At 41.3% G+C, this 144179-nt stretch overlaps 3 protein-coding genes and 2 long non-coding RNA genes across 6 annotated transcripts in view; 1 reads left to right on the forward strand and 4 right to left on the reverse strand.

Moving 5' to 3' along the window:
• Positions 1 to 11370: 11370 nt before the first annotated feature.
• On the reverse strand, positions 11371 to 56106 carry SUCLA2 (succinate-CoA ligase ADP-forming beta subunit). Its single transcript, XM_027557236.1, has 11 exons — positions 55970 to 56106; positions 47427 to 47607; positions 40801 to 40900; positions 40470 to 40632; positions 28694 to 28822; positions 25752 to 25890; positions 18316 to 18477; positions 18083 to 18225; positions 16490 to 16610; positions 15909 to 15997; positions 11371 to 12315 (listed from the first exon to the last, which is right to left on the reverse strand). The coding sequence occupies exons 1-11, from the start codon at positions 56057 to 56059 to the stop codon at positions 12241 to 12243; spliced, it is 1392 nt and encodes a 463-aa protein (XP_027413037.1). The 5' UTR covers positions 56060 to 56106; the 3' UTR covers positions 11371 to 12240.
• Positions 56107 to 67960: 11854 nt separating this feature from the next.
• On the reverse strand, positions 67961 to 85737 carry LOC113902223. The gene is made up of 2 exons (XR_003513711.1): positions 85650 to 85737; positions 67961 to 68206 (listed from the first exon to the last, which is right to left on the reverse strand). It is a non-coding gene; the product is annotated as an uncharacterized LOC113902223 (long non-coding RNA).
• On the forward strand, positions 85706 to 94354 carry NUDT15 (nudix hydrolase 15). 2 transcript variants are annotated; one of them, XM_027557238.1, is made up of 3 exons: positions 85706 to 85892; positions 89285 to 89481; positions 91715 to 94354. In XM_027557238.1, exons 1-3 carry the CDS (start codon positions 85735 to 85737, stop codon positions 91873 to 91875), a joined length of 516 nt encoding a protein of 171 aa, XP_027413039.1. In that variant the 5' UTR covers positions 85706 to 85734; the 3' UTR covers positions 91876 to 94354. The 2 variants fall into 2 exon arrangements, with proteins under 2 accessions (XP_027413039.1, XP_027413038.1); XM_027557237.1 differs by lacking the exon at positions 85706 to 85892 and adding an exon at positions 86017 to 86134.
• A 4525-nt stretch (positions 94355 to 98879) lies between these two features.
• On the reverse strand, positions 98880 to 113423 carry MED4 (mediator complex subunit 4). The gene is made up of 7 exons (XM_027557240.1): positions 113255 to 113423; positions 107816 to 107882; positions 105781 to 105951; positions 104340 to 104397; positions 103110 to 103196; positions 101925 to 102056; positions 98880 to 99562 (listed from the first exon to the last, which is right to left on the reverse strand). Exons 1-7 carry the CDS (start codon positions 113377 to 113379, stop codon positions 99390 to 99392), a joined length of 813 nt encoding a protein of 270 aa, XP_027413041.1. The 5' UTR covers positions 113380 to 113423; the 3' UTR covers positions 98880 to 99389.
• A 26965-nt stretch (positions 113424 to 140388) lies between these two features.
• Positions 140389 to 144179, reverse strand: part of LOC113902225 — a 4362-nt gene continuing 571 nt past the window's right edge. Inside the window, exons 2-3 of the long non-coding RNA XR_003513712.1 lie at positions 143042 to 143154; positions 140389 to 142500 (exon numbers count right to left, since the gene is read on the reverse strand). This is a non-coding gene — a long non-coding RNA (uncharacterized LOC113902225). The remainder of the gene's footprint in view (positions 142501 to 143041; positions 143155 to 144179) is intronic.

A 144179-nucleotide genomic window follows, 5' to 3' on the forward strand; every position in this document is an offset into this window, starting at 1 on the left:
CCGACTGAGAGACTAAACCACCACCAGTTATGCTTTTACACATCTATTCCACCTACAGGTTTTTATCTGAATTAACCACGTGATGAACATATGCACCAGAGCATTCACCTCTGTTATTTATAATGTTAAAACTGCAAACACTGGACTTCCCTCGTGGCTCAGTGGTAAAGAATCCGCTTGCCAATGCAGGAAACACAGGTTCCATTCCTGGTATGGGAAGATCCCATGTGCTGTGGAGCAACTAAACCCGTATGCCACAACTACTGAGTCAGAACTCTAGAGCCTGGGAACCACAACTGCTGAAAGCCTGAGCACCCTAGGGTCCACGCTCTGAAAAGAGAAGCTACCGCAAAGAGAAGCCCACACACCACAGCTAGAGGAAAGCTTGTGCAGCAATGAAGACCCAGCAGGGCCATAAATAAATAAATAAAATTATTTTTTAAATGTGGAAAGTAAATGTCAATAATACAAGACTAGGTTATGTAAAACGGTAGTATGTGTATTCTTTTGTGTGTGTAGCCATTGAAAGTGATGCAGACCTATATCGGACACCAGGGAAAGTGGTCCAAGTGTTTTACTGAAGAAAAGCGAATTATAGAACATTATATATAATTTGATCCCATTTATGTAAAAGTATCGGAGAAGGCAATGGCACCCCACTCCAGTACTCTTGCCTGGAAAATCCCAGGGATGGAGGAGCCTGGTAGGCTGCAGTCTATGGGGTCGGTAAGAGTCGGACACGACTGAGCGACTTCACTTTCCCTTTTCACTTTCATGCATTGGAGAAGGAAATGGCAACCCACTCCAGTGTTCTTGCCTGGAGAATCCCAGGGACGGGGGAGCCTGGTGGGCTGCCATCTATGGGGTCGCACAGAGTTGGACACGACTGACGTGACTTAGCAGCATGTAAAAGTATATGTGTGTGTATGTGTGTGTGTACAAATGTTCATATGTAGAGAAGACCAGAGGTAAGTTTACCAAACTGTTAACAAGTCATCTCTGGGATCTGGCTTTGTCATTAATTTTTTACTTGTCTTATACTTTCTGTATTGTTGGGGGTTTTTGTTTTTACAATGAGTGTGTATCATTTTCACTAAACCAAAGGTCTCTTTTTGTAAGAAAATGCTAGTTTTGAAAGGTTGTTGTTGAATCACGTGAAGACACCGGGATTCTTGGCCCCCGGAGGAGAAGAATTCAATCCGGGGCCAGAGACGAGGCTTGATCGCTCAGAGCTTTTGTGTAATCAAGTTTTATTAAAGTATAAAGGAGATAGAGAAAGCTTCTGACAGAGGCATCAGAAGAGGGTAGAAAGAGTACCCGCTTGCTAGTGTTAACAATGAAGTTATATACTCTCCAGTGAATCCAAAGAATGTCTGGAGGTTGTAAAGACCTCATCAGACCTACTCCCATAATTTACATTTTAAGATAACACTGTCTTCAGGCAAGATACATCCTTGTAAAGACCAGGTCTACTCCCATAATTAACATTTTAAGATAACAGAAGGTTGAATCCAAAGACTGTCCTTAGGCAGGATACATTATTGTTATATAATCCTAAGGAATGTGGAGAAAGAAAAAAAGTTTGTCCTTTCTTCCTCCTTGAGAATTCCAGACCCCTCTCTCCTTGGGGACCCCTAGACTTCCTATCAACCTGCCTAGGAAATGACTCTCTCATTCCCCCCTTTTCTTTTAGGAGAATTATGTTGCCTAGGGAAAAGGGGCGTTGTTTTCGTTCCATAACTGCTTCCGAGCTGACAAGGGGCGTTGTCCCTAAATTGGTGAGGCAACATATTCTAATCCTCACATTGAGGATATCTGATCCAGGGGCCCCAAATAGTAGCTGGAGGAAGCTACAGCAGTAGCAGGAGTTTGAGCAACCATTTGTAACTTAAAAGCTTTCATGCAGCTAGAAACAAATCCAGTTATACAATTACAGATGCAGGGAGCAAACAGCAAAAACAAAACAACCAGAATTATTGTAATTAAGATAGTTGTCCACCATGGGGAACTAGTTAATGTCTCCCAAAGTGAGGCAATTGAGGAATCAAAATTAAAAGTCACATTATGTCCATAGTTAGAGTACAAAGTTGCACCAGTCCATTTTAGGGTTGGTAGATGTCATCAGATGAAGAAGAGGCATCGCATGTGATTGTTGTCGAAGGTTATTCACAGACTTGGAGAAAGTCTTTTTCTTGAAGTGGGGATGTCCACCACAGGAAGCCTTCCACTGACGAAGAGGGGAGCTCTCTGCAGACCCAGCAGTTAGACCAATTGTGGAATGCAGCATAGGAGTGAGCCCAGGACAGGAATATATTGTCTTGAGGATACAACAGCAGACTCAGGATATTTGGAGTCAGCAGAAGTAGACTCACATAGATTATCAGGCCCATCCGCTGCCCTTTGTCTAACTCTAGAGCTCGGGTCAGGGCCACAAGCTCCGCTAACTGAGCACTGGTTCCCTGGGGGAGAGATTTTGCTTCCAAAACCTGTTCAGTAGTCACCACGGCGTGACCTGCTTTACGCTTTCCATCCTGAACAAAAGAACTGCCATCTGTAAATATTTCCATGTCAGGATTGTCTAATGGGGTATCCTTTAGATCCTCCCGAGCTGCATAGTTTAAAGTTAGGAGTTGAGAACAATCATGATCAGGTGTTTCATTTTCCTTCTCAGGAAGGAAAGTGGCAGGATTTAAATTTCCACAAACTTTAAGCTTAGTTACTGGTCCTTCTAACAACAATGACTGATACTTAAGAAGCCTACTGTCTGTCATCCAAATATTAACCTTAGAATTTAAGATTCCACTCACATCATGAGAAGTCAGTACAGTAAGGTTTCGTCCATTAATTATTTTTAAAGCTTCAGATGCTAATAAAGCCGCTGCCCCAATTACTCTTAGGCAGTGGGGCCACCCACGTGAAACTACATCTAATTCTCTGCTTAGATAAGCAATAGGTTGCTGATGAGGCCCTCGGGGTTGTGTCAAAACTCCCAATGCCACACCTTTTCTTTCAGTGACAAACAAATCAAATTCTGACCCTGTGGGCAAGCTCAGAGCTGGAGCTTGCAGGAGAGCAGTCTGAAGAACCTTAAAAGCCTTTTGAGTTTCTGGAGACCAAACCAGTTTGTCGGTTTGGGCCTGCTGAGTTTCAGCTATAAGTTTATATAAAGGCCGGGCAAGTTCCCCGTAACCCGGAATCCAAATTCGACAGTAACCTGTGATTCCCAAAAATCCTCTCAATTGTCTTAAAGTCATAGGTAGGGGGTGATTTAGTATAGGTTTAATTCTCTCAGGGCCTATGGCCCTAGTCCCTTCTGATATGATTAGGCCCAGATATCTAACCGATTGTTGACAAAGCTGAGCCTTTTCTCTTGATGCCTTGTAACCACAGCCTGCCAGAAAGTTTAAGAAATCTTCTGAGGCTCGCGAACAAGCTTCCTCTGTCTCAGCACAGAGCAAAATATCATCTACATATTGTAACACCACTGCTTCAGAGCTATTAAAATTTTGTAGATCACGTGAGAAACTGTCCGAATAAGTGAGGACTGTCACGAAATCCCTGGGGCAAAACTGTCCAGGTTAACTGAGAAGCTGGCTGCGTAGGGTCTTCAAAGGCAAATAGGAATTGACTTTCTTCCACCAAAGGCGCTGAATAGCAGGCATCCTTTAAATCAATTACTGAGAAATATTTGGCCCGTTCAGGAATTTCAGACAATAGAGTATAAGGATTAGGCACCACGGGGTGTAAAGGAACTACAGCCTCATTTATTATTCGTAAATCTTGAACTAGTCTCCATTTACCATTCGATTTCTTTATACCCAAAATAGGAGTGTTGCAAGGACTGTTACAGGGAATTAATAGTCCCTGCTCCTTTAAATTTTCGATGATGGGTTTTAACCCTTCTTTAACTTCAGGTTTCAGTGGATACTGCTTCTTATGTGGAAATACGTGTGGGTCTCTGAGCTTAACAACTACAGGAATAGCATTTTGTGCTCGACCCACAGATTTTCCATCAGCCCATACTCTAGGATTTACATTTTGTTCAACTAAAGGGAGAGAAAGGGAGGGCTCCATATTCATGAAAACAGAGGCATGGACCTTGCTCAGTATATCCCTTCCCAAAAGGGGTGAGGGAGATTCTGGCACGATCAGAAACTCGTGTGAAAACAGCACAGAATCCCAGTTGCAAGATAAAGAATAACTGAAATAATACCTTTTGGCTCGTCCAGACAGTCCCATTACGGAAGCGGATCGGGAAGAAAGTGGGCCAGGGGCTTCAGTAAGCACAGAATAAGTTGCCCCAGTATCTAAAAGGAAATCGACGGATTGGCCCCCAAAAACTATTAATACCCGGGGTTCCTCAGGTGTAATTAGGATGGGAGCTTGTGTGGGGACCCCCGGGCACCTTCAGTCCTGATTGTCTTGAGAGTCCAACCCGGGAGACCTATGCCTCTGGGGGCAGTCTCTCTTCCAGTGTGGTCCTTTGCAGACCAGACATGGAGCCTGGGGCGGCTTAGATGCCTGAGAGCAATCACGCCTGAGGTGCCCCTCCTTTCTACAGTAGTAGCAAGCCCATCCCTTTTCACCTGGGCCCCTCTGGGCATTTTTCTCAGGCTGTTTAAGAATTCCAGACCCCTCTCTCCTTGGGGACCCCTAGACTTCCTATCAACCTGCCTAGGAAATGACTCTCTCAGTTTCATCAAGCACATAATATCAAAAACAGAATGAAAGGATGCTTCCTGCTTTTGGAATTCATCAGAGAAATAATCATGCAATATTCAAGGTTTGTCTCCAGTTTCCTTCGTATGAAACGTCCACCCCATCAACCTGGAGCATGCTGCCTGCACACGCAAGATCTCAAATGGTGGTCAGGTAACTCCTACTAAAATGTTGATAATGTCAGGGCTCAGTTAGCATCATGAAACTCAGGGTACTCCTGGCCCTTTCATTGCATTCCCCTCTAATTCGCTAAACAGATAAATTTCTACATAAAAGTCAACTAGATTCTAGGGCATAAAGAAGTCATGTGGCTTTTTTGATGAATTGCAATTGCTTCAGAGATTTACAAAGCTATATCACAATGTTCACTAGAAACTATTCAGTTAAGCCTTTCAACCCTAGATGTTTGCTTACATCCTACTTCCAATTCGTGTGTTTACATTCTCACAAACTGGATGTGACGGAGCTTCTCTCAGTCCTACTGAAATTGTGATCTGTGTGGACTAATGCTGATCCATGAACAGTTCACAAACCTCAAAGGCAGAAGCAGATATTTTAGGGTAAGCATTTAGAAACCCTTATAGCAATTTGAAAGAGCAATTTTATGCTGTTGAGTCAAAAATAAGTAAAAGATTCAGGGCTCATACTTTGCATGCTTTTTAAAATTTTATTTCTTTAGTAATAGTTTTTATTATTAATAGTGTGCTATAAAAGAATCAGTCCGTGATAGATTAAAAAGGTATAAATTTCTAATTTTTAAAAAAAGCTCCTTCACCTCAGTTTAAGGGGTGAAACTCATTTCCAGCAGTCTGAATATATTAGCATATAAATTTCCCATTGCTGCCATAACAAATGACCACCAATTTTAGCAGCTTAAAACAACACAAATTTATTATCTCCCAGGTCTATGGGTCAAAAGTCCCAGTGGGCTTTTCTGGTTTCTCTGCTCAGTCTCACAAAACTGAAATTAAGGTGTCAGCCAGCTACGTACACTTTCATTAGGAATGCATCCAACTGTTAGCAAAATCCAATTCCTTTTGCTGTGGACTGAGCCCTTTCCTCACGGTCTGTCAGCTGAGGACCATCTTCAGTTAAAGGCTCCTCTCCAGTCCTTGTGCCCTGAATTCTTCTCATGTCTGGAATTCTCAGCTTCCCCTTTGAATGCATCTCTCTTGCTTCCAGTTGGAGGCCGTTCTCTGCTTTTAAGGGCTTGAGTGACTGGGCCTTGCTACGGATCAAGTATCTGTGCCCCCCAAAATTCATATACTGAAACTTAATGCCCAATGTGATAGTCTTAGGAAGTGCTCCTAGGTCCTTAGGTCTTTAGGAGGTGCTCAGGTCTTCAGTGGAGAGCCCCTAGGAACTAAAGGATTAGTGCTCTTATAAAAGGAACCCCACAGAGCTCCCTCACCCCTTCCAACATGTGAGGACATGGGGAGAAGGTATCAACTAAGAACCAGGAAACAGGCTCTCACCAGACACTGAATCTACTGGTGCCTTGATCTTAGACTTCCCAGCTTCTAGAGCTGTGAGAAACACTTTTCTGTTGTTTATAAGCCACGTAGCCCATGGCATTTCACTATAGAAGCCTAAATGGACTAAAAGAGGCCCACAGGGATAATCCTGGATAATCTTCCTCTTTTAAAAGCCACAGCCTTAATCTCATCTGCAAAGTCCCTTTGTAATGTGACACAGGCACAGTTAGAGGGATTAGGATGTGGGCTTCTACGAGGGGCTATTGTTCTGCTGACCACAGACAGGGCAAGGTGAAGTCCAGGAGACCTCACATATTTGTTCTTGAAGCAGAGAACCAAAAGGCTAAAATGAAAGGAATAAAGTATAATGAAGGAATGACAGACAATGGAGGTGACTGTGGAGGACACATGGAACTCCTCCAGGAAGCTGACTGACCAGATCCTGACAAGCTGGACCCTAACAGTCCTGTGTCTCCAAGATGGCTGCTTACTGAGCAGTTTGCTGCCGCTGCACCATCAGTGGAATCGTCAAGTGAAGGAAGGCAAATGGGGGTGTCTCCCCTTGACTACCTGAAGGGGACGCAGGACGCAGGAATACAGCAATGTACACACACGATTGAAACAAGTGAAAAATGGAAAGAAGCTGGTTATGTGTGAAGAAACAAAGAGTTGTCCATGATCTTACCTCCTTACGAGGCAAAGCTGTAAGAAAGCCCTTCAAAGTCTTCAGAGCAGAAAAAGATGCTGTCAGAGTCGGCTGTTTGAAAAGGAGAACAAAGACGGCCACAACCTCAATTCCAAGAACATTCAGACAGTAAGGCAAATCCTGGTGCTCAAGGACACTCGGCTTTATCTCGTTCTCTCCTGCATCACTGCAGACAAGCCTTCACTGCCTAGTTCTCTCCTCTCCAGGCTGTCACTTAGATGCCAACTTTTACATCATTATTATTTTATCCCTTCACATTCACCACTTCGTTTTAAATCAAACATGAAACAAAAATTGATTTCCCAACCTTTCATCTTTCCTCATTTTATATTGCAAACCTCTAAATCTCATTTCAGGTTATCACCACACGATAAATTACATACATCTGAAAATTGATTTTTCCAAAGGTCTTTTCTCACCCTTTACGTTTCAACATGACCAAAGAGCATGATTCTAATTACAGCCCGGCACACCTGACCCATAGCCGACTAACATTTACGCCCATGATTTTTAACTTTTCTTTAAATAGAATTCTCAGCCAGGCAAAGGACTCACTAAACAGCTCACTAAAATGTGAATAGCTTCAATGTCCTGCTGGAGTTGTGAATGTCGCTTCTCTTTTTGATTTTTGCTTGTTTTCTCCCTTAGCATGTGTGGGTTTTTTAAATCCCATCTGCTACAAAGCACCAGTATCTATCAAGCTTACTGCTCTAGATTCTATAGCTATAAAGTTGATATAATCAAAATTGGCTATATTCTATGGAGAAACTGGAGAAGTTTATATGGTTCAGTTCAGTTCAGTTCAGTCACTCAGTCGTGTCCAACTCTTTGCGACCCCATGAATTGCAGCACACCAGGCCTCCCTCTCCATCAGCATCTCCTGGAGTTCACTCAAACTCACGTCCATCGAGTTGGAGATGCCATCCAGCCATCTCATCCTCTGTCGTCCCCTTCTCCTCCTGCTCCCAATCCCTCCCAGCATCAGAGTCTTTTCCAATGAGTCAACTCTTCACATGAGGTGGCCAAAGCACTGAAGCTTTAGCATCATTCCTTCGAAAGAACACCCAGGGCTGATCTCCTTGAGAATGGACTGGTTGGATCTCCTTGCAGTCCAAGGGACTCTCAAGAGTCTTCTCCAACACCACAGTTCAAAAGCATCAATTCTTCGGCGCTCAGATTTCTTTCTTCACAGTCCAACTCTCACATCCATACATAACCATTGGAAAAACCATAGCCTGGACTAGACGGACCTTTGTAGGCAATGTAATGTCTCTGCTTTTGAATATGCTATCTAGGTTGGTCATAACTTTCCTTCCAAAGAATAAGCGTCTTTTAATTTCATGGCTGCAATCACCATCTGCAGTGACTTTGGAGCCCAAAAAAATAGTCTGACACTGTTTCCACTGTTCCCCCATCTATTTCCCATAAAGTGATGGGACCAGATGCCATGATCTTCGTTTTCTGAATGTTGAGCTTTAAGCCAACTTTTAGATCCATATAATTGTAACTTAAAAGAATTCAAATATTAAGGTAGGTTTTCTTTCCACATGAAGCAAGTAGGGCTGTAGGGAAGGAAGCCTCAAGACTGAGTAGAGAACATTGATGAGTGTCACAGGTGCATCGCACTTAACTATACTTGACTTCATTGTGTTTCACAGAGTCCGTGAGTTTTACAAGTTTAAGGTTTGTGGAACCCGTGCCTATGGGTGCCATTTTTCCAACAGCATTCGCTCCCTTAGCATCTCTGTGTCACATTACGGAATTCTTGCAATATATCAAACTCTTTCATTTTTATTACATCTGTCTTAATGATCTGTGATCAGTGATCTTTGAAGTCACTAATATGACTCATGGAGGGCTCAGATAATGGTCTGTATTTTTTAGCAATAAAAATTTGTTGTTTTTATTAATTTTTTGATGTGGACCCTTTTTAAAGTCTTTATTAAATTTGTTACAATATTGCTTCTGTTTCATGTTTTGGTTTTTTGGCCATGAGGCATGTGGGATCTTAGCTCCCCAGTTCAGTTCAGTCGCTCAGTCGTATCCGACTCTTTGCAACCCCATGAACCACAGCACACCAGGCCTCCCTATCCATCACCAACTCCCGGAGTCCACCCAAACCCATGTCCATTGAGTCAGCGATGCCATCCAGCCATCTCATCCTCTGTCCTCCCCTTCTCCTCCTGCCCTCAATCTTTCCCAGCATCAGGGTCTTTTCAAATGAGTCAGCTCTTCGCATCAGGTGGCCAAAGTATTGGAGTTTCAGATCAAACCCACACCCCCTGAAATGGAAGGTGAAGTATTAACCACTGGACCACCAGGGAAGTCCCTGCAGTAAAAGTTTCTTAAATGAAGGTATGTACATTGGTTTTTAGACATAATGCTACTGCACACATAAAACCACAGCATATCTTGGGAAAACAAAAAATTAGTATGACTCCCTTTATTAGATATTGGCTTTATTGCAGTATTCTAGAACCAAACCCACATTATCTCCAAGGTGTGCCTGTATGTGTGCTTGGGGGATGAGGAAGGAGGGTGTATAAGTAGACACCAGTCAGTTATCTCCACTCTCTCTTCTCCACAGAACTGACTTCTTTCCCCACCATTACATTATAATCATTCTTACCAAGATTAGTTATAGCCTGCCGCTTCAATTCCACTAGTTTTTGTCCGGTTACCTGACTTCTCAGCTGTAACTGATACTATCAGTGTCCACCATTCAAGCAGGGTTTGAACATTAGCAGCCAAGGCACTCTCCTCTCAGTGGTCCAAGCCTCAGAACTCTTCCAAGATCCTAGATGCTGGCCGCACTCACCTTCTGTGATGGCCCACACTGTCTGTAGAATGTGCTTCTCTCTGAATAAATCCACTTCTTACCTGTCAAAAAAAAAAAAAAAAGAAAGATCCTAGATGCTCATTACATCTCAGTCTGAGCAGCTATGGATCTCTGAACTCAGCATCCACGGTTTGCTTTCAGTACCCAGCACACATTGTGATTTAAAATATGTCAACAAACTCCTTGATATTTCCCTCTTCAAGAATGGAGATGAATTCCCTTCTTGTAGACTGAACTTAGTGATTCTTTTTTTCTTAAGGTCTTTTAAAAAATATATATATTTATTTATTTAGCTGTGCTGGGTCTTGGTTGCAGCACCCGGAATCTGTTAATCTTTGTTGCGACATGCGAGATCTTTAGTTGCGTGTGGCATGAGAACTTAGTTGTGACGTGTGGGATCTAGTTCCCTAACCGGGGATGGAACCTGGAGCCCCTGTGTTGGAAGCTCAGAGTCTTAGTCATTGACCACCAGGGAAATCTCTGGACTTACTGATTCATTTCTAATGGTGTGTCACAGAAGGGACAATGAGATGAGAACACAAATATCTGAGGTTAGAACACAAAAGGCAGGGCGACTTCCTTCTAGTTCCCTTGGATCACACGCTCCGGAGGCGGCCAGCTGCCCTGTCACAAGGACAGTCAAGCAGCCCCGAGGACAGGCCGACACGGGGAGAAATGGAGGCCAACGGCCATGAGCGGGGGCCATCGTGGAAGCAGTCCTCAAACCTGCAAGGAAGTGCATCACCAGGACCACCACCCAGATAAACTACTTCCAAATTTCTGACACATACAAACTGTGAGGTTAAAATTTTGTTATTTGAAAATCACTAGTTTGGGGATAATCTATTATGCAAGAATAGATAAGAAAAAACTAGTATTACCAGGAGCCTGTATTACATCCTCTCTAACATACCAAGCAGTCTTTAATTCCTGACTAGACCCAACCAAAACAAATGTCAGTATTTTCTGAGCTAATCACTGGCTGGCGTTTTTTGGAATGATTTCTTTTTTTAATTAAAAGCTAAAGGCTTTGGACTTTTAATTATAACTATCACAATTCTAAATGGTTCAATGGCTCTGATTTAGTCTTTTAATGTACGGCTGGGAAGACAGACCATATGATATAGGTGGTTTGAACATATGTATGTTTCATGTTCTCCCTATAACTGCCCCCCTTCCTCTCTTTGCCTCTATCTCCCTCTCCCCACTAAGTAATTCTAGCGAGGATGAGAAAGGGGCTAAGGAAATTGAGGTACACTGAAATTTAGAAACTTGACCAGCTTATATAGCTAGTAAGTAGTGGAAGCAAGATTCAAACCAGATAGTCTACTTTCAAATTCTGTGCTCCCTTATTGTGCTATGCTGCCTCTCATGTGTGTGTGATCACATTTCAAGAAATAGGTAGAAGTTCTCAAATTCACCAGTATGTTTACATACAGAGTCTACTCCTTGGCTGATATTTCCTCCCATGGTACTTAACCTGTTAATAGTTAAATTATCAACTGTCCTATGCAATGAAGATGGACATCTACACACACACACACACATGTATGAACTGGGACACCAAGGACAGCGTAGGCTTTTCTGGAGAAGAGCACCAGATGGCACACACATAAACAGTGGAATTCAAGTGAAGTATCTTTAGACTGCTTTATTATATGCAAGTATCATTCCTAGTACACAATCTACAAGTCAGTTCCTCAGAGGTATTTAGTGCAATGATAAACATAGCACTTTTTACTGTGTTTACTTAAAAAGGAAAAAAAAATTAATCCAAATCACATTGGGAGATCTTTATTAATTTAAATTGACATTGTTAATTTTGTCTGCCAAGTCCTTAGTAAATATACCTTTACTTGATACAAACTTCCAGGTTCTCAATAACACAGGATCATCATGAGGACTAGCAGTTATCAAGAGTTTTGTAATGATTAAAACAATGTTCAAATAATTCATAAGTTACTTCACTGAAATACATAAAAGAATATTCTGGGGAGTGTTTGAAAGATCTGCTTATAAATAGCGACTGATATACTTAGTTAAGTATTTGGTGCTGAAGATAAACACTTCTTATATAAAACATTGTTTTAATACATTGTTCTACTGATGAAACTAGTTTATTAGATATAATACATTTCTAACACTAAAGAATAAAGTTTTATCTTCATATTTATTTTATTCATAAGACTCTTTATCAATGAAGAATGCTGTACCCAACAATAATAAACTGGCATACTGCAATAATAAATGGGCATATTCTGTAAAAGTGAAAAAGAAAGCTGCAACAGAACAAACTAGATAACTGCCTTACACATTCTTTATACAAACAGCCCCTTTTGAATAGAAATAAACGCGGACCAAACGCTTTTAGTTTTTATGCCCAGGTGGTAATTACAAAGCTTCACACGCTGAAGAGAAAAGGAACAATAGTAATACAGAACACAGTATTTTTAACAATTATAACACATTTAACATCCTCAGTTGACCACTGGATTCTCAGATCAGATTGGCAACTGAAATTTCACATCCACCTGGGCTTGCTTGGCTAAGGTCACTATCTCAGAGAGCTTTACAACCTGAAAGGAAAAGAAAACAATCTTTGTCTCTATTTTCACCAAAACATAGAATCAGAACAATTGGTCAATGCGAAATTAACTGCATCTTCAATCCTTTTCATTTAAAACATCTGGGCTATTCTGACATTGGTATAAACCACTTCACAGTCTCAGAAGCATTTGCCACTCTGGCATGCATCCATGCTAGGTTGTTTCAGTCGTGTCCAATGGTTTGCGACCCTATGGACTGCAGCCTGCCAGGCTCCCCTATCTGTGGGATTCTCCAAGCAAGAATACTGGAGTGGGTTGCTGTGCTCTCCTCCAGGGGATCTTCCCAACCCAGGGATCGATCCCACATCTCTTACCTCTCCTGCGCTGACAGGAGGGTTCTTTACCACTAGTGCCACATGGGAAGCCCTTGCCACTCCTAGAAGGACAGTCAAATCTAACACTTCATAACCTGCATATTATAACCCACACTACATTTTATTCATATATATAAAATCAGAAGGTATTAAATGGATACATGTCTGATATATGTATATACCTCTTTTTCATTGCCCTATTTATATCTATCTTTATTTTTTCCTCTTTTAAAATTGAATTTTAGTTGATTTACAATGTTGTGCTAGTTTCAGGTACACAGCAAAGTGATTCAGTTATTCATATATAGATTCTTTTCCAGATTCTTTTCCCTTATAGATATTGACTATAGTTCCCTGTGCTATACAGCAGGTCCTTGCTGATTATCTATTTTATATATAATAGTGGATATATGTTAATCCCAAACTCTTAATTTATTCCCCTCCCCCTCCCTTTCACCTTCGGTAACCCTACGCTTGTTTCCTATGTCTATGTCAGTTTCTCTTTTGTAAGTAAGTTCATTCGTGACATATTTTAAACTCCACATGTAAGTGGTATCATATGGTATTTGTCTTTCTCTGACTTACGTCACTTAGTATGATGACCTCTAGGTCCATCCATGTTGCTACAAATGGCATTATTTCATTCTTTTTTATGGCTGAGTAGTATTCAATTGAATGTGTGTGTGTGTGTATACATACATACATATATATATGCATCGTCTTTATCCATTTGTGTGTTGATGGACATTTAGGTTGCTTCCATGTCTTGGCTATTGTAAATTCGCTCTATGAATACAGAGGTGCATTTATCTTTTCCAATTACAGTTTTCTGCAGATATATCCAAGAGTAGGACTGCTGAATCATATGGTAGTTCTATTTTTAGTTTTTTGAGGAACCTCCATACTGTTTTCCATAGTGATTTCACCAATTTACATTCCCACCAAAAAACGGTAGTACATTTCCCTTCTCTCCACACCTTCTTCATCATTTGTTATTTATAGACATTTTAGTGATGGCCATTCTGACTGGTGTGAGGTAATACCTCATTGTAGTTTTGCATTTCTCTAATAATTAGTGATGTTGAGCATTTTTTCATGTGCATGGTAGCCATCAATCTGTATGTTTTCTTTGGAGAAATGTCTATTTACATCTGCTGCCCTTAACTATCAGAGAAGGCAATGGCACCCCACTCCAGTACTCTTGCCTGGAAAACCCCATGGGCAGAGGAGCCTGGTGGGCTGCAGCCCATGGGGTCACGAAGAGTCAGACACGACTGAGCGACTTCACTTTCACTTTTCACTTTCATGCATTGGAGAAGGAAATGGCACCCCACTCCAGTGTTCTTGCCTGGAGGATCCCAGGGACGGGGGAGCCTGGTGGCTGCCGTCTCTGGGGTCGCACAGAGTCGGAAACGACTGAAGTGACTTAGCAGCAACAGCAGCCCTTAACTATCTTTGACGACAGAAATAGTGACTGTCTTGGCTGGATACTACACAACGCAAAGCACATCTAAATAAAAGTCTGGGGAATTCCCTGGTGGTCCAGTGGTTAGGACTTATAGTTTTCACTGCCAGGGCCCAAGTTCAATCCCTGGTCAGAGAACTAAGATCTTGCAAGCCACATAGCATGGCCATAAATAAATAAATAAGAGCTGATTTTAAAAATATGTATATAATCCTAGAATGTTGGGATAGGGGCTTGAATCTAGAAGTTACTATTTTACTTTCTGTCAGTAAGTTAACAATTATCAACCTGAATTCCAATGTTCTCTCTATAAATCTATCTGAGAATATTCAGCTGGTACCATATAAAATATACAAATTAAACATATCTAAAACCAAACAACAAATTTAGCTTCTCTCCTCTCCAGCAGAATACTTAAGAGAAAGTTTTAAAGTTAGACACCTTGAGTTCAGGTCCCACTCTGATGTTTACAACATGTGATCCTGAATAAGATTAATGTATCGAGCTTTTGTTTCTTCATCTATAAAAGTGGATATTATATCACCAAACTTATATTAAGTCAGGTAATAGTGGAAGGGGAAAAAAAGGCTTAGCATTACATGCATAATAAATTATAAATGGTAGCAATTGCTAATATTATCACCATATTATTAATACTGTCATGACTTCCATAACCTCTTATTCACTAGAAAAACACTACAGATACAACTTAAATCAACTGTTCACTTTTATCTTTCACGGTCTATTTGATCAAGCTCCTAGTGACTCTTATCCTTTCTATGTCCAAAAAGCTTTTCCTAATTCAGGCTCTCACTGCAAACAAGCATATTTTCAGAGAAAAGTTCTAACCTATTCATTCCCTTCACCTCACCTCACATCTAATTACTGAACTAGCCAGACTCCTACTATCCCTCAAGTCTATACATTGAATTACCAGTTTACAGGAAGTATAGGAGCAAAGGAACATGTTAACGCATTACTGACCAGGGGATTTTTTGCAGAAACTAACGCCTGTGACCAGCAATATGTTATGTAAGTTAATACTGAAACATTCCAGTATAGTGAAACATTATAATAGTGAAACATTCCAGAATAGTGCTCAGGTAACAATGTATTAACACACCTCTGGTCAATAAACTGTTAAATGACACCCCATAGATAAAATCATTATCTATAAAATCATTAAAATCCAGACTACAGGAGACACTACTAGCCCATCAGCCTGTTTTGTTTTCAACAAATGAACTTAAAAAGGGGGGTGGGGGATGGGCAAGGGGGAATCTATAAGGAGAAATTTAGTGATATATTAACCAATTGCAAGCATAGATTTATTTTGATCCTAAATCTAACAAAGATTATAGGCAAAATATATTTAAGAAAATCAGAGATGTTCCAACACTGACTCGATTTTTTTTCATAAAATATAAACATAATACCACTATCCCATCTGAAATAACAATAATTCCTTTATATCATCAATACTTTTATCTTTTATAGGTACATGATGGTATGTATGAAATGATATAGTGTCTGGGATTTGCTTCCAAATAATCATGGGCAATGGAAGGAAGTAGGTAAAAATTAGATGAGACAAGGTTGGGCATGAGTTGGTAACTGTTTAGGATGTTGGGATATGGGATATGATAGGTATATGGGATTCAATACTCCTAGTATTTAAGTGAAACACTAATTATTAGCAGTATTAGCTGTTCACTTTAGAATCTAAGTGCCTATAAACTTTCAGACACTGCAAATTTTTCCTTCGATCAACATAACCCGTTTACCATTTTAGCAGCTTCATCCAAGTCATCACAAGCAAGGATTTTAAGTCCACTGTCCGCTATCAGTGCCTTAGCATCATCAACTCGTGTACCTGGAAATGATTTATGCAAATATAAAGGTGCTTTAAATACATACACAATATCATTTAAAATGTTTGTCACAATATACCACAAATATAAAATTTCAACCAACTTCTGTCATTTAATACAAATGCTTCTAAACCAAAGAAAATATTGTAAAAACCTGGAGCCATCTTGTAAAATACTTTACCTTATCACATTAATGGTAATTCAGACAAGTCAGAATTCAAGACAAAACATACCAAATAATGTATCAACTTATACCAAACAAAACTATCAACAATTTTGTCCCAATGTTAAGATTTTGTTTAACTCACATTTAAAAAATTCTCTATTATACACTCTCATTTTAAAAATATAGCTATTTAAAACTAAATTTAAATAAACCCCTTGGAATTATGAACTTTTAATAATGATCTTTTAAAAGTTTAAATAAAAGTTTAATTATGAACTTTTAACTTTTAGAGTTAGTCAAACAATTACAAGATACCTTTTACACTCACCTTGTAACCGTACCACAATAGGTATTTTAATTTCCAAATCCTTTACTGCCATGACTATACCCTGGGCAATAACGTCACACCGCATGATTCCTCCAAAAATGTTGACCAAAATAGATAGTACCTGTCAATAAAATGTTTTGGGAGATTAAAATTTTAAAGGAATGACTCTTTTTCCTTCCTTCTCAGGAGCACACTCGTATCTGGGCCTTGTGTGTGTGCTCAGTCACTTCACTGGTGTCTGACTCTCTGCAACCCTAGGACGACAGCCCACCAGATCCTCCGTCCGTGGGATTCTCCTAACAGGAATACCGGAGTGGGCAGCCGTGCCCTCCTCCAGGGCATCTTCTCCACCCAGAGACTGAACCTGTGTCTCCTGTGTCTTCTGCATCACAGGCAGATTCTCTACCACTGAGCCACTGGGGAAGCCCTACCTGTGCCTTATAGAAGTTAACCCCACAGAAACATTTTCAGACCAAACAGCCATACTCTGCATGCAGCTCTCACCACTGAAGTCTGGCAGTCCACCACCCACCAAAATTTCCTTCCCCTCGTTGGGTAATTTCAACACCTAGTTCATAGTTTTTTCTCTCCTGTTCCATATTAACAAGACCTCCCTCCCGATTCTGTTTACTTGCTTCCTATTAAGCAGAGCCATTACCCCAGGCCATGTGGTAAGACAACGTTATATGCAAGATCTCCAGCTTAGTCCTTACTATCGTTTCTTCATTCTTCCCCATCAACTCTACCACTTTCCACAAACACAAGGTCCCCCAAAGCACTCAACAAGTGTGACCACTCCTGAATACATGCCACATCCAAACCTCAGGGCTTATTTGGGTCAGCATTCTCTCATCATCACAGTCAGGCCATGCTGATTCTCCCAGTTTATCAGCCCTGTCTTCTGTTCTTCTATAGCACTACATTCATTAGCCTCAACACACTATAAAAGGCCTTGAAGGAAAAAACCATGTGTTCCAAAATCCAAGCCCAGTGTCCAATACAAAGGGACATATGTATACAGCTACTTCAATGCTATCCACATTGTCACCCCCGGCTCCTGGCCTGCTTCTAACTCCAGCGCCCCAGCACAGGAACTTTTCACATGCTTTTCTCCATTCTTGCACACAGGCCTAAAAAGCCATGCTTAGAAATAGAATATGAACTCTAGTTCATATTATTGGGATTCCCTGGTGGCTCAGACAAGTAGTCAACAGTTAGGTAATTAAATAATGCTCTGCTTTTAGAGTTTTTGCCAAAGGAAACTATAGGAATATAGTTCCAATAAAATTTATTTTAAAAAGAATAATTATAAAACAAAAGAAACAAAGCATATTTTGTATCTCATTTTAGTTTAATGCTTTTTATAAAGTTGAATATGGAAAATAAGTCCACAGACTCAAAGGGGAAGAGCAATAAAATAAAAAATTGTATTAAACAATTCTAGAATCTAACACCAAGAAAAAATACAGAGCACCATCAATAACAAATATTTATTAATGACCTATGTATGCTCAACAAGTAAAACTATGTACTCTACTAATTAATCAAGTTACTTCTTACCATTCAAATCTAAAACATAGGTTCTGCCCTTACCTTTTTATCTGAAGTGATAAGTTTAAACGCTTCTGTTACTTGATGGACTGTGGCACCACCACCAACATCAAGAAAGTTGGCTGGAGTCCCTCCATGGAGTTTTATTATATCCATTGTAGCCATAGCCAAACCAGCACCATTCACTATCAAGAGAGGAAAATGATTTGTGTAAGCGACAAACATAAAGAAAATAAGATTAACCAATCCAACTCTAACACAAGAACACGTGGTACCTAGACAGCCGATATTTCCGTCAAGGCCAATGTAGTTGAGATCTGCCTTAGCTGCATCTTTGTCCCTTTCATCTTCCTGGGTCCAGTCCTGCAGGTCAAAGATTTTCTTCTGACGATAAGCTGAATTAGAATCAAAATTGATCTTTGCATCCATACACAGCACTTTAAAGGAAAAAAAGAAAGCGATTTTAATTTCAAGATAGACCAAAAAAAAAACTATACAATAATCAAATGTTTTTTTACTTTAGGGGAAAAACACATTTGGTTACTTACTGAAAGTATTTCAACTCATGTTCACAACTGATTCAAACTATCTCCTGAATAAGAATATGTGAGAATTTAAAACTGTCCCATTAAAGTTACTGCTTCTACATCTGTCCTAAGCAACAGATAAAGAAGAAAGAAAAACCTCAGAAGCGCATTTAATGTTCTTTTTAATTACCAAGAAAAAACAGTCCATGCTCTTAGCTAATTCCATTGCTTGGGTTCTGGGTCCCAACTCAAGGGCATTGTCACAGCAATTCTGCTTTTCCAGCACCATAAATTCCACTCCATTTTTCCATGGGCTAAATTAAACTGGCTTGCAAAAAAAGCTATCCTTTCCCCCACCTAATAAAAAGAAAGAAGAAACTCTTTTACCCGCTACCTCCTCGCTTACTCTCCTCTTCCTATACAGCACCATTCACAGAAAAAGTTATCTGTTTAAACCTGGGGTCAGCAAACTATGGCCCGTGGGCTAACAAAGGGTTTTACATTTTTATGAATAAATAGTTATCAAGAAGAAAAAAGAAAGGGTAAATGAAGGAGAAAAACAGCAGCAACTGAGACTATACATGGCCCACAAAGCCTGAAATACTTATTATCTGCCAATACCTGCGCTTAACTCACTGTACCAAGTTTTCCTCCTGCCATTCTCTTTTAAATTCACTCTCATCAGGCTTTTACCTGCAGCACTCTACCAAAACGGTCCTTACGAAGGCTAATTCTCTGACTTCATCTTTCAGTATTTTATCCCTTCCTTGCTCCAATCTAACTACAACATTCTCCTTACTCCTAAACAGACAGAGGTGAAAAGAACCAAGCAGTTTCAGCTGCTGCCCAAAACAAGAGACAAAGTTTGGAGTCAGCCAAGTTAACTAACAACAACAAAAGCCAACCATTCTTTCAGAGGAAGACAGAATTCAGCCTCCCAAAATGTCCATATAAAACTTCCTAGATCTCTTAAGAAACAGGAAAATGTAACAAATGGTAAAAAGGAAAAGTAGTCAAAAGAAACAAAACCCAAGATGACTAAAATTTTAAATTATCAGAGAACTGTGAAACAGCTTTTTTAAACATGTTTAAAACGACTTAAAGGAAAATATGTTCGTAATAAAGCACTAGGTAAGAAATATCAGCAGATAATAAAACTATGAAATGAAACATATTGAAAATCTAAACTGAAAAGTACAGTATATGAAATCACTGGTGAATGATAATATATATGTTTCTTAGACTGTAATGCTTCAGATCCCTTGTATTTTCATAATCACTTACAAATTTATAAATTGTGGCATATCTATATATGACAGGATTATAAACATTAAAGTAAATGTTTTAGAAGAATATTTCAGTAAACACAAAAAGTGCTCAAGATACATCCCCCCAAAAATCTGCATATAACTTTATATAGTCAGCCCTCCATATCTGTAGCTTTGCATCCACAGATTCAACCAACTACAGACTGTGTAATACTGATGTACAGTTACTGGAAAAAAGAAATCTGCATATAAGTGGACCCTCACAGTTCAAATGCAAGTTTTTCAATGATCAACTGTGTATTTTTTTAAAATGAGGATTACATGGATTACATTACTAAGGAACCAATCCTTAGTAGGCTTCCGAGGCATACAGACTCAAGATCAAGACAGGTTCACTCAGTTGAGGGTGATTCTCCAATAAAAACAACCTGGGGTGAAATACCTAGGAAGCACATTTCCTAGGCCTGAGCTCTGTAACAGTCAGTAGAACCAGCCACTGACAACTCTGCTAACTAAGCAAGGGTGTGTGTAATACCAGTAAACAGAGCCCACACTCAATTCATAGTGTTCAAAAGAGGGAAAGCTTTTAAGAGATGTACATATTTGGTTTTTCACCCCTATAAATCACAAATGCCAAATTAATTGCCAAAATGACTGCTAAGTCACTTGAGTCATGTCCAACTCTGTGCAACCCCATAGACGGCAGCCCACCAGGCTCCCCCGTCCCCGGGATTCTCCAGGCAAGAACACTGGAGTGGGTTGCCATTTCCTTCTCCAATGCATGAAAGTGAAAAGTGAAAGTGAAGTCGCTCAGTCGTGTCCGACTCTAGCGACCCCACGGACTTCAGCCCACCAGGCTCCTCCGTCCATGGGACTTTCCAGGCAAGAGTGCTGGAGTGGGGTGCCGTTACTAGGCCAAAATTAATTTGCTGCTCAGAGATTTCTCTCAACTGATTTGAAGTCCACAAGTAAAATAATCACCGGCGTCCTGGTGAGACTAAAATCAATCCACTCTCCTTTATTCAGCTTTCACTGAGTTTCTGCCACGTGCTGTGCTGTGCTTAGTCACTTAGTCATGTCCACTCTGCAACCCCATGGACTGTAGCCCACTGGGTTCCTTTGTCCATGTGGATTTTCCAGGCATGAATACCAGAGTGGGTTGCCATGCCCTCCTTCAGGGAATCTTCCCAACCCAGGGACTGAACCCAGGTCTCTCCACATTACAGGCAGATTCTTTATTGTCTGAGCCACCAAGGAAGCCTGAGTTTCTGCCATGACCCTTCATAAAATGAAGTACATGGTTCTGAGAAATAACTGTGCCTGAGATCACTGTTCCTGGCAGTGGGAATGGCCTGGGTTTGGTGGTGGTGTTTTTTTTTTTTTCCAAATTTGGTAACAGAGGGTCAAAGCTGTGATAAACTTATATGTATTATTAACCTTTTGTACACCATTAGAATTGAGGCCCATAAGAGATCTGAAATTCAAATAATGCAACTTCTGAGACTACAGAGAATATTCCTACGAAAAAAAAAATCCAAACTGCCCTGGCTGAAAGAATTTAAACTGTATCTAGAATTCACAACCTCTTGTTCAATGAAAATAGTTAAGAAATTACTAAGAACATTAATTTCTTTGAATTTCTAACTCAGATAAAAGAATCTGACTTGGGACTTCAGTTCTCTAGGTCCTTTGGACTTTATCACATTTGTGTCTTTATGTCTCAGGTGTGTCTTTATGCAGTTTACTATTAAAGTATTTCAGAGAATTTTAATGCTATATAATCTAATCTCACCCATGAACTTCTGATACTCCAATAGATGACTGGACATAATCTGGAGTCAGAAACAGAAAAGAGTAAATTTCCAGAATTAAGCCTAACACCTTCTTAAAAGGCTGACACTGGTATACTGTTCTGACCCATTTTGGAAATTTCTGGAGGTAAAAATTCAAACTACCTATCGGTGTGCCCATAACATTCAAAGGAACAACGGCTAGGACTAGAATGACAGCCTCAAAAGCAGAACAAGACTATGCAAACAGATAGCTAATCTCTGTCCCTCAAAACTTCCACATCCACCCTGATAGATCACAGGCTTGATGGCTGAGCTCAGTGGGTAAAGAAAATACTGTGGAATGTTTGGGAGCAGCTGAGCAAATCCCCGACTCTGGATGTTTCCTTTCACATCCAAAGGGCTCACTTAGTGTAACATCTGTGTCCTCACTGTCTCTTTACTTACTTCTTCCCAGAGGAAGGGAAGTAAATTAACTATCTAGTTAATCTAGACATTGTAAAACCAGACATGCATAATTTAGCTCAAACTTTCTTCCTTTTGGGAGTAAGCTTCCCACAGGGAACAAGCATGTCCAACTGCTATTCCCAAGGCATAGCCTATCCCTGAAAGGACTGCCCTGTTAAAGCCTCATATGTGAATAGATTTATTAAGTCTGTCTAATTGTAATTTAGCTGTCAGATCCATTTTAATTAGAACTCAGGCAGGGAAGACGGGTAGTCACTGGAAGATCTCTCAGAAACCCCAACAATGGTATGACAAGCTATTTAAGCAATTCTATTCAAATACATATGTATATTTTAATATTACCCTATGTTTTCAGAGCATTACTAGGAAAGTAAGTCTACGGTCTACAAGCTTGCCTCTTAAAATTATTCAAACAATTAAACCAGTAAAAATTAACAGGTATACTTCAATTCTGTGCAGCAGATATGTTCCAAAAGAACTGTGCACAAAGGAAATAATTCCAAATTTAGTCATTCAAAATGTCCTTAAACTACTATTTTAAGGAATACGATGATAATTTCCCCAAATGTATATACTATCTTGTCATATGGTAACAGTACAAAAGGAGATAATATTTCCTATTTTTTAAATATTACTTTCAAAACTCAATATGTACCTCATAAATAAAACATATCAATTTGTAGATGTTTAGAACTACCCAGAGTACACTGATCTGAAGCCTCCATTCAAAATACATAAAAGAAGGTACTATGAGAAATGTAGATGCATTGACAGAGCCTGAGCTTGAACTCATCTGTAAAATAAACCCTTCTCCTCTCCATTCCCACTGCCTCTGTTGCCTTCTGTTTGGACTACTACTAAGCTTCTTAGCCTAAAAGACTGCTGTTGCTGTTTAGTTGAGAGGTCATGCAACCCCATGGATTTTAGCCTGTCAGGCTCCTCTGTCCATGTAATTTCCCAGGCAAGAATACTGGAGTGTATTGCCATTTCCTTCTCCAGGGGACCTTTCTGACCCAGGAATTGAACCTGGCCTCCTGGCTCAATGGTAAAAAATCTGCCTGCCAATGCAGAAGACTCAGGAGATGCGGGTTCAATCCCTTGGTCAAGAAGATCCCCTGGAGAAGGAAATGGCAACCCACTCCAGTATTCTTGCCTGGGAAATCCCATGGACAGGAGAGCCTGATGGGGGGCTACACAGTCCATGGGGTCACAAAGAATTGGACTGAGCACACAGCACACACATCCTCCCACATTGGTAGGCAGATTCTTTACCACTGAGCCACCAGGGAAGTCCCAGACTAAAAGATTACCCTAACAGCTAATCCCTTACTTCTCCAATACTGCTGATAGACTCATCTCTACCCAAAATATCCCCGTCATACAACTGTGTCATATCTAAGAGTACAAGTTCTGCAGTGGACTACCTGGATTCACAATCCAGCTCTACCATTAGCCATGTGTCCCTGGGTAAGTCACTTAAACCTCTTGATAACTCAGTTTCCTACCCTATAAAGTAAGGATAGTAATAGGACCTACCCTCACAGAACTGTAATAAACATCTAATGAACTACAGGGTTTATATTTGAAAAGCTCTTACAACAGTGCCTGGCACAAAGTATTTGCTATGTTTTTGTTTATAGAGGGAAATATTTTAAAAAAAGAAAAAACTTTACTGTAGGAAACCAAAGTATACATAAAATGTCTCTTTTGTACAGTCAAAATTCAAAACTATGTACTATGAAAGAAGAAACTGAAAACAAACCCAAACATGGGAGGGAGACAAGCTGAAACATAGTAGAGATACTTTTCAGACTAAGGAAAACAAATATAATGACAGAATTAAAATCAACAAATAAAGAACAAAATCAAAAGTCTCTGTACAGCAGCAATAAACAGTAAGAAAATACAATGGCAGAAAAAATCCTATTCAAAATAGCAACAAAAAATATATTTCTACAAATATATCTAAAAAGAAATATCTTCCAAAAGATGCCTTATTTTAAAAAATATAAATGGAAAAAAACTGTATTTCTAGTTGGAAAACCTGACTTCTAGAAATATGTCAATTTTCCCCCAACAATTTATAGGGATGATACAATTCCAATAAAATTCCAGCATGACTGGTTTTGAAACATGAAAAAAAGATTCTAAAGGTTGCCTAGCAATAGGAATTAGTAATGTGACATCCAAGTACCAAACGCAGGACTAAAGGCTTTAAGGAAGCTGAGGATTTCTAAACCACATCCAACTTTAGACTTCCACAGTGCATGTGCACACGCACCCATGGCAACACTGGTGATTCCTTGGTGAGTGTTACTCGCTTTCATACCATTTTCACTGCATTTCTTAAAATTTGTCCTTGACCCACAACAGGTTAAGTAATGTCAATCTAAAAGAATAAATAGGTTAAGAACTGCCTCCCTTAAAAAAAAAAAAAAAGGAAAAAAGAAAGCTTTATACAGATCAATTCTCCTACACAAATTATTAAAATTTCACTTTTACAATGTGTTTCAGCCCTCACTCTTTAAAAAATTTAATTAATTTTAGTTTTATAAACTACCTCTATCATCACAAGAGAATTTACTCCTTTGTCTTTACACTACTTTATAAATGACCACCTAAAAATTGATTTCTACAATAACAGAACTCATTAGAAGTACAAAAGTGAAAGAGTTCTACAAATGCTGAAGGAGATTAGAAATGCCCAAAGAAATGTGAAACAAAATCTAACAAATCACAGCAAAAGAAGCAATTAATGTGAAATACCAAGAAAAACTTAGGCTACAATAAAGCAGCTTATATTTTTAGAATATCTATACAGGGAAGGGATGATAATTCAAAATCTGACTTACCTTTTAAACACATATAAAAGGAAAGCTGTCAAAGTGATAAGCTAATCTTTTTTCCCTAATATTAAAAGGATTCCAGTATCAAAATGGACGGCGGAGCCTGGTAGGCTTCAGTCCATGGGGTCGCTAAGAGTCGGACACGACTGAGCAACTTCACTTTCACTTTTCACTTTCATGCATTGGAGAAGGAAATGGCAACCCACTCCAGTGTTCCTGCCTGGAGAATCCCAGGGACAGGGGAGCCTGGTGGGCTTCTGTCTACGGGGTCGCACAGAGTCGGACACGACTGAAGTGACTTAGCAGCAGCAGCAGCAGTATCAAAATATACTCTTTGTACAAAAACAATCATGTCTCTAAAGTCTGAAACCTGGGGAGATTAAAATGGCTAATTTTCCCAAACTATAACTATCCACTACCGTGCTAAATACTCTAACAAAACACTCCCCAGCAGAACTTTTTGCAAGAATGAAATTGTTCTGTGTGTGTGCTAATGCACTAACCACATGGGGCTACAGAGCACCTGAAATGTAACTAGTGCAACTGAGAAATAGTTTAATCTTATACCATTTCAATTCATTTTAACTGCCACATGTGACTGTTAGCTGCCATACAGTACAGCTTTAATCCCTCTGTGTGTAAATATATAAAGTGTTCGTTTAATGTGTCTCTTTGTTCACATTCACTCTTTTCATTATAAAACAAGTTTCTACATAGCAATGAGTTCACTTCCTTATGAGTTCAATTCCTCAGTGAAGCATATGATAGGGGCTAAACAGATAATCAATGTCTGATGAAAGAAGATACTTTACCAGCTCCATCTGAATCCTCTACCATTGGATTTATTTCTACCATGGTTGCATCGTATTTCAGAAAAAGGTCATAAAGCTTGATCATGTTTTCTGCTGCAGAATCCACAATACTGGCTGGAAATCCCATCTTCTGTGCAAGCTGAAAGCAATATGTCTCTTTGTTACAAGAATGCTGCATAACATCCAATCAACATTAAATTGTTGCAAATAAATAACCTTGTAGTTTATCATTTAAATAATAAGCATGAATCATTTATGATCAAATATTAATCATTATTATCAATAAATGGTTAAACAAAACTATGCAAAATCCTCACAAAGCAGGTAATATGCCCATTTTACAAAGAAAGAGATTCCGAGAGGTCAAATGACTTGCCATTCACCTCAATTTCTGTTCTCATGTTTATCCCATACCCTCCATACTGCCACTGAGTCTTATAGCCAACCTAAACTGAAAAAAGAGGCTAATATTTTATTAAAACTACATATAAAAGGTAGACTACTAATCCCACTGGTCTAAAAACAATGGCCAAAATACTAACCCTATTTTACCTTTTAGGTAATTTATGAAGAGTGTCTACATTCAGTAAAATGACTAGTAAAATGAGTATCATCCTATTCATTCAAAAATCTACTGCTGCTGCTGCTAAGTTGCGTCAGTCATGTCCGACTCTGTGTGTCCCCACAGACGGCAGCCCACCAGGCCCCCCCGTCCCTGGGATTCTCCAGGCAAGAACACTGAAGTGGGTTGCCATTTCCTTCTCCAATGCATGAAAGTGAAAAGTGAAAGTGAAGTCGCTCAGTCATGTTCAACTCTTCGCGACCCCAAGGACTGCAGCCCACCAGGCTCCTCCATCCATGGGATTTTCTAGGCAAGAGTACTGAGCACCTAATAAATGCTAGATTCAAAAGATACCTTAAACTTAAACTTCCCTGGTGCCTCGGCTAGTAAAGAATCCACCTGCAATATGGGAGACCTGGGTTCAATCCCTGAATTGGGAAGATCCCCTGGAGAAGGGAAAGATTACCCACTCCAGTATTATGGCCTGGAGAATTCCATGGACTATATATAGTCCATGGGGTCACAAAGAGTCAGACATGACTGAGCGACTTTCACTTTCAAGCTTCTAATCTAGTAGAAGAGTTCACAGTCTTGAGCAAAGATTTCTTGCTAAATATACCTGAAGAGCTTTTTAAAAAATACATACACCAAGGTCTCAACCCAGAGGCTATGGTTCACAAGTTCTATAGGTGATCAAAAATCTATAATTTTTTAAAGTTTTATAAGCAATTTTGAACCTACAGAAGAAGCTACATGTATGGAAGTTACATGTCTCTTTTTTTAATCCTAACTGCCACAGCTGCTCAGGAACCCTCTGGAGGAGTTTTCTCCTGTTTTCCAATTGTTATCTAATACTACAATACATTTAACTTTAACAATAGAAAATATTAAATTCTTTGAAAGTGAATGTGATTTCTATAAGAATTCAAATGCAAACAATTAAATACAAATAAAGTGGATGATCTAATTGAGAAATGCCATTTGGGGTTAAGACATTTCAAAAAAAGAATAAGAAGAATTAAAAGTACCATTTCATTTAGAAATTTTTCAGAAGTCACAATCTACTGTTTTAAATTTAAACATCTGAGAATTGCAAAAGAATTCTGATCAGCCCAGTATGACATCAGTTTGTCTCGCATTATACTGAGTAGTATTTCCGTTCATCCATCACTCAAAAAGCTACAAACTTAGTACATTCTTCCTTCAAATACTGTTGTAAATCAAGTGTTTTCTCTCTCATCTAAATTCAAGACTCTAGTTACCACTCTCATATAACTATCTAATGAGTCAAATCTCTGTCCCCTTTAAACATTTATACCACTCACTTGCCTAAATGACTTGCTTCACGCTTTATCAGGGAGGTCTCTGTATCAGTCAAAATTCCTGCTCTACTGTACTTCAATACCATTAGCTTCGTTTGACAGTTTCCTGATAAGAGATGTTAATTTCATTCAAACTTTAATACTCAAACTTCTTTTTAAGATGGGTCACTTATTTTTTATATATAAACAATTTAATAGCAATATTACAAACATTACCAAGCAACTCTCACACACCATAATTAACTTCATACTTAAGTTTTTGTCTTGGAGAGCTCTTTTTGAGGGGGGAATGTAATGAGAGGCAGAGGCACACAAGAAGGATGGTACAGAAAACTAGTGAAATTGCAGGCAAAATGTACTGTGCATGTGAATACACTGAGAGAAAGCCCACAGCTTTAATCAGCATCTTTAAAGCACCCATAAGACCCCCAAAATAAAATCACTGATCTATCAATACGGGTATATGAGACAGTGTCCCTACCATTCCATACAGTGTTTAGGAAATAAAGGGGGGACAGGAACACATTAAATGCCACCATGCAGATGTAAAATCCAGAGTATGAAAAACAAAGTACCACTCCAGATTCTTCAACAAATGAAAGAAAATGGATGAAGAAAGTGAAGAAAAGGAAACCTATAAGCTATTAACAGAAGGAGACCTATGAGACCTATTAACCAACTGCAATGAAGGAACTTATGTGGATCCCAACTCAAACAGATTCTAAAAGAAAAAAAAACATGAGACAACTAGGGAACGGGAATGACTGGGTAAGTGAAGATACTGATTTTACTAGGTATGGCTATGGTACGTATAGTGGCTCTTTTAAAAGAATCCTTATCTTTTAAAAATACATATTAAAATATTTATGGAGGATATGAAGTAAAATGCTGTACATACTTCTAAAAAGTTTCCATTTCAAACAAGATTTAACATACCTGACACTCAAAAAAAATGTTTTCAGAAGTTTTATCAAGCACTTCACTTACATAAAGTTAATTCTCTTTAAGTGTTGCAACAATCCAATTAAAAGCTAGAAATGTTTCAAAACACAACATACCCGGACAGCTTGTTCCTTTTTGATGCCTTCTACGATATCGATAGGCTCTTTAACTATGGCCTCAGGAGTCTCAGCAGCAACATCTTCAATGTTGACACCACCGTGAGAACTTCCTATTAATACAGGACCCTAGCAGGAAGGGAAACAGAAAAAACATCTAGATTTTATTTTGGACCCATCAATAAAATCTTAAAATCTATTCATGCATACTATTAAACTTATACATCTGTCACTTCCCACTATTTTTAAACCCCCTTGAGAATTTGTCCTTGCATCTCCTACACTGTTCTTCTAAACATTCAACTGAAATAATGGAAAAGGAGGAGGAAGACACTGTCTTACCAGTGAGGGGAAAAGGATTAAAAATATATACAAAATGTATACCAAACAATATAAATATACATGTATATGTGAAATATAACCTCTACATTTCTCACAAGAACTGAAGGTTCATTAAAGTATTGTTTAAAGAACATTTAAAAAAATAATAGAAACAGTTGACTGGTACTTAAAAGGGAAAATCTAATGAACAAATGTTCAGATTTATAATCTCTAGGCTACTGGAGGTCAGTGAAAAAGAAAGCTGCTGCTACTGCTGCTAAGTCACTTCAGTCGTGTCCGTCGGTTGACTCTGTGCAACCCCACAGACGGCAGCCCACCAGGCTCCGCCATCCCTGGGATTCTCCAAGCAAGAACACTGGAGTGGGTTGCCATTGCCTTCTCTGAAAAAGAAAGCTATCTGCCTTCAAAGAAGAGCTCCAGCTATTATCGTGAATATAATGAGACATAAATACTAATCAATTAAGTTAACTTTTAAGTCTCCTAAGCATCACTACGAACAAAGCTAGTGGAGGTGATGGAATTCCAGCTGAGCTATTTCAAATCCTGAAAGATGATGCTGTGAAAGTGCTGCACTCAATATACCAGCAAATTTGGGAAACTCAGCAGTGGCCACAGGACTGGAAAAGGTCAGTTTTCATTCCAATCCCAAAGAAAAGCAATGCCAAAGAATGCTCAAACTACCGCACAATTGCACTCATCTCACATGCTAGTAAGGTAATGCTCAAAATTCTCCAAGCCAGGATTCAGCAATACGTGAACTGTGAACTTCCTGATGTTCAAGCTGGTTTTAGAAAAGGCAGAGGAACCAGAGATCAAATTGCCAACATCTGCTGGATCATGGAAAAAGCAAGAGAGTTCCAGAAAAACATCTATTTCTGCTTTATTGACTATGCCAAAGCCTTTGACTGTGTGGATCACAATAAACTGTGGAAAATTCTGAAAGAGATGGGAATACCAGACCATCTGACCTGCCTCTTGAGAAATCTGTATGCAGGTCAGGAAGCAACAGTTAGAACTGGACATGGAACAACAGACTGGTTCCAAACAGGAAAAGGAGTACGTCAAGGCTCTATATTGTCACCCTGCTCCTTTAATTTATATGCAGAGTACATCATGAGAAACGCTGGACTGGAAGAAGCACAAGCTGGAATCAAGATTGCCGGGAGAAATATCAATAACCTCAGATATGCAGATGACACCACCCTTATGGCAGAAACTAAAGAGGAACTAAGAAGCCTCTTGATGAAAGTGAAAGTGGAGAGTGAAAAAGTTGGCTTAAAGCTCAACATTCAGAAAGCTAAGATCATGGCATCCGGTCCCATCACTTCATGGGAAATAGATGGGGAAACAGTGGAAACAGTGTCAGACTTTATTTTTTGGGCTCCAAAATCACTGCAGATGGTGACTGCAGCCATGAAATTAAAAGACGCTTACTCCTTGGAAGGAAAGTTATGACCAACCTAGATAGCATATGCAAAAGCAGAGACATTACTTTGCCAACAAAGGTCCGTGTAAGTCAAGGCTATGGTTTTTCCTGTGGTCATGTGTGGATGTGAGAGTTGGACTGTGAAGAAGGCTGAGGGCCGAAGAATTGATGCTTTTGAAGTGTGGTGTTGGAGAAGACTCTTGAGAGTCCCTTGGACTGCAAGGAGATCCAACCAGTCCATTCTGAAGGAGATCAGCCCTGGGATTTCTTTGGAAGGAATGATGCTAAAGCTGAAACTCCAGTACTTTGGCCACCTCATGTGAAGAGTTGACTCATTGGAAAAGACACTGGGAGGGATTGGGGGCAGGAGGAGAAGTGGACGACAGAGGATGAAATGCTTGGATGGCATCACTGACTGAGTCTGAGTGACTCATGTGACTCTGGGAGTTGGTGATGGACAGAGAGGCCTGGCGTGCTGTGATTCATGGGGTCGCAAAGAGTCGGACACGACTGAGCGACTGAACTGAACTGAAGATCAGTTAAGGAAAAAACCTTGAAGCAAAATTATCTAACAGATTTGCCAATCTATGCACAAAACTGGAAATAATCTTAATATGCAAAAATAGGAAACGGTAAAAAACATTCTACTGAAGATTATTTAATGCTTCTGGAACGGAAAATGATTCAGTAGTATAATATGGAGAAAAAAAGGTACAAAACCCTTGATTCTATACTCAAATTTTTTTTAACATAAAGTGTGTTTAAATGTGCACCCTCCCATTATTCACAGACACACAAAAAAGATAAGAAGTAAAACATTAAATAAGACTTCTATTATTTTACTTTGTTGTGTCACTATTTGGCGATGAGCAACAACATTTTCTGAAGAAAAAAAAAAAATAACTTCTACAGTGAATATACGATTCTTAATTCAGGAAAGAAAAAAAAAAACCTAAAGACTAATTTCACTCTTCTACCCCAGCATCTAAATGTTTCAGTAACAAATTCATTTCAAGATATAAAGTAAAGAAATAATATTATTGAGTTGGCCAAAATCTTCATCCGGTTTTTTAAGTAAAAATAAAAGCCACATTTTGGAGAAGGCAATGGCACCCCACTGCAGTACTCTTGCCGGAAAATCCCATGGATGGAGGAGCCTGGTGGGCTACAGTCCACGGGGTCGCAAAGAGTCAGACACGACTGAGCGGCTTCACTTTCACTTTTCACTTTCTTGCATTGGAGAAGGAAATGGTAACCCACTCCAGTGTTCTTGCCTGGAGAATCCCAGGGAAGGTGGAGCCTGGTGGGCTGCCATCTATGGGGTCACACAGAGTCGGACACAACTGATGCGACTTAGCAGCAGCAGCAGCAAAAGGCATAATTGATCTCTATCAACTTCAACTGGTCTACTCGACCGAGCAGCATTGTCCAATGAAAAACATCCAGCACAAAACTTCACAAACCAATTCTGACAAATTCACTCAGTCACAGCACCTTATGCATACACTGCACAAGTCTTTTTTGTGTATTTCAGTTGCATTTTTACTTTCTTGAAACAATAAAACACAATATGCCAAAAACACTGCTTTTTTCTTCCATCTTCAATATTAAAATGGCTATACAAAAATTCACCAATTGTGATGTCCTGTTTTTTTTAAAGCTCACTGATCTGACAGCTGTCACAACACAAATCTAACAAAAGTGTTTCAAATGAAATTAAAAACAACTAAGCACTACTATAGCTGTCTTAATGGTAAAAACTGAATGAACCTTTTGGCCAAACCAAAACATTCAGTACTGTTTGGAAAACAATACAGTGTTTCAAATCCTCAAAATACAGCAATAGCCAAAGAGATGAGGCTGGGAGTATTTATTTATTTATTTTTTTTAAAGAGAGTTATTATACTTAGGCAAAAAAAGATTTTTAAAAAGTATCAGTCTTCAAGGAAAAAAAACTGTGTGGTAGAGGAATAAGGGTGGGTGGAAGATTTATATTTCCCTGTACATCTTTGTACCTTTTAAATGTAATATTACATGACTAGATTTCAATATTGTTGTTACTGTTCAGTGGCTAAGTTGTGTCCAACTCTTTGTGACCCCATGGACTGTAGCATGCCAGGCTTCCCTGTTTTCACTATCTCCAGGAGGCTGCTCAAGCTCATGTCTACTGAGTTGATGATGCCATCCAACCATCTCATTCCTTGTCATCCCCTTCTCCTCATGCCCTCAATCTTATCCAGCATCAAGGTCTTTTCCAATAAATCGGTTCATTGCATCAGGTGTCCAAAGTACTGGAGCTTCAGCTTCAGCATCAGTCCTTCCAATGAATATCCAGGGTTGATTTCCTTCAGGACTGACTGGTTTGATCTCCTTGCTGTGCAAAGGACTCGCAAGAGTCTTCTCCAACACCACAATTCAAAAGCATCAATTCTTCTGCGCTCAGCCTTCTTTATAGTCCAATTCTCACATCCATACATGAATACTGGAAAAACCACAGCTTTGACTATATGGACCTTTGTCGGAAAAGTGATGTCTCTGCTTTTCAATACACTCTCTAGGTTTGTCATTGCTTTTCTTCCAAGGAGCAAGAGTCTTAATTTCACGGCTGCAGTCACCATCCATAGTGTTTTGCAGCCCAAGAAAATAAAGTCTGTCACTGTTTTCATTTTCCCCCCTTTATTTGCCATGAAGTGATGGGACCAGATCTTAGGTATGATACACATAAAAGCAGTTGAAGACAGTAAATTTCATATTCTATGTTTCTGACCACAACTTTAAAAAATGACAGCTCTAGACCACAAGTTCAGTGAGCTTCTGAGGTTGCACAATACTCTGCATGTTGTCACATATCAGTATGTAAGGAAGGGGACACAACCCTGAAGCAAATGAAAACTTTATGTGTGGGACTCTCCCAGACCGCGCCCTGTGCATTTCCATTTCGCTGGTTCTGGCTTTTATCCTTTGGCTATAATAAAACTGTAATCACAAATACAGTATTTTCCTAAGGTCTGTGAGTCATTCTAGCAAATTATGAACCTGAGGGATACTAGGAATCCCTAAATTTGTTGCCAGTTAGTCAGAAGTGAGGGTGACCTGGGGACGCTAAACTTGCAACTGATATCTGAACTGAGGGCAGTCATGCAGAGGAATGTGCCCTGAACCTGTGAAGTCTGGCTCAACTCTGGGTATCCTGGTGTCAGAACTCACTGCAACACACACACACACACACACAATTTAACATAAGAATTCACTGTTGCTTTCTGAAACTAAAGAAGAAAACAGACGCAAGCCCAAGTAAAGGGAAATGTTTGAAATTAAAAGTATAATTTTTACTTTCTCTACTGTCAGGAAGCATTTAACAGGAGGCTTCCTGTGTGCTGTTTTGGATCTGTCAGGAATTCTGTTCCTTATTAATTCCTGAATATTCAGGAATTAAGAGGAGAGGCAAGCCTCTCCCAGAGACTGAGGAATCCAGGCATTTCTTTCCTTAGTTTTTCTATACGGTGATAAGTACCCTCTTCCTTCTTGTGAACCATATGGTAAAAGTGATTATTTACAACTCTCTATTATGGATCGCCTATGTTTTGTAAGTCTGGAATGTTAATCTTTATCTTTGCTGAGAATAACTACAGTATACATGCCCACACCATGTTGATTAAAACCCCTCTGCTCCATCAGAGCTCTGGTCCCCGTGTCTTGCTTTCTCTTTCTCCTTCTCTCTCTCTCTCTCTCCCTCCCTCTTTCTCTCTCAGGCTATTTCTTTGGAGCACAGAGGCTCTCTGAGTTCACTTTCCTGCCCGGGCTTCTAAGACCCACTCGAGAAGGTGCTCTGTGCCTTCACCCCATCAAGAGGGCGCCTGAGGCCTCCATGAACAGAGCAAGGCTGGTGCCAGGTTCTTTACTGGCTTTCTGCGTAAACCAAGGAATATCAGCCTCTTTCTCTCTCCTTTACTTTCTTATCGGTCCACTCTGGACCACCAGGTTCCGGCCCATTAAAGGACCTCAACAAGTGGCGCCCAGAACAGGGACTTGGTACACGTATGCACATTCGGACAGAGTGACCCCAGGGCCTATTGAGGCCGGTAAGTATTAAGACATGGGTAAAACGGCTGGAAAGCCCCATCACTTTTCTACTTTACTTCATCACTTATTTAAAGTTCAGGGACTTAATGAAAGGTATGCTGATTTTTTAGCTAGATTACAAACTGCTATTTCCCATACTGTAATTAGAGAAGCAGCCAAAAGGCAACTAGAGAAATTACTTGCTTATGAAAATGCAAATCAGGAATGTCAAAAAGCTATAGCTCCAATTCATGAGACAGGGACTATTATTGATTATTTGAAGGCTTGTCGCAATCTATGATTAGAAATTCAAAAGATGCAAATGGTAGCTGAAACAATAGCTGCTGCCTTAAGAAAGGGAAATAAAGGATGCTTTACATGTGGAAATAAGAACCATTTAAAAAGGGACGGCCCTAAGAAAGCTTAAAAAAAAAGAAAAAAATATGAAAAAATATAAAAATAAAAAACCTCCAAAAATCTGCCCTCACTGCCATAGAGAAATGCATTGGGCCAAAGATTGTAAGTCTAAATTTGACACTGAAAGAAAACCTATTCCAGGAAACTCCAAGCAGAGGACCCCCCAGGTCCCCTTCAACAAAAACCTGGGGCAAATTCCATCTTTTCTCTCAAACCCTCAACATCCGGCAGTGCTGCCCTCGATATACCAGCTTTGTTTTTAGATAATATGAAGTTAATGAGCTCTATTTAAATTCAAATTCACGTGAACTGAAAAATATTAAATATAATGTTTATTTAAATATAAATATAATTTAAATATAATTGTTTGCTAATCTAATTAAGACATGTCTTAAGTCATCAACATTATATAATACTTTTATTATGCCTAGGTTTAAGGTAAACTAAATTTGTCAACAAAAAGGTTAACTCTTTATATATATATATATAAATATATAAACGAGATGAAAACTTTTAGATAAACTATTAAAAATAATTATATTTTAATAGAATAATCTATTATTATAATCTATTATTATAATAATCTCTTTAGTTCAGTTGCTCAGTTGTGTCCAACTCTTTGTGACCCCATGAATCGCAGCATGCCAGGCCTCCCAGTCCATCACCAACTCCTGGAGTTCACTCAAACTCACGTCCATCCAGTCGGTGATGCCATCCAGCCATCTCATCCTCTGTCGTCCCCTTCTCCTCCTGCCCCCAATCCCTCCCAGCATCAGAGTCTTTTCCAGTGAGTCAACTCTTCGCATGAGGTGGCCAAAGTACTAGAGTTTCAGCTTTAGCATCATTCCTTCCAAAGAAATCCCAGGGCTGATCTCCTTCAGAATGGACTGGTTGGATCTCCTCGCAGTCCAAGGGACTCTCAAGAGTCTTCTCCAACACCACAGTTCAAAAGCATCAATTCTTCAGTGCTCAGCTTTCTTCACAGTCCACCTCTCACATCCATACATGACTACTGGAAAAACCATAGCCTTGACTAGACAGACCTTTGCTGGCAAAGTAATGTCTCTGCTTTTGAATATGCTATCTAGGTTGGTCGTAACTTTCCTTCCAAGGACTAAGCATCTTTTAATTTCATGGCTGCAATCACCATCTGCAGTGATTTTGAAGCCCAAAAAAATAATCTCTTAAGACTGGGATAACTTAAATTTCTAGAGTTGTACTAAACTAAATAATAAAAGTTTATTAAATAACTAGGTCATTTCCAAATAAAATAAGATTTTAAAACATTAATTACTGAACATTAACTTCCTCTTACAAAGTTTTTCTTACAGAAAAACGAAAGAGATTTTAAACTATTAATAAATATATTATATAATGTATTATATATAAATATATTTATATATACTAAATATATATAATAAATATATTCACCAATCTATAAAATGCTAATATATGACACTTCATAGTTGCTAAGGAAAAGCTAGATATATGCTTTTAATAAAAAGATATAAGATATGGCAAACTCAGATATACATTCCACATTTTTCCTGGGGGCCACTGCTCATTTAACAAACAATATAATTATTAAAATAACTTGGAAGTATGACAAGCCTATTTGGACAGAGCAGTGGCCCCTCATGAAAGAGAAATTACAGGCAGCTAAGGAACTTATAGATACACAACTAGAATTAAAGCATATTGAGGAATCTTGTTCTCCTTGGAACTCTCCTATTTTTGTTATAAAAAAGAAATCTAACAAATGGCATCTCTTAACAGACCTCTACCCATCACACAAGGTATTAAGCTTTTATTTGGGCCACACCTCTTCGTGGTGAGGCTATACAACATGTTATAACTCACTTATTAGCTTGTTTTGCTGTAATGGGAACTCCTAGTTCTATAAAAATAGACAATGGCCCTGCCTGTATTTCTGGACACTTTAAACAATTTTTACAATCTTCTTCTATTAAACATATTACAGGTATTGCTTATAATCCACAGGTACAAGGTATAGTCAAACGAGCACATCACACACTAAAATTGCAAATAAAAAAATTAAAAAAGGGAGAATACACAGGAACCATACGGTAAAAGTGATTATTTACAACTCTCTGTCTCTTTATTATGGATCGCCTATGTTTTATAAGTCTGGAATTTTAATCTTTATCTTTGCTGAGAATAACTACAGTATATATGCCCACACCATGTTGATTAAAACACCTCTGCTCCATTAGAGCTTTGGTCCCCGTGTCTGTCTTTCTCTCTCTCTCTCAGGCTATTTCTTTGGAGCGCAGAGGCTCTCTGAGTTCACTTTCCTGCCCAAGCTTCTAAAACCCTCTTGAGAAGGTGCTCTGCACGTTCACCCCATTGAGAGGGCGCCTGAGGCCTCTGTGAACAGAGCAAGCCCCATGCCAGGGGCTTTATTGGCTTTCTGCGTAAACCAAATAATATCAGCCTCTTTCTCTCTACTTTCTTTTCGGTCGACTTCAGACCACCAGGTTCCGGTCCATTAAAGGACCTCAACACTCTACAAACTTCAAATGAAAAGGCATTCTTCATTTCCTCCCTAGAAAGGCAATTCATAATTATAAGCTTTTACAGAGATCTAAAGAGAGAGGAAAAAATTCAGATTTAAGAGTCTATCTACTACTGTCCTCCTACTGAAGTATAATATAGATGAATTAATCTACAGATTAATACTATTTTATTCAGAAGAAGAGGTAGAATAAATAAACTTTTAGAGTTTATTTGAACATTTTATTTTAGTTTTACAGTCCTTTTCTTCTCATATCTACTAATAAGAGAAGTGAAGAGCCACATAAAATGCAGCGCTACTGGGGGAAAATAGTTAATATTAAATTCTCACTAAAGTAATGATTAGATCTCTAAGAGTTGGCTATAAGTTAGAGAAAAATCTAAAAAAATACAGAAGAAATTAAATATAGAAACTGAACTGCTTATAAACTGAACTGAAAGTGAACTGCTCTTTGTACTAATTCCCTGACTAATTAGAAAGAAACCCTCAAATTTGTAGTCAACTGTTCAGAAGAAAGCTTACATAGGAAAATAAGAAAGAGATCTGTTAAAACAATGGCTGTAGTTTTGCATATGGTCATGCCTGTTGAATGAATTGGTAGTTCAAATAATCTGCATTTCAACTCTGAAATTTTAGTGATAAACTTTCAGAACAGTAAGTTCTAGCAAAGAATTATAATTTCAAATAAATTAATAATGCTATTTTCACATTCTTAGCCTAAATTTCTCTTTTCTTGTCAGTCTTACGAAAGGTTTTGCCTTAAAATGGAACTGAATTTAAAATTACATGACAAAGAAGCCACTTCATATATCTCTTTTTAAAGAAATAAAAGTATGGAAAATAAAATTTGGAATTCTTGCAGCACATTTTATATCTAATCCAAGAAAGTAAAAAAAAAAAAAAAAACTGACAGAGTTAAATGTACCATTCATTTACAGCAGCCTGCAATGTTTTACTAGAAAAATTAAGTAGCAAATATGATTTGTTAAATTAGATTTGTCTCAGCCCAAAAGTACCCAACGGGTACTAGGCAAATGTTAAGAAATTTTAAAGTGCCAAAATACTGAAGAGGAACTTAAAATCAATTTTGGGGGGCACATCAACCCTATGGTACATATCTGCTCAGGCTTCCTTATGTGATACACACTGAAGAAGACCAGTAGAGTTTATGATTCATCTCCTAGAAACAGATAAGCAACCAAATCAATTTTTAAAGAGCTATTAACTCAGAAGCATTTGACTTTAATACAATCAAAATGTGCTTTTCTTTTTAATTTAAATGGCTGACTTATTTTTTGTTGTTTAATAAGCAACTGTCCACAGGGATTCCCAAAATAGCTCATTGTACCCCCAAAAGTAACACCAACCAACTCCACATTGGTCTAACATGATAGTATCAAACTACATTATAATGTCTTTGGCTGAATGGTTCAACTAGTACTACTAAATTTTCAGCATGAATTACTACAACTATGTATTACTTGTACAAATGAAATAAAAACAGTTTTCCTTAATAAGACTCTGAGTTCTCTGAAAATTCAAGTTCTTAAAATGAATTCAAATTTGATCATTTTCTCTATTGCTTTAACATATCTTTAATAAAACATATTCACAGTGTTATAGCTGTATCTTTAAAACACATTCAGATTGCTACATTTATTCCCATAAAAATGAGCTACTCTGAATGTGCAATATAACAGGACTCATTATTTCAAACTGTTTAGGCACATGTATCCTGTTCCTGGCTATAACAAAAAGTAAAAACATAATAACTAACAGAATGATAGATGCTGATATATAACATCACTGAAAAGGAAAAGAAAATGTAGAAAAACATAAATGAATTTGTAAAAACATAATTTTTATAAATGTTTGTAATATACAAGATTACTGTCATGGGATTTCTAAGGCAACTTACAAAAGCAAATTCTATCACATGAAGAAACCTAGAGGTAAAGACATCACTTCCAAACAAAACAATGCTTTTTATCTTATATCCTGAGTGGGTTTTTACTACCATCTAGTGTTATACCTTAAGAAATACTTTCTTATAAAAATTAAAAGTTACAAAAGACATTTTATAATATCATTCAAAAATTATTAGAAGACTTAATTAAATGTTAAAAAAAAACACAGTATGGAAAACAGCTATTTTTTAAAAGACATTTTATATAAGAAAATAGTTTCATGACTCTTAAAATTTATGTCATATTACCAATTATATAATTTAGTGATGTTCTACATCAAATCTTGACCAGGGCTACCAAATATGAACCCAGTCTTCAAAAGACAAGGTAGTTAGCACACAGATTCAGCTCATAAAACTTAACCAATGCACTCAGAAAGCCAGATAATTATACTATAAAATGACTCAACACCCTCTCCAAGCACAGGATCTACGAAAGAAATTTCTCTTCCCATGATGCCTTAAATTCATTGCTAGCATATTAAGTTCCACAAAGAAAGCAAGGCAGAATAAGGTTATGTTTTTTAGAAGCATACTGTTTGCTACTGAATGTCTTCCTTGAACTTATCCAGTAGCAGGTCATCATGAAACAAACCTCAAAGTATAAAAATACCAAAAAGCTGAAAAAGACAAAGATGAAGCCAGGGGTACACATTCTCTTAGTGGATACAGAGACTTTCTCTTTGGTTAGACTATTTTACTGTGCTAGAAGTTATTTTTTCAGTTTATGGAATCTAAAGGTGAATCAGAGATGATTTAAGCTGCTCTTATCAAATTAACAATTTAGAAATTCTGTGGGTTTTATTTCAGCATGGTTTTACCTACAGTTTTTATTACAAGATTCTATTAAGTTTTATGGCATTAATCGTGTTGTTTTTTTAAACAAAAACATTGTTCTCCTGACATACACAAATAGATTATGGACCATACCTTTTTAATCTTTCCCATACAAATAGAAATAATGATCAACTTTTGAAACTGAATGTAATAAGATCATCCTAAATGTATCATGTCTACAATTACTCACTTGAAATGACCTTTCCATTGTGATTGCAAAGTAGTATTCTCTCCTGGGATATCTTCGTTCACAAACCAATACTTGATTGCATATCCTGCCCTTTTCTCCTGTTTGCTTGGTAAACAACTTTTTCCCAATCATTTGTGAGGAAACAGCTTTTGCTTCTTCTGGACTAAAATAAGAAAAAGAACTCAAACTCTTTTCTCCTCCAAGTGAGATAAATATAAGCACATGACAGCCAAAACCTTATCTCGCCTACTACTTATCAATTCAATAAGGGCATCTTTTATAATATTCATTATTTCTTTAATAGTGATGATTTAAAAAAAAAAAAACTTACGAGAAAACTATCTTCACTCCTCCTTTGAGGCCACTTTCAAATGTTCCTTTTCCTCTGCCACCAGCCAAAACTTGCGCCTTTATCACAACATCTTTTGAACCTAGAAGAAAAACACTTCTATTAGATACGAAGCATGGAGCAGCACACAACACACAATACTTTGCTATTAAACATACATATTTAGCAACCTTACTAAACGTAATAAATTAAAGATCCATTTACCCACAATGTTGAAAAATGAGGCACTCCATGTACATAGATTTTCTAGATTAGGACACTAAAACATTCACCACCTAAAGATTCACAAACTTAAAAAAATCAGCCACTCATTAAACCATTTCTTAAGCATACTGAAAACAAGTTTACCTTTATCTGGTACTTTAAATATTAATTACTCTGCAAGGTACTAAATTTACAAAATTGAGAGTCAAATACCTTCCTAACAGTTTCCTCCCTCCCTGCTGCTACTGCTGCTAAGTAGCTTCAGTCGTGTCCGACTCTGTGAGACCCCCTAGACGGCAGCCCACCAGGCTCACCCATCCCTGAGATTTTCCAGGCATGAACACTGGAGTGGGTTGCCATTTCCTCCTCCAATGCATGAAAGTGAAAAGTCAAAGTGAAGTCGCTTAGTCGTGTCCGACTCTTAGCGACCCCATGGACTGAAGCCTACCAGGCTCCTCCGCCCATGGGATTTTCCAGGCAAGAGTACTGGAGTGGGGTGCCACTGCCTTCTCCTTCCTCCCTCCCTATTGATATGTAACCTTGCTATCCTATGAAACTTTGAGGTATAAATGCTGCTTTGAGTAGAAATGTACCATGACTTTGAGGGCAAGTTCCACTACTGATACCAGCTCACATCATCCCATTGACACTCTCCAGCTGTACTGTTGTGAGGGAGGTGACAGGAATTAAGGCATGTTAACCCAAAGATTCCAGAATGTTATGCTTCCAAGTCTTTAAGACATTTTTTTCAGCAAATAATTGAATTTTTCTTCTTTAACAGGTAAACTGATCTCTTTTCTTTCCTTTTCTAACATGATGAAGAAAATTATCAAACTAGCTATTTAGCTTAGGTACTACTCTTCATGATTCAGAGCAACACTTTTTAGAGGTGCATTCTGTCTCCCAAGACAGGTAGAATTTCAGAGCCTTCTCATTTCACGTCTCAGAGTATTTTGCCCATACTCAGGTGGTGCAGTGTTACCGCCTGAATCTGCAGAATCCACCTGCCAGTGCAGAAGACAAGGGTTTGATCCCTGGGTGGGGAAGAGCCCCTGGAGGAAGAAATGGCAACCACTCCAGTATTCTCGCCTGGAAAAATCCACGGACAGAGGAACCCAGTGGGCTACAGTCCATAGGGTCTCAAAGTCATGACTGAGCACAGATGCATGCTCAGTTACACTGTTAAACTGTTACAGCAGTGTAACATCACTACTACATTACGAAAAACAATTACCCTTTGAGGTCAGGATTAAGGACATTGTTATATTATTTGTTGTATCCTCAGCAGGAAGAGGTCCCTGGGAAGTAACGACCACTCCATAAATGTGTATCTGAATAGGCTAAAGATGGGAATTCTACCACCAGGAAAGGCCATCTCTAACATGCATATACCAAGCCAAATGAGAGGGCACCCTCACCTGATCAAGGAGGTAACAAATACAGATTGTGATCAAATAAGAAATGATCAAAAGTAACTTCCCTGGGAGTTACAGGCAGAGTCCTTACAATGGCCTCAAGGCTCCGTGTAATCCCCTAGAACCCCTGCCCCTTGTATTACATCCCCCTCGCTGTTCACACACCAGCTACTCTAGTCTCTCTGGTCCTGAGCATGTTCCTCTCTTCCTTCAGGATCTGGCTCCCAGCAACCTCTCTCCCTGGAATACTCTGCATACAGGTATCCATTTAGGAGAGGTACCCATTCCTTTTCAGTTTTTCTTTAAGTCTAAATTGTCCATGAGGTTCAGGTTCACCCTGATCACTCTACTTAACACTCTGACTGCCCACCACCAATCCGCCTTACCCTGATCTTTTTTTTTTTTTTTAATAGAAGCCATTGCCTTCAAACATAATTTCTCGTGTTTATTATTTTTGTTTTGTTCCCTCACTAGAATGTAGACTCCAGAAGGGCAGAATCTTGTTCAGTGATATTTACAAGATCCTGGGAGAGTTCCTAGTACACAATATATTCTGAATGATGAATAAAAGAACAGTTACAAATCAAGAGAATTCTTATGAATCCAGATTTTCCACTGTTCTTGAAAAATCTGAATTGGAAATCCTGGGCCCTACACCCAGAAATGACTAAAAGTGTTTTGTTTACATAAGACATTATTTCAATTTGCCACAGTCCCCACCATTCCCAAATGTAACAACTAATTTTAGATAAAGATTAGAGAAAGTTGAGAAATTTCCTTAAAACTGACAATCATTTCCTTATTGAGAAGACAACAGGTAGCCTCAGGGACTACAGCAAATTAGAGTGCATGCCCAAATTATTGATAAAAGCAGCAGCCACTAGTCATTTTACCTGTTTCTGATTACCTGTTGAGTCAGTTTTCCAGTACTTAAATATTCATTTAAATCCAAAGAGGATATCTGTAATCCAAACAGTATAAATGTAATATAAAAATGGACAACAGTTAAACTGGTGCTTTGCTGGGCTAAATTCAAACATTCCTATTCATCAAGCTGGGAACTTAACATACTGATCTATTAAGTAAGAGTAATGAAGTTCTATTTCTTCAAAAATATTTTACAAAACAAAAAGCTCTTCCCCCAAAGTGTCAATTTTTGTTTTCTTAGGCAAATAAACTCCTTAAGGGCACAAAAGATTCTTCAAAAGTTACTTCTAAATAAGTCCTTCACAACAAAAGAAGAGAGAAAAAAAAAAAACACACACACAAGTAATGACATACAATCTCATCATCTAGCAAAACAGGGAGAATAAGAAGATAAATCTGAGGACAAATGATTGAAAGAAGATTTTATTCAATTCCATTAATTCAATCAACAGTTACATCTACATACGAGATAACTGTACTAGAGTTCTTGATACAACAATGAGCAGAGAGCTCAGTCTTACTGGATTTGGCCCTTTCTCTAGTCAGACAAGAGCAAAATTTGTGTGTCTCAAGATTATTTTTAAAGTATATTCACCATCCCTCCTAGCTTTTGACATTGACATTGACAAGTCGCTCAGTTATGCCCGAATCTTTGAGACCCTATGGACTGTAGCCTACCAGGCTCTTCTGTCCATGGGATTTTCCAGACAAGAGTACTGGAGTGGGTTGCCATTTCCTTCTCCAAGGGATCTTCCTGACCCAAGGATTGAACCCGGGTCTCCCACATTGTAGCCAGACGCTTTACCATCTGAGCCATGAGGGAATCTAATCACTCACAAATGTTGTTAAGCACTCCTCATATACAGTCATCTAGTAAGACATTGGTAAAAGGAAAAGGAGGCAAAGTCCTGTTGCATGCCAAAAGAAATCTGCCTCCAAGCAGACATTCACTAATCCGCACCCTCCGCATGTTTATTTATCCAGAGAGAAATTCTATCTCAACTATACTAGAATCCAAACTATATTTCTACAATCAACAGGGAAATCATAAGAATTCTACCAAATGCCTTAGTGAAATCATGTTTTCTTAAAGCAGTAACTGTAAGGAGGAGATGGGAACCTGCTCTTAGAACTGACCCCAAATGATAACTATTTCTCTGTACTTAACAACCCTTTGATAATCCATTCCAGAAATGCCTCCATTATCTTCCAACTCATCACCCTTCATTGTATGGACTCCTATGAGTCTTAAAATACTGGAATTAGATTTCTTTCCAACCATTCTCCTATCCCTAACTTCAATTACTCACAATAGGTAAAACTTGTCCCTAGGGCAGTGTTTTCAAACTTTTATCACAATCATGCCAGAAAATGATAGAATTTGTAGGGAATACTGGGGAAAGAGGTCAGAGCTCTTTTGGAAGGAGTTACCAGCTACAGGGCTCAGGGGTCCCAGGCCTCATGCTAACCAGACTTCTCTTGCCACCCACAGGACTGAAGGGAAGCAATACTTTGTCACATCTGTAACACATTTTTGCCCTAAGTTTATCAGTTGGTGAGGTAAGACTTTAAAAAAAAAAAAAATGGGAATTAACATTTTATGAATTTTGGAGTAACTGAGAAGCAAAAATCAGCCAAAATCAGCACTGAAAATTGCTAGCTAGATGGAAAGAATCAGGTGTATTTCTAGCATACCTCATAACACAACTTGTACAATTACATCCCATAATCGGTATCTTCTGATATTAATGACTCACCACAAAAAACAAAATTGTTTCAACATTCTTCAAACAGCTATGAAATGCATCTTTTAAAATGTAGTGTTTCTGATTCTTTAGATTTAAAGGTCCTATTTGTCACTAATCCCGCTCCATATGACAATCATCATTTGCAGCCTTCTTTGACAAAAGCACACTTTCTAGATAAACATGATGCCTTCTGTTCCAAGGGCCTCAAAATCAGAGCTGCTTATCTGCTCCTTACTACTTCTAAGTCCTGGATCCAGAGAACTTGCCAGAAATTTCACAGCTATAATATATCCTACATATTAACTATTGTTTCTTCCACAGCTAGAAATCATTAAAGATTTTTACAGTGAGTAAATAAATCGAGAGACTGGCATCTGAATAAATCCTGCTTGTTTTATGAAAAAGTCTGTACTTAGATTTTTTTTTTTGACAACATAGTGAAATTTGACTAAGTGAGAAAATATACAGAAAACTAAGAAAACCAATTATAATAATTTGGAAGCAGAAAAAAGAAACACTAGCTTTAACTGACTTCATTAAATCTGGCCCTTTTATCACATAAAGTGTATGGAAAACACTTTATGCCTTCAGCTTTATGAAGAAGGAAAGAACTAGTAAACAAAAAATGAATCACTCAAAAAATTAACAAAATTAAAAGAAGAAAATCAAGTGTCTGAAATTCATCCTTAAGTACAGAAGGGTAGAATAAGAAAAACTTTTGCTTCCTAGTTATCTGGGTTTTCTTTAGAAATTAACATTTAGGTCACATATCTAAGACTGAATCTCAAGAGGGTAGTTATTAAAAAGTGCCTTTGCAAGAAATACTACAGAAATATAATCATGAGTTTTCTTTAAGCCGTGACCCTTAAAAGCCCCTAATATACATAATGTTTTAAAGGTTAAAATGAGGTACATCTTTTACCATGGACAAGTTCAAACTTCAGGTTACCATTAATTAACAAAAATTTCCCCCAAATTAGTATGAATTTACATCAGACTTTTACTAATAAAAAGAAGTTTGTTTGTAATCTGAATAAAAAGAACTGTTTTTCTGATTAAGAATAAACTGCAAATTAAAAATCATACTTCCAAGACAAGGAAATCAAGAGTGCCCCATTCAAAAACATATCATATGATATATGACAACCTTCTAGTCTTCTACATGCTTTCACTTTTGAAACAAAAACCCATCCTAGAAACAAGTAAGTATAAATAGAGACAAAAACTTTTACAATGTTCAACAGTTTAAAATGTTCCACATCTTTCCTAAAAAAAATAATAAAAGCAAAGTCTTCACCAAAGCACACTGAAAAGCATATTAATCAAATGTACATACAAGAGAGATTATGATAATTATTAATACATAAAATTGGTGTGATTTTAAATACTACTAAAAGAAAATGCAGTGTATAGCTAGTACATTACTCATTAACATGTTCTCTTATTAGATCCTTAAAAATATAAAGCATACTTTCCAAACTCCAAATTTATTTTTTAATTGAGATTAACATAAATTCAAATTAATCAAAGCTACTAAGGTTTCTATTATCAATAAAAGAATCTAATAAACATGGGGAACTATTTAATTCATTTAAAAATATTAACATTTATATTGATTACCTAAGTGTCAGGCCGTCTTCTAAGAGATTGGGGTCTATCAGTGAATAAAAGACAAAGAAACCCTGCTCTCATAGAGCTTACATTCTAATGCTAAACTTCTTTTTTTCTCCTTCTGATTCTCTTATTTTTCATGTCCAAAAAAAAGATGGGGAAACACTGTACCTCTCTTTGTGTTCTCAGTCATTCAGTCATATCTGACTCTTTGTGACCACATGGACTGCAGCCTGCCAGGCTCCTCTGTCTGGGGAATTTTCCAAGAAAGAATACTGGAGCCGGTTGCCATTTCCTACTCCAGGGGATCTTCTCGACCGAGTCTCTTGGGTCTCCTGCACTGGCAGGCAGATTCTTTACCATTGTGCCACCTGGGAAGCCCCAGACTTCTCTTTACAAATACATAAACAGCTAAGATCTTTCACCATTCCCTGAAGAATCGACACAGCCAGAATTTCCTTCCCTAAAGGACTTCAGCTCAAAAAACTAAAAACAGGACTTCAACTTCTTGAAGGTTTGATTCTTAAGTTATGGGCACTATGGGAGCTCAGAAAATCTCAATAATTTTAGCATGTCAACAATTGTCTTCTCTTTTACATTAATAAAACTTATTTTTAAAAATATAAAAGAAAAGCCAAAAGTTGTTATTAAGCCAAAAGTAAAGTTCGTATCTTATCTGAGAACCTATTTCTTAATTTAGTACCTAATTTTTTGGCAATTGCATAAGCTTCATCTGGTGACTTAGCCACATGTCCTTTGGGAATGGAGACGCCAGCTTCCTGCAACAATTCCATACTCAGGTATTCATGCAGCGAGAGATTCCTTTGCTGTTGATGCTGTATTTGGACTCCATGGTTGTTAAACAATCCAGAGCTTCCCAGGACCTAGAGAAATTGGGGACATATTTATATAAAGAGTGATTTAGCAGGAATTCTTGTTAAAAACACTTTAAAATACTTTAGAGTACTTGATTCTTCAAAACTATAACAAAATTGTCATAGTAAAACATCAAAATATCATATTCAGAGTAAATTACAGCACAAAACTAACAACTAAATCTACTAGCTAAATGTCAAAAGTGACCCTTATAGTTTTAACTTTTTCCTCATTATCTCTAGTTTTTAACTTTCATTTGAGCTTTACTACCATATCCCTAATGATCTACAGAGCATTTCTACCTCAAAGCCAAATTCTGCAGATCTAAAACCAATCTCCTATTTCCACCAAATCAAAAATCCTTCCCATCTTTCTTCTCTCCATCATTCCTCCAGGACCTAACAAATTGCCTGACACGAGAGATGAGGCACCTGTATGATGTGGTACCATCAATCTTTCATACATTCAAAATTCAAACCCCGACTTCATCAGCACTGCACATCGTGGTGTGCCGCCCAGATCCCCCCTCAGGACCAAGGCATTCATAGCCCCAGCTGCTGGGAGGGCTGGCAGCTGACAGGCCTCAGCTGAGTCTGCTCATTGGAGCCTTTCTGCCCAAAGTCATACTCCTTTCCCACTGTCAGCCTATAGCCAACGACTGGCCAATGAGAGTTAAGGTAGGGATGTAAAAACCTCGTGTGCGTGTGCATGCTCAGTGGCTCAGTCAGTCGGGTCCGACTCTTTGTGACCCTATGAACTGAGGCCGCCAGGATCCTCTGTCCATGGGACTCTACAGGCAAGAATACTCGAAAAACTGGGTTGCCATGCCCTCTCCAGGGAATCTTCCAGACTCAGGGATCGAATCCACGTCTCTTATGTCTCCTGCATTAGCAGGTGAGTTCTTTACCGCTAAGGCACCAGGGAAGCCCAAATACCTGGCACCTCACCCCAATTTGGGACAATTCAGGATCATCCTATTGCAGACCTCCCACAGGAAGAGCAGAGGTCCCACTGCACTGCACTGGAGTTGCGGTCAATCCTCCTTCCTTCACTCTCCCACAGGTACTGATCCTGAGATCACTTTTAATAAACTTCCTCCATGAAACTCTCCATTGAATACTCGGCAAATTACAATCTGCAATATCATCTTTAACGCATTCCTTCTAAACTACTCCCTTTATAAACCCCTTCAGGTGTACATGCTTCACAAACAGTCAAAGCTTCTAAGAAAGAAATGACCCACCAACCTCCTTTTCAATCTATGTAAAACATTCATTCACTCAAAAACTCACTGAGCACACTGGAAATAGAGAGGTCAACCCAACAAAACCCTTGCATCTAAAGCTTACAGTCTAGTATGTATTTGTATGTCGGGGGTTGGGGGAGGCATAAACAATAAAGAAAGAATATATGCCAAACAGCAGTAAGAGTAAAAAACATAGAAAATTAAAAAATAAGAAGTGCTATTTTATACAGTTGTAGGAGTTTTCTCCACTAAAACATCCCTCGGGGCGGGAGCGGCGGGGGGAGGGGGGGAGGGGACGCTGAGTTAAGAATTATCTTTTCAAAAACAAATAAGTAGGAAACAGAAATAAGATATTCCTCTACAAGCTGAATAAGTCACTGTTGAAAGACAAAGGAGTATGAGAGTTGTCAGCGTCTGGTTGCAGGGCCACAACAATGAGAAGTACTGAAAGAAGGATGCAATCAGAAAGATCTCGAGCATCTATGGGTCCCAAAACTCCCCCCTAAGTTCCTAGTCTTAAACCATCAACACCACACAGAAACACTTCTCAACCTTTTTCCAGACTACTCAGTTCTATCAACTTTATATGGCAGAACAAATTAAGTGCTACTGGAATCACACATTTAAATGTTATCCATCCGTACACTTCTATTATCACCACACAGAATGCTGAAACATTGCTCATATGAAACATAGAACATCTTAAGAAATGAATTTAAAGGAATCTCACAGAAAATCCGTTCAGTTCAGTCACTCAGTCATGTCCAACTCTTTGCGACCCCATGAATCGCAGCATGCCAGGCCTCTCTGTCCATCACCAACTTCCGGAGTTCACTCAGACTCACGTCCATGGAGTCAGTGATGCCATCCAGCCATCTCATCCTCTGTCGTCCCCTTCTCCTCTTGCCCCCAATCCCTCCCAGCATCAGCGTCTTTTCCAATGAGTCAACTCTTCACATGAGGTGGCCAAAGTACTGGAGTTTCAGCTTTAGCATCATTCCTTCCAAAGAAATCCCAGGGCTGATCTCCTTCAGAAGGGACTGGTTGGATCTCCTTGCAGTCCAAGGGACTCTCAAGAGTCTTTTCCAACACCACAGTTCAAAAGCATCAATTCTTCGGCGCTCAGCCTTCTTCACAGTCCAACTCTCACATCCATACATGACTACTGGAAAAACCATAGCCTCATAGAAAATAGTCTGCTTCTTAAAGAGGGTTCATGAACCACCTGCATCAAGATTCCCTAGGAATGCCTCCAAAAATGCAGATTCCAAGGCCCTACTCTCATTTATAAAAGCAGAATCTCTGGACTGTGCCTCAAAAAATCTGCATTTGTAAAGTTATTCAGTTGATTCTTAAGCTCTCTACAGTTTGAGAACGAATAGTCTAACAAATCAATCATAGAGAATAGCAAGCTATTTCTGATTCATTTGGTAAGCTAAAACCCTGGATAAAATTTCTCTTGGTAGCTCAATCCCCTGATTTAGTTTCACTTTAGTATTAAAAACTAACAACCTCCTAAACTTCAGTGTACATCTACCTTGTGAAATCCCACTCTTGGGTAAAGCCTCAAGAGAAATGAGTGCTTAGTCTATCAAAAGGCATATATAGCAGGCTTATTCATAATAGACAAAAAAATGGAAACGACCCAACTGCTCATCAGCAGAAGAATGGGTAGGAACTTCCTTGGTGCTCCAGTGGTTAAGAATCCACCCTTCAATGCAAGGAACATGGGTTTAATAATATCTGGTAGGAGAAATAAGATCCTACATGCCTTGGGGCAACTAAGCACCACAGTGAAGACCCAGCACATTCAAAACAGAAAAACAAATAATTTAAATTGTTTTAAAAATAGAAGAATGGGTACAATGTACTATATCAATAGAAAAATCAAGAGCAAAAAAGGAAAAACGTATTGCTCACACAACAATGGATTCATCTCACAAGTACAATTTTAAGGGAAAGAAGCCAGACACAACAACACAAACTTACATGATTTTTTAAAATATAGTTCAAACTCAGAATTAACATACAGTGATGGAAGTCAAAATAAGTGGTTGGTCACCTTCTGTTGGTGAGTACTGATAAAGAGAGTGCCTTCTGAAGACTAAAAACACTATACACACACACACACCACAATTTGAACGGCAGCTACACAGATGGATCCATACATACAAATTAATCTAGCTACTCACATGGGATCACAAAGAGTAGAATACAACTTAGCAACTGAACAGCAAAAACTGAAGTTAGACATAAATTATGTACTTTGCTGTACAGAAATTATACCTCAAAATAATAAAAATAAGGGGGCCAAGGGAGAGTACCTAGCATAAGCTTGGTAAAAATAGTCATACACTGAAACATTTTTTGGATGCCTATATACCAGACACTGTACTCAGTTCAGTTCAGTCGTTCAGTTGTGTCCGACTCTTTGTGACCCCAATCGCAGCACACCAGGCCTCCCTGTCCATCACCAACTCCTGGAGTCCACCCAAACCTATGTCCATCGAGTCAGTGACACCATCCAACCATCTCATCCTCTGTCGTCCCCTTCTCCTTCTGCCTTCAATCTTCCCCAGCATCAGGGTCTTTTCAAATGAGTCAGCTCTTCTAATCAGGTGGCCAAAGTATTGGAGTTTCAGCTTCAACATCAGTCCTTCCAATGAACACCCAGGACTGATCTTTAGGATGGACTGGTTGGATCTCCTTGCAGTCCAAGGGACTCTCAAGAGTCTTCTCCAACACCACAGTTCAAAAGCATCAATTCTTCGGCACTCAGCTTTCTTTATAGACCAACTACTAGGAACACTAAAAGAATGAGATCAACTTGGTCCCAACCACAGAGTTCACAGATGTGTAAATAAACAGCTGCAACAAGTCTAAGAGCGAGCATAATCACCAGGTAGTACATAATTATCTAGACAGACCAGAAAAAAAAATACTACAGAGGCTTGATCCCAGTTTTTTTAAAAAAAAAAAAACCTAACAGCTAAAAAGGACATTTTGGGGACAACTGGGGAAATACGAATCTGCCCTATAAATTAGGTATTAGTATTATGGCAATTTTATATTTCTAAAGTATGATAACTATATTGTGGTTATTTGTGTCTCTCATTCTTAAGAGACATACGTTGCAATATCTAAGGATGAAGTGCCATGATAGCTGTAACTTATTCTCAAATACTTCAACAAAAATATATGAATGTAATTTATACATACACGCATATGTACATCGGAGAAGGCAATGGCACCCCACTCCAGTACTCTTGCCTGGAAAATCCATGGACGGAGGAGCCTGGTAGGCTGCAGTCCATGGGGTCACTAAGAGTCGGACACGACTGATCGACTTCACTTTCACTTTTTACTTTCATGCATTGGAGAAGGAAATGGCAACCCACTCCAGTGTTCTTGCCTGGAGAATCCCAGGGACAGGGGAGCCTAACGGGCTGCTGTCTATGGGGTCGCACAGAGTCGGACACGACTGAAGCGACTTAGCAGCAGCAGCATGTGTATATAAGTTATATATATTATATATATTTTTTTAATTTATATAATATTTTAAATGATATAATTTTGTAAATTATAAATTATATAAATTGAATAACATAAATTTTTAAAGAAAATGTGGCAGAATGTTAAATGAAGGTGAGGGTAGTACGGGTGCTCAATGTATAGTTGAAACATACCTATCAGTTTGAAATTTTTCCAAAAAAGCTTGGTGATAAATCCATGACACAAAACTTTATTTTTATGGTTTCTTTCAAATGTCTAAAAGAATTAGTAGTACTCATAAGGTGTTGCTGACAGTTTTTCAGACCATATTAAGGTTTTTTTTAAATATCAGAAATATTTTGATAATCCTTTCCTTGTGCCACTAGAAGCTATAACTTGAAATACCATCAGCTGGGAATCATGATGGTAATACAAATCCCTGCATAATCACAAAGATTCCCCACACTGATGCATTTTTCTTTCCTGATGTATCACTTAGAAGATTCCTCCTGCCAAAAGGCCACCAACTCCTGGCCAAACTCCTCCACCACCACCTCTCCAACCCATACTGAGTGTAAGTAATACTTATTCAAAAGTGGGGAAGTGTAGTTACTAGGGAGTATGATTCACAACGAACGAAGATATCTTAAATTGTTTAATATGCTAATAACTTGAACTATTTTTATCAAATATACACTAGACAAAAGATACACAGAAACAAGAAGAGGGTCAGAGCACTGAACAAAATGTTTAAGCAAATTTGCTAAACCCAATGGGTGACCTTGAACAAGATTCCTTAAGCTCTGCACCTCTATGTCCCCATCTACAAAAGCAAGGGGTTAGACCCAATGTTCTTGATAGTATTATTTACAATAGCCAAGATAACGGAAGCAACCTAAATGTCCACTGTCAGAGAACTGGATAAAGAAGATGTGGTACATCTTTACAATAGAATACTACTCAGTCATAAATGAATGAGATAATGCCATTTGCATGAACATGGGTGAATCTCAAGATAATTATACTAAGAAAGATAAATATATGATATCACTTACATGCAGAATAAAAAAAAAGATACAAATGAATTTATTTACAAAACAGAAACAGACTCACAGACTTCAAAAACAGTGTTATCAAAGGGGAAACTTGGGGAGGAAGGATAAATCAGGACAATGGTCTCCAACCTCCAGTATCTAACGCCTGATGATCTGAGGTGGAGCTGATGTAATAATAATAGAAATAAAGTATACAATAAATATAATACACCTGAATAATCCCAAAACCATCCCCGCCCCCAGCCCATGGAAAAACTGTCTTCCACAAAACTGGTCCTTGGTGCCAGAAAGGTTGGGGAACACTTAATTAGGAGTTTGGGATTAACACATACACACTACTATATATAAAATAGATAATCAGTAAGGACCTATTCTATAGCACAAGAAACTCTACTCAATATTTTGTAATAATCTAGATGGGAAAAGAGTCTGAAAAAGAATGAATATATATATGTATACCACACACATATATATCCGTATATAACTGATATATTAAATATAACTGAGTATAATACATATATATATAATTGAATCACTAAGCTGTACCTGAAACACAACATTATAGATCAACTGTACTCCAATACAAATTAAAGATTAAATTAAAAATAAAAGCAAGGGGTTAGACTAAGGTGAATTCAAATTCCAAAGCTGTATTTCTTAATGTGAAGTTGGAAGAGATGTTTAAGACAATATATCAGGCATCTCTATAAGAAGAAATAAAGACTTTTAAAGGAATTTCCAAAAGTATAAAGACAATGATTAGAAGGGAAACAGATCTGTTCACCAAAATCTCATTTTCTAAAAACCAGACAGCACCCTTTAAGACCCAAAAGAAGGAAGTTCAAGGCTAAAAAAAAAAAAAAAAAAAATCACTTCTCCTATTAGGAAGCAAATTCACAGAATTCACTAGATTGAAAGAATGAATAGCTTTAAAAAGAAAAAAAAATATATCTAAATTCATTTACAGCATGTCTGAGGTTACTTCAGAACACAACCAAAAGCTCTAGAAATGACTTATGAAGCCAATCATACCCTTCCACAAGTTTATTAGTGTCAACATATATTGGGAAGAATTGTCTAATTCTTATGTTCTAGAAAACGACTGTAGAGCAGATTCAAACACAGACTTTGGAGCTACATGCTTCCAGAATGAAGGCTCAGTTCTGATCTCAACTGCTTGGTGATCTAGACCAAATTACTCCTTCTCTCAGCCAGAGTTTCTCCATCAGTGATATGGAGATTAAGGACTTCCTTACAGTGTTGCTCAAGAGCCTAATGAAAGACTACATGTACAATGCTTGGCACAGTTCCTGGCATACAGCAAATGCTCCAACACACAGGAAACCAAGGCCTCCTACCACCAAATTCCCTTACCGAATTGATGATTAATCTCTTTACCCAAAACTTTATCCCCTTTCTTGTCCACCCCCCCCACCTCAATCCTGTGCTATCTGAACACTAATCAACCAGAGTCTGATGACTAAAACTGCTGTGTTGATGACATCATTAATGTCCTAAACCGGGTACTGAAGATACCATTAGTAAAGAACAAACTCAGGCTGCTTCTCCAGGGCAAGATGAGCTAATAGGCCCCAAGCCTTGGACCATTTGATCAGAGAATCGTACATCATAGACAACTCAATTCCCTGATACTAGAATCAGAAATGTCACAGAAATTACACAAGCCAATGATTACTCCCAGCTTCTTTGTTCTCCCCCTTTAAAAAACAACTCCTTAAAAAAAAAAAAAAAAACGAACTCCTAACTGAAAGATCAAGTTGCAGTGGATCTGTGAATTGCCTGGCGCCCTGCAAATAAACCCTTATTTTACTGCAAACAACCCGTCAGAATTTGGCTTTCTATGCCATGGACACTCAAGCCCTTGCTCCGTTACTTTTACTTACACACACACAAACTTAAACTGAGGCTATGATGTTATGGTGTATGCAGGAAAAAAAAAGTGATCCACAAGATTACTTTATTTCCCCAATTGATAAGTTGGTGAACATCATCCCATTCTCACTATTAAACAACTACCTGGGGAAGCTTCCCGACCTCATCTCAGGAAAGGCCAGTCAGCAAGCAGTACTGGTTCTGCGAAGCATCCAAGAGACACACAAGTGTATCTGAAGGGCATGCCCTCCTCCTCAAAGAGCCGCGGAAGCCTCGGCTCACCGCGAGGGAGGCAGGAGCAAGCAGGAGAAGGTGCCCAGCCCCCGCCTCTCCTTTCGGAGCCCACCCCCGAAAGGGCTCCAAAAAGAGGGCTCCCCGCCGCCGCCGCCGCCCTCTCAGTAACAAGGTGAGCAGCCCTACCCAGACAGCCGGAGCTCCTCGCAGATTTCAGGCTGCAGCAAAAAGGCGCAAACATGAGCCCGTTCGCAGGCCTGGCGGGCAGCACTCCCGGGCAAGACGCCCGCCACTCCGGCGGGGCACCCCCCTGTCACCCAATGTCACCGACTGCGGAGTGACCCGGAGCCGGGCCCCGGGCCCCCTCACACCTCGCCCACAGGAGCCAGCCCTCCACCTCGCCCTTTCTCCTGCCAACCCTCAAAGCGAGAGCGGGCAGGGCCTCAATACCTGGGCGGCGGCCGGCAGCGCCGTTCGGGGTCGGTGGCTCCTCAGGGTGGCGGCAGCCAAGAGCCGGCTGTAGAACACGGAGGCCGCCATTTCTCAGTCCGACCAAGTCCCCTGGGCGCCGCGCGCAGGCGCAGAACCTCGAGACGACCGGAGACGCGGCGGCTCCCTACGCGCGCACCGCCCCTAGCCCCGCCCATGGGGCGGAGCCTCGGATTAACTCTGCAGCGGTGGCCCTGGGCGAGTGCCGCAGGCGTTACTGTTGATAGGCTCGCGTAGGCGGACAGAGAGCAAACTTTAACCTTGGTAACTGGACACCGCAGCCTGAACATCAGACCTGAGGTCGGCGCTCAGAAACCCGGAGCTTTCCTAGTGAAATGTAATGGAGATGATCAACGCCACTACCTGTGTGATCTTAACATCTCTGAGTCTCAGGTGCCTCAGCTGTAAAACGGGGTTCCTTCAGAAAACAAGAACTTGCATTCCTGTTTTTGTGCGAAATACTGCCTTTGGGATACAGCAGTATCCCAAATCCAATATCCAGTACTTTGTCCCAAAATATCCCATACTTTGTCCAGTATCCCAAAGTATCCAATACTTGGGCCACCTGATGCAGGGAACTGACTCTGGAAAAAAGACCCTGATGCTGGGAAAGATCAAAGGCGGGACAAAAGGGGACAACAGAGGATGAGATGGTTGGGTGGCATCACCGAGTGGATGAACATGAGTTTGAGTAAACTCGGAGAGTTGGTGATGGACAGGGAAGCCTGGCCGGGCTGCAGTCCATGGGGTCACAAAGAGTGGAACAGGGCTGAGCGACTAAACTGACTGAATACGTACAACAGAATGATTCTGTCCTCAAAGGGAAGATGATCAAACACTAGTTACTGAGGACCCTAGCCAGGACATAACTTCTCAGATAGCTCTGAGGAACTGCTCCCAAAAGGTAAAGAGGAGCCAGGATGTACAGGACTTTTTTTGCTAGGGGAAAAGAACATGTAGTTAAACATAAAACAGTCACTGCTAATTAAAGAACAGACATCTCAAGTTAATGATTTTAGAGCTTTTCTAGGTATAGGAAGATATAAGGATCTCGGTTTATTGAAATTATTCCTCAGAAATGCATATTAACTATCTGTACATATAGTCCATGGAATTTTCCAGGCCAGAATACTGGAGTGGGTAGCCTTTCCCTTCTCCACAGGGGAATCTTCCGGACCCAGGGATCAAATCCAGGTCTCCCGCATTGCAAGCAGATTCTTTACCAGCTGAGCCACAGGGGAAGCCCAAGAATACTGGAGTGGGTAGCCTATCCCTTCTCCAGGGGATCTTCCCAATCCAGGAACTGAAGGGGGTGTGGGTGGAGGTGGGGAGGTTCTTCTTCATTGAAGGTGGATTCTTTACCAACTGAGCTATCAGGGAAGCCCCTTAACTATCTAGAGCCAGTATCCAGAGCACAGAATGTTTTTTGCCATCCTGATTTCCCCTCAGGGCACACCAAGGAGAGGAGGTGTGTGTGCTTGTGCAAGGCTGCAGTGGTTTAGGATAGCCTGATCCTTTAGAAGTGGAATCAGGGGGTGACATTCCACATTATCAATCCAGAGGGTATACCAGAATCACCTGGAAAGCTTTTTTTTTTTTTTTGATGTGGACCATTTTAAAAGTCTTTATTGAATTTGTTACAGTATTCCTTCTGCTTTGGTTTTTTGGCCCCAGGCATGTGAAGTCTTAGCTTCTGACCAGGGCTTGAATCTGCACCCCGTGCATTGGAAGGTGAAGTCCTATGGACCACCAAGCAAGTCCCTGGGGACTTTCGTGAAAAACACCTTCACCAGAACCCATCTATGGAGCGGGGTCAGGAAGTGAATCCAAAACAAGGAGACTATCGATTTAGAGAATGGAGAGGAGCTTTTTGCATCCCTCAAAGCTCTTAAGTTCTTAAAGGCAGGAAAGGTCTTAAGGACTTCATTGTTTCACTGACACTCACGGGGGACTGACCTCAAGGCTCAGCATTAACTGATATTCTTTGCAATTAGAAACAGGGAAATGGAAAACAGACATTAGTACTTCAGATGTCTCTTGCTCCTCCTTTCTACTGCCCAATCTAACCAATCAAATAAAATCTGGATAACCAGTCCCCCAAATCAGCATTGAGACCTGCCAGTTTCTGTTAGGAACACGTATCCCATTAGATATGAATATAGCACATTTATTGGGGCTTCCCCCGGTGGCTCAGCGGTAAAGAATCCACCTGCAGTGCAGGAGTCACAGGAGACACAGGTTCTATTCCTGGGTCTGGAAGATCCCCTGGAGGAGGGCAGGGCAACCCGCTCAAGTATTCTTGCCTGGAGAATCCCATGGACAGAGGAACCTGGTGGGCTACAGTTCATGTGGTCGCAAAGAGTCGGACACGACTGAAGTGACTTCGCACATTGTCAAACCAGCTTTTTAACTCTTAGTAGACACAGAAGTTGAGCTACCAAGTACCACCCACCATCTGAGCCCAAGGCCAGTTATTTAAAGGGCACCCGGGGAAAACCAGAATAAGACAGCATACTAAAATAAGATGTAATGCTATAGCCCTGTTAGGATCCTGACTGGGTTAACTTTGCTTCACAAGCTTCAAGTCGGTCATAGTTGATTCATTAAAGGAAACATCTCCACTGCCATGCCCTCTGTAATACTGGCTCAAAAGCAAGAACAGCAACAGCAGAAGTACCCAATAGGAGCAGGAGTGAGAAAGAGAACATGCAGGTCCCCTGGGGTCCAGCTCTTTTGGAAGCCTACACAAGGCAGGGGGAGGGGGCAGATTCCTCCCACAGCACTTCTTGTCTCTGCTCAGAGCTCTCTACCTCTGGATACGTCTTTAAAGAACTGAGTAGGTAATGAGATGGTGGGCCTACCTAAGTGCTTCATCACCACACAACCAGCCTTAAAAAATGAAATCACTTTATCAAGAAATTACTTTTTGCACAGCAAAAACTTTTGCAGTCCTTATCTGCAAGGATTTTAGAAACTAGTAGGCATGGGTTTGATCCCTGGGTGGTGAAGATCCCCTAGAGGAGGGCATGGCAGTCCACTCCAGTATTCTTGCCTGGAGAATCCCACGGACAGAGGAACCTGGTGGGCTACAGTCCATAGCGTTGCTAAGAGTTGGACACTACTGAAGCGACTTAGCACGCACACAGTGGGCAGTAAAGGATAGCAGAATACGATTAAGTAAAATAGACGCTAAGGGGTTTTGGTTTGCTTTTTTTTAACTTGGGGGAGGTAGGAGGAAGACTATTTGAGGAACTGGGGAAAGAAAGAATTGTTCTTCAGGTACAGTGGTATTCCAATCCTCCACATTTATTTATTTTTTTTGTTCGTCAAGGCTGTATATTGTCACCCTGTTTATTTAACTTATATGCAGAGTACATCATGAGAAACGCTGGACTGGAAGAAGCACAAGCTGGAATCAAGATTGCCAGGAGAAATATCAATAACCTCAGATATGCAGATGACACCACCCTTATGGCAGAAAGTGAAGAGGAACTAAAAAGCCTCTTGATGAAAGTGAAAGAGGAGAGTGAAAAAGTTGGCTTAAAGCTCAACATTCAGAAAATGAAGATCACGGCATCCAGTCCCACCACTTCATGGGAAATAGATGGGGAAACAGTGGAAACAGTGTCAGACTTTATTTTTCTGGGCTCCAAAATCACTACAGATGGTGACTGCAGCCATGGAATTAAAAGACGCTTACTCCTTGGAAGGAAAGTTATGACCAACCTAGATAGCATATTCAAAAGCAGAGACATTACTTTGCCAACAAAGGTCTGTCTAGTCAAGGCTATGGTTTTTCCTGTGGTCATGTATGGATGTGAGAGTTGGACTGTGAAGAAGGCTGAGCGCCGAAGAATTGATGCTTTTGAACTGTGGTGTTGGAAAAGACTCTTGAGAGTCCCTTGGACTGCAAGGAGATCCAACCAGTCCATTCTGAAGGAGATCAGCCCTGGGATTTCTTTGGAAGGAATGATGCTAAAGCTGAAACTCCAGTACTTTGGCCACCTCATGGGAAGAGTTGACTCATTGGAAAAGACTCTGATGCTGGGAGGGATTGGGGGCAGGAGGAGAAGGGGACGACAGAGGATGAGATGGCTGGATGGCATCACTGACTCGATGGACGTGAGTCTGAGTGAACTCCAGGAGTTGGTGATGGACAGGGAGGCCTGGCGTGCTGCAATTCGTGGGGTCGCAAAGAGTCGGACACGACTGAGCGACTGATCTGATCTGATGATTGTATTGGTTTTGCCATACATCAACATGCATCCGCCACAGGTGTACACGTGTTCCCCATCCTGAACCCCCCTCCCACCTCCGTCCCCATACCATCCCTCTGGGTCATCCCAGTGCACCAGCCCCAAGCTTCCTGTATCCTGCATCAAACCTGGACTGGCGATTCATTTCTTATATGATATTATACATGTTTTAATGCCATTCTCCCAAATCATCCCCCCTCCCTCTCCCACATAGTCCAAAAGACTGTTCTATACATCTGTGTCTCTTTTGCTGTCTTGCATACAGGGTTGTCGTTACCATCTTTCTAAATTCCCTATATATGCGTTAATATACTGTATTGGTGTTTTTCTTTCTGGCTTACTTCACTGTTTATAATACGATCCAGTTTCATCCACCTCATTAGAACTGATTTCCTCCACGTTTAATCTCCCACTTTGTCTCTTTTTTCTACTAGGAAATTAATGGTAGGATGGTATGCAGGGGAAAAAAGGGAAAAGAAATTTTCTGAGAGAGAGAGTGTCTTTAATCTTTTAATATTTCTTTAAAAACATTAAAGTTATATACCCTCCACATTTTGATGCCCAGAGCAAAGCCTTGGCTAAACTGTTGTATGTTAACTATAGAAGTAATAGAATTACAAAGTGCCATAGAAACAACTTGCAATATATCTGCTTACCTCAACCCAAACTTCTGAGGGCTGAGATGAATAAAAGCCATCTACTGAACACTTGGCTCAGATGTTAAAGTGTCTGCCTGCAATGCGGAAGACCCAGGTTCGATCCCTAGGTCAGGAAGATCCCTTGGAGAAAGAAATGGCAACCCACTCCAGTACTCTAGCCTGGAAAATCCCTGGTAGGCTACAGTGCATGGGGTCACAAAGAGGAGTCAGACACGACTGAGCGACTTCACTTTCACTGAGCACTTAAAGCCAGGTCTTTTCTTGTTGTTCCCTGACCAGAGATGGAACCCATGGCCCCTGCAGTGTTAGCCGGAATCTTAACCATGGGATCACCAGGTAAGTCCCTAATGCCAGATTCTTCTACATATCTTCTTTCTCTTTTTTCTCCTATCCTTCATTTTGCCATGAGACATTTCCAGAATTCTCTGGTTTTCATCTTACTCCATTTTACCCGTCCAGCCTCTGCAAGAGAAAGAAACTAACCAGATATATACAGTCTCTTGAACTAAAGTCTGGGGATGAAGGAAGATCAGTAACACAACATGAGACAGTTCGATGTTTACACAAGGTTTCTCTTAGTTCTCTTGAAGTCTCAGAAATGTTAGAAGGAGGAACACTCATCTAGACCACCTTTGAACGGCAGTGCCAACAGAGCAAGATACATATATTTGCACATTCTCACAACAAATCCTGCATTTTGCAGAAGGGAAAATTAAGGCTCAGAAACAATAAGTAACTTGTCCAGTGTCATAGCTTTTACTCAGCTGTTCCAGCACAATATTCAAACCCAATTCTCAGTGGCAGGATGAGTATTTGAGAGAACAACTGAGATTTATACCCTCCTATTTTCTTTAATCCTTTACTACTTACACTATTTAGCTAAAAGTATTCATCATCTAAAGAAAAGGGTGATAATGCAGATCAGCAGAGGATAGGTTTTGAACTGCAAGTTCAAGAGCTTTGAAATGCAAGAGACTGAACTTTAACTCAAAGTCCAGTAGGACTCAGGGAAAGTTTATGCCTCAGAAATGGAATTGGAAGGATCCTGCCCCCCAAGAAAATGGAGACGAACGTAGAAGGAAAGAAAGACACTCTCTGGTGGTTCCTTAAGGAAGGTCCCCTTGCTCTGTACTTGCCAAGGCCATCATCTCCAGGCCAACACTTAATTCTACCCCCACAGAGATTCAGGAATCTAAAACAAGGAGCAGTAGAAGGAGACTGAAAATCCTTGACTCCAGGGATAGCACGAGGGTGGGAACCTCTGGCAGGCTAGTGCCTCCCTGCAGATGCAGCTGAATCATATTCTCAGTATTTGGGAGAGTCTGCCAGGGCTTTCTGAACCCTTTTCCAGCTTCCAGTGGATGCTAGCTCTCCTAAGCCTGTAGCCATGTGACTTCAACCTCTGCCTCCTTCTCTTCAATCCGTGTCAAATCTCCTTCTGCTCTTTTTCTTACAAGGATACAGGTACACTGAGAACCAACCATAGTCCAAGATGATCTCATCACAAAACCCTAGTTTAATCAGATTGGCCAAGTACTTTTTGCTGTGTAAGGTAAAAAAAAAAAAAGTAAGGCAAAGGTAATTAGGGGCAAACTAAAACAAATATGTGAAAGTTCCTTTAAAATGTTAGACAAATATTGTACAACCTGTAATCATTATTGCCAGTTTCCATGACTTGGCTTTTAAAACCCCCAGGGACGTGTGCTGTGCCCCTGGCAACCTCCCAGCTCCTCTCCTGGGATATCTTCCCTGGAGGTCGAACCAGCATCACCCCACATCTATAGTCTCCTATGGAATTAGAAAGCAAAGTGATCCCATCCTCAGGACACTTCGCTTCTGCCTGTTGGAAAATTAACAAAATACATACTACCATCTCTCAAAGACTTGTAAGAGGAATTAAGCAAATAGTGAATATATTAAAAATCGTGGGATCCAGGTTTTTCTCTATCAAAGAAGGAAGTTAAAATATAGAAGGAAAGAGTTTTCTCTCAACTGGAGTTAATTGTTAGCATAAACTCATGGTTGTCGATATACAGATATATAAATAAGTATAAATATGTGTTAGGAGTATATACTGTTAGGAGTCTCCAGAGAAACAGAACCAATAGGATATGAATAGAGAGAGAGAGATTCATTTTGGTAAATTGAAAGTGTTAGTCACTCAGTCGTGTCGGATTCTCTGAGACCCCATGGACTGTAGCCCACCAGTCTCCTCTGTCCATGGAATTCTCTAGGCAAGAATATTGGAGTGGGTAGCCTTTCCCTTTTCCAGGGCATCTTCCCAACACAGAGATAGAACCCAGGTCTCCCGCATTGCAGGCAGGTTCTTTACCATTTGAGCTAGCTCATTCAATAATGGAGCTAGAGTCTGGATTTGACCAGAATCTACAGAGTGAGTCATCAGGCAGGAAACCCTAGGAAGAGCTGATGCAGTGGTTCAAGTTCAAAGGCCAGCAGACACATGAAAGAGATGTTTTGTTCAAGTCCAAAGTCCATCAAGTTGGAGAATTTCCGTTTTCTCGGAAGTGGTGAGTCTTTTGTTCTAGTCACGCCTTTAGATGATGGGGTAAGGCCCACCCACTCTATGGAGGACAGTCTGCTTTTCTCAAAGTCCACTGAGTTAAATGTATATCTCATACAAAAACACCCTCATAGACACATCTAGAATAGTGGTTGACCAAGTATCTGGGCACCATTGCCCAGGCAAATTGACACATAGGACTGACCATCACAGATATAAATATGTATGTGTGCTCTGTTCACGGAGAAGACCTGGGAGCAGCAACCACCAATACCAGCAAGCACATCTAGTGCCCATGTATAACCACCCTTCTCCAGTGGAAGGAACTCGGAATTCTTAGAGAAATGGCTGCTTAAGGATTGAGCAGGGAAAGTATATGATGAGCCTGGAATATTTTGTTAGCCCAGAAAGTTAGGGTGTATTCAAAGAATGATGGAAATGCATCAGAAATATACAGAGGCCAGTATGAAGGGTCTCCCAGTGGCCAGTTATGAGACAATTTGAACAACAAAATAAATAACAGTGGGGAATATGGAGTGCAAGTACTTTTCCTATTCTCCCCAATTAGTTCAACTAAAAACTGTAGGCATTATATATAAAACAATCAAAACAAGACTCTGAGAGCAGGAGAGAAGACAAGCCAGCCAGGGATCCCTAGAACCAAGGAACAACATGGCGGTGAGTTCTCTGGATTTTCTTCTCTGTCCTGTATATCCCAAATCAGTGCCAAAGAAGCTAGCAAGCCAGAAATGCCATTGGGTACAGACCAAAATTAAAAAAGTACCCCCACCAAAGTCTGTTCTCTGTAACTAAAAAGCAGTGTACAGCCTAACAAGATAGAAAATTTTCAGACAACAACATTCTGCTCTGGCCAAACACCACAAGAAAAACCATGGCCCCACATCCACCAATGCCAACAAAGTCTGAGGAGACCCTCAAGAATTCCATCCTTGGGACTTTCCTGGCCATCCAGTGGCTAAGACTCCACCATGCTCCTAATGCAGGGGGCCTGGGTTCGATCCCACATGCTGCAACTAAGACCTGGCCCAGCCAACTAAATAAATAAATATGGCGGGGGGGTGGGGAGTGGAGGATTCCATCCTTGCAAACTACAGCTAGGGTGGTGTCAGAAAAGAACACTGAGTACCACACTTTCACTGACACTGAGCCCCCTCACCCCTCAGTTTCAGTGGAGATCATATGGGGAAGCTGGTTTTCTGCCCCAACCCCAAAGTATTGAGGTTCTTCCCTCCTTCCCCACTGGGGTGGTGTCAGAAGAGACCCGACAGAGAGTCAGTACTTTCATCCTTGTAGAGTGGTAATAAAACTGCCTCCTCCCTGGTGCTGGTGGAAATCAGGACTCCCATTCCCACCCAGCAATAATAAGGAGCTCCCCACCTTGGGGGTCAATGAAGGCCAAGAGGAGAATCTGGTCTTCTCCCTTTACCTGGCAGTATCTAGGCAGCACCCCCTTTTCCTTGACCGAGCAGTGTCAAAAAAACAAACAGGTGAACAGGTTTTAATAAAATCCCGAATCTCATAACATCATACACAATGTCCAGATTTCCATCTGAAGGCATCCATTCTATGAAGAACCACACAATCTCAAACTGAATGAATAAAAGACAATTAATACATGCCAACACAGAGTTGATACTGACATTAGGTTACCTGACAAAGATTTTAAAGCAGCCATGATAAAAAATGCTTCAGTGAGCAACTATAGACATGCTCGAAACAGACGAAAAAAATCAAAACCCTTAGCAAACCATTGGCGATATAAGGAGGAACCAAATGGAAACTTTAGGAATGAAAAATACAGTAACTGAAATAAGGAAGTTCGGTGGTAGGCTCAACAGCAGAATGGCAGCAGAACAAAGACTCTGTGAACTGGAACAACTGGCCTCCCCGCTCCATTTTTGTCTGCCTGCACTGTGATGACTCCCTGGTAATTTCAGTTTGTCTTCTGAACATGCACCTTCGTCAGTGCATTAATTACACACGTGTGATATAATGAAAAGAATACATCGATACAGTGCATCTATCACGTGGATAAGAGTATGGGATGTAGAGCTAGACTGCCTGGACCCAAATCCTGGCTGTATGATTTGCTTGCTCTATAACTTTGAGAAATTTCTTCAACTGTTCATGCCTCAGTTTCTCTAGTGTTTATTCATTTATTCTGCCCATGTGGCATGGGGAATCCTAGTTTCCTGACCAGGAATTAAACCTGTGAGTCCTGCACGAGAGCATGGAGTCCTAACCACTGGACTGCCAGGGAAGTCCAATTTCCCTGCCTTTGAAATAGATGTACATCAAAACCAGGCCTAAAGTCATCATGCGTACAAAGTGAGTTAAATTGTATAAAAGTGCTTGAAACAGTGGCTGGAATAAGTGCTCGACAAATGTTAGCCCAAATTGTGAAGGAACATAAAGAAAATATGAAGCTAATAGTTCTGGAATCCAGATTTATTTCAATTAGGATGGTTTCCATTGAAAAATGGATTATATTTTAGTTCCTCCCCCGAAACAGAAGACTGGTATGGTACCAGGATACTACAAGATTGAACAATGCTGTGTTTCTCTGTGTTTGGTTATTAAGTGGAGCTGCCTGTTACAAACAACTCTACTCCCATTGTCTTGAGAGCTCTTTGCCCTTCCCCTAGGCAGTACTAAGAGCAATTTAATTTGGGGTTTCCTATAATAGAGAAACCCAAGGAGCCAGGTGACTAGTAAAACCAGAAATGTAAGTTCGTGGTGAAGAACAAACAATACCAAAAATTACCAAGAAGGAAGTAAACAGGGAATCTAGTCTCCCTCCTCTCCAACCCCTCCCCAACACACACACACACATACATATTCATACAAGGTAAATGGTAGAAGTCACAGCAAGAAGTCCAGGGGCCGGACTCAGATACAGCTTAGCAACTGAACAACAATAGCAGCAAGAAGTCGCTGTCTTTCCTCCATTCCCCACCCTAATATAATGAGGGTGTTTCTTTAGAAAGAGGCTGAAACTAGGAGAGTGCAGTGATGTGTTAGAAGAATTTCCTTGTCAGAGATACACAGTATTTAGAACAGTGCCTGGTACATGGCTCTCAAAATATATTCCTTATTACTGTTGCCATTATTCTCATTTATAGTTCTTCAGTTTCCAAATAAATACCCCACTTAGGAATTATATGATTATATTTAGAATACAGAATATAAGCATAAGAATTTTGTCTTTTTCATTACGCTGGGACCTTTAACAGGGCTTCTCAAGTGGTGCAGTGGTAAAGAAACTGCCTGCCAAGCAGGAGATGCAGGTTCGATCCTTGGGCTGGGAAGATCCCCTGGAGAAGGAAATGGCTACCCACTCCAGTATTCTTGTTTGGGAAATCCCATGGACAGAGAAACTTGGCAGGCTACAGTCCATGGGGTAGCAAAGAGTGGGACACAACTGAGCAACTGAGCACACCTGCTGCACAAAGGACCTTTAACAGTCAATTACGTATTTTAGACACTCAATAAATGTTCACTGAATAAGTCAATGACTTAATTAATGAAATTAATCTAGACAGCAGGTTAGCCAGGTTGCATGGGTAATTTTCAGATTGTTGACTTGAACGTAAATATCAATTTTGAGTTTAAGAATTTTATCATGAAACCGGTAATGGAAATTTGTCATTTTAATTTCTTGTCTTTTTATTATCTGATCAAGAATTTTATAAAGCTTATTCCGATAAGTAGTAGGACATTTCGGCATGGGGATGTTGACCTGATAGCTCAGTTGGTAAAAAATCTGCCTGCAGTGCAGGAGATCCTGGTTCAATTCCCGGGTCAGGAAGATCCACTGGAGAAGGGATAGGCTACCCACTCCAGTATTCTTGGGCTTCCCTTGTGGCTCAGCTGGTAAAGAATCTGCCTGCAATGAGAGAGACCTGGGTTTGATCCCTGGGTTGGGAAGATCCCCTGGAGAAGGGAAAGGCTACCCACTCCAGCATTCTGGCCTGGAGAATTCCATGGACTGTATAGTCCATGGGATCAAAGAGTCAGACACGACTGAGCAACTTTCACTTTCAGCATGGAATTACAAAACCTTGGGCAAGTGCATTATAACCAAAGTATTTCAGAGTGTGATCCAAGCATTGTGAAAAACTGTTAAGAAATGGTTTGCAGCCATCCTATACATTGTTCAAGAACTGATCATAGAATTTATGCAACAAATGAAACAGAAGTATCATTTCTATGACAAATCTACACAAGATAGTATACACCTGAATTAACTGTTACATCTCCTGTGTTACTTTTCTGAGGTTGTATCTAACTTGATAAATGAATTAACTTGTCTCCTGTACAGTTGATATCAGCAGGCATTTGAAAATAAATCCATTCAGACCTTAAATTTAACTTTAATTATTGTAGATTGACCTGTAGAAACATAACACATTTATATTACAAACTATAAAGGTACTTATGTGACAATTAGCAATATTATAGTTAATTAATGCACTAAAAGAAAAAGACAACTCAGTTGAAAAATGGACAAAAGAGGTTTACTTAATTCTCAATGGAGTATAGGATATTAAAATTGTACATATATCCCATTCTAAATGAGCCTTTAAATTAATTCTGTTTAGGAAACTTTATCTAAAATTGCTTCATAAGACAATTCCAAATAGTTTGAAGATTTGAAATCCATCTCTTCAACATGAAGAATGGCTTCCCTTTGGCTCCTGGTCAAGATCAAGTGCTGTTGTATTCTTCGGTCCACCGCACCCTAGGACGTGAAGGATACAGAAGTAAAGGCAGTCTCTAGTGTCCACTCTGTTGCCTATGAATAGTAACAGAGCCAGCTGGTGTAAGCCCTAACTCTTTGGCTCTGGTCCTGATGAGAACTAAGAATTCCAAAGGAGATAAGTTTACAATCATTATAAGAATCTAGGCTAGCTATGCAAAGCAGACAAAACCAGCAGTTCTCAAACTTTCTGGTCTCAAAATGCTTTTATACCCTGAGACTTGTTGAGGATCCCAAAGAATTTTTGTTTCTGTGGTTTTATCTCTCAATGTTGTGTACCATCTTAATTTGAATTGAGAAAATTTAGATTTACTTTAAAAATAACTAAAATAACCTATCACATGTTAACATAAATAGTATGCTTTTATGAAAAATAATTATTTCCAAAATAAAAAGCATTAATGAGAAGAGTGGCAATGTTTTACATTTTTACAAAGCTCTTGAATGTCTGGCTCAACAGTACATGTTAAACAGTAAGATTCTCATATATATTTCTGCATTCAATCTACTGCAACATGTGTTTTGGTTCAAGTGTGTGAAAAAAACATGTACAGATATGTAATTGGGGGAAAAGGGGAGTATTTTGTTATTTTTATTATTTTCAGATAATTATGGATATTTGTCTTTGACACTACCCTGAAACTCAAAGGATGATAGTTCCTTAAAGATGTGCTGCAATGTAGAATCTGCAACTATATCAGTGAATTTCTCAGCCTGTTATTTTGAAATCCATTGATCTATTGTGAATGTTGAATGAATATTTACCTATGCATGATTTTGTACCGGCATGTATTGATCATTTGAAAAAAAGTACTGGTTCACTGAGTTATGGAGCATTTGCCACATCCAAAACTTAGCTCCTGGGTTTCTTTCCCAAGCCTGCTCCTCCTGAAAGTTAATGTCAAGTATACTTTTCTAGTTGCTCACATCCCACATTTTCTTGCATATCCAATCCATCAGCAAATTCTATAGACTCCCCCTTCGAAATACATCTAGAATCCCACCACTTCTCAATCCTTCCATTAATACCACTGTTGGGCTTCTCTGGTATCAAGTGATAAAGAATCTACCTACCAATGCAGGAGACACAGGTTCAATCCCCGGTCTGGGAAAATTCCACATGCCATGGGGCAACTAAGCCCATGCGCCACAACTACTGAGCGAACACTCTAGAGCCCAGGGGGCCGCAACTACTGAGTCCATAGTGCCACAACTCCTGGAGCCCAAATGCTTTAGAGCGTGTGCTTTGCCACAAAAGAAGCGCCACAATGAGGAGTCTGCACACCGCAAATAGAGAGTATCCCCCGCTTGCTGCAACTAGAGAAAAGTCAATGCAGCAACAAAGACCCAGCACAAATAACTAAAATTAAAAAAAGAAATACCACTGTTGTCCAAGTCACCATCATCTCTTACCTGCATTATTGCAACAGGCTCTTGACTAATAACCCAGCTCTACCCTTGCTCCCAGCAGCCAAAGAGGTCCTATGAAAATACAAGTTAGATCGTGCCACTTTGCACGTCTTAGGGTAAAAGCCAGACTTCTTCAAAATGACCTGCAAAGCCATGGTCCAGACCTACTAACCACTAACTGAATCTCCCGTTACACTCCCTTGTTTTTTCCACTCCAAGCATGCCAGCCTCCATGCTCTTTCTGAAACACATCAGGCATGTTTCTGCCTTGACCTTTAGACAGCTGTCATTCCTTTCTCCAAGAATGATCTTCACCCATAAGCTGCCTGACTCACCCTCTCACCTTAAAGTGAAACGTAAACAGAGGAGTGAAAAGGTCAACATTTGGGTCAAGAATAGCACTGAAAGTATGTTGACAATAATGATCCCTATTAAGAATGGACCCAAAGTAGATCCCTAAGCCTTTCTGTACGCAACTAGTGAATTATGTAATTTAATTGCAGATACATAAATAGGTCATTGCTCAGGACCTTTACATCTGATATTAAGATCAGGCAAGAGTTTCTTACACAGGGATCACTGTGTAAGGTCACATGGGACATAATGGAAAACATATTTTTTCAGTTCTACTGAGAAATAGATATACATCACTGTATAAGTTAAAGTGTAGAGCATGATGGTTTGATTTACGTATATTGTGAAATGATATCACAAAAGGTCTAGCTAACATCCATCATCTCATATAGATACCATAGAAAGAAAAAACTCTCCCTGTAATGAGAACCCTTAAGATCTACCCTCTTAATGACTTTCCTATATACCATACAGCAGGCTTAACTATAGTCATCATATTGTGTATTACAGCCCTAGTACTTATTTAACATTAACTGGAAGTTTGTAGCTTTCAACCACCTTCCTCCAATTCCCCCTACCCCGGCTCTCTACCACTGCTCACCTCTGAAAATTACAAAATTGATCTCTTTTTCTATGAGTTCAGTGTGTATATGTGTGTGAACTGGGGGGTTGGTTGTTGTTAGTTTCTGAAAATCATTTTTTACAATATCCTTAGAGTAAGTAAAAAAAAAGCAAAATGGCTATCTGAGGAGGCATTACAAATAGCTGTGAAAAGAAGAGACGTAAAAGGCAAAGGAGAAAAGGAAAGATATACTTATTTGAATGCAGAGTTCCAAAGAATACAAAGGAGAAGTAAGAAAGCCTTCCTCAGCAATCAAAGAAATAAGAGGAAAACAATAGAATGGGAAAGACTAGAGATATCTTCAAGAAAATTACAGATACCAAGGGAACATTTCATGCAAAGATGGGCTCAATAAAGGACAGAAATGGTATGGATCCAACAGAAGCAGAAGATATTGAGAAGAGGTGGCAAGAATACACAGAACTATACAAAACAGATTTTCACAACCCAGATAATCATGATGGTGTGATCACTCACCTTGAGCCAGACATCCTGGAATGCGAAGTCAAGTGGGCCTTAGAGGCATCACTACAAACAAAGCTAGTGGAGGTGATGGAATTCCAGCTGAGCTATTTCAAATCCTAAAAGATGATGCTGTGAAAGTGCTACACTCAATATGCCTGCAAATTTGGAGAACTCATCAGTGGCCACAGGACTGGAAAAGGTCAGTTTTCATTCCAATCCCAAAGAAAGGCAATGCCAAAGAGTGCTCAAACTACCACACAGTTGCACTCATCTCACACGCTAGTAAAGTAATGCTCAAAATTCTCCAAGCCAGGCTTCAACAGTACATGAACCATGAACTTCCAGATGTTCAAGCTGGTTTTAGAAAAGGCAGAGGAACCGGAGATCAAATTGCCAACATCTGCTGGATCATAGAAAAAACAAGAGTTCCAGAAAAACATCCATTTCTGCTTTACTGACTATGCCAAAGCCTTTGACTGTGTGCACCACCATAAACTGTGGAAAATTCTGAAAGAGATGGGAATACCAGACCACCTGACCTGCCTCCTGAGAAATCTGTATGCAGGTCAAAAGGCAACAGTTAGAACTGGACATGGAACAACAGACTGGTTTAAAATAGGGAAAGGAGTACATCAAGGATGTATATTGTCACCCTGCTTATTTAACTTCTATGCAGAGTACATCATGAGAAATGCTGGGCTGGATGAAGCACAAGCTGGAATCAAGATTGCTGGGAGAAATATCAATAACCTCAGATATACTGATGAAACCACTCTTATGGCAGAAAGCAAAGAACTAAAGAGCCTCTTGATGAAAGTCAAAGAGGAGAGTGAAAAAGTTGGCTTAAAGCTCAACATTCAGGAAACTAAGATCAAGGCATCTGGCCCCATCACTTCATGGCAAATAGATGGGGAATCAATGGAAACAGTGACAGACTTTTATTTTGGGGGGCTCCAAAATCACTGCAGATGGTGACTGCAGCCATGAAATTAAAAGACGCTTACTCCTTGGAAGAAAAGTTATGACCAACCTAGATAGCATATTAAAAAGGAGAGACACTACTTTGCCAACAAAGGTCTGTCTAGTCAAAGCTATGGTTTTTCCAGTGGTCATGTATGGATGTGAGAGTTGGACTATAAAGAAACTGAGCACCAAAGAATTGATGCTTTTGAACTGTGGTGTTGGAAAAGACTCTTGAGAGTCCCTCGGACTGCAAGGAGATCCAACCATCCATCCTAAAGGAAATCAGTCCTGAATATTCATTGGAAGGACTGATGCTGAAGCTGAAACTCCAATACTTTGGCCACCTGATGCAAAGAACTGACTCATTTGAAAAGACCCTGATGCTGGGAAAGATTGAAGGCAGGAGGAGAAGGGGACAACAGAGGATGAGATGGTTGGATGGAATCACCAACTCAACGAACATGAATCTGAGTAAACTCCGGTAGTTGGTGATGGACAGGGAGGCCTGGCGTGCTGCAGTCCCTGGGGTCGTAAAGAGTCGGATATGACTGAGCGACTGAACTGAACTAGAGTAAGTGTAGTGTTAATACTCCCTAGAGCTGTTTCATGTAGCCCTCAATTCAAAGGTCAATTTAGCTTAAGAAATCAAAACAGAACAAAAAATAAATAGACATTGGAGAGGTGGGGAGAATAATACACTGATAACCCAAATACCCAGGCTAGTACAGAGATATACTTTGAAGCCTGGATTAGGAGGTGAACTGAATGTAGGTCTTTTTATCTCTTGACCTGGAACATCATTTATTTCTCATTTAAGGTTTTAATACATCTTAAAAGATGGCAAGCTGAAGATTTAACTGTGACCTTGAAAGAAGCTAGTCTGATGTTGCCAGTTAAAGGTCAATTTAGGGCTTCCCTCGTGGTCCAGTGGCTAAGACTTCATGCTCCCAAAGCAGGGGACCCACGTTCCATCCCTGGTCAAGGAATGATTAAGAGATCAAACAGGCCACAACTGAGTTCTCATGTCACAACCAGCTAAGACAGGGCACAGTCACATACATAAATAAATTTGAAAAGAAGAAGAGGAACCCAAAAGGTGTCTCCAGATTCTCCCAGTCACTCTTCAGTCCATCCTCCACAGAGGAGTAATCAATGCAGATGTTGTTGTTGTTGTTTAGTTGCTAAGTCGTGTCTGACTCTTTTTTGACGCCATGGACTGTAGCCCAACAAGCTCCTCTGTCCATGGGATTTCCCAGGCAAGAATACTGAAGCGGGTTGCCATTTCACTGTCCAGGCGATCGTCTCAACCCAGGGACTGAACCTGTGTCTCCTGCTTGGCAGGCAGATTCCTTACCACTGAGCCACCTAGGAAGCCCAAATATAGCAAATACAGCATCACAATGAGAGAGTCATTTCCAAGGCAGGTTGATAAGGAGTCTAGGGGTCCCCAAGGAGAGAGGGGTCTGGAATTCTCAAGGAGGAAGAAAGGACAAACTTTTTTTCCTTCTCTATATTCCTTAGGATTATATAACAATAATGTATCCTGCCTAAGGACAGTCTCTGGATTAAGGACAGTCTCTGGATTAAAGCTTCTGGCTGTTATCCTAAAATGTAAATTATGGGAGTAGATCTGGTCTTTACAAGGATTATATAACAATAATGTATCCTGCCTGAGGACAGTCTCTGGATTAAACCTTCTGGCTAATTCTGTTATCTTAAAATGTAAATTATGGGAGTAGGTGTGGTGAGGTTTTTACAACCTCCAGACAGTCTTTGGATTCACTGGAGAGTATATAACTTCATTGTTAACACTAGCAAGCGGGTACTCTTTCTGCCCTCTTCTGATGCCTATGTCAGAAGCTTTCTCTATCTCCTTTATACTTTAATAAAACTTTATTACACAAAAGCTCTGAGCGATCAAGCCTCATCTCTGGCCCCGGATTGAATTCTTCTCCTCCGGGGGCCAAGAATCCCGGTGTCTTCGTGTGATTCAACAACAACCTTTCAACAATAGCTTTAGAGGTGCAGTTGTGCTTCCAAGTATAAAGACCATCAGTGGTTCCTTGGCATTCCAAATCTCTTCATGTCCCAGCTCCTTCCACGTTCTTACACAGTCTGGAGACTCACTGAACTCCTTACAGTTAGAGGTCTTTTGCAATTAAAGGTCATGGCCCTGGGGCCAGTGTACATGCTGTTGCCTGTCTTCCTCATCACTCACTGGGCAACTGCCACCTCGTTGGCTCTTAGGACTCAACACAGTAGGTACCTCTTCTTGGAACCCTTTCTCAACTGCCTTTATCTGCCTTTTCTCACTCTCCACTCCCACCCAGGCTGAAGTTGAAGCCTGTGTATGACTTTTCATGGTACATATCACATTATATTGAAATCACTCAAGGGTTTGATCTTTTTTCCTCACTGAACTTGAGTTCTTGGAGGCAAGGCAAATTTTTATCTTTGGTGCTTAATTCAGTGCCTGGAAGCTGGTCAAAAATTAAGTATTGAAAAAAAATTAAGTATTGAATGGATGAAGGAATTCAACACAAAATATCTATTGATTGAATGTCAACTCTGTTCAAGCAGCTGTGGATCTGGGCACCTGGGAAGACAATGGAAAGCAAAAACTTAACACAGAAATGACCTTTCATATGGCTTATACTCCATTGGAGGAGCAGGCATGAGCTAAATACCCACAGTAATGAATACATAACTGAAACTAAAATGTGTGTTTTAAAGATGAGGAACACAGTTTAATGAGAGCAGTTAAAAAGGACCGTGATCCAGACTATTATGTTCTGTTCATATTTGTTTGTATGGTTTTAGATGGAAAAGATGTGAGTATATTTAGATTGGATGGGAACAATTCAGCTGAGTGAAAGAGGTTAAATAATATACAGGAGAGAAGACAATTAAATAACATCACACTTCTGGAGAGGGTATCTTACAACCCTCATGGGAGGACTGGCCTCTTCTGAAGCCATAAGAGGGAGCATTGAGAGTGGATATGGAAGTAGCAGGGTGGCAGGTTTTGTACCAGAAAACTGAATAAGTTTTGATCCAAAAGCTTGGATTTTCTGAGGGAGAGGAGTCACAGCTGTCTACTGGAAAAAAAGGCAGAAGGTGAGAAAGTCAGAGATCTGAAGAGACTGGAGAGGCTTTGAAGCTTTCATCATGGACTGTAGGAAAGCAAGTCAAGTGAGAAGCCCCAGGATGGCTGGGCTGTGTTAAGAAGAACCCATTTGAAGGAGGTGATGCTGACTATATACTGACAACAGTCTGCCTATTGTGTCATTTTCTCCAGCAGACACGGAGGCTCAGGGGCAACCACAGAGACAGCACACAGGTGGTTTCACTCCAGGCTGGGTTTTTGCCAGATGAGAAAGTGTGAGTGGGTGAAGGGAGTTTAGTATAATGTTAAGAATGTTATGGAACTAAGAAACCATGGAACCCAAGACGAGAAGCCTGATGGATTAGAAAGTGGGAGGGTTGTCAATGGACCGGAGGTCCCAAGGAGGAGGAAGAACAACTACAGAGAGAGCGGCTGAACAGAAGGCAGGAAGGAAGGAAGGGCCAGAGCTGGAAGACGGTGGGATGGGGCAGCTACCCTTCATCACACCCTCCAAACATAGAACCTCTTCCACCAAACACAGATACTAAGAGATAATGAAACACTGCTAGAGGAACCAGCATGAAAACGAGGCAGAGGACCAAGCCATTAATAAAGTGGTTAAGAGCTGGACTTATTTAGCTTCGATTTTGCTTCTCTGTCAACCAGAGCATGATAAGCCCCAGACCTCAGCCCACACACTACCCTCTCCCGGGGTTCTTCTCCCCAGTGTTGAACCTGACTAGGCTGCTAAAGAGGGAAGGACACAATTACAGGTCCTTACACATTTTATCAGGGGGCTTCCTGGTGGCTCAGTGGTAAAGAATCTGCTTGCAATGCAGGATTTGCAGAAAACCCAGTTTCAATCCCTGGGTCAGGAAGATCACCTGGAGGAGGGCATGGCAACCCACTCCAGTATTCTTGCCTGGAGAATCCCATGGACAGAGGAGCCTGGTGTTGGACACGGCTGAAGTGACTTAGCATGCACACATTTATCAGTGCTTAAATTTGTTACGTTGGAAATAGTTTCCAATGATGGTAAGATTTGGGGTGTGGCTATAGGAGCTTGTGACAGAAGTGGAGAAAAGGCCACTGAAAATGAAGCGAGTCTTGGAGGGTCATCCGTGGAGGGGGATGGCACATGTGGTAGATAAGGCTGTGAGTTGAGCATCAAAGTCTTCACTGAATGATAGAGTACAACCACAAGGTGGGCATACGACAGGGACCTGAAGACAGATGGGAGAGCAGATCAAAAGGCCTGAACCTTAGTAAAGGAGGATTTTTTTTGCAGGAGCGTGAGGGAGTAATGGTCTGGAAGAGGCAGTGAACAGAAGGCAGACAGAAACTTAGTCACTCAGTGGGTCCAACTCTTTGCGACCCCATGAACCATAGCCCACCTGGCTCCTCTGTCCACGGGATTCTCCAGGCAAGAATACTGGAGTGGGGTGCCATTTCCTTCTCCAGGGATCAAACCAGGGATCTTATTGAACCAGTGTCTCCTGCATTGGCAGGTGGATTCTTTAGCACTGGGAATGCTGATTCCTGAGGCCAGTGGAGTACAAGGGCATAAACAGCCAACATTTAATCTAGGCAAAGGGACACATAAGAAGAATCATTCCATAAACTGTGACCCAGTGGACTGTATCAGCCCAAAAGGCATGGCATTCAGGTCTGCCGAATGCAACCTCCAGGTTCATTGTGATCTTGGCTGGGAAAGTGCTAACCTAAGGAAGAGTCAGATTTCAGTTAAGACAAGGAGATGGAAGGGATGGCAGAGAAACGCTGATTAGGGTTTAGCCCAGGGTACAGTCTAATAAATAGTCACTCACTCACTTAAGAGAAAACTTAGAGCTAAGGTTTTATCTCTCGATTGAAACCTGGATGGACAGGCTGCATCTTGTTAACCACAGGGCCCAGCACTATCTCTAGCAGATAGCAAGTTCCTGAAATATGTTTGTTAAAAGTAGGAATGAATTTCCTGTTACTACAGTTATAGTATGGAAGGGAATGGGGGACTTCCCTGGTGGTCCAGTGGCTAAGACTCCAAGCTCCCAACCCAGGAGGCCCGGGATTTGATCCCTGGTCAGGGAACTAGCTCCCACATGCCACAACTAAGAGTTCACGTGCCACAGCTCAAGATCCTTTGTGCCACAAAGAAGACCCAGCTCAGCCAAACAAATAAAAATTTAAAAAAGGAAGGGAAATGGGTGAGCAAAAGTAGTGACACGCACGTTACACCTCCATCAGTAGAAATAAGGTGTGCATATAGAGCGCAAAGGAAATGCAAAGTCTCTGCCCTCAAGAGAAGCTCCGCCAAGTGCCCTTGTTCCAGGCCAAAGGCATTGTTCCAGAAGTGGGCTGTACCCCGGGATACCTCCACCCAAGATGAGTTTTCAAGTACTACAGTAGAGGCGGGGCAGTAGCTAAAGTGGGGGAGAGGGAGGGAGGGTGAAGAGAAAAGGAGAGAGAGTTGGCTCTATTAGAAGAGGGTGTATTCAAGCCCCAATTGATTTTACTGTTTTATATGAAGGAAGGAGAATAGATAGATAAGATGCTTATTAATTTTCCAGTGGTGTCTTAGGAGAGGAACTGGAGATATACAGCATAAATGCTAACCATAGTCATCTCTGGCTGGTAGATTTGGTTTTCCTCTTTGTACATTTCTTCATGGCTACATTTTCTATATTGAATATACCTGACTGATTTTTTTTTAGAAAAACTCTAGAAAAATATTATGTCTCTTCTAAATTTCTCACAGGCTCAGACTATCTACTCTTAGGGCAAAATTGGCTGCAAACTAAAGGGATGATAAGACTTCAAAGGAAATAATCTCTAGTCATTTCAGCAGTGGTGCAATTGTGAAGAATCAATAGATACCCACTTAATAAAATGAAATGTGTTAGAAAAGTAAACAACTTGCAAAACACCAGCTGTGTGGCTTAATATTGCTATTGATCTACAGTATAGAAGAAGGAAAATTCAAGGCTACAAGAAAGTTTGCTACTTTAATAGGAGAAAGACACATTTTTAGTTAATCTCAGGCAATGACAAGTTACCCAAGGGAAAATAACTAAACTATTATTATAAATAGTCTGAGTGACACAAGTTTGAAACTAGATGAGAAATTCTGAAATTAAACAGAATTTTTTCTTACTTGAAGTATCTACAAGGATACACCCTTTATTCCAACTAAGAACAAGAAATATGTACTTGATTTCGCTAGATCATGCTGCAGAAACAAACAGCCCCGAAAATCTCAATGGCTTACAACAAGTGTATTTCTCATTCATATTACATGCGAAGGGCTGCAGGTCGGCTATGGCTCTCATCCATTTTGCTTCTCATTCTATGACTGGCACCGAAGGAATAGTCTTTATCCGGACCTGACATTCTCATGGCAGAGGACAATATTAAGTGAGTTAGTAGAAAACAGCAATGGTTCTTAAAGTTTCTCCTAAGAACTAGCACATTATAATCTCCTTTTGGTTTGGTTTTGGTTTTGGTGGAGTTTTGTTTTGTTGTTAAAGAAAGTGACAAGGCTAAGCCTAGTGACAGGGCAGACTTATACTCCTTCCAGGGGATGCAGTGCAGTAGACAGGAGTGTATAATCATTTTACAAGGAAGGGATCTGTGGATATTTGGGAATAACAATACAACCTCTTACAAAACGTAGTCACTTACACATGCCATGAACACGCAAACATTCTTGTATCTTAGGAGCACAAGGCACAGCTACATAAGAGTGCCTGCTGTAGGGCATTTGTTGTTGATGCTTAGTTGCTAAGTCATGTGTGACTCTTTCCAACCCCAAGGGTTGCAGCCCGCCAAGCTCCTCTGTCCATGGGATTTCCCAGGCAAGAATACCGGCGTGGGTTGCCATTTCCTTCTCCAGGGGATCTCTCCGACCCAGGGATTGAACCCGCGTTTCCTGCAATGGCAGGGGGTAATTCTTTACCCCTGAGCTACCAGGGAAGCCCCACTGTGAGGCATATACCACAGCAGACCCTCTACTCACTGTGTCCTATGTAAGTTTTTCAATAACCCTTTCAGCTGTCATAGGCACTCATTATTCTCATTTTACTTTAGAGTAAGCTGGAGTTGGCTAACTCTACCAAGGTCTCTCTGGTAGATTATGAAAATGGCCAGTCTTCTGGCATCCACACCTCGCAGTGTCAGTTGGCAGACGTTCCCACTGAGGAGCCGAGGCTATTTTCTCCATTCTTAAATCAGGTTGGCCAGCCACGTGGCTGGCTTTGGCACATGAAACATTAATAAATGTAACGAGCTTGAAAAGTGCTTGTGTGCTGGGACTTGCCTTTTTGCTGCTCTTGAATCACTCACCATGAGAACAAGTCCAGGCTGCCCTTCTGAATGATGAGTGACACGTGACTCACTCCTCCTCTTATCCCAACCACAGCCTGCTAATCACAAGGAAGGGAGGCCACCCCACATCATCTAGTCACCAGACAAACCACCGCCTGACAACAGACACACGAAGTGGATACAGAGATTGAGTTGGGAGTGCTGAAGCTTTATTGATGCTTCTTAAGAAACAGTGAGGGAAAAAGATTGAGCAGGGAAGCCATCAAACAATAACCTGACCACAAGACTGCTAACCCAGTAGGGAGCTCTGGAGCAAAAACGGCCTGTTAGATAAATCCGATGTGGGATAAAAGTGCCTTGTACCTCTGCCTCTAACTGTGATCTCAGTCACTGACTGAGGAACACCACAAGGTGACCTCAGTCGAAACACTGAGGGTGGGAGGATCTGAAGGAGCTAATAGCTGGACAATGCTGGTTAACCACACAAGGGTTTATATCTTGGTTCTCTGTTCTATTCCTTTGGTCTACGCATGTGTGCTAAGTCGCTTCAGTAGTGTTCGACTCTTTGCAACCCTATGGACCATACCCCGCCGGGCTCCTCTGTCCATGGAATTCTCCAGGCAAGCGTACTGGAGTGGGTTGCCATGCCCTTCCTTCTCCAGGGGATCTTTCCGACCCATGGATTGAACCTGGGTCTCCTGCATTGCAGGCAGATTTTTTACCATCTGAGCCACTGGGGAAGATCAGATAACCTTCTGGTAAAAAGCTGACTCAATTATAATAAATAGAAAATGTATGGAAAATAAACAGACTTTCATTAAAATAACGATGTATTGAAGTTGGACAAAATAGTCAGTCTGGGGGATTTCCAGCACCCTCCATGGTGGGTATTCAATATTTTTGCCTGGATGGGTGGGAGGAGAAGTGTGCCCTCCCAGGAAGTCCTGGAACTGGGCATGGGAGTCCCCCGTGCCTGAGAGCCTTACCCTTCAGCTGAGAATCTAGGTAAACTAAGAAGAGACGCAGTGCTAAGATGTGTCAGGTTCTAATGCTGCAGTAACTATTGGTATGCCCTGTTCAATGGGTTGGCAGTCCTGCAGAAAGGAACTGTGCTATGTGGATTGTCTAATTAGAGTAAGCAACATCCATGCGGGCTGATTTACACTTCTCTTGTAGGATCCCTAAACATCAGGTCGGTGCCTTTTCCCTTTTATAACCATTTGTATTGCATGTCAATCAGCATAAAGATTTTGAGAAAAATTTTTTTTCTAGTTTCCTTAAATGATAATGTGGACAATAGCTTTTGTTCAAGTATCCAAGTATATAAATGTGTTAAGTACAGCTCCGAGTACATAGTGCAGTGAGATCAAAGACTGATCAAATGGCTTTGACATTTGATGCTCTCTCAAAGCTCTCCGGCCTGATGCCCTTCTTTTTCCTTTATTCCTTCATAGGAGGGTAAACTCAGGCCCATCCTAACTCTTCAAGGCAAGTTAAGACCAGGCTGTAACGTATAACCAGATTTTATTGAAGGCTTCAGGATAGTAAAACGAAATTACAGCATAGTAAGGGAAAACTTCAGGCTTCCCAGGCAGCACAGTGGTAAAGAATCCGCCTGCCAATGCAGGATACAAAAGAGCCGTTCAATCCCTGGGTCAGGAAGATCCCCTGGAGGAGGAAATGACAACCCACTCCAGCATTCTTGCCTGGACAGTTCCATGGACAGAGAAGCCAGGCAGGCAGGCTATAGTCTATGGGGCTGCAAAGAGCTGGACACAACTGGGCACAGAACAAAGGAAAACTTCAAACTGGCTACTAAATGCGACTTCTTCTGAATCTCCTTATCTACACTCCTATTAGCCCCAGACTTCCTACTGTGTTTTAGGAGTAGGCTACCCTCCTTACCAAGAAGGGCTGTGACCATGAACATCACCCACCAGAGCTCAGGCTCCCTGAATCTCCTAAGGCCCAGTGAGCAGAGGAAACTGCCTCCCCTTATCTCCAGCGTAACGCTAGCTTTCCAGGAGATGTCATCACTTCCACAACTCCACCCACAAGGATGACAACTTCAGGTATTGTTAATAGAGCAGTTTAGCTCTGAAATGTCTCTCTTTTTTTTTTGGCTAAGCCGCCAGCATCTGGGATCTTAGTTCCCCGACCAGGGATCAAACCCATGCCCCTTGCATTGGAAGTGCAGAGTTAATCACCAGGGAAGTCCCAGGCTCTGTAAGATCTTGAATCTTACCATTGCTAAATTGCATCTTGACTTTTCCTTTCTTCGACTTCCCTGGTGGCTCAGACGGTAAAGCGTCTGTCTACAATGAGGGAGACCCGGGTTTGAGCCCTGGGTTGGGAAGATCACCTGGAGAAGGAAATGGCAATCCACTCCAGTACTATTGCCTGGAAAATCCCATGGACAGAGGAGCCTGGTAGGCTACAGTCTATAGGGTCACAAAAAGTCAGACATGACTGAGCGACTTCACTTCACTTTTCCAAGTCCAAAGTGCACTCTGCTTTTTTTTTTTTTTAAGTCAGATTTAATGAGATTTAATGTACATAAAATAAAATTCACCTATTTTAGTGTATAGTTCTGAGCTTTGACAAACACATAGCCATGTCACCACCACCACAATCAGTTCCAGGACAGTTGCTTCACTCCCCAAAATCCCTCAGGTCCTGTTGTGCTCAAGCTCTTTACACCCTCAGCCTCAGGCAAGAGTGGCCTGTTTTATGTGTCTGTAGCCTTGCCTCTTTCAGAGTGTCATATAAATGGATCCAAACAGCAGGTAGCTTTTTATATATGATTTTTTTCACCTGAGACCCATCCATGTTGGTTGTTCCTTGTATTACTGAGTCATTTTCCATTATATGAGCATACTATAGTAGATTTATCCATTCACAGTTGAAGAACGTTTGAGTTATTTCCAGTTTTTGATGATTATGAATAAAGCTTCTGTAACATTTGCATACAAGTCTTTGAATGAACCTAAGTTTTCATTTCTCTTGGGTATACATCAAAGAATGGAACTTCTGGGTTGTGTGATAAGCATATGCTCAACATTATATGAAATAAGTTATCTGCCAAACTGTTCGTACTATTTTGCATTCCTACCAACAATGTATGAGAGGTCTAATTAGTCTGTATGCTTACCAGTACTTGGTAATACCAGGGTTTTTTTGCATTTTTTTTTTAATCTTATTCATTGTAATATGTACAGGTACTTCAGTGTAGTTCAGTTTTTAATGACGAGCATCTTTTCATGTGCTTATGTGCTACCCATATTTCTTTTTGGTGAAATATTTTCAATTCTTTTCAAATATTTCAAATATTTTCAATTCTTTTGACTATTTACTTATTGACTTGTTTGCTTTATTGTTGGGTTTTGAGGATTCCTTACATATTCTTATTCCAGTCCTTTAGTAGAAATATGCTTTGCAAATATTTTCTCCGAAGCCTATATTTTGTCTTCTCGTTTTCTTAAACAATTTGTATTAGCAGATCAACCTCTATAATCAAATATCATAGACTGGGTGGTTTAAACGGCAGACAGTTATTTCTCACAATTCTGGAGCCTGAAAAGTCCAAGATGGGGATGCCAGCAGATTCAGTATCTGGTGAGAGCTCTCTTTCTGGCTTGCAGACTGCCACCTTCTGGCTGTGTCTGCACATGGTGTGGAGAGAGAGCTCAAGCTCTCTGGTGGCCTTGCTGCGGCTGTCTCTTCAGTCGTGTCCGACTCTGTGCTACCCCATAGACGGCAGCCCATTTACATAAAGGTACTAATCCCATCATGAAGATCCCACCTTTATGACCTCATCTAAGCCTCCTAAGTGAGTGAATGATAGTCACTCAGTCATGTACCGACTTTTTTCAACCCCATGGACTTGCAGGCTGCCAGGCTCCTCTGTCCGTGGAATTCTCCAGGCAAGACTACTGGAGTGGGGTGCCATTTCTTCCGCCAGAGGATCTTCCTCACCCAGGGGTTGAATCTAGGTCTCCAGCATTGCAGGCGGATTCTTTACCATCTGAGTTACCAGGGAATCCAAGCCTCCTAAAGCCCCCACAATCAGATAATTGAGGGGGCGAGCCTCCAATATATGTCTGTGGGAAAATACAATTCAGTCCATAGCAATGTCTCGCAGAGTAAATTTTAAAGTTTAATGAAGTCCAAATTAACAATTTTTCTTTTATGGATCATGTCTTCGGTGTCACATCTAAGAAGTTTATGCCTAGCTCAAAATCACAAAAATTTTCTCATATTTTCTTCTAGAAAGTTTATACTTTCAGCTGTTTTTATGTAGGTCTAATCCATTTTGTTATGTGTGCTTAGTCGCTCAGTAGTGTCCAACTCTTTACGACCCCATGAACTGCAGCCCGCCAGGCTCCTCTGTTGATGGGATTCTCCAGGCAAGAATACAGGAGTGGGTGGCCATGGCCTCCTCCAGGGGATCTTCCTGACCCAGGGATCAAACCCAGGTCTCCTGCATTGCAGCGGATTCTTTACAGAATGAGCTACCAGGGAAACCCAAGTATACAGGAGTGGGTAGCCTTTCCCTTCTCCGGGGGGAACTTCCTGATCCAGGAATCCAACCAGGGTCTCCTGCATTGCAGGGGGATTCTTTACCAGATGAGCTACCAGGGAAGCCCTGGTATGACTTGTTAGATATGGTGCCAGATATAGATCAAGGCTCTTTCTTTTAACATTTGTATGTCACATTGTTCTACCAACATTTACTATTATTGTTTTTTAATATCTTGTCTGGGACTTCCCTAGTGGTCCAATGGGTAAGACTAAGGATCCCAACACAGGGCACCCGGGCTTAATCCCTCATCAGGAAACTAGATCCCACCTGCCACAACTAAAAGATCCTGCATGCTGTCACAACCAAATAAATAAATATTAAAAAAAAAACTCATATAAAAGTTATCATCTTAACCATTTTTAAGCATATAGTTCAGTAAGTGGCACCCTTTTAATGGTTCCCGTTTGCTTGTTTCTTAAATCTTGAATGAGTACTGAACTTTATCAGATATTTTCCTGCATCTATTAAGATGATTATATTTGTTTCCTTTTTCCCTTTTTTAGAATGGTGAATTACATTGAGTTTTCAAATATTAAGCCTGACTTGTATTTCTGGAAATAACCCCATTTAGCCGTGATATATCAATAGTCTCCTTTTCATATGTTGCCAATTTTTATTTGGGAAAATATCATGGAGTATCTTTATGGACACAACATACTGAAGGCTGCTGAGTTTCTGGGTGGAAGAAGAGATACTTTAAAAATGTTTAATCAGTTCATTTACCATAACATGCAGTGTAAGCATACTACTCAAAAATATGTAAGCAAGTGTCAGAAATAACAGCTCAGAATTAAAAGTGAATGGAAGCAGGAGTAGAAAATGAGGTTATTCTTCCACTGTTTGTACCACCTGTTAAAATTATGTGCACATTATTTTAGAAGTAAAACAATTTAAATTAAATTTAAGAAAAAGATCCTCCCCAACCAGAAACCAAACAACTCTGATTCAGCTGGGATTTTTTTGTTGGTGCATGCCATGCAAACTGGAAAGATAAATAGAAAACTAATTTGTACCAGCGTAACTGATTAATTAGTCCTTAATTTTCTTCCCATGATTTGTTAATACTCTTGTATCACGGTGTTTCTGTACTATTTGTCCTTGCTCGGATACTACACTGATTAGAGATACCGTAGCATGAGTGTGGGCTTCCGTGATGGCTCAGACAGTAAAAGAATCCGTCTGCAGTGTGGGAGACTGGGTTCGACCTCTGGGTTGGGAAGATCCCGTGGAGGAGGGCATGCCAACCCACTCCAGTATTCTTCCCTTGGACAGGGCTACAGTCCAGGGGTCGCAAAGTCGAACACGACTGAGCGATTGAACATACCATGAGTTAACTGTAGTGAACCTCATTTTAAAAAAAATAAAAAAAGGATGTGCAAAGGCACAGAGGTTTATAAAAAAGTAGGTGGCTGGTAAGCGCGTGGAGGAATCTGAATACATAAATAATGAACGTTGAAACATCCACAGTAAACGGCACTCGTTTAAACGAAAAACTCCGGCCGCGCAGTTCCCTGGGAGGAAACAAACATCACAATTTGAAAGCCGTAAGTGAAGCACAGACGTAGAGACTCAGACCACCAAGGCCAGGTTTGCAGGCCCTCACCTGCTCAGGCTGATTGGCAGCGGCTGCGGGGGCGGGGCGAGCCAAACGTCACTTCCCGTCGCGGCCGGCCTGGTCCTCTCGCGCGATGACGGCCAGCGTGGAGCCGCGGGGGCGGCGCCCGGGGGTCGGAGTGGGCGTCGTGGTGACCAGCGGCAGGCATCCTCGCTGCGTCCTCCTGGGGAAGAGGAAAGGGTCGTTCGGAGCCGGCAGTTTCCAGCTTCCCGGGGGCCACTTGGAGTTCGGGTAAGCAGCCGCCTGGCTGACTGGGAAAACGAAACGTACGCGCAGAGGACGACGTCGCCGCCTGCGCGCATCCGTGCGTGAGTGCGCGCTGACGCTGCGTCGTTTCTCGCGCGTTTGTCTTTCTCGCCTGAGGCCGGCAGGGGGCGCTGTTCTGGGCGAGGCGGGAGCAGGAGTCGCCACGTCCGCGTGCGAGCTGCCCTCGAGGGGTCAGCTCCTCTCGAGCCCTGACGCGGCTAGGCGCTGTGAGTTGTCTTTTTCCTGCTGCTTGCGCTTGAAAGGCCGGAAGTGCGTATTTACAGGCCTCGAGTAGTGTAGTTGTCCCTTCAAATGTTTGCACGGTTTGCTGGCTATTTAAACGCAGGCAGTATAATACTTTCCTGCCTCCGTACGTCTTCGTAGCGCTCCAACCAAGCGAATGGTTAACGGAAACCCTGGGCCTCTACCTCCCTCGTTAAAACGGGGAAATCGTCCCAAGTACTCCCTAAGGTCTCCCTCTCTGCTTTGACTTTCTGTGAATTGAGGTGTCAGACCGACAGAGAAAGTTTAGTTGTACACAAGGGTGAATGAAGAAAGGCTGAGAGTGACCTAGAAGGTGGGTTCACCCAGGCTCTTGGACTCTCTAATCGATAGAAATTGGTAAGATGCCAGAGGAGGAATTTAGGCAGAGGTTTGTCGGGGCTCGTGCTGTAGCCGAAGGGAGGGAGCGAGAACAAGAAACAGGTGCCCTTGCTCGCTCTCCTGGAGCGGGAGGTGGTGGTGAGCTGGTTTCTTAAATGGAGTGGGGCGTAGGTATGGATCTGCGGGTTGCGCAGAAGGTGCGGCTTAAGTGATCCGCCTGCTCCTTTGGTGGTTCTGTGTGCGGAAATCATGCCTGGTAACCCTGCTTCGCTCTGAGCAACTCACAAATGGCTGTAGGTTTGTGGCTTTTTTTGTAGTTTGTCTTTAATTGCCCCAACTGTGCATGCGTTATTTTTAGTCTCTAACTTTGTCCAGGTGCGAGCATCCCGGAAAGGGTCCCATCCTATCTCATAGTGAGAATAAGGATGACCTCTGCAGCAGATAAACAGCATCAGAAACGTTCAAGGGGCTTCCCAGGTGCCGCAGTGGTAAAGAATCCGCCTGCCAATGCAGGAGATATAACAGAAGCAGGTCGGGAAGATCTCATTAAGCATGAAATGGCAACCCACTCCAGTATTCTTGCCTGGAGAATCCCATGGACAGAGGGAGCCTGGCGGGCTACAGTCCATAGGGTCGCACAGAGTCGGACACAACTGAAGCAACTTAGCAGCAGCAGCAAGCTATCGCTTAATAAATAATAAAATTACTAGATTAAAAATCAAATTGCACAGACAAGCACACCCCTTGATGGTGCTGAGTGCAGAAATCATGTGAGGTACCCTGCTTTTGCTCCTGGCAGCTCACAAGTGGCAGTTGGGTTTTTGAATCTTGTTCATAATTTGTGCCAGCTGTGCATGGCAGCTGTGCTCTGGTCTACTTATTTTGGGTCCCTCATTGTTTCTTTTTGTTCTGCCGGATAGAGGAGAGGAGACATAAGGGTCCCAGGTCTCAGCCTGTCCCACCATCAACGGGATGGAGGGAGGGGGGATGTACAATTATGGCTGATGGCATTGTTGTGTGGCAGAAACCAACACAACATCGTAAAAATTAAGAAAAATAAAAGTAGTATTTTGGTATTCTGGTCCTCTTCCAGGCGTTTGTGTTTCCTTTGTGGTGGGGAGAGGAGGTGCGGGCCCATGTTTTGCTCTCTCTCTCTGCCGCCTCCTCTTCTCAGTGTTTCTGATTTCTTTATCCCGAGAGTGCCGAAGTCGGAGGGGAGGGCGCAGAGCGTTCCCTGGGTGGTGCTGCTGCGCTCCAGGTGCCCTCTGGGTGCAGTATTCACGTGTGCGCTCTTTCTGAGGGTGTGTTTGGTGGCTGGTTGGAAGTCCTCCAATCCTACAAGGATTTCTGCACTGCACAGTTCCCTAACACAGGTGACCAAAAACTTCTTGTGATGCTGGCCGCCAGCTCCTGGTGCTAGCTAGCACACCGCGCTACATTTTCTTTCTGCCGGGTTCCCGGTAGTCTCACAGCATCTGCTTGGCCCGGAGAAAACACGATGCTCTCACGGCCGCTTATTTTCTCTGCTCAGCCATCGTGGGCTGCTTTCGCCAGTCCCCTACCGTCCAAATGCCTAAAGAGGGGATGAGCTGCTGTGTTCACGTGCATCCCTGACACCTCGGGATGCGCTTCAGACTTCCACAGCTCATTCCCTGCTGGTCCTCTGCTCTGAGGCACCGGGCAGCCCTGTATGCTTCCACAGCTCAGCCCTTTAAGTGGGGGTAACGCACCGGTGCCTCCTTGAGAGTCAGTGGTCACCCGTCTCCGTGACCATTTATTTCTCTTGGAGCGCCTCTTGGTTTGGGGGCAGAGTTGGCCCCCCATCAGGAAGGAAGGGAACATTCCTACAAGCCTGAAAACTCACAACTTTCCTCCTTCCACAAAGATCTGTCTAATGGGTAGAGTGAGGGTAGATTAGATAATTAGAGAAATAGTCAAGGTAGAAAAAATAGAGAAACAGTATTCTTTTTTGCTGAATATCTCACATACTAAAGTGCTTCATAAATATAAGGAAATTTAATCTAAAAGTCACTGAACCACACAGATTTCTTTTCATACTTGTTTTCACTTGATACTCACATACTTTATCTGACTATAAAATTCCATTTGGAACCATTTCTAAAGGGGGATACTGTATATTTTTAATCTTGTTTCATATATGATAACTGTACAGTGAAATGTTTTAATTTATATGCAGGTTTTGGTAACTTTTAGAGTATCAGTTCTTGTCAATATCTAGTTATTATGGATCATATTGAAGGTGAACTAATCACATAAGTGTATTTTAATATTTTATGAATGCCTTTTGTTCTCAATTTTGAGGCATAAACTGAAATTCTGAACCTACTGGAAAAGACTTTACTTACTTCTTGATACACTTACAACAAGCCTGTGAGAAAGTAGCATTATCTTTTTACTTATCCAAAGTGGAAAGGAATGGACTTTGAACTCAAACCTAGGTCTAGTTAACGACGAGGCCTGTGCTCTTAACTGATACATCAGACCACCTGGTTGCATGCTGCTTCTGGGCAAGCGAACTAGTGCTGGATTGGCTAAATGTTCGTTTTTTGTTGTTCAATATGAAGTCCTTTTGGTCTTCAGATAACTAGATACAGGATAAACAGTATCTAAGGGTTGTTGTTTTATTGTTTTTAAGCATGGATCAATTACAGCTCTTTTGGGTTACACTGGAAATTTCTAGCCAGAAATTTCATGACTAAAAAAAAAAAATGAATAAATAGAATCGAATATGGTGGTGTGTTTCTGTTTTCCAGTGAAACCTGGGAAGAATGTGCTCAAAGGGAAACCTGGGAAGAAGCAGCTCTTCACCTGAAAAATGTTCGCTTTGCCTCGGTTGTGAATTCTTTCATTGAGAAAGAGAATTACCATTATGTCACTATTTTAATGAAAGGAGAGGTGGACCTGACTCATGATTCAGAACCAAAGAATGTAGAGCCTGAAAAGAATGAAAGTAAGAGAATGACATACAATAGTGCGTTTTCTACGAGAGCATGTCTGAAGGAAGATTATGTCACCATATGAAGAGAGTTAGAATGTAATTATACTTTAATTAGAGCTTAAATCTACTTAAGTTCTGAAGACATAAGGATAGAACAGGAAAGAGAATGGGTCTAGAGCCAGACTGCTTGGTTCTTCCGCGTAGAGATTTGTGACCTCCAGCCAAGTTCTTTAGGTCTCTGGGCCTCTTTTCTCATTTGTTATAATAGTAGCTACCTCAGATGGGTTGTTGTAAGGATGAAATGAGTTATTACCTACAGTGGGCCGGTCCTAATGAACACAGTAAGTACTCAGTGTTAGTTTTATTGCTAGTGTTTAATTTTGTTTCAAACTGACTTTTTTAAGCAAAACATTTAATGTGCCTTCCTCAGTTTTCTCACCTGTGCAAGAGAGATAGTAACTTTCTTTTATAGAAAATGATTAACTTGCAAAACACCTAATCTGTTGCCTTCTGTGTTGAATTGAGTGCTCTGAAAGCTTTAATGACAGTAATTGATATCCTTTTATTTACTGTGTACTACACTTTGTCCCTGGGGCTTCCCTGCTGGCTCATAGGTAAAGAATCCACCTGCCAGTGCGGGAGATGGGGGTTCGATCTGTGGGTCAGGAAGATCCCCTGGAGGGGAAATGGCAACCCACTCCAATATTCTTGCCTGGATAATCCCATGGACAGAGAAGCCTGATGGGCTACAGCCCATGGGGTCACAAAAGAGTCAGGGTTTAAACAACAACATGGCAAGGTGTGGGGGCGGGGGCATGGATGCACCACCCTCCCAGCAGCTTGACGTGTTCAACTCTGAAGCTTTCTGAACCCAGTTGTGTGGAGTTTTTATGAAGGATCATTACGTTATGGGATTATTATTATTGTGATTGAGTAAACCATTGCCCATTGATTAACTCAAACCTCCAGCCCCTCTCCCCCTCCCTAAGGTGGAGTGTGGGGGTCAGCGGTGGGCTGAAAGTTCCAACCCTGTGATGATGCCTCTGTCTTTCTAGTCAGCACCCACTTCCCGAAACTGTGTAGGAGCCACCAGCCATCTCATTAACATTGACTCAGCCTTGGTTGAAAGGGGCTTATTATGGAAAACAAAAAGATGCTCCTCTGATCCCTGTCACTCAGGAAATTATTAATACAAAGGTTTTAGGAATCCTGCCAGGAAACAGAGATGAAGACCAAATACATATTTCTTATTTCATGATATCACATGAAGAAAAACACAAGAAGGATCCAAAGGCCTTCAGCTGGACTAGGGTACAAAAAAAATGATTCACGCCTTAAGAATGGGAAGGCAGGATTGTACCAAATTCACTAGGGGAGCTGATAACTGGCCAAGGTACAGTGGCTCGGGGTCTTTATTTATATTACAGGCATGCACTCTGCCCCGTGTTCATCGGGCCCTGGATCTGAACAGCCTGCTTCAGTCCTCTAGTCACTGCATCTTTCCTCCGGCCGTCAGATTATAATTAGAGGGATTACCCAGATGCTTCCTTCTCTAGGAGGCTCAGCTAACTGAGCATCTTGCAACACGTGGTTAGTGTGTGCCTCCCCTCTTCGTCCCCCACCTCTCCTCGCCCCCACCCCCATTCTGTGTGGTCACAGGTACTGAGCAGCCCTTCCAGAGCTTGTTCCAGGTTCATGGATTCTTTGTCCCCTTCCTTCCCAGAGTGAAACTACATATCTGTATTTTATAGGCAGAGAAATGCTTAATGAAAGAAACAGTAATTACACATAGATATATACATGTAATCATAAACTAATTTAGAACATAGAATTCTTAATAATCATTGTATTTTTGTTGTTAATATCATAATATTTAAACATTCACCTGTCGTGAGCATCTGTACACACTCAGTCATGTCTCTTTGCAACCCCATGGACTGTAGCCCACCAGGCTCCTCTGTCCATGAGATTATCCAGGCAAGAATACTGGAGTGGGTTGCCATGCCCTCCAGGGAATCTTCCTGACCCACAGCTCCTGCCACATACCCGAATCACAGGCAGATTCTTTACTGCTGAGCCACTGAAAATCATGTTTGTATAGCCAAGATAATGTGTAGCATCACTCTTGCGCTTCATTTTATTAGTAGCAAATCACTTTTTAATTTTTCTTAGTACAGGTTAACTAGCCAAAATGAATATGCTTTGTTTCAACTGAAGAAATTGCTTTAATGTCTTTCTTTTCTAGGTTGGGAGTGGGTTCCTTGGGAAGAATTTCCTCCCCTGGACCAGCTTTTCTGGGGACTACGTTGTTTAAAAGAACAAGGCTACGATCCTTTTAAAGAAGATTTGGATCATCTGGTAGGATATAAAGGAAGTCACCTAGAGGTGAACAAGGAGATTCACTGAGTTGGTTTTTTTTTTTAATGGGTTGGCCAAAAAGTTCAGTTAGATTTTTTTTGTACGATGCCTATAGTCTTGCTTGGTTGTCTCTAACTTCATTTAAAACAATTTTGTGAGATTGTATTATGACACCTGTCACAGCAATGTGCATTTTTTAAAAGAAACTTATCAAAATTGGTGAATTTGGGGGGTAGCCATTTTAATATTGAAGATGGAAGAAAAAAGGCAACAATTTCGGCATATTATGCTTGATTATTTCAAGAAAGGTAAAAATGCAACGGATACAAAAAAAAAGATTTGTGCAGAGTATGGAGAAGGTGCTGTGACTGAGCGAACATGTCAAAAGTGGTTTGCAAAGTTTCGTGCTGGAGATTTCTCTCTGTATGATGCTCCACGGTCAGGTAGACCAGTTGAAGTGGATAGCAATCAAATTGAGACATTAATTGAGAGCAATCAACATTATACCACACGAGAGATAGCCGACATACTCAAAATATCCAAATCGAGCGTTGAAAACCATTTGCACCAGCTTGGTTATGTTAATCGCTTTGATGTTTGGGTTCCACTTAAGTTAAGCCAGAAAAACCTTCTTGATCGTATTTCCACTTGTGATTCTCTACTGAAACGTAATGAAAGTGTTCCGTTTTTAAAACAAATTGTGACAGGCAATGAGAAATGGATACTGTTCAATAATGTGGAACGGAAGAGATCATGGGACAAGCGAAATGAACCACCGCCAGCCATGCCAAAGGCCGGTCTTCATCCAAAGAGGGTGATGTTGTGTATATGGTGGGATTGGATGGGAGTCCTTTATTATGAGCTCCTTCCAGAAAACCAATCCATCAATTCCAAGAAGTACTGCTCCCAGTTGGACCAGCTGAAAGCAGCACTCAATGAAAAGCGTCCAGAATCAGCCGACAGAAAGTGCATAATCTTTCATCAGGATAATGCAAGACCACATGTTTCTTTGATGACCAGACAAAAATTGTTACAGCTTGGCTGGGAAGTTCTGATTCCTCCACCATATTCCCCAGACATTGCACCTTCAGATTACCATTTATTTCGGTCTTTACAAAATTCTCTCAATGGAAAAAATTTCAGTTCCCTGGAAGACTGCAAAAGGCACCTGGAACAGTTCTTTGCTCAAAAAGATAAAAAGTTTTGGGAAGATGGAATTATGAAGTTGCCTGAAAAATGGCAGAAGGTAGTGGAACAAAACGGTGAATACATTGTTCAGTTCAGTTCTTGGTGAAAGTGAAAAATGTGGTTTTTATTTTTGCTTAAAAATCAAAAGAACTTTTGGGCCAACCCAATACATAAAAGGCAAAATAAGGTCCTGTTAAAGAATAAAAAATATCTACATTTCAGAACAACTCCATTTTACCTGAGAAGTCCCACGTGATGGACAGTTTATTTGTAGTCTCTTAATATACCCAACACCTTTTCATTCAGTACTTGTGAAGAATTTTCAGAGATTGTGTCATGAACTGTGCTTCAGATTCAGAACACGTGACAATTGGTGATGTTATAAGTGGTAATTCCGCTTTCTGTATTGCTCTGGTATTGATGTGTCACTACCAGTGTGTGTGGAGGAGAGTGCAGTGGAATTCGTCTTAGTGTTTCAGTTCTAGTAGAGATCCTAATTCAAGTGCTACCACAGAATTTATCACACTTGTTGGTTTTCCTTTCCTGTTCTGTTGTTAATATATTTTGACAGTTCCTACCACTAGAGCAGACAGGACAGGTCGTTAGGCTGTATTTCTGATTGGGAATGTAAACCTAGGGAAGCGAGTTAAACCATCCAGGATCTGTATCCCATTGTTAACAGGCCTTACCATTTTGGATCTCAGTTGATCTCTCTCGAGATTCAACTTCCTTGTATGTGAAATGTAATTAGACTAGGGCGGCAGTTCTCAGTATGGTCCGAAGAAGTCCTCAAGGCCCTTTCAAAGGTCCTCGGGGTCAGAGTCGCTTTTGTCACATCCACAGAGGAGTTTTCCAGAAACTGCGTGTTATAGGTTACTCTAGTAGAGTGACTGCAAAGCAGAGAAGAAAATCTAGCTCTCTCCTAGTAAGCTAGATGTGGAAGAAATGGACAAAAAAATGTAAAACAATGCCATGCATCCACTTTTTTTTTTTTTTTAAGAAAAACATCTATATTTTTTATAAAAATTATGTTAACATACAAGTTTTGTGTTATGGGTTTTTGTTATTTGTAAATAAATAAAAGAATTCTTAGAATTTATCAGTTTTAGTTGCTAGTATGATACTATTACTAGATAACATCCTACAAAAACTGTTTGGGGCCTCAGTTTTTTGTTTGGTTGGGTTTTTTTTTTTTATGAAGTATAGTTGTTTACAACGTAGTGTTAGTTTCAGGTACGTACCAGAGTGATTTAGATAGGTATTAATGCACACACATTTTCAGATTCTTTTCCATTACAGACTGTTGTAAGATAAATATAGTTCCATGTATTATACAGTATGTCCTTATTGTTTATCTGTTTTATACACATAAAGTGTGTATTTGTTAATCCCAAACTCCTAATTTGTCCCTCCCCATCTCCTTTCCCTTCTGGTAATCATGCCTTTTCCCTGCATCTGTGAGTCTGTTTTGTAAATAAGTTCCTTTGTATCATTTTTTTAGAGTCCGTGTATTAGTGATGTCATGATATTTGTCTTTCTCTGCCTGCCTGAGTGTGTCTGGGTCCACCCGTGTTGCTGCAGGTGGCGTTATTTCATTGTTTTTGTGGCTAATACTCCATTGTGTATATGTGCCATTCTTTATCCATTCATCTGTTGATGGACGCTTAGGTCGTTTTCACGTCTCAGCTATTGTAAATAGTGCTGCTGTGAACGTTGGGTGTGTTAATTTTTTCAAATTCATCTTCATCTTTTCTGAGTATCTGCCCAGAAGGGGGATTTCTGGATTGTATGGCATCTTAGTTTTTTTAGGGAACCTCCTTCCTGTCCTCTTCAGTGGCCGCACAGTGTACATTCCCACCAACAGTGTAGTAGGGTTCCATTGTCTTCCCCACCCTCCTCAGCATTTACTTGTAGACTTTTCAATGATGACCGTTCTGACTGGTATGAAGTAGTACCTCATCATAGTTTTGATTTGTGATATTGAGCATCTTTTCTTATGGCTCTTGGCCACCTGTATGTCTTTGGAGAAATGATGTTTAAGTCTTCTCACTTTTATGATTTTGGGGGTTTTTTTTGATGTTGAGCTGCATGTCGGTTGCATAATTTGCAGATATTCTCTCCCATTCTGTAGGTTGTCATTTTGTTTTGTTTATGGTTTCCCTTGCTGTGCAAAAGCTTACAAGTTTGACTAAGTCCCATTTGTTTATTTTTGCTTTTATTTCTTTGGCCTTGGGAAACTGACCTAAGAAAACATTGGTACAATTTTATGTCAGAGTTTTGCCTGTGTTCTTTTCTAGAAGTTTTATAATGTCATGTCTTATTGAAGTCTTTAAGCCATTTTGAGTTTATTTTTGTGTATAGTAAAAGGGAGAAAAAAAATAAAAGGGAGTGTTCTAACTTCACTGATTTTGATGCAACTTTCAAACTTTTCCAACACCACTTGCTGAAGAGACTGTCTTCTCTCCATTTTTTATCTCTTTTGTCAAAGATTAACTGGTGTGGGTTTATTTCTGGGCTCTCTCTTCTGTTCCATTGATCCGGATGTCTGTTTTCGTTACTAGTATCACGCTGTTTTGATACCCTAGTGTTGTCAGAAGTCTGGGAGGGTTATACCTCCAGCTTTGCTCTTTTTCCTTAGAATTGCTTTGGCAATTCTGGGTTTTCTGTGGCTCCATATACATTTTAGGATCATTTTTTCCTGGTTCTGTGAAAAATGTTTGGGTAATTTGATAGAGATTGCATTAAATATGTAATTTGCTTTGGATAATATGGCCACATTAATAATATTCTTCCAGTCTGGGAGCGTGGGATAGCTTTACATTTTTTTAAAAATCATCAATTTCCTTTATCAATGTTTTATAGTTGTCAGCATATAAGTCTTTCTCCTCCTAGCTCAGGTTTTTTCCTAAGTGTGTGTTTTGTTTTTTTTTTAATGTGATTTTAAAAGGGATTATTTTTCACTTTCTGATACTGTTTTTAGTGTAAAGAAATATAATAGATTTATGTAATTCATCTTATATCCTGCTACCTTGCTAAATTCATTTATCAGTTCTAATATTTTTTGTTTAATGACAACCCACTGCAGTATTCTTGCCTGGGAAACCCCATGGACGGAGCCTGGCAGGCTGCAGTCCATGGGGTCACAAGGAGTTGGACATGCCTGAGCACGCACATATGCACCTTATTAAGTTTGTTTATCAGTTAGAAAAAGATTTTCTTTTAATCTTTAGGTCCTCAGTAATTTTTAAGAGTGTAATAAGATTCAAAACCAAAGTTGGAGAACTGCTGAATTAGACCATAAATTCATCTTTTTTCATCATGAACCCATTTCTATAAAATCCCTTGCTTCTCCTAGAGCTTGTTATATTTGAATTTTGCCCTGTCAGAAGACTCAAGTACTGTTGTAATACATGCTACAAAAGAATTTTTCCAATGAATGAGGATCATTTTTAAAGTTTTTAATTGCTTGCTTTTTCTAAATTGTATGTGCACATTGTAGAGTTTACCATTTACAAATCTCATTTTCTGTTCTGACAAACTTGTTTTAGAGTGAGCTCAAGTAAAATTAGTCTATGTTCCTTGAACTAATGAATTTCAGTTCTTCCTACTCCTATTTGATTATTCACATCCTTCTCTTGCCTGCTCATTAGTTTTACTGTCTTCAACCGACTTAACCCCTTTCTGTCCCTGAAAGTGAAGTGAAAGTGTTAGTTGCTCAGTTGTGTCTGACTCTTTGCCACTGCATAGACTACAGCCCACCAGGCTCCTCTGTCCGTGAATTCTCCAGGCAGGAATACTAGAGTGGGTTGCCATGCCCTTCTTCAGGGGATCTTCCCAACCCAGGTTTCAAACCTGGGTCTCCCACATTGCAGGCAGATTCTTTACGAAGCCTCCTCCTTGAATGGCAGATATGGGAGGCTTAATAAGAAGAACCCAGGCAAGCCTTGTGGATGAAACTCAATAATTTAATCCCAAGTATGTTGATTGGGAATTCATTGAGGTATGTCTTTATGCTAGCTAGTACTATATAAACAGGTTATAGTTTCAGAAACTTAACATAAACTACAAGTTTCTTCCGTTATCTACTTTTTAAAAATTTTAGTAGACAAATTCATTAGGAGCTTGTGAGGTTTTCCATTTGTTTTAAATTCACCAAACTAGACATGACGGTTTACTTCAATGGAAAGAGAAAAACCAATCTGGGCTCTTTATTTATAGCAAAAAGTAAAAAGGTAACTTTTCTATTTAGAGGGGGATTGCACTTTCTCAGCATCTGACATGTACAGTGGCATCCAGTAATCACTCTAAATATTTCTCTAAAAGAGCGAATGGCCAGAATAAGATTTAGAGCTGTTGAGTAAGCAGTTAATTCTTAAATGGTTGAGAATTGCCTTTAATAGAAAAAACTAATACACTGACTAGCAATATTCTCCTAAAATGAAATGTCTATACCTTACTCTGCCAGGATGCTGGCAAGTCTGAAATAGCTCTTCATGTGTTTGTTCAGTCAAGCCCCGATGTGTCCTCTATCCCAGGCAAGTCCTCCTACACCGACCCTCCAAACGTCTGAGGAACATAAAGGACAGCTGTTTCTAGAGCTGTAGAGAGAGAAGCTAAAGTCTGAAATAGAGATGTCCTGAAGGTTAAAGACCTGTACAAAGTCCAAAACCAGGCGGGAGACCAATCATCAGTTTAACAGGAATAATCCTGTGTTGGGGAAATTGCTAAATAACGTGTGTGTGTGTATGTGTAATGTGCCTAAAATGAAGGTTTAATATGCATAATTTATAAGATGCCTCTTCAGTTCTTGCTGGGGGTTTATTCTATAATATTCAATATTTAAGTCCTGCTAACTTTCTAGAATTTTTTTAAAAATCCAAGTTCTGAGATAAGGGTTTTGGGTGAGAGGTTGTAGAGCTGTACAGATAAACACCAAATGAGCATGTACACAGCAGTTTCATTTGAGGTACACGTGGAACGCCATTTTCCAATCCACTGGTCCACCAACACTCAAAGAATCTAGGTATTCCTTGAGTCCTATTTTTCCATTTTGGTTTATTTTTTGTTGTGTTGTTTGTGTTGGTTTATAAGTGAAAACCCCTCAAGGGAAGAGGTGCTAAGATTCTTGGGTTGTGAATGGCAGGGACCTTAAGGGCTTTAGGGCTCCAGTACTTAGATTTGGATGTGAAGGCTTCACACAGATGCCGCTTCAGCAGGTTAAGAAGCAGATTCCTCAGTCTGCCTTCTAACAGCACCCGAGTGATTTTCATACGCTTGGCTTGTGGCCACACTTGAGAAATACCACTTTCGAGATAAAGTGTAACTAGTTGTTGTCCTCTGCACAAATCTAACATCCGTAATATGGGCTGCTGTTTTTTTTGTAAACAAAATATATATAGTGTGCCCTTTTTTTTTAAAAAAGATAAGAGTCTATACCAGGAAAAAGAGTAAACGATGCAGTACTGTCTAAAACTGAAAAATCAAAATGTAGTTAACCACCAGAAAAAAAAGTGATTCTAGGAGCTGCAGTAAGAGGGAAGGTGAAGCCTGAGAGTGTTTTCCATTCTAAAACACTTCTTATAATTTGTTTGTTATGACATTTCTAAGTTGTCAGAAAAAAAACCTACTTCATTTTGTTTCTTCTAAGAACGGCAGTCTATGCCTTTGAGAAACCTACCAAAGTTGGGATTACCAGTTCAGATGGGTACATCATCATATTTGATATCATATATGAACATATATGATACTGCATCATATTTGTTCATCTTCCAGATTCTCAAGTATGTACAAAATGCAACTGGATTTACAGAAATATCTCACCTACACTGAAAGTACATTTAAAAATTTTTTAAAACATACAAGAATACAAACAAAAATAAGTTTATTTACAAAAAAATACAATAATTACAAACAGTATAAATTGAGATGATTTCTCCTCTTCCTGTGACAGAAAGTTAAATAGCCTTTACTTTCAAATGAAGGTTTCTGTTATATAATGCAGTGATCTGCTGCTCTTGCTTATGCTTTTCTAAATAATTCCAACCCTGTTAGTGATATGTACATGGGTCGTTTCCCTCAAATCTTACTTCCAGTACTGTGCACAAGTCCAACACAACTGGAACAGAACAAGGTAAGACAGCATTGAACTGAAAAAGCTTCACCCCAACAGTACAGTGTGATTCTTCTTTAAGTATTAACCTAGTGGTTTAGAACTGAAACCATAATTTTTGGCTTAAAAAGAAAGTCCACTATGATTTTTAATGGGCAGAACAATTCTACTACAGCCAACATCACCTGGCTAGCTTTCCACTTTTGCCATTTAAGAAACAGATTTCTATAGTATTCAATTCTGTATGCTCTTTGTCTTACGGTCTCTAATCAGAGTCACTGCTGCTGCTTGAGGAGTCCGTTGACATAACCTCTACATCATCCTCGTTTTCTTTGTTGTGCCCTGGAGGTTCCAACAGAAAGTCATGACTGTGGTTTGGTGGTAACATGTTCATCGCCATGTCATTTGACTGCCATGGATACTGTGGAGCAAGGACATCTGGACAAAAAGACGCACACATGAGAACATTTCTACTAACGATTCATTCACTTCTTCTTTCCTTCATGCAAATACTTTGAAAATTTTTTTAAAGGTTAGAAATCAAAATATACATTTGGCCAAATTAATGATCAAACTTATCAAGGAAAAATGTGATGTTTTAAAAAGTAACTAGAATCTATGATTTATTTTTTTTAAATCATACTTTCCTACACTCACTATTCAAGACAGTCACAATTTCAAATCAAATGTCTCCTCTATATATATATATATAATGCACGTATATTAACAATATGTAACAGGTCATGTATAGTACTTTCTATACATTCTCTCTATATACACATTATAAATAGCTAATGTGTACTATACTAAGTATTGCAGTTTAGGCTGCCTCTAAGCCTCCACTCTTGTCCCTGAACCCTAAACACGGTTCTCCGCCAGCAGCTACAGTGTTCGGCTCTGCCCGTAGAGGGCGCTGCAGGGACTCCACAGGTGGTGGTGGTGGTGGTGTCACCAAGTCGTGTGCCCAACTCTTGAGACCCCATGGACTGTAGGCTACCATGCTCCTCCGTCCATGGGATTCTCCAGGCAAGAATACTGGAGCGGGTTGCCACTTCCTTCTCCAGAGCACTTCCCAACCCAGGGATCAAACCCAGGTCTCCTGCATTGCAGGCAGACTCTACTGACTAAGCTAGGAGGGAAGCCCACAAGAGGAAAAGGCTTCTTCCCCTACTGGGCCTGCACTCCCTCCTGTGGTGCCTGGTTGATGTGCAGGATGTCAGCGGCATCCCAGCTGGATGGGCTGGTGTAGTTTCAGTCTTCTGCTGGGACTGTACTGACACACGGTACAATCACAATGAGAAAAATGAGGTGATACTAAGGGAATCTAAGGCACAGTGAACTCCCAGTTTGTCTTAGTTAACAATGTTCACAAAAGCATTTTTAGTAACACAGGGACAGCCTGACAACAAAACATTAAACACTGAAAAAGCATTATCTAGAGTACATTTTTAGCAATGTAAAAAATACAGGGTGGGGCTTCCCAGTGGCTAGGACTCTGCCTGCCAATGCCAGTAACGAGGGTTCAATCCCCGGTCCAGGAACTGGGATTCCACAGCGGGGCAGCTGGGCCCGTGCAGCCCAACTACTGAGGCTGCTCTGTGCTCTGCAACGAGAGAAGCCACCTCAATGAGAAGCCAGCTTGCCGTTAACTAAAGACAGCCCACGAACCACGACAAAGACCCAGTGGAGCTGAATAAATTTAGAATAGGTATTTTAAAAAATACACGGAAAATCATGAGATATGTAAAATATTAAGTGACTGCCCAAAAAATTTTTTCCTTTCTTATGCCTTTTAGAAAACTTTTAAAAAGTTCTACCAGATGAAAACAAGTAGACTTCTACGTGAAACCAGAGGGGGTCTGAAGCTCAGAATGAGCTCTCATAAAAAACATACTCTATTTAGTTAGTAAAAAGTCCATTAGAAGCTTTGTTATTCACTTAGTTAATTTGGGGGTTTTTAACAAGTATGTTCATGTGGTATCCTTTAAACTGAATACTTCTTACTCTGTTTATAAAGTATGGTTCATTAAAAAAAAAAAAACCATGTCTGGAGCTTAAGTTAATGAGAGGCCTAATGCCTGAGGAAAATGGCACAATATCACCTTATTCTAATTTCTTGGGGCTTCCCTTGTGGCTCAGCTGGTAAAGAATCCACCTGCAATGCGGGAGACCTGGGTTCAATCCCTGAGTTGGGAACATCCCCTGGAGAAGGGCAAGACTACCCACTCCAGTATTCTCACCTGGAGAATTCCATGGACTCTCTAGTCCATGGGTCGCAAAGAGTCAGACATGACTGAGTGACTTTCACATCACATTCTAATTTCATAGCCTCCATCTAGAACGGTCTTAAAGGACAGGAAGCAGAGAGCAGCATAAACTGGTAGTTAACTAACTCTAGCAACTAAAATCGGAGAAGGCAATGGCACCCCACTCCAGTACTCTTGCCTGGAAAATCCCATGGATGGAAAAGCCTGGTAGGCTGCAGTCCATGGGGTCCCTAAGAGTCGGACACGACTGAGCGACTTCACTTTCACTTCTCACTTTCATGCATTGGAGAAGGCAATGGCAACCCACTCCAGTGTTCTTGCCTAGAGAATCCCAGGGACGGGGGAGCCTCTTGGGCTGCCGTCTATGGGGTCGCACAGAGTCGGACACGACTGAAGTGACTTAGCAGCAGAAGCAGCAACTAAAATAAGATGGGTCCAGACCCTCAAACTTGTTCAACAGCCAGGTCTTTGTCTTCATCATCATCTCTGAAAAAAAGCCTTCATCTCAAAGTACTGTTCTGATTAACACATACCTGGCAGTCTGCCTGCTGCAAGTGCGTCCCCTGGGAGATGACCGTTTACTCCATTAGTGGAAGGATTGTTCATCTGACCCAGTAATCCACTTCTCATCTCCAAATCAGTTGGGTATGGTCTCCGTGGGTCCCCTAAAAAATACAGCCTGCTTTTAATTCAATCACATATGGAAATATGCTTAAATACCTTCTTTGAAATATTGATTTTCCTTGGTTCACTTTGAAAAACTCAAGCCACATTTTAAATTTTGGAATATTAAAGTCATCTTATCAATTGCTATTAAGAACATGTTAAAATTTTAATTACATGTATTTTTATATCTTTAGATCTTCACAATAACACTATATGAAAATTGTCATTTCAGCAACCATTCCAAATGACAAAATTATAATCCTGATTCCTCTAAATTAAAACCTTTTCCTAATAACCTTTTTGTCATGTCATTTAAAGACTAATTCCTGGGGACTTCCCTGGTAGTGCACTGATTAAGACTCAGCTTTCACTGCAGGGGCCTCAGGTTCCATCCCTGGTCAGGGAAGTAAGAGCCCACATGCCACACAGTACGGCAAAAAAGACCAATTCCTATAACTTTCGGGCAGAGAATCAGAAGCCAATGATGTTCATTTCCAAACATGAAAGCACACTGTTTAGTTCTGGGCTGATGAAAAGTTGGCCAGATGTGAACCAATACTGGGGTATTTTCTCACCAACTCTAAATTATTTACCCTCCAAAACTGCAGCCACCCTTAATGTTTCAAGCTGTGGCAAAACACCACTGTCAGGAGTGACTAAAAATAACTACTCCCATCCTCCCAAAAGGCTGGAGCTCTACGCGAGGTCCCTGGCTGTCAATACACGTTGCAGTTTCTCTCTCCTGTTCCTTAGTTACTCCAGCTTTCTGCAGCCTGTGCACCTGCTGCCTGGTGTCCAGTGCTTCATCTTTATACCCTAAGAGGTGGGATTGTCTCTCAGGCTGGAGCCCTTGTGGAAATCCCTCGAAAAAGTTGGCTTCTGGCCAGCCAGGGTTTTCCAGGTATACAAATACAGCTTTAGAATCATCACATATTACCTTGTATTTTAAAATATATACATTCTATATTTAAATCTTTTTTCCTATTTTATGTATAGCTACCTAAGAATTTTCACAACCACCATGTATCTAGTAAAAAGAGAATCATTTTTACCTGGGACCCAGGTCAGTGGGGCGCACACAGCATTACTTGCACTAATCCTATGTGCATACTTAATTATTTCTTCAGAGGAAATAGCACCTAAGAGAGTCAAGAGGAGTTTTAACACTTCAGCCTACTAACATACAAGTTTGTCAGTGCATATGTCACAGTTACACTTCATATTTATTTAATACACTTAATTACACTTAATACATACACTTCATTTTTTATATTCATAAAAAAAGTGCACGTAAGTAGTAATATGTATAGCATGGCCTAGTTTTACTATTATTATTGTCACATATGTATTACACATCTAAGAAAAATCTCGAACACACATCAAACATTAACAGCAGTTAATCTAAAATAGGAAAAGAGGGAATTTAGATGTAAATCATACCTACAAATCATGAAAAGCAAATAGCCAAGGTTTTCATTACAATTCTGACTTTTAGTATCCAAACTAAAAGATCCAAAATGGAAGCCTTTTAAAGAGAAAAGCAAGACAGGACGAGAAGGCAGGCTGAGCGTCTCCCAGCACCACCAAATGGGCACACCCCAAAGCCTTACTCAGTTCTGACTTCATGGTGCTCTAGTCCTATTCGAATTGTCCACTGCATGCTCTCTCATCCTCCATCCCATCTTTCAAGGTCCACCTCAAATCACATTGTTTCCAGCCCATATTCTGTTCTCCCAACAATGTAAAAAACCCACTGTCTTTATTACACATTTAAGTAATAGCCATACTTCTTTATCTCATTTTGTAACCTGAAAAAGGACGTGACACCTCCCTAACAACGTCCAGCACAGGGCTGTAACATAGCAGACACTTCACAATGGAAATTCATTGGAAACTTTTTAACAGCATGACATGACTACCATTAATACTCTCATCAGTTTCTTGAATGGAGAAGGCAATGGGACCCCACTCCAGTACTCTTGCCTGGAAAATCCCATGGACAGAGGGGCCTGGTGGGCTGCAGTCCATGGGGTCGCTAGGAGTCGGACACAATTGAGCTTTTGACTTCACTTTCACTTTTCACTTTCATGCATCGGAGAAGGAAATGGCAACCCACTCCAGTGTTCTTGCCTGGAGAATCCCAGGGATGGGGGAGCCTGGTGGGCTGCCGTCTATGGGGTCGCACAGAGTTGGACACAACTGAAGTGACTTAGCAGCAGCAGTTTCTTGAAACCAAAACTTGAGTCTTTCAGAAAGTCATTTAATGTCCCCACATTACTAACCTTTCCTTGCTTTTTCTATTGACTTGAGTTTTTCTTTTGCTTGGTAAACAGCTGTTGCCTAATTTAAACAACATTTTAAAAAGAAATACAGATTATTCAGAACTATACCAAGTCCAGTTTTTGGCCTAATTCACAAAATCATTTATCCCATAGAAACAATATATAAAACTTGGAAATCCCCACAATTTATTTGTAATATTCTGAAATACCACTTGGGTATCATTTACATCAGCTATAATCAATGAGAAAAATACCATATTTATGTATTTATGAATTAGCCTCCATTCACAAATTAATTGTTGGAAACAAAACATATTGGATTGTTCGCTACCATTTTTGCTTTATGTCTTCTATCATAAGAATGCAGAAAACAGACCAGGTACTACTCCCAAAACAATCCTTACATCTGGTTCAAGGATAAAACACCAAAACTATTTTTTTTCTAGTTTACAAGGTAAGTTTGTAGGTTGAGAGTGTCACTCATTTATACATTATCAATGCACAATGACTCTTATAATGAGCTCTTCCACATACCCCCCTGGGCACAGACAAACTCAGGGTAAAACGAGGCTGACCCTAGCATGTGCATCCTTAGCCAGAACACAGCGGGTAAAAGCAGGCAGGCAGAGAGATCTAGGTTTAAGTTCCGTCTCTCTACTTTTACTCTCTTGGGCAAGATAGGTATTCATTTAAAATCATGGTTTCATCTGTAAAAATAGAAAAATGGTACTGACCTCATAAAAGCGTTAAGATTAAGCTAATACACTAGTGTACCAGGGGGCGCTAGTAAAACTGTCAGTTGCCATTGTCTAACTCACAAGATTTATTCTTTTTCTAGCCCTCATGTTCACTGTCTTTAGAGAAGAGCCTGCAAAGTCTGGTCCGAATGAGAATCAAACTCAGCTCTTCCTGCAATACCACCACATAACAATTACGTAGGTCAGCACTGAGAGAAATAACTGAACAAATAAATTGTCTCTTTGAAATAGTAGAACAAGAAAAACTAAGAGTCCTCGACATATCCAAATCCCACCTCATTTAAGATGGAAGATGACATAAATTAATGTAAATTTTAATCAATTTATAAAATTGGTATATATTTTTACTGATTGCAAAATTTCTAAAACTGAAGATTTAGACTATTAATAAATGAAACTTATATGAGGATAGGATAAAAGTAAAATGTCATACTTCGGTGAATTCAATCACGTGAAATCTTTAAATAATGAAAATATGGTTCTAAAGAAATGCAGAGTATCTGAAAATAATTAAAAAGTGAATGACATGGTCTTTCATCTAATGAAAGTGACAAGTTTGGTTAGATTTTAGACTGGAGATTCAAGTTTTCTGCCACTTCAAAATTCTGAAAATAGGTTTATTTTTTGTAAATAGAGTAAATAATAGCCCTTTTTACATTAAGAACCAGCCTCTATCAGCTTACCAGTATCTGTTCTGCTTCCTTTAGCTGTTTTTGTAGTTGCTGAATATCACTGTCTCTCTTTTCTACTTCTTTTTCTAAAACTTGCATTTCATGATGGATTTTTCCCTGATTAAGTGCCAATTTCATTAGTTCCTGAAATTCCCCATCTCTGTGAATTAACAACTCCAGGACCTGTGAGATAATAGTTGGTTAAAACAGACAAGAGAATACTGAAGAACTACATTTCCAATGAAACCAGCCACACGTGAACTGGCAAGTCCTCAAAATCTTAACACCTTCAAAGTATTATTTTCTAATCATTATTAGAAATAAAAATAGCGTATCTATGATTCTTTTAGAAAGATTAATCAAGATTTTCTACTTTTTCTAATTATATGCTATTCTTTCATACAAAAGAAATCTTTCAGAACTAGCAATATGCCAAAATGAGCAGGCTTATTCATTTCTCAGGGAAGGCAAAATTTGAGATGATTTTAGTTGACAGCCCTGGCAACCCACTCCAGTAATCTTGCCTGGAAAATCCCATGGACAGAGGAGCCTGGCAGGTTGTCCATGGGGTTGCAAGAGTCAGACACGACTGAGCAACTAAGCATGTATGTATGTTAGCTGACACCGGGGACTGAACAGACATTTCTCCAAAGATACACAAATGAACAAAACCAGAAGCAAAGGCACCCAATATCACTAATCATCAGGGAAATGCAAATCAAAATCACAACTGGATATTGCCTTGCACCAGCTAGGTGGTATCGTCAGAAAGACAAACGATAACAAGAGTTGGCAAGAATGTGGAGAAAGAGGAACCCTTAGTACACTGTTGGCAGCGATCTAAATTAGTGCAACTACTGCGGAAAACATTCCACTAAGTGTGGAGGACACTTAAAAAGTTAAAAAAAAAAAAAGAACCACCATATGATCCAGCAATTGTTTCCGGGTATTTATCCAAAAGCAATGAAATCACTACTTGCAAAAAGATATTTGCACTCGTATGTTCACTGCAGCATTATTCACAATAGCCAATACATGGAAGTAATCTAAGTGTCCATGAATGGATGAATGGAAAAAGAAAATGTGATGTAGATCTATACACATGCACATACACACAAAGGAGTATCATTCATCCACAAAAAGGAAATCCTGGCATTTGGAATAACATGCATGGACCTTATAGAACATCACATTAAAGGAAGTAAAGTCAGACAGAAAGACATTGTATGATCTCAGTTACCCGAGGAATGTAAAAAAGCCAACACACAAGAAAAGAGCTCAGGTTGGTGGCTGCCAGAGGGAAGGGAGTCAAATGGGTGAAGGTGGTCAAAAGGTACAAACTTCCAGCTGTCAGACAAGTGAATTCTGGAACTGTAACGTACAGCATGGTGACTGTAAGTAAGAACACAGTACTGAAATCTGAAAGTTGCAAAGAGTACATCTCAGCAACATGAAGTTCTTAAAAATGTGCAGAATGCAACAGACATTTTTCCAAACACATACAAATTGCCAACAGGTACATGAAAAGGTGCCACCTCCACCTTCCTTGCAATTTTCTTAAATGGTCTTATCATAAAAAAGACTTCCTTGGAAATCCAGTGATTAAGACTCTGTACTTCCACTGTAGAAGGTGCAGGCTGGATCCCTGCCCTGGTCAGGGAACTAAGATCTCACATGTTAACTAAACTTATAATGGTAACTTTGCAATGTGCACATATATCAAATCATAATGATATACATATTAAGCTAATCCAGTTTAATGTATTAAATATATTTGTATCAAATATATTATTTAACATATTAAATATATATAATTAAATATAAAGAAGACATTAAATATATTAAATAATGTATTAAATATCACATAATTATATGTCAACTATATCTCAATTACATCTCACCTAAATGATGCAAAAAAATCCATTTAAAAACTGCAATTAATAATTTAATAGTCTGATCTTCCTGTTCTCACACAAAGTAAACATAAACAGGAAACTGAGGAAATGACGCAGGTTTTTTGTTTTTAATTCAAAAAGAAACCACTTACCTGGTTCTCCTCTCCAGACTGTAGCAACTTTTGGTTTCTTGAAATTGCCAGCATTTCTATAAGTTCTCTATAAAACAAAAACAAAGTCTGCAAAGTAAACACAACAGAGGCTCTCTTATCTGACCTCCACCCAGCCGATGTGCGGGACTGATGGTCCTCACAGCAAGCAGACTCAGAGCTCCTGCCCCACAGGCCCTCTGACTGGACTTCAGCTCTCACCAGCACAGCGCATTCTCACCAAGACTCAGCTGTGCTCATTACCAGCCCCATTTATTCAAGTTTTACTATTACTGTAATTATATAAATCAATATGGAGTAGATAAACACAAATCAAGTATGACTGTGAACAGGCAGAACTGTTTCCATAAAAACCTAAGCTGGGAAATACTCAACAGAGGTGTTACAAAGGAAAACTGTATCGAACCAAGAGAAGTCAAGTCATAAAAACTCAGCAAGAGCCTGCCCTAAGACTGCCTGATGAGTGGCCAAGGGCTCATTTCACTTTAAAGAAACTGAAGGAGAAAACGCAGATGATGAATTGCGGGTGGTTTATGCAAGAAAAACTCCTGCTCCATCAGGGGTCTACAAATCCAGCGCATCTGTGGTTTAGGTAAGTAGCTATTTTAGGAAGACAGCCACGCCTCTTCATTTATATATTGCCAAAAGTTGCTTCCCATGACAAAGGCAGAACAGAGTAGTTGTGACGGAGAACTTCTGGCCTGCACATTTTTTAATTAACCAAACAGGTATCAGCTAAGAGGGATTCTTACACATAATAAATCATACATTTCTAGAATGCTTCTCTGTTAAATATGTTAACTTTCCTATATGAAAAATAGTAGAATGATTGGGAGGAAATGTGCAGCAGGCATTTTCTATTTATACATTAATTTCAAAATCGATGACAGATGGGACAATTCAGGAAAGGACAGCTTCACAATTAGCCGCCTGACACTACTGGTCAGTCCGGTTTGCACCTTTTCATCTTCATTTTCCATTTTACCTTCATATTCCCACCATCCACCTTCCTCTCACTAGCCTCAGGCTATTTAGTGGATGGTACCGACTGGACTCAGTATTTCCCACTACTACCTCCCTCCCATACACTACTACGTATGAATTAATTAAAGCTAATTAATGAGAAAAGTGGATAAAGGGGTGAAAAGTTCATACATTCAAATATTTCCTGAGTGCCTATTATGGGTCAGGCACTTTCTAGATGATCTGAGTTATAAAAATGAATTAAAGTCTAATGCAGAAGTCAAGAAAATATATAAAACCAGAGTTGACAAGGATTAGGAAGAAAATTAAGCGGAGTGTTACAGCAGAAAGTGTCAGGGAGGTAGTCTGGCTACTTACACTGTGTGGTCAGGGGAGGTTTCTCTACAGGGTTATCTTTGGAGTAAAGCATGAACTAAACAAGAGAAGCCGGCCAGCAGATGTGGGAGGAAAGAATGCTTGTCAAAGACACAGCCAGTGCATCATCGCACAGACGGGCTTGAGGAAGCACACCGGAGGCGCCAGGGAGGGCACAGAGCAAGGACGCGAGGGCTGCACCGTGTGGGGCAGGAGCCCCAGCCCGGGGAGAACGCCGAGGTCATCACAAAACGGAAAGTAAAATGCACAGACGTGTAGTGCCCTCTAGTCATCCCGAAACCATACCCCTCTCCTTCCCCACCCTGTCCCTGGAAAACTCTTCCACGAAACAGGCCCCTGGTCCCGCAGAGGTTGGCGCCTGCTCGTGCAGGGCCTTGTCGGTCAGGTTAAAGGATCAGTATTTCACTCCAAGTGCAAAGACAAGTTACTAAATTGTTTTAAACAGGAAAAGGACAGGACCTGATTCATGTTTTTAGACAATTACTGAGCTATCTGGAGACAAGACTGTAAGAAAGCTAGAGTGCGAATCAGGTCAGGTGGTCTTTGTAGGAGCTCAGGCAAAAGAATGACACTGGCTTTGACTAGGTCCTGGGCATGAGGATTTAGTCATGGAAATGGGGAAACCTGGACAGATTTAGGGTACATTTTGGAGGCAGAGCTGACAGGACTTGCTAAGATGACCAACTATTTTAGCCCATTTCTGTACCCCTTAATGAGATGAAGAGTTGGGAACCCCTGCCCTAAATGCAAGCTGGCCGCTGGGGGTTGCGGTGGGGAGCATGGTGTGAGATGCTGAGAAAGGAAGTACACAGGGCTGACCAAGAACTCAGGCACAGACATCAGGGCGTGGATTCAAGTCCTCTACTCCTTTCTTCTTGTGCGACCTGGAAAAGATGTTGGGATTGTCTATACGGTGGATCCCTCATCAGCCAAATGTAAGTAATCACAGCGCTACCATAGAGAGTGATTTTAAGGAGGTGATGTCCGTATGTATCTGAAGGACTTAAAACCCTGGCACCCTTCTACACTGTTGGCTGGAATGTAAATCGATATAACCACTATGGAGAACAGTATCGAAGCCCCTTAAAAACTAAAAGGGGATTTCCCTGGTGGTCTAGTCTGCCTGCCAATGCAGAGGACACGGATCTGATCCCTAGTCAGGGAACTAGGATCCTACATGTGTGTGTTAGTAGCTCAGTTGTATCCGACTCTTTGCGAACCCAGGGACTGTAGCCCACTAGGCTCCTCTGTCCATGGAATTCTCCAGGCAAGAATGCTGGAGTGGGTTGCCATTCCCTTCTGCAGGGGATCTTCCCAACCCAGGGATCAAACCCAGGTGTCCCACACTGCAGGCAGCATTATGCCAAAATAAATTTTCATCAGGAGTCAAAATAACCAGAGAGAATGTAGGGTGGGAAGCTGTAACCAATGGCGTTGGACTGGAATTGTTATAATAAATCATAGATAGCCATTTCAAGACCTTGGAGCCATACATGACTCCCTAAAGCTAAAAACAGGCCCTTGAAGGAAGAAAACATGATTAAAAATTAGAACTATGCATCCATATACACCTGAAATATGTAACAAGTATGCCAGTTCTATTTGATACAAATTATTTGGGTTTCCCTGGTGGCTCCAATGGTAAAAAATCTGCCTGCATTGCAGGAGACCGGGTTTCAATCCCTGGGTCAGAAAGATCCAAATTAACAGGAATCAGAATTTGGAGGCAAATTATTATAGCCCTTAGTTGAAATACTAACACATTCCTGATACTACATCTTAACCAAATTCCAATTGAATAATCCATGACGAATAGTATACTGGAAATAGTAGTGAACTGCGAGTACAGGACACCACAGTTCTCATCTCAACTCAGCCACTAACTAGTCACACATCCTGAACCAGGATCATAGTAAATACCCAGCAAATGGGATGTTAAATCCAGGAACCTAACTTCTTTGAATCTCTAGTTCATTTGTAATAGAGATCACTGGATTAAAAGATCCTACATGTCACAGGGCAACTAAAACCATGTACCACCTACTGAGCCCATAAGCACAGAACTCACCATGCTTTGCACACGAAACCACAGCAATTTGAAGCCTGTGACCCACAGCTAGAGAGTGATCCCCGCTCACCATAACTATTAATACAAATAAGTAAGTTAATTTTTTAATAAAACTAAAACTACCATGTGATGCAGCAATCCCACTCCTGGGCATATATCCAGAGAAAACTGTAATTCAAAAAGATACATGCACCCCAGTGTTCGCTGCAGCACTATTTACAACTGCCAAGGAAATGGAAGCAACCTGTCCACTGACAGAGGAATGGATAAAGATGTGATACACATACACAACTGAATATTACTCAGCCATAAAACAGAATGAAATAATGCCATTTACAGCAACAAGGATGGAACAAGGCATTATCATACTCAGGTGGACAGAAAAAGGTAAGTATCATATGATATCCCCTATATGTGGAATCTAAAAAAATGAAACAAATGAACTCATTTACAAAACAAAAACAGACTCAGAAAACAAATTTAGGGTTACTAAAGGGGGAAAGTGGGAAGGAGGAGGGATAAATCAGGAGGTTGGGATTAGCATATACACACTGCTCCATATAAAACAAATCAACAAGGATCTACTGTATAGAATAGGGAGCTCTACTCAATACTCTGTAATAACCTATATGGGAAAAGAATCTGAAAAAGAACAGATATGTAATAGATAAAAAAAAATCTTGGTATTCTTCTAAAAGTTACATCATTAAAGACACGTTGCCTGTAAGCTTAAATTATACAAAATGTCTCATCTTGGGGAAGCCTGCCTCCCAGGTTATGAGCATTAAGCTAAAATACCTTGTTTAACTCACAGGAAACATCCTGACCGGCGGCCCACCCTTGAAGGACTGCAGGAAGAAATTAACAATTCCCCTCCGGAAACTGTGGGAAACATTTGATTTGCCTCCCCTCCTAGTATAAAAGAAGACGGAATTCTAACTGAGACAGGTGGCTCTTTAGGGCACAACTCTACCATCTCGGTTTGCTGGCTTTCTGAATAAAGTCGCTATTCCCCTGCCCCAACAATTCATCTCTCTATTGGCCTGTCATAAAGCAAACAGTAGGAGCTAAGACTGGATAACTGATATATACACACACACACACACACAACTGAATCACTCTGCTGTACACGTGTGTGTGACTGTGTGTGTGTTTGTTGCTTAGTCGTGTCCGACTCTTTGCAACCCCATAGACTGTAGCCCACCAGGCCCCTCTGTCCATGGGACTCTCTAGGCAAGAACACTGGAGTGGGTTGCCATTTCCTTCTCCAAAAGGAACTATAGAAAGAAAGTGAAGTCGCCCAGTTGTGTCCGAATCTTTGTGACCCCATGGACTGTAGCCTACCAGGCTCCTCCATCTATGGAATTTTCCAGGGAAGAGTACTGGAATGGGTTGCCAGTTCCTTCTCCACTGTACACCTTAAACACAAGATCTGACTACACCGAGGACAGGCCTTAGGGAGGCTCCGCGCCACAATCACTGTTGACACAGACGTTCCTCTGGGTCAGTGGTCTCTCGCCAATTACACCAAGCTCCTCCTCGTAGTACTCCTGGGGACCGTTTCCCAGCGCGCAGCACCCACGGGAGTTCCTTATACGTCTGTCGAGTGTCGGTGGACGAAGGGACCCACACCCGGCGACCTCTGACGTCCGCTAAGATTCCCATATTCTGGAGATCAGGGTCACTATCAGTATTAAGATGGACGTGAGTCTGAGCAAGCTCCAGGAGATGGTGAAGGACGGGGAAGCCCGGCCTGCTGCAGTCCATGGGGCTGCAAAGAGTCGAACACGACTGAGCGACTGAGCAACAACAAAGAGGGCTCTTGACCCCGAGTCCCTGAGGGTTGCAGACCCACTTCCACCGCGCTCGGGCACTGTCCCTCGGGGCGCGGCCCTCCCCTTCGAGCCCCGGGGAACCAGCCCAAGGCAGGCCGGTGGTCCCGACTCAGTCCTTCCGGCCCAGCCGCAGCAATGGCCTGGGGCCGACGGCCTCACCTCGACAAGACCTCCAGATCTTCCAGCGCTGACAGCAGCCGCTCTCGCGTGCTGTTACCGCCAGCCGCTCCTAAGCCGCCGCCCGGCCGCTCCTTCTCCTTCTCGCCGCTCGACGCCGCCGCCATGGTGCCCACAGGCAGGCGTGCGCGCAGCTGCGCACTGGCGACGAGAGGCGGGCTCGGCCGGCGGAAGGAAGGATCGCCGAGGCAGGGAGGAGCGGCGGGCCAGAGCGCCCCCTGCGCGCCTGGCGGTACGCTGAGGGCATCAGCGCCCCCTGCTGGTCAGTGAGGGCTTCGCCTTCCACCCCCTGATTCAGTTCAGTTCAGTTCAGTTCAGTTCAGTTCAGTCGCTCAATCGTGTCCGACTCGTTGTGACCCCATGGACTGCAGCACGCCAGGCCTCCCTGTCCATCGCCAGCTCCCGGAGCTTTTTCAAACTCGTGTCCATTGAGTCGGTGACGCCATCCAACCATCTCATCCTCTGTCGTCCCCTTCTCCCCCTGCCTTCAGTCTTTCCCAGCATCAGGGTCTTTTCCAATGAGTCAGTTCTTCCCATCAGGTGGCCAAAGTATTGGGGTTTCAGCTTCAGTTCCAGCCCCTGGAGGCAGAGCCAAACTGAGAACTGCGGGCCAACGCGGTCAGAGTCTCCTAGCCTGTGCTTAGTCGCTCAGCCCTGTCCAACTCAGCGTCTCCTAAGCCTTAAGTTATTCAAGCAGGAATGGGAAGCTTCTGCTCAACGGATTTTCAGCATTCGAAGGACTTACTTAATGGCCTGCCTCTGTTTCAGTTTCTTCGTGAAATGTGCAGGCGGGGGCGGCGGGGCGGGGGGGCGCTCCTCTTATTAACTTCTCTCCTAGTCTGCGTTTCCATAACGCTATTCCCATTCTCCTGTTTGGGCTCTCAGGAATGCTGTAAGAAGTTTAGGGCAAGAGCCAAAATCTATCATATTTTCTTCCTTTTTTTCTTGGTGGTAAAATACACTTAGCATAAAATGTACCATTTAACCGTGTTTAAGCGGTGACATCAAGTACCTTCCTGTTGTGCTACCGTCACCACCATCCTTCTCTCAGTTCAGTTCAGTTCTGTCCCTCAGCCCTGTCTGACTGCTTGCGACCCCATGGACCTTTGTTGGCAAAGTAATGTCTCTGCTTTTTAATATGCTGTCTAGCTTTGTCATAGCTTTCTTCCAAGGAGTAAGCGTCTTTTAACTTCATGGCTGCAGTCACCATCTGCAGTGACTTAGGAGCCCAAGAAATAAAGTCTCTCACTGTTTCCATTTTTTCCCCATCTATTTGCCATGAAGTGATGGGACCAGATGCCATGATCTTCGTTTTCTGAATGTTGAGATTTAAGCCAGCTTTTTCACTCTCCTCTTTCACTTTCATCAAGAGGCTCTTTAGTTCCTCTTCACTTTCTGCCATAAGGGTGGTGTCATCTGCATATCTGAGGTTATTGATATTTCTCCCGGCAATCTTGATTCCAGCTTGTGCTTCTTCCAGTCCAGTGTTTCTCATGATGTACTTTGCATATAAGTTAAATAAACAGGGTGACAATAAACAGCCTTGAGGTACTCCTTTCCCAATTCAGAACCAGTCTGTTGTTCCATGTCCAGTTCTAACTGTTGCTTCCTGACCTGCCAACAGATTTCTCAAGAGGCAGGTCAGGTGGTCTGGTATTCCCACCTCTTGAACAATTTTCCACAATTTGTTGTGATTCACACAGTCAAAGGCTTTGGCGTAGTCAATAATGCAGAAATAGATGTTCTTCTGGAACGTTCTTGCTTTTCAATGATCCAGCGGATGTTGGCAATTTGATCTCTGGTTCTTCTGCCGTTTGTAAATCCAGCTTGAACATCTGAAAGTTCACAGTTCCCGTATTGCTGAAGCCTGGCTTGGAGAGTTTTGAGCATTACTTTGCTAGCTTGTGAGATGAGTGCAATTGTGTGGTAGTTTGAACATTTGGGGGCATTGCCTTTCTTTGGGATTGGAATGAAAGCTGACCTTTTCCAGTCCTATGGCCACTGCTGAGTTTTCCAAATTTGCAGGCATATTGAGTGCAGCACTTTCACAGCATCATCTTCAGGATTTGAAATAGCTCAACTGGAATTCCATCACCTCCATTAGCTTTGTTCATAGTGATGCTTCCTAAGGCCCATTTGACTTTGCATTCCAGGATGTCTGGCTCTAGGTGAGTGATCACACATCGTGATTATCTGGGTCATGAAGATCTTTTTTGTACAGTTCTTCTGTGTATTCTTGCTACCTCTTCTTAATATCTTCTGCTTCTGTTAGGTCCATACCATTTTTGTCCTTTACTAAGCCCATCTTTGCATGAAATATTCCCTTTGTATCTCTAATTTTCTTGAAGAGATCTCTAGTCTTCGCATTCTGTTGTTTTCCTCTATTTCTTTGCACTGATCTCTGAGAAAGGCTTTCTAATCTCTCCTTGCTATTCTTTGGAACTCTGCATTCAAATGAGTGTATCTTTCCATTTCTGCTTTGCCTTTAGCTTCTCTTCTTAGCTATTTGTAAGCTATTTGTAATCCCATTTGTAAGCTATTTGTAATCCTTCTCTAGAGCTCTTTGTATCTTGCAAAACTGAAACTCCATATCTATTAAATAATAGTTTCCCATTCCTCCCTCCCTTCTTGTTTATCTATTCATCTGTCAGAGACACTTGGGTTGCTTCCACAATTTTATAGTCCATCTTTTTAATCATATATCTCCCAGCAAAATGTTTTGTTCACTGTTCAAGATGACCAGTGAACTGAACCAATGAATGTGGTATGTAAGTGCTGTGTGTGTTGTTAGTTGGTCAGTCGTGTCAGACTCTTTGCAGCCCCATGCTTTGTAGACTGCCAGGCTCCTCTGTCATGGGATTCTTCAGGCAATAATACTGGAGTGGGTAGCCATTCCCTTTTCCAGAGGATCTTTGTGACCCAGGGATCAAACCTGCATCTCATGTATTGCAGGCAGATTCTTTACCGACTGAGCAACCATATAATTGGTAGTTGTTGAAAATAGTTCGTTTGGGCTTTTCTTTTCTTTTCTTTTTCTTTTTGGTCTGTTCTGTGAGGCATGTGCAATCTTAATTCCCTGAACACACACCCCCTGGGCTGGAAGTGTGAAGTCTTAACCACTGGACCATGAGGGACGCTCCTGAAAACAGTTTAAACAATTGGTGTAGTTTAAATAATTTTAAAATTCAGTAATTTAAAGAACAATTCCAAATCAACCAAAAATGTGATTTAACCCACTTTTCAGCAGGGAAAACAATGTGGTAGAAGACCTTCCTTACTAGGGAAACCCAAGGTTAGACAGCCCGAAGAGTGGGAGCTCTGCATCTGACCGAAGCTGCTGTCACAGAGAGTGAGCCGCAAAGCTGTCACTCCCAGACAACAGCTGGAAGGGAGCCAGGAGCACCTGTGGTCCTGTCCTCTGGCCTGACCTTTCTAGAGGTGTCAAACCTGATTCCTGCTGGAGGATTTCCTCAGGACTCATGCTAAATAAATTCATTCATTGCAACTGCTGAATAATAATAACCCAGAATGCAATTTTATTATCTTAAAATGAGCACAATTATATGCATAGATAAACCCGCACTGAAAGCCACAAATATCACCAGAATGTTGACTGGTAAACCTGGATCAGAACAAATGAAGATAAATACAGATTTAATTGATGCAATCATTAGGACTGACACCATGGTGTAGGGATATCTGTGTTAAAGAGATTGGCGTGCTTGTGTTCATAGGTCAGAGTTGCCTTCTTCCCTACACAGGACAAGAGACTCATGGACACCTTTTATTGTCCTACCACCCCATACTTCTGCTGTGGGCTCACCTCTTCATTTAATACAGTCAGTTCTCAGGCAATGGACTTAATTAATTAAATTTAGGCTTTCTTAATTACAATTGCATTCTAAGCATGCCTCCCAGTAGCTCTAGTCAATAATTTCTTATATTAAGTTTCCAAGGGGCTAAACTCCTTCAATTTATGTGGATTTTGTTTGTCTTGGGCCAAGATTCTGGTGGGGGGATTAGGTAGATCATATTAGTGTAGCTTCCACATGAAAATCCTGGGAGGATTCTAATTAGTTAAAAATGGCCAGTTATAAATCCTCCTTTACAGATAACCAGGGTCAACATGTGGACTGTCTGTGTGATGTGAGGGCTTCTCTGGTGGCTCAGTGGTAAAGAATCCGCCTGCAGTGTAGTAACTGCAGGAGACATGGGTTCGATCCTTGAGTTGGGAAGATCCTCTGGAGGAGGGCATGGCAACCCAATCCAGTATTCTTGTCCGGAGAATCCCATGGAGCTGGTGGGCTACAGTCCATAGAGTCGTACAGAGTCAGACACGACTAAAGTGACTTAGCATGCACTCATGCACTTGTGTGTTGTAAACTCCGTACCTCCTCAGATTTGCACAAATTCACATGTACACTGAATATTCTCTATAGATAATAAGCAATGGTACTTCCTACTGATACACTCTTTTGCAAACTGTAAAGATTCAAGTATGGTAAACAAAATATGAGCTATTTTATAATATATTTTAGAGTTGGCCACTGAGCAACATGGTGGGTAGGGGTGCCAACTGGAGTACTGCTACCTTTGCCTTGAAAACAAAGAAACTGATAAGTGAAACCCAAGGCAGAATCGAACAGAAAGTGAAAGTGAAGCCCCTCAGTCGTGTCCGCCTCTTTTCCCCGTGGACTGTAGCCCGCCAGGCTCCTCTGTCCATGGGATTCTCCAGGCAAGAATACTGGAATGGGTTGCCATTGCCTTCTCACCCAAGGCAGAATTGAACAGAATTGGGACTCAAATCCTAGGTTTTTTTTGTTCCATATGTTGTGACCAATAATCAGACACAAGCTTTTCCCCACACTCGTTTAACTTAAAGATCTGTAAAAGGAAAATGCAGTTTCTATATTTATTGAAAAAATTCCACAGGTAAGGGGACCCCTGCAGTTCAAATCTGTGTTCTTTAAGGGTCATTTGTAACTAAATATGAATGTTTTATATATTTACACTGTTCTTATGATAACTGTTCATGGGGTAGATAGCATATTGGAAAGCAGAGACATTACTTTGCCAACAAAGGTCTGTCTAGTCAAGGCTATGGTTTTTCCAGTGGTCATGTATGGATGTGAGAGTTGGACTGTGAAGAAAGCTGAGCGCTGAAGAATTGATGCTTTTGAAGTGTGGTGTTGGATAAGACTCTTGAGAGTCCCTTGGACTGCAAGGAGATCCAACCAGTCCATTTTCAGGGAGATCAGTCCTGGGTGTTCACTGGAAGGACTGATACTGAAGCTGAAACTCCAATACTTTGACCACCTCATGTGAAGAGTTGACTCATTGGAAAAGACCCTGATGCTGGGAGGAATTGGGGGCAGGAGGAGAAGGGGACAACAGAGGATGAGATGTCTGGATGGCATCACCGACTCGATGGACATGAGTTTGAGTAGACTCCGGGAATTAGTGATGGACAGGGAGGCCTGGCGTGCTGCGATTCATGGGGTCGCAAAGAATCAGACACGACTGAGCGACTGGACTGGATTGAACTGAACTGAACTATGATAACTGAATTCATGGTAACTTTGAGTGTAAAGTATTTTCTCAATCTATTGATTCCAGAAGTATAAATACTACAGTGCTGTATTTTAAATGGATAGCCAACAAAGTTCTACTCTATAGCATAGGGAACTCTCCTCGATATTATGTGGCAGCCTGGATGGGAGGGGAGTTTGGGGGAGAATGCATTCATGTATTTGTATGACTGAGTCCCTTTGCCTTTAAAGGTAGGGCCTTTAATGAGGTACTTAGTTAAAATGAAATGTTAGGGTGAGCTCTAATCCCATCTGACTGGTGTTCTTATACGGAGAGGACGTGAGGACACGCTGAGACCAGGGATGTGCAAGCGCAGAGCAAAGATGGTGTTGAGGATGCTGCCGTCTCACACCTGGAAGGCACCTTCAGAGGAAGGTAGCCATCTGCGAGCCAAGAAGAGGCTGCCTAAAAAACTAACCTGCTGCCACATTGGTCTTGGACTTCCAGTGTGTGTGTGTGTGTGTGCGCGCGCGCGCACGCACAGCGCACACACACTCAGTCGTGTCCAACTCTTTTCAACTTCATGGACTGTAACCCACCAAGCTCCTCTGTCCATGGGATTTCCCAGGCAAGAATACTGGAATGGGTTGCCATTTCCTCCTCCAGGGACTTTTCCTGACCCAGGGATCAAACTGACATCTCCTGTATCTCCTGCATGGGCAGGTGGATTCTTTACTAGCTGAGCCACTGGAGAAGTCCCTTGGACTTCCAGTTTCCGTAACAGTGAAAAAATTTTCTATTCTTTAAGCAACCCAGTCTGTGGTAATTTCCATCCTCTACTCATCCTTCTTAGCGTACTTTTCCTGTCAAGAAAATCTTCTCTTGAGTGCACTTCCCTCACCAGCAACTGCTTGGCTTCTTTGCTCCCCTGAGCACAAAGAGATCAGGTTATTTTGTTACCAAGTTTAGTCCTTCCTCATGTCAATTTCAGTTCGTTTTTCAGCCCTAATTCCCCACCTAAACTCAGCTTGTAAAGGTCATCAAAGACCTCTGTGCTGCTGAATGTAAAGGTCAGTGCTCGCTGTGCTTGATCTCTCAGCCGCCTGGACACAGTCCATCACCCGCTTCTACTTGATACTTTCTTCACTTGATTTCTAAGATGCCAGACTCTCTTCATTTTTCTATTTCCTCACTGATCTCTCTTCTGCATCTCTCTGGCTGCTTCCTCCTGGTTCCTCCTGACTTCTATGAAAGTGAAAGAACGTGTCAGTCGCTCAGTTGTGTCCGACTCTTTGCGACCCCATGGACTGTAGCCCTCCGAGCTCCTCTGTCCATGGGATTCTCCAGGCAAGAATACTGGAGTAGGTTGCCATGCCCTCCTCCAGGGGATCTTCCCAACCCAGGGATGGAACCTGAGTCTCTTGCATTGGCAGGCAGGTTCTTTACCACCTGAGTCACTAGGGAGGCCCAACTGGCCTCTGTACAGAAGAGCATTTTAGGGCCACTTCTAGGTTCTCATCTCCATCTGGCTCACTTCAGATCACGTCATTCAGTCCAGTGGCTTTAAATGCTGCCTGTAAACTGACTCCCTAATTTTTATTTCCTGCCCAGATCTGTCCTCTACGCTCAGACTTGCAAATGCAGCTCCTCCTGGATACTTGAGAGTCCTCCACTTGGGTGTCTAAAAAGACATAAGCAAGCTGGGATTCCTCATCTACACCCCCACCCACCCAGCAACACTGCCTGCAGCTTCCCTCAACTCAGTTCAGTTCAGTTCAGTTACTCACTCGTGTCTGACTCTTTGCGACCCCAAGGACTGCAGCATGCCAGGCCTCCCTGTCCATCACCGACTCCTGGAGCTTACTCAAACTCATGTCCATTGAGTTGGTGATGCCATCCAACCATCTCATCCTCTGTAATCCCCTTCTCCTCTTGCCTTCAATCTTTCCCAGCATTAGGGTCTTTTCAAATGAGTCAGCTCTCCGCATCAGGTGGCCAAAGTATTGGAGTTTCAGCATCAGTCCTTCCAATGAATACTCCAATGAATAATCAGTCCTGAGTATTCCTTTAGGATGGACTGGTTGGACCTCCTTGCAATCCAAGGGACTCTCAAAAGTCTTCTCCAACATCACAGTTCAAAAGCATCAATTCTTCGGTGCTCAGCTTTGTTTATAGTCCAACTCTTACATCCATACATGACCACTGGAACCATAGATAGCTTTGATTAGACGGACCTTTGTTGGCAAAGTAAGGTCTCTGCTTTTTAATATGCTATCTAGGTTGGTCATAACTTTCCTTCCAAGGACTAAGCATCTTTTAATTTCATGCCTGCAGTCACCATTTGCAGTGATTTTGGAGCCCCCCAAAATAAAATCTGCCCCTGTTTCCATTGTTCCCCTATCTATTTGCTATGAAGTGATGGGACTGGATGCCATGATCTCAGTTTTCTGAAAGTTGAGCTTTAAGCCAACTTTTCACTCTCCTCTTTCATTTTCATCAAGAGGCTCTTTAGTTCCTCTTCACTTTCTGCCATAAGGGTGGTGTCATCTGCTTATCTGAGATTATTGATATTTCTCCCAGCAATCTTGATTTCAGCTTGCAATTCATATGGCCCAGCATTTCTCATGATGTACTCTGCATATAAGATAAATAAGCAGGGTGACAATATACAGCCTTGACGTACTCCTTTCCCAGTTCGGAACCAGTCTGTTGTTCCATGTCCAGTTCTAACTGTTGCTTCTTGACCTGCAGACAGATTTCTCAAGAGGCAGGTCAGGTGGTCTGGTATTGCCACCTCTTGAACAATTTTCCACAGTTTGTTGTGATTCACACAGTCGAAGGCTTTGGCGTAGTCAATAAAGCAGAAATAGATGTTTTTCTGGAACTCTCTTGCTTTTTCCATGATCCAGCAGATGTTGGCGATTTGATCTCTGGTTCCTCTGCCTTTTCTAAATCCAGCTTGAACATCTGAAAGTTCACAGTTCACGTATTGCTGAAGCCTGGCTTGGAGAATTTTGAGAGTTACTTTGCTAGCATGTGTGGAGGTAATGAAGATAATGGCGACCTCCTTCAAAAGGTCCTGCTCACGCACTGCCGCACTCAGTGCTCCTGACCCCGCAGCAGTCTACCATCCACCCACGCCCCACCGGAGACACCTGCACACTCACACGCAAGTCTAGGTCAGTCTTGTGTGGGGCAATGCCAAAGAATCACAAAGAAAGGCAATGCCAAAGAATGCTCAAATTACTGCACAATTGCACTCATCTCACATGCTAGCTCAAAATTCTCCAAGCCAGGCTTCAGCAGTACATGAACTGTGAACTTCCAGATGTTCAAGCTGGATTTAGAAAAGGCAGAAGAACCAGAGATCAAATTGCCAACAGCTGTTGGATCATCAAAAAAGCAAGAGAGTTCCAGAAAAACATCTACTTCTGCTTTATTGACTACACCAAAGCCTTTGACTGTGTGAATCACAACAAACTGTGGAAAATTGTTCAAGAGATGGGAATACCAGACCACCTGACCTGCCTTCTGAGAAATCTGTATGCAGGTCAGGAAGCAACAGTTAGAACTGGACATGGAACAACAGACTGGTTCCAAATCGGGAAAGGAGTATGTCAAGGCTGTATACTGTCACCCTGCTTGTTTAACTTACATGCAGAAAACATCATGAGAAATGCTGGGCTGGAAGAAGCACAAGCTGGAATCAAGACTGACAGATCAGATCAGATCAGTCGCTCAGTCGTGTCCGACTCTTTGCGACCCCATGAATCACAGCACGCCAGGCCTCCCTATCCATCACCAACTCCCGGAGTTCACTCAGACTCACGTCCATCGAGTCAGTGATGCCATCCAGCCATCTCATCCTCTATCATCCCCTTCTCCTCCTGCCCCCAATCCCTCACAGCATCAGAGTCTTTTCCAATGAGTCAACTCTTCGCATGAGGTGGCCAAAGTACTGGAGTTTCAGCTTTAGCATCATTCCTTCCAAAGAAATCCCAGGGCTGATCTCCTTCAGAATGGACTGGTTGGATCTCCTTGCAGTCCAAGGGACTCTCAAGAGTCATCAATTCTTCGGCCCTCAGCCTTCTTCACGGTCCAACTCTCACATCCATACATGACCACAGGAAAAACTATAGCCTTGACTAGACGAACCTTTGTTGGCAAAGTAATGTCTCTGCTTTTGAATATGCTATCTAAGATTGACAGGAGAAATATCAATAACCTCAGATATGCAGATGACACCACCCTTATGGCAGAAAGTAAAGAGGAACTGAAGAGCCTTTTGATGAAAGTGAAAGAGGAGAGTGAAAAACCTGGCTTAAAACTCAACATTCAGAAAACGAAGATCATGGCATCCGGTCCCATCACTTCATGGCAAATAGATAGGGAAACAGTGGAAACAGTGGAAACTTTATTTTTTGAAGCTCCAAAATTACTGTAGATGGTGACTGCAGCTATGAAATTAAAAGACACCTTGCTCCTTGGAAGAAAATCTATGACTAACCTAAACAGCATAGTAAAAAGCAGAGATATCACTTTGCCCCAAAGGTCCATCTAGTCAAAGCTATGGTTTTTCCAGTGGTCATGTATGGATGTGAGAGTTGGACTATAAACAAAGCTGAGCATGGAAGAATTGATGCTTTTGAACTGTGGTGTTGGAGAAGACTCTTGAGAGTCCCTTGGACTGCAAGGAGATCCAACCAGTCAATCCTAAAGGAAATCAGTCCTGAATATTCATTGGAAGGACTGATGCTGAAGGTGAAACTCCAATACTTTGGCTACGTGATGCGAAGAACTGACTCATTGGAAAAGACCCTGGGAAAGATGCTGGGAAAGACTGAAGGTGGGAGGAGAAGGGGAAGACAGAGGATGAGATAGGATGGTATCACCAACTCGATTGACATGAGTTTGAGTAAGCTCCGGGAGTTGGTGATGGACAGGGAAGCCTGGCATGCTGCAGTCCTTAGGGTTGCAAAGAGTTGGACACGACTGAGTGACTGAACTGAACTGATAGTTGAGTTACAATGTTGTGTTAGCAACTTCAATTTTATTTATTAAAAAAAAGTCATGCATTTATTTATTTATTTTTTGGCAGTGCTGGGTCTTCTTGCCGCATGGGTTTTTCTCTAGTTGTGGCAGGCAGGGGCTCCTCTCTAGTTGTGGTTCACAGCCTTCGCATTGCAGTGGCTTCTCTTTTTGCAGAGCATGGGCTCTAGGGCACGGGCTTCAGTAGTTGTTGCTCCTGAACTCTGGAGTGCAGGCTTAGTCGTTGTGGTGCACAGGCTTAGTTGCTCCACACAGGTGGGATCTTCTGGAACCAGGGATCAAACCCATGTCTTCTGCATTGGCAGGGGGATTCTCTACCACTAAGCCACCAGGGAAGCCCCTAGCAGGTGGATTCTTATCCACTGTGCCACCAGGAAAGTCCAGCAACTTCAATTTTTAAACCAATTACAAAGCCTCAGAATGTGCCATTTTAACTGCTTTTAATAAGCTGAGTTCTCTCTACTCAATCCAACTGGTGTTGCTCTACATCAGGAGAAGTTTTACAAGCTGAACAAGGCCCCTTATCTTCCTCGTCCTGGTTACAATGGGAAGCTTTCATCAGAAAAACCTTATCCTCCTCTTTCCAAAACACAACATGGCAAAAAACTCCCACTGTCCAGAATTGCTCAGTGTTAATTAAAGTCATTAGCCCAGTGGAAAGTAAAGCAATTTGTCTTTTAACTCCCTACATTCTTGGGCCTTGAGAATAAAAAGGAGTTTAGGTTAAACATCTGATTCTCTTTAAATATTCATGGTGTGGTTTCAATGGAAAGGTTTTCTAGAATTAACAAACCTAATAATAGTCTCATCTCCTGCTAGAAATTCTCCAGGCATCACTGAAAACTTATCACTTCTCAGTAACTCCAGAGAAGGTGGGCATCATCATTGGCCTGGTTTGATAGTTTCATTTATTCTCTCAACAGATATTTATTGAGCTCTTTATGTGCCAGGGATCGCACTGAATGCTGGGCCTGCAGTGGTCAGGGAAGGCTTCCTGGAAGAGATGCACTCAGAAGCTCCTAAGAAGGTAGAAATTGGCTGGGCTAAGTGTTGGACATGGGGCGGGAAGGTAGGCAGGGATAGAAGAAAGAAGAACTAGAATAAGGAATCAATGTCAGAAAGAGAATGGTTCAGATATCTCACCATTCTGGATTCAAACATATAGTGAATTAAATGGAGAATTCAGTCTATTTATATGGAGGATTAAATAGTGAATTCACTACACATTTGAATCTCTTTGAACCTCCAAAGAGATATGTCCATGTCCGAATCTGTGAATGTGACCGTATTTGGAGATGTGTGATGTTCCAGTTAGCCCATAGCCTTGATGTCTTCAAGAATTTTCTGGGACACAGCAGCCATCAATTAATAAATCAGTGCTGTTGGGGTGTGAACTATTAACCATACAAATCCACCTACTCTACCATCACCCTGTCCATATTTCTTTGTTTTGTACTCAAGGAATTCATGATAGACTCTGCCAAATTCAAGAACTTCACTTATGATAATTTTTATTTTTTCTCCATTTAACATTCCTAAACAACAATAACAGCAACAAAACGAGGTTTGAGGAAAGGGAACATACTTTTGTATTATATCCATTTTTGACAGAATATGTTTAAATTTGTCCTTAAATTTAAGGACATGTATTTTTAATTTCATAAAACCAGTACCTACCACAGAGCAAATGTTCAGTATTTTTACTGAAGCTTTTTGACTTATCTAGCATCTGAATGTGAAGGTCAGTATTACATTCATTTTAACTTTTGTTTTCTCCCAGATAAAAATATTTGTTTTGGCTATACTGAGGGAGCTTTCCCAGAAAAAGTCTCCTTTTTGGCTGTTAGTAAGTTAGCTCACTTCCTGTCTCTAACTGTGGAGACAATTCAGAGAAGATTAACTATAATCTCCAGGCTGCCGGTTTGTTTTTCATTTCCTCGCGTTTCAAATCCTGTTCATTTTTGTGTATCAGCTTTTCACATGATAGGCAGATTCTCAATCAATGTTTACTAATTTAATTGAGGAAAACACCTCGTGAGCTAAACACTATAGTTCAATTGGCAAAATTGGCTTCAGATTGCTTTCATCCATCGTCGCTCTGAATGTTTCACAATCCGGAATGAACCACAGGACCATGTATGCAAATGAATCTGTGTAACACCTCCCCGGAAAAGCAAAGAGATAAGCACTCCAGTGCGAGGAGATGAAGCATTGATGAAGAATGGAAGCCCCCTCAAAACCACCAAATTTCTAGGCCATTTAGCCGTCTCGATACAATAACATCGTCATCATTTCCCATTGTTCTGGTAACTTTCAAATACATCTGCATTTGTGTCATCTGCTTCTGACACTGGCCAGATTTTTACCCTTAAAGCCATACAGATGAGTTTGCTGCTAACTGAGTGAAAAGCATGAGGTCGAAGGCGGTTTCTTGGCCCTGGTCAGGGAGAACAGTGGCCCCTTTGTGTTTCCAGACTCTCTGGGGCTTGGCCCTTGCCTCTTCTTGGATAACTCGTTGCTCTTGGACATTCTGGGCTTCGGCCAGCTCTGGTCGCAACCCTCCCTGCGAGTCATTCCCCTGGGGCCGCCCGGCCAGCAGTGAACACACTGACTCGCTGTCCTCCAGGGCTGGGCTTCCAGAATGTGCCCTGCCCATTTTGTGAACCTAACACCTGATGTAAAATTTCTAATTACAGACCCCAAATTCTCTCTCTTAGGAGATCTGAAACTGCAAGCCGCTCTTCATTAAGAACTTGTTTTTCACTGGAAAGCCCGTTCCAAACGTTGGCCACAGTTCACTCCATCTGATCCACGCTTTTTATCTCTTCTCAACCAGACAAATGCATAATAAAGCTTCATTTGCTGCATGATCAGGCAATCCATTTTCAAGACTGGATGTACACAAGGCCCCTGCCGGGCCAGTGGGCTGTACAAAGTGCCCCCAAGGTATTTCTCCGGTTTTGCCTCGGGTTATGGCAGAACAGCCATGACGTTCCTCAACAAAGGCTTTACAGTTTCAAAGGGAGCTTAGATCCCTTGATTTTAGTATTGTCAGTGGTTCTTTTCCAAGTCTTCAGACATCCAGCCTGCTGTGTGTTTAGCGCTGGATTTTGATGTGAAGTGGTGGAATTATGAAACACAAATATCACTTGGCAAGGGACCATTCTAACAGATTTTTGCATATTTCAATCTCTTTGCAACCCATGCCTTTTGGATTACTTGCAGCCTAGCGTATTGGTCAGTAAACTTTATATCCCTAGCGTGAGTGAAGGGCCCATCCCCAGTCTTGCACCAAGGACAGTGAAGTGGGGAGAAGTCCAGGGATATAAAGCTCCAATCAGTCCTCTTTCTTATTCCAAGTCACACTTGATGTACATGCATTTTCTATTTGGCACGCACCCCAGAGGCCCAGGCAGGCTCAGGGTGGCCCCAAATATTAGGGGAAAGAAAGGCTGCTGAGGTCTGGCACTGCCCTGAATTGCCAGAAGAAAAGGTCAAGTCAGAAATGGGGATGGGGGCAGGATGAGGGAGCCAGGGGACAGCAGATGATGCAGGGGCCTCAGTAGGGATAGTCAGCATATATTTGGCTAGACTGTCCCCTTTTTGCATTTCTCTCAGGAAACCGTATTGCAGTAAAAAATCTGAAGAGGGTCCAAATAGAAGAAATCTTGTGCCAACTTTGGGCGCAAGTCTTCCTGTTCATTCATTCATTCAGCAACTTATTGAACAGCCATGATCCTAAATACTGTTCTAGATTCTGATGACGCAGTAGAGGGTGATCCAGATGAATTCTCTGCCCTCCTAGAGCTTGCCTTCTAATGGGGAAGGCAGAGAATTAATCAGCAAATATATCTGATAATTTTGTTGTTGTTGTTTCTGTTTAGTCACTAAGTCGTGTTCGACTCTTTGCAACCCCGTGGACTACAGCCCGCCGGGCTCCTCTGTCCGTGAGATTTCCCAGGCAAGAATACAGATGTGGACTGCCATTTCCTCCCTCATGGGTCTTCCCGACCCAGGTATTGAACCACCCGAATCTCCTGCATCTCCTGCATTAGCAGGCAGATTCTTTACCACTCAGATTTTAATTTTAGTTTATGATAAATGTTATGAAGGGGTGGGTGACATGTTATACAGGGTGACCGAGGAGGGCGTCACTGAGGAGGGTGAGTTTTAGCTAAGAACCAAAAGATGAAAAGGAAGTTCTCACTGTTTGATGATCTAGGGATCATTCTGTTCATTCCAAGCAGAATGAACAGCAAATGCAAAGGCCCTGAGACAGGGAATACCTGGGAGTGTTTGAGGAAGCCTGCAGGCTGGAGCACAGTGAGTGAGGCAGAGCATGTGGGATGAGGTGTCAGACAGAGGCCCCATCCTGGGAAACCTTGTAGGTCACAGCAAGGAGTTGGTATTCTAATTTTGTTACAATGGGAGTGGAGAGGGTGATCAGTAGGTGGCTTTGGGTTGAACTTCATGGGGTACCTACAATCTGGTAAAGTCATGTAATATTCAGGGTCATTAAAAAGAGATCAGATTTTGGGTGTTTGCGATTGTTGTTTAGCCACTAAGTCATGTCCAACTTTTTTGGGGACCCCATGGACTGTAGCCCACCTGGCTCCTCTGTCCATGGTATTTTCCAGGCAAGAATACTGGACTGGGTTGCCATTCCCTTCTCCAGGGGATCTTCCCAACCCAAGGATTGAACCTGGGTCTCCTCCATTGCAGGCAGATTCTTTACTGCTGAGCCACCAGGGTGCTGAATATTTCAACCATGTTGTCTATCAGGACTATAGTCCCTACCAAGGGCAACTTTTCTTCTCACCAACCTACTTTCAGTTCAGTTCAGTCGCTCAGTCATGTCCGACTCTTTGCGACCCCATGAATCGCAGCACGCCAGGCCTCCCTGTCCATCACCAACTCCCAGAGTTTACTCAGACTCATATCCATTGAGTCAGTGATGCCATCCAGCCATCTCATCCTCTATCATCCCCTTCTCCTCCTGCCCCCAATCCCTCCCAGCATCAGAGTCTTTTCCAATGAGTCAACTCTTCACATGAGGTGGCCAAAGTACTGGAGTTTCAGCTTTAGTATCATTCCTTCCAAAGAAATCCCAGGGCTGATCTCCTTCAGAATGGACTGGTTGGATCTCCTTGCAGTCCAAGGGACTCTCAAGAGTCTTCTCCAACACCACACTTCAAAAGCATCAATTCTTCAGCGCTCAGCCTTCTTCACAGTCCAACTCTCACATCCATACATGACCACAGGAAAAACCATAGCCTTGACTAGACAGACCTTTGTTGGCAAAGTAATGTCTCTGCTTTTGAATATGCTATCTAGGTTGGTCATAACTTTCCTTCCAAGGAGTAAGCGTCTTTTAATTTCATGGCTGCAGTCACCATCTGCAATGATTTTGGAGCCCAAAAAAATAAAGTCTGACACTGTTTCCACTGTTTCCCCATCTATTTGCCATGAAGTGATGGGACCAGATGCCATGATCTTCGTTTTCTGAACCTACTTAAGATCTGTCAATTAGAATTAAGGTGCATCTGGTTGTCACAAACTGTTCCCATCCCCCGATGCCTAATAGCACCAGTGACCTATGGTGGGGCCCTCACTCATTTATTAAGTATTTATTAAGTGCCTGTTATGCCCTAGGGATACAGTGGTGAGCAAAATACACATGTTCCTTGCTTATTATGGGACTTAATGATAGGGAAAGTGCAGTGCTAGGCGAGCATACAGAAGTGTAGTCAAGTGACCTGGTCAAGGAAGACTTCCTGGAGGAAGCGATTGGCTGAGAGCTGAAGATTAAGTAGGAGAAGACTAGTTGTGAAAGTTTTCCAGTTGGAAGGAATGGCATATAGCCAGAGGTAAGAGAGAATGTGGTGCATTTTAAGAAATATTTTCAAAAAGATGAGAGGCAGAGTACAACATTGAGAAGTGGGAAGAACTGAGGCTGAAATGTACTCCAGGATCCAGGTCATGAGGATAAATCATGAAGAGTCACATAAGGGTGTTAAAGCATCTGTACTTTATCATGAAGGTGATGGGAATTCTCTGAAGGGTATGGAAGATGGATTGGGAATGAGGGAAGACGGTGGTAGGAAAAGTCATTGTACTAATTCAGGGGGGATATTTGTGATTTGACCAAAATAGTAGCCATGGAAATGGAGCAAATTTGACTGATTACAGATACATTCATCCACAGCTTAAAAAGATAACTTGGAGCCAACTCTCTCTAAGGAAATGAAGCCAAAAAAAATATGGGGAGAATGAAATTGATGCAGAGAAAGAATGAAGAGAACATGATGGGTTATGTAAGCTGAATTTATAAAGGAACAAAACCCAAGCATATGTTCATCTTCTTCATATGCTATGAAGAAGATGAACGATATGCAGGGACAGGGAGCGAAAAGGATAGTGGGAAGAAAGAGATGATATGGCCCCTGAGAAAGGAAGGGGGGCGAGTGGTAGTCCCTGGGGCCAGCCCACTTCCTGGAAACTTTCTAGGTTCAGTTCCCATAAGCTTCAGCTTTATCACGTGTTCCAGTCATGAATTCTCATGACCCCTGTCTCTCATATTGCTCCATATGAAGGAGCTTCTCCCCCTCCACATGCAGGCTAGCTTGACTGAGTTTTGCTCCTTGCAACTTAAAAGAATCTGAATCAACCATTATGTTATACAAATTAACTCTTCAAGAAAGTCATTAATTAAAAGCAAGGCAAACTGATGCAGTTATAATGAGAACTATAACTTCTGAGTGTTCGTAGATGTCCCTGTCCAAGGATCAACTGTTTTTCAATTCAATGAGTCCAACTGCGAACTAGAAGTGCCTTGGAGAACAAAAAGCATTGAACGGTTGTGATGTCTGATCTCTCTCCAACTCCTTCTCCAGGGGTTGAATCACAAGAAACCACTTCTGAGGCCAGAGACCACAAATCCGGAGGCGGTGGCCCAAGGCAGGATGAGGAAATAGAACAGGGGAGAGAAGCTGACTCTTGCCAAGAAGCACTCACGAATATTCTGGAGAAGTCAGGTCAGACAGCAAAAGGGAGTGAAGGGTCGATGGAAACCCAGGATGATAATCATATTGGACATGATGAGGAGGGGATAGGATGAGATAAGGCTCAGACTGAGCTGGTGCATGGAAATTGTTTGGTGAGGTACAGCGTGAGAAAGCTGAGCAACCTACCAAGTTTCAGGCCTTGTGAGGGGACAAAAAGAGAGGAGGGTCAGCTCCATGTTCTTAAGGACTTACAGTCTGGTGGGAAACCCAGACATATACACAGATTACATAATGTGGTGAGAAGCAGGTTAGCACGGGTGCTAGGAGTTTCCAAAGCGCAATTAGATTAAGCTAGGGGCTCAAGGTATCCCAGCTGGGCACAGTTCTGTTCCATTATAACAGTTACACCAGATATAAACCTGAAACATAGTTACGCAGGGAATTTCAGGACCAGCAAAATTTTAGGTGTATCTGAAAAGTTCTGAAGGACTTATAGCAGGTTGTACAATTAATATCAGAATATCAAGTGGGAACAGCAGAAGAGAAGGCTGGGAATTTAAAGAAAAGCCATTCCATGAAGGGCATTTTTATTTCCAAGATGAAAATCTTAAAAAAAAAAATCTGCAAAACTAATACAATTATGTAAAGTTTAAAAATAAAATAAAATTAATTAAAAAAAAATCTTAGACTTATTCTTTTTTATAGATAAATATTGGTCAAAGTTTTAGTCACAAGAAGATGCAAAAGTTATGCAACAATGTATCTTCCAACTTTAAAAAAAACCAGAAATGGAAATTTTTACAAAGCACTGTTAAATTGTAGCTGTAAATACTGCGCTTTTAAAATTCCAAATATCGAACAAGAAGTGACCAACCAGATATTGAAGAATATAATCATGAAATCAATTTAGCAGAAACAGGGTTAGGATATGGACACTGTAAATAGTGAATATATACCTTTCTTTCTGTAAATCAGAAACAGAAAATACACATCCTTTCCTATGTTGTTGGAGCATCTTCTAATATAGATCATGCATTTAGGTATAAAGAGAATCTTAACAGAACATCCTAAAAGAGATTTTATAGATCATTGTTTTCTGATTAGAGTCTAAGCTAGAAATCCGCAATAAAATTGGACGTGGTTTTATAAGTCACTGAAAGATGTTTAGCAAGAGGGCGACACAACCATGTGAGGAATGGGTTTGGAACAAGAGTTGGGAGACACAGGAGGAGGGAAACCAGTTAAAGAGATATTGCAACAGTCTAAGAAAGCAAGACAGTAAGTCCCCTACCGGTGAACCTTCAAGTTGCAAACTTTCAAAAATGCGAACGTATGTTCACATGTCCAGTCGTGTAAGTCAGTTCACATGGTCCCACATGCACGCACCCTCTACAGGCAGTTGTGCTTTTGTGTACTCTACTCTGCAGTAGTGTATAGAGCCCAGTAGTGCAGGAGCTTTATTTCAAGGCCAGGATGTCCAGAAGCAAGCGTAAACGTAGCATGATGTAGTGGGTACTGCTAAGAAGGTCTTTTACAGTTGTACTGTACTACTGTACTTTTCCAGGTTCTATACTGTAAGATTCAGAATATTTTCTTTATTGTTTTTGCGTTTGTTTTTTACGTATTATTTGTGTGAAAAGTATTATAAACCTAAAATTACATTACAGTACAATACAGCCCATTGTGTTAGCTGGGTTCCTAGACTAACTTTGTTGGACTTAATGAAAAAAACTTAGACTTATGAACATGCTCTTGCAACAGAACTCATCCATATGTAGGGGACTTAGTGTAATGTGAGTCTGAATCAAGACAGGAGATGTAGGGAATAAAAAGGAATAGAAAATTTAAGAAGTATTTAGTAGATAAAATAAAAAAGGACTGGCTGACTGAATTTAGGGGAGAGAGAGAGACAGAGAGGGAAAGGAGAGGAGGAGGGAAAGAGAGAGAAAAGAGAGAGGTGAGGGGATGGAGAAAAGGTGAATGATGAGGTTGGGTGGTGATTCAGTGGAGGCAGTGTCATTAACTCAGGCCAGCGACACAGGAGGAGGGAGAGGTCTTGGGGAAACAGGCAGCGCTCATCTTTGGGCTGGTTTGGTTTGGGGAACACAGGCTGTAGTGCAGTTTGTGGAAAGAAAGCTGTAAACATTGCCGTTGGCAGCAAGATTCTTCTTTTGTGCAGGGGAGATTCAGAACTCAGGCCATGAAAAGGGAGAGCATGTCAGGGTTCCTCTTTTATTTGGTGCTTGGTTGCGGACGGGTGTGCTTATCAGAAGTACTTAATAGGACTTTATACAACCTGCCTCTTATGCCCACCACTTACCTGACATGTTTAGGAGAATGAGGGGGTGATAACTGTCCAAGCCAGCTGGAAGACAAGATGAAGGACTCTACGACATGTGCCACAAGGGCTGACTAATGCTATAGTGAATCCAGAAAAGGAGACAGGACTGTGAGTGAAATCAAGAGCATGGCCTTGCTTTTTTTCATAAGTCCAGAGGAGGCACACAAGTCTTTTCGGTGCTGGGATGGATCACAGGCAGTGACTCACAGATAGGAATAAGCTTTGGGTGGAAGGATCAGGACCCAGAGGGTGCACTGGGAGGGAGAGGGAAGGGAGATGGGTCCTGAAGCCCGGACAGGGGTTAGGACTCGGCAGGGCAGACCAACGGCGATGTGGTGAGATTTGGGGTCTGTAAACAACAGTTATTTCATGAGCTCTTATGTAAATGGACTTCCCTGGTGGCTCAGACGGTAAAACGTCTGTCTACAATGCGGGAGACCTGGGTTCAATCCCTGGGTCGGGAAGATTCCCTGGAGAAGGAAACAGCAACCCACTCCAGTACTCTTGCCTAGAAAATCCCATGGACGGAGGAGCTTGGTGCAGGCTACTGTCCATGGGGTCGCAAAGAGTCGGGCATGACTGAGCGACTTCGCTTCACTTCACTTCTATGTAAATCAAAGTCATTAAAATTAATTTTGCCCTGTGAATTTTCTGAAGAGTTTCTCTACATTTCTTTGGATGGTTGATATCCAAGACCAAGGAGATTCAGCAGAGACTTTTATCTAACAAAGATAAAGCCTTGCTTTATGCGTTCACAGTTGAGGATTAAAGGACTTTTGACTACTTGAGGGGGCTTAGTAAATGTTGATTACAATGACTTAGAAAATCCTTAGGCCATCAGATGGTGAAGCAGCCTAAGTCTTCCAGAACACAATCCACTTTGAAGCACGCGGTCCAGGGGGCCTAGAGAACGAGGAGGCAGTGATCTCAAGCAAAGGGCGTGACCTTTTCTATCTGCAGTTTTCTAGTCTGTAAAATGGGAACTGTAATTTCTTCCTTCACTCAGTGAATGTTTTATGGGCATCGTCTGTGTGCCAAGCAAGATTCTACCCACGTTACAGAGTTATTTTGAGAATTAAATGAAGAAACGTAAGTGAAAGTGCTTAGTATAGGGTCTAGAATCTACCAGGCGTGAACTGTATTCACTTTTTTATCCAAAAGAATTTTTTTTTTTTTACTACAATATGAATGGACATTTGAGCCAATATTGGGTCAGGCCAACAATGGGCCAAGCATAATCAGAGAGCTTGTTATAAATATCAGGATGTCTTGCAGGGGGAAAGGATTAACTGCACTGGGGATCCAAGAAGGAGATGACTTTTAATTTAAAGGTACATTTTAGAAGCAGTAGGATGAAGCGCAAAATGTTGCTCTTGGGAAAGCGAACCCTATGTCACGGTTATTCTGGGAAGTCTGCATAGGGTGTAATGAAGCAGCACAGATGTTCCGAGTTAAGACCCGTTGGAAATATGACTGTGCTGCTGGGTCTAGAACATTGAGAAAGAACTATCAGATAGCTTGCTTCATCAGCATGTTTAGAGTTAAGGTGCATGACCAAATAATTGTTCTTCTGAGACATCTTAACTATAAACACTGCAATGCACTCACTGAAGCCTGGGAAGTGAATTTGCAATTCAGAATAAATATTTGGAATTAACTGGTAAGGATCCTGATAATTTCCCAGTGCTCTGGGTAATTCATTTTAAAGAGTAAAGGAAGAAAACCTGACTCAAGCTGGAAAACATGTTTTCTCTCAGTATTACTTTCGCTTCCAAAATGAGTTGATTCATTATCAAAGGGTGTGGGGTTTTCCATTTTCCTTTTATAAACTGGACTTTAGCCCAGACTGTGAAGAGCCTAATGAGGTTGGTCAGAAGTCACAATGAGATCCTGGAATATACCTGATACTCAAAGACAGAAGGGGAAGATCAAGGCTGCTTGCATGTGTCCCCCTGGTACTCTGAAAGACAGTAACACCACTTACTACATTATGATAACTGTAACTGCCAGATTATTTTTCAATCTTTCCAATAGACTTTTAGCTCCTCAAGGACAAGGACTGTGTATTATTTTAAAAAAATTTTTTTAAATTTATTTATTTTTGGCTGTGCTGGGTCTTCTTTGCTGCAAGCAGGCTTTCTCTAGTTGTGGGGAGTGGGGGTTACTCTCTAGTTGCCATGCACCGGCTTCTCATTGAGGTGGCTTCTCTTATTGCAGAGCACTAGCCAGGCTCTAGCCACATGGGCTTCAGTACTTGTGGTGCATGGGCTTAGTTGCCCCGTGGCATGTGGGATCTTCCTGGACCGGGGATCAATCCCACATCCCCTGCATTGGCAGGTGGATTCTCACCCACTGGACCACCAGGGAAGTCCAAGGACTGTGCATTATTAATCACTGTAATTCCAGTTGCTTGAATACCCCTCATAGGAGAGACTCAGTAAATTCCTTACAGTGAGCAAGGGGTTCGGTGAATAGAGGGGTGGACGGACAGACAGAGGGGTAGTCAGATGAATCTTGGGTTCCTGACATTAAAGAAATAAATGCCATAACAATACAGAAATGGTGCTCAGGTTAAAGGGGAAAACAGACTGAATGATTGGGGCCCAAAAGAGTTGCTGAGGAAGGATATGATTTTAGAGTCATTTAAGAAAAAGCAAACATGGATTGGTTTCACCAGTTTCTCCTAATCCATCCTGCTGGGACTCCAGAAAGAAAGCTGCTACGGGGTAAATGAGGCTGCCTTGTGCCGATCAAGAACTAGGAAGGACTCCAGGGCTTTCCAGAGGGACAGAAGGCCCTTCTCCTTGACTTTGGATTTGTAATCCTGAGAGGCAAGTCTCCATCAGCCTGTGGTGGGAGGGTTACAGGGTTCTAGCGCCCACTGAACAGTCATCGTGATGACAGCCTCCAAATCGTCACTTCTCATAATGGATGGACAATGGTGGAGTAAGGAGTGGAGGAGCTTTGGGAGTGGAGGCCATGGGGGTTGGCTTGAAGACTTCAGGGTGGCAGTGTGAGTGCCAGGGGACCGCATTTCATAGGGATTTGGTCCGGTCAGCAGCTGCAGGGCACCGGAAGCATAAACCTTTCACCTCCAGGGCATCTCAGACTGAGCCTGTCCACATAGAGTAATAAAAAAAACCGCAATCGGCCAGACCTGGAAACAGCCAGGAGAGGGCGCCTCCAGGGACAACTCACTGGTCTGCAGAGCAGCGAAAGGTGAAAATGTTCATTGGGACCCAATGGACTGTAGCCCACCAGGCTCCTCTGTCCATGGAATTCTCCAGGCAAGAATACTGAAGTGGGTTGCCATTCCCTTCTCCAGGGGATCTTCCCAACCCAGGGATTGAACACAGGTCTCCTGCATTGTAGGCAGATTCTTTTCCATCTGAACTGCCAGGAGCTAAAAAGCTGTGGGGAGGGACGGACTGCAGGGTCCCCTCCCTGGGCAACACTGACCCAAGGCCCTTTGAAAGAAGGTTGTGCCACAAGAATGGGTCATTGGAGAATGTAGTCTCTGCCTTTCTACTGGCCAGTGGAACGTGAAAAAATAGATCAGCTCTCAACTAACTGCATGGAAAGCAGCAGATACAAATACATCTGTACAAGGGAAACCTCTCCACTCCCCAACGCTTTACATGGTTCACATGAAGATCTGAAATTTCAAATTTATAATCTACACATTCAACAGGGTGGGGGATATCGGAGGGGCGGGGTGAAACATACTATACAAAGCGAAAGCTTGAATTTATAGATTATTCTACTGCTGTCACCTCTAACCATTAAGGATGTAGCAGATCACCATTTTTAAGAGCATGTGAGCCAAATGCTAGGGTTTCAATCCAGGCTTAGATGCCTTTTACTCTGAGACTGTGAGCAAGTCTCTTCACCTCCTAAGTTTCTGCTTCTTCTGTAGAAGGGGATAATAAGAACACCAATCATAGAATTGTTAAGATTAATGAAAGTAATCCAAGTAAATGCTGGCGCATAATAAGAACTCAGACTTCCCTGGTGGCTCAGATGGTAAAGAAATCCCCTGCAATGAGGGAGACCTGGGTTCGATCCCTGGGCTGGGAAGATCCCCTGGAGAAGGGAATGGCTACCCACTCCAGTATTCTGGCCTGGAGAATCCATGGACTGTATAGTCCATGGGGTCACAAAGAGTTGGACACAACTGAGTGACTTTCACTTTCACAATAAGAACTCAGGAAATTAGCATTCATATAAAATATGGCTTGAATGATAAAATTTGAATTGCATCGCATTTGGCCAAACAATCCCAAGTTTCCTGGGCTTCCCGGGTGACTCAGTGGTAAAGAATCCATCTGCCAATGCAGGAAGCCTCCTGCAATGCTGGAGACCAAGGTTTGATCCCTGGGTCATGGAAAGGGCATGGAAATCCACTCCAATATTCTTGCCTGGAGAATCCCCATGGACAGAGGAGCCTGACGGGCTACAGTCCATGGAGTCACAAAGAGTCACACACACCTTAGTGACTCAACCAGCACCACCACCATCACCACCAGCTATTTTTCCTACGTAATTACCGGTAGCGTGAACTCGTGAGACAAATCAAAAACATATATTCAGATACACTCTTTTCCTTCTAAGATACTTAAGAATCTCTTGTTGAGCCTCCAAAGTTTTTACAGAGTGTAGTTCGGAAACAATTGCTTTATTCAGCCAAAACTAAAAGCCATACGTCCTAACCTGATTATAGTGAGTTCAATACTTCTGGCCCACTCATGCTTTAATAACAATAGACAACATCTGAAGTTGGCTCCGTTGAAGCTCCTTCTAATATTTGGTGTTTATCTGAGCTGGTATGATCCTGAACCTATGTGAAGGGTACATAATTGACACTGCCAAGGAAAACAGCTTAGGAGGAGACCTTAGGTTAGAGGAAATAAAAATCTGTTATTTGGAGTCACTGTGAATAGACACAGAAGCTTTTAAAACATATAGAGTAGGATGTGAGAGTCGCACCGTGAAGAAGGCTGAGCGCCAAAGAATTGATGCTTCCAAATTGTGGAGTTGGAGAAGACTCTTGAGAGTCCCTTGGACAGCACGGAGATTGAACCAGTCCCTCCTAAAGGAGATCGACCCTGAATATTCATGGGAAGGACTGATGCTGAAGCTGAAGCTCCAATCCTTTGGCCACCTGATGTGAAGAGCTGACTCTTTGAAAAAGACTCTGATGCTGGGAAAGATTTAAGGCAAAAGGAGAGAAGGTGGCAGAGGATGAGATGGTTAGGTAGCATCACCAACTCAGTGGACATGAATTTGGGCAAACTCAGGGAGACAGTGAAAGACAGGGAAACCTAGTGTGCTGCAGTCCATGTGGTCGCAAAGAGTCAGACACAATTTAGCGAATGAACAACAACAATGGAATGTTGGTAAGATGCTCAGTAAAACATCTGGGCGCCTGTGACCTTCACAGAAAAAATACACTGGCACAACATTGTAAAGCAATTATACTCCAACAAAATTTAAACAAATACAAATAATGGGGCTTTAACAAAGGACATAGAAAGATAGAGTGATGAGCAGATACGAAAACAGACTGAGATTAACAACCTTGTCAAATTTGCTCAGAGGTCTAAGAAAAATTAGTTTTTTTACTAATTTTTAAATAGTAAAAATTAGTAAAATTAAAAAAAATTTTTTAATTTTAAAATTACTGTTTCTGTTAGGTTATTTATGTCATTTAAAACTGTGACATGAAGTGTAATCTCTATTTGTGTTAAAAAAGAAAAAGGCTTTGGAATTAGATGGTCACTTAAAGATGACTGGAACTTAAGTCTGTGACTCACTGACTTCTTTTAAACCTTGTGTTTTAAAAATATTAACTCTGGGTGGTGAAGTTAAGGGGAAAATTTTGTTTCATACCCTCCCCTCTGTTCTCTTCTCCTTTCCATTCCTTACCCTATGTCTCTTCCATGTAGCAAATAGCTGGGAGTTGAATTTCATGTGCTTAATTACATGAAATAATTACCTAAATTTTGTGTTTTGCCAGGCACAATGAACCAGGCTATAATCAAATGATAAGGTTATGACAGCAACTAATTAGGAAAGCCCAATATATGTGAACAGAGTTTTGCCATTTCCAAATAAAGACTAATGAAGTTAATGTTATTAGGACTTAATAATACAGAGCTACATTACTATGCTGGTAGACAATTAGGCATAATTGGTAAGTAATCATATATGTAGCCTGTGTTACTTTTATGTGTGCAAATTATACTTCTACAGGTTAAGTCTTCTCATTTTAGGTCCACACAACAGTATTATCTCAGCAAAGCAGGGCTGGGGTGAAGAAAATTAGACCAGAAATAACTGACAAAGCAGAGGACCCATGAAAACAGACCCTGCATTCCTGGCAATTGAAGGTCTTGGATAAAATACTAGGGTGAGTGAAGGGAAAGTGATTCATGATAAGGCAGGAAGGAACACGATAAGGATGGAAAAGGGATTTAGGGTTTTTTTTTTTAAAAAAGGAGGGGGTTTTGGTCAAGGGTAATTGAGATTTTTCCTGTTCTCATCACCCACCTTTCACCACTCCCTCAAAACATTTATGGTAGCCAGAAAGCCATAAACAGTAATTATCTCCACAATTAGAGACAACGTTTGATAAGCAAGCCAGCTGGCAGAGGTAACATGAAACTCTTTCTCACTAAAATGTTAATGGCTGATACTGGATCCTCTGCTATTTCCATAGGAAGAAAAAGTAAGAGTACGAGAGGGCTCTGGCACCAGAGGACTTCCCAAGGAAGGAAAGCATATTAAATGATAACAAGAGAGATAACTAACATTTACTGAGTACCTGTGGCCAGGTTCTATTCTAAATGCTCTCATGGATTAACTCATTCCCTCCCAAAGTGCTTTGTCTGAGGAAGGTACTCTTACTAATCCCTATTTTTCAGATGAGAAAGCTGAGTCCCAGAGAGAGTAGGCACTTGCTCAGGGCAACGGCACCCCACTCCAGTGCTCTTGCCTGGAAAATCCCATGGACCGAGGAGCCTGGTAGGCTGCAGTCCATGGGGTTGCTAAGAGTCGGACACAACTGAGCGACTTCACTTTCCCTTTTCACTTTCATGCATTGGAGAAGGAAATGGCAACCCACTCCAGTGTTCTTGCCTGGAGAATCCCAGGGACGGGGGAGCCTGGTGGGCTGCCGTCTATGGGGTCGCACAGAGTCGGACATGACTGAAGTGACTTAGCAGCAGCAGCAGAGTCATGGGGGTGAGACCAAGACTTGAATTCTGGCATTTCTAGTCCTAGAGTCCATACTCCTGGCCATTGTTGCTGTTCAGTCACTAAATCGGGTCCGACTCCCTGTGACCCCATGGACTGCAGCATGCCAGGCTTTCCCTGTCCTTCACCATCTCCCAGGGCTTGCTCAAACTCTTGGCCATAGTTGAAAGGAAACTGATTTGGAGAGAAGATGACCCAGGAGACAAAACTCCCTTACCTGGATGATGTTGCCTAAAGTCAGCCTGTTTACTTCTGAGTGCTGGAATGAGAAGGAGTCCATGTAGAGGTGTTGTATCTTGTCACAGTGTGTCTTTGCTACTTACCAGAACACCAGTGCTGGGAGGACATTACATTGGGTCCTACGGAACGTTTTGATACCGCCTTGGTTCCCATGTGTGTATGGCTTTGCTGCCTGAATTAGTGATCCTGTTGCAGTTGCCTCTGAGTGCACATTTGGAAACTGGGTTAGTTCCACTTGTCAGCTTCCTGACTCAGAGGAATGCCAAGGGCTAATGGACTGATCCATGCAAAGTGCGTTGAGCCATAAACCAGGACTAACTGAGAGAACAGTGTGACTTGGCAGCTGTATTTGGATTAAGAGAAGTGGTAGAATAGTCTCACAGTAGCTGCTGGATGTTCTTGGTTTGGCCGCCTGGTCTGCTAGGGCTGCCTGAATTCTCCTCTAGGCTTTCAAGCAGCACCGCTATAATGAAGGGCAGCTGTCTAGTAGACTTGGGCCATGTCCATATAGTCTGGGATTGTTCAAATTATGTAGAGATAAGAATTCCTAATTCAAAACAAAAATCTTCAAGCCAGAACTTTGAAAGCTATTACTTATCAAAAAAGGTTAAAAAGAACTGGATCTACTCCAAGGAAACTTTTAACCTAATAGCAGACACCATACCTTAGGACTCAATTCAAATGATAGTGATCTAATTGACATCACAAGGGCAGAACCATTGGAAAGCTGTTTAAATAATAATAATAATAATGATTTATAAAGAGACGTGGATAGGAAGATGCCCAAGACAAAGAGGATGGGGAGAGAAGATGTCTCAGTTGTAGCTACGATTAAGAAACAGCAAACCTAAAAGAAGTATAAAGCTACTTTTTTTAAAAAAAGAAAAATGTGTCTGATTAATGCACACTATCTTGTGGAATTTCTCTTCCATTTTTTAAAGCATAGAAATATTAATTACCAACCTATGTCTTCAAATAAAACAGATGAAAGCAGGAGGTGAAAACGATATTTTTAATAGATGCAGTTATTAACTCAATGATTTACCCTCAGATTTTTGGTCTTCTAAGGACAGAGTTATATCTTGGGGCAGTCAGGGCTCTCTCAACCCAAGAAAGGATCACGTGAACTAAAAAATAAACACAAGCAGTGGGAACCAAGGTGGGAATTCAGGATCGGAAATAGGACAGATTAAAATAGTTTACGGAAAGAGTTTGAAGCAAGGGAAGGAAATTGAATGACAGAGGGAAGATCATATAGCATTAAGGAGCAACAAACCCAAAACAAGAAAAATAAGAGAGAGTTTTTCTGAGTGCTGCTGTCATTCAAACCATTTCGAATAAAAGCTGTGACAAATTTCAGAACACTTGAGATACAGATTTGGTTCTAAGAGGCTAAGACTTCCTTGTGGGAGCTGCCTAGGCTCGCCAGTGTTTGGTTAGTGTTAGTGACAGCTCGTTAGTGTTAAACTTGGCAGTGTTTTTTCGTATCTATGGATTCTTCTCTTTAAACACTCAAGGCCCTGTCTATTCCTCACAAAAGGAAAATAGTGATACAGACTTTTTAGTGTGAAAGTAAGGCAAGGTAGAATCTTCCCAGGAGTATTTGGGAGACTAAAGCATCATGAGCAGGAATTTTTCAGGTCAAAAGCTGGTGGACAAGGTACAAAAACCTTCCTGGTATCCCGTCTCCCAAATCTCATGGAAGGCACTTTCTGCTTTTGCCTCTGTCTCCCACAATTTATAACGGTGGTTACCTGGTTCACAGACACATCTTCACAGGGTCTTTGCTGGATTGAAAGAGGTTCCCTTCACTAAAGAACAATGGGATTTGTGGGAAAAAAGGGTCATTTAGGTAAATTCACAGCATTGAGACAGGAGGTAAGGGGGCGGATCACAACCTTAAAAGAATGGCGTAGCCATTGAGGATACAACAAAAACTGGTTACACCTGCTAGGCCCCAAATGGTGGGAGATTCCACTTCTAGTACACCCTGAACCTCATTATACACCTACTGTAATATATTAACATCTAAATGACAAGCCCACAGGCACTATGACAGTTGTGAGGACAAGCATTCAAAGCCAAAATTGGGCTGTGGACCGATTCCTGATAATCCCCTCCCCTTCCCCAAAATAGTTGGAATAAGTCTCCCACTCGTTAGCCTATGAAATCACCCAGCCCATAAAAACTAACCATCCCTTACTCCGGGCCCTCTCGCCTTCTGAGGTGGCCCACACTCCGGGTACAGAGTGTCTGTCTCCCTGAATAAATCCGCTTTCGCTCTGCCTGCTCTTGAATTCTTTCCTGCAGGAAGCCAAGGACCCTCCCTTGGCGGCCATCCAGGGGACTCACCCGAGACTGGGGACGTGACCATCCTCTCTTGTCCCCATATTCCTGCAAGACTATGATTCTTCATTATGTTCAATCTGTGATAAGGTCTTTGAAGGTCCACTACCGAGCAGTTCCTGTTTTATGTGTCAGGGAGACAGATAGTCATTAATTGGCCCATTTCACATAAAAAACGTTCATTGTGTTTGCTGAGGATGGGGTTGCCAGGGCTGATGCTCTGCGTCTCTGTGTCTAAGCCTGTTTACAGGGAGGTGAAGGATAGCTTCCTTGCCCACACTCTGCGGGCTGCCCCACCCTGCGCTGGCCTCAATGGAAGGAAGGGTGGAGCAGGCACATAGAGTTTTGACAATGCTCCAGGACTTTGCACCCCAAATATTTACTGAGACAGTCAGGTAATTCTTTAGAGAGGCTGGGCCTAACCTATAAAAGCTGGCAGAGGGACAGGAGAAGAAAGAAGTACTCCGTGTGCCTGTAATAATTGCAAAAGCCGTGATACAGAAACACAGGGAAGGTCTTCCACACCCTCTTGGAACTAATCACCCATCTGACAGCTCAGCTTCAGGGCAAGGAGCCTAGGCAGCTCCCACACACTGCTCTCCTGGGTCTACGGGCAGCTGTTTCCTCTGCCTGGAAGCGGCTCTTCTCACTTAAAGCTACCTTTTCTTCACAGAGTCCTCTCCACCCCTCTCCACCCCTCTCCACATCCCACTTCCTGTATTAAGCTTCTCCCAGCTGTCTCAGCCCACAGTCATCACTTTGCTCTTCGGCCTCCCACACCACTCGCCCAGCACTTCGTAATTTCTGTGGTTGATCTGTTTATCCCTTCAACTCCCCTCGCCCTACCACCGGACTTTGTCTGAAACCGTCAGCCTTGACAACATGCTTATAAATGATGATAAATCATTGCAGTCGAGGGGTTTAGGCATGCCTGACACAAGTTCATGTTTGTGTAACTTTTAACTCAAATGACAAGTTTCTCATGGCTAGCACTTTCAAAAGGCAGTAAATCCTTAGTGTGCGATTGTTTTCAAACATTGTGGATTTTTCAGGGAGGCATAAGGAACAGGCCTCATCAGATCTGGGGAAAGAGAGGAACAAACAACAGGTTCACAGAGTCCTAAAGGCACACTGGTGTGACCCA

Source organism: Bos indicus x Bos taurus, chromosome 12 (assembly GCF_003369695.1).
Source record: "Bos indicus x Bos taurus breed Angus x Brahman F1 hybrid chromosome 12, Bos_hybrid_MaternalHap_v2.0, whole genome shotgun sequence".
In the NCBI taxonomy this organism is placed as follows: domain Eukaryota; kingdom Metazoa; phylum Chordata; class Mammalia; order Artiodactyla; family Bovidae; genus Bos; species Bos indicus x Bos taurus.

Excerpts from the sequence above, each read along its gene's own strand:
- SUCLA2 (XM_027557236.1), bottom strand. The coding sequence starts at position 56,059 with ATGGCGGCCTCCGTGTTCTACAGCCGGCTCTTGGCTGCCGCCACCCTG. Across the intron at positions 18,478-25,751 it reads AGAGGATTCAGATGGAGCTG|TGCTGTGTATGGATGCAAAG; the intron begins GTAAAGTATCTT and ends TTTCCTTTAAAG. Across the intron at positions 12,316-15,908 it reads TGGATGAAGCTGCTAAAATG|GTTGTAAAGCTCTCTGAGAT; the intron begins GTAAACGGGTTA and ends TTTTCCTTTCAG.
- NUDT15 (XM_027557237.1), top strand. The coding sequence starts at position 92,081 with ATGGAAGAAAAAAGGCAACAATTTCGGCATATTATGCTTGATTATTTC.
- MED4 (XM_027557240.1), bottom strand. The coding sequence starts at position 113,379 with ATGGCGGCGGCGTCGAGCGGCGAGAAGGAGAAGGAGCGGCCGGGCGGC. Across the intron at positions 105,952-107,815 it reads AGTCTGGAGAGGAGAACCAG|GTCCTGGAGTTGTTAATTCA; the intron begins GTAAGTGGTTTC and ends ATTATCTCACAG. Across the intron at positions 103,197-104,339 it reads AATAGAAAAAGCAAGGAAAG|GTGCTATTTCCTCTGAAGAA; the intron begins GTTAGTAATGTG and ends TGACTCTCTTAG.